We start from the raw sequence: 121,896 nt of genomic DNA, 5'->3' as shown, positions 1-121,896 counted from the left end.
ATTAGGTTGGGGAAAAAGTCTAACGGCACATTGCCGTTATCATTATTTTTGGTTCCCATATGTGGCCGCCGAGCGATCGTGGGTTGTCGGGCGAAGAGAATTAAAATAACGTGTATGAGGTTGTTTTACAATATCCAATAATTATTACAACGAAATATTATCAGTAATACAATCAACTCAGGTAAAGACGCTCCACCAGGCACGTTTTGTGTCTGCGAGATGCAAAAGGATTGTTTTCCGTTTTACTTCGCTTACAAAAGAGACTGAAGTTGCGTCAGAGCGAAGAGACGTCAAAACCACCATAATTTAAAAAAAGGTTGCTATCTGATATCATAACCGCATTTGACGTTTCTTGATGCTCTCAAAATACAGTGGCGGCGTCACGGCCAGACTGACATTCGCACGTCCTCGTGCGACAGCTCACACCTCGGGTTATCTGAAAAGACAAAGTACATCTGCAGTGCACAACTAGGCATGCTCGCCCATCCCTGACAAGCTACCAATTTGTATCACATGATTAAATAGATCTGGGCTTTCTTCCCCCACATTAGCTACCAACTCACTGGGCGGACAAATGACCTCAGGCGTCCCTTCGACTAGCTCACCAAGTCACATGGTGAGATAGACCGGACAACCGTCAAAGTCCCTTCCACCAGTCGCAAAAACAACACACAGCTGCTGCAATCAACTGATTCGAAACGTCGACCCACATAGGCCAGTTCCAGACCAATTTCTTGACACTCAGCTCACGCACAACAAGTCATAGTTTGACCCTAGGCATCGACCCGGCTTAGGCCAGCCCAGTAGATCAACCACATCACATACCACATAGGAAAATATAGTCTGGTCATGAGCATGGACCCGATTTAGGCCAGCCCAGTTAACCAACTACATCCTACCTATTGTCCAACTAATATCATGCCTATGCTCTAGATAAAAGTGGGCACAGGAACAGGGTTTACACGTAATAACTCACCAATAACTATTCTTCATATTCAGAGGCTGAGAGGGTGTTAGATCTGGCGGTCAAAGTATGTGAACTAGATATTGACACTATAACACTATCATCATCAAGTGTTGCCATTCCATTCTCATGACTATGGACTACCGCCGTCTCGGCCTCCTCTTCATTATTAATTAAGAAAGTAGCTACTTCAACCAACTCACCATAGCCCTGGGGTACTGCACGTAAGTTTTCATGGGCATATTTATAGGTTAGGTTAGATCCATCAATGTCTCGCAGCTCATAACTATTATGGTCTAATATCCGGACTATAGTAAAAGGATCTTTGAACTTACGCTGTAATGGTTTGATTACGCTCACTACTTTTTATAAAGGCAAAATCACCTACGATAAATGGTCTTACTTTTGCTTTGCCCCGGTTAACGCGTATTTCGTCCAATGAAACCAATTTTTTTTTAATATTTTCAGAAGCATTATGCCGAATAGTTTCTAAATCTAAGCGAGACTCAGGTTCCGCGTGCACGGATAAAGTTGATATCCCTAATGACTGTGCTCGTATGCCAAACACAAGTTCCGTCGGTGAGTATCCCGTTACTCTGGATCGGGTGCTATTCAACGCCAGCTGGACTTCGGGAAGTTCGTCTCGCCAGGTTTTATTTAGGTAGTTTTCTACAATTGTGAGCAGGCACTATAAGGTGCGTCGTGGAGAAGGTCAATTTGTTCGTCAATACGAGGCAGCGGATAATGCTCGGGACGTGTGTTGGTATTGGGTTCCCTATAGTCTCCGCACATCCTATCAGTGTTGTCGTGCTTTTTAACCAATAAAATGGGGCTAACAAATGGAGAACTACTTTCCCGAATAGCGTTCGCTTTTAATAGGAACTCTATTATCTCGTTGACTATTTTTTTTTCGCGGGAGCTAACCTATAAGGATGCCTTTGAACCGCCTTGTTTGGATCAATAGGATATATCCGGAGAACACCCGTCGTGACTCGTCGCGTTAGTATATTGTCGAAGTGAATTATTCACTGTATTTCTCTAAAATTATAATTAAAGCCAATTTGTCATCGTCTTGTAAATCTATATCAATATTCGCGAAATCAAAACCGCTACACTTGTCAACTAAGTTGACTTCTTTATGTTGAGAAAAGGTGATGTGATCGCTGTCGATATGCACGTGCACGTTCTCCTCCAGTATATCTCTACCTATTATTACCGGTTCAGCAATAGTGCCATCGGGTACTATGTGAAACATTACTGAAAGCGACAAGCCTTGGATTAATGGAACTAATAACCTGGGAAACGCATTCCACATCACCGTTACCAATGCCCGTCAGATACACTAATTCACCCTGCGCAGTACCAGGGAACTTATCGGCATAGCTATTAGTTATTAATGAACAAGCAGATCCACTATCCAAAAGAAAGGGAACTGACTCACCGGATGTTGTAGTTACCGTGCTCCTCGATGCCTTGCATTCACACACATGGACCTCTTTGTCCGGCGCTGCTCCACTGCCGCCCACTCGATCTGGACACGCCGATGCCAGGTGTCCTGGTCTTCCAGACACAAAGCAGGCGATTAGTCTGTCAGTGCCTTTGGATGCTTGATTGCGCGTCTTCTTAGAAACAGCAGGCTCTTCCTTTAGCTTACGACAGTCGATTGCTTTGTGACCCGAAGTACCGCAGCGGTGACATATCCCCGTGAAGCGCGATGCATAAAATCGGGTCCTTTTCACATCCCGTTCTGTCCGCGGAATGCGTCCGATGATGTTCCAAAGTCGTATGGCTGCCTCAGTCGCGGTTTCTTAACACCGACTTGGAAACGTAGAATTTCGTCGAAATAATCCTATGGTATCATAGGCTTCGCAAACTTCGCGAGCAATATTTCTTTTAATTGAGGCCATGTCAGCTGCGATGTCTGCAGTCGTGTTAAGCAGGTAGAAGCTCGGCCTTTAAATGCACGGGTCAGTAACAACAATAGATCTGCACCTCCTACCTTGCGGTCGTTGATAACAATTTCGGTTACGTTGCACCAACCTTCTATGTTGCTTCGTTGTCGTCTGGGTCGAACTCAATTAATTGGATAGACGCGCTGCTTACAGGTTGCGGTTGTGTTAAAGCCATCATTCGAGACAAAAACAACTCCATATGTTGCGGTGCTGGTGCTGACGATCTGGTACGAGTATTCTCTCCAGAAGTAAGCCCTTCATATCCCACTTCTGATAACGGCACATTGCCGTTATCATTATTTTTGGTTCCCATATGTGGCCGCCGAGCGATCGTGGGTTGTCGGGCGAAGAGAATTAAAATAACGTGTATGAGGTTGTTTTACAATATCCAATAATTATTACAACGAAATATTATCAGTAATACAATCAACTCAGGTAAAGACGCTCCACCAGGCACGTTTTGTGTCTGCGAGATGCAAAAGGATTGTTTTCCGTTTTACTTCGCTTACAAAAGAGACTGAAGTTGCGTCAGAGCGAAGAGACGTCAAAACCACCATAATTTAAAAAAAGGTTGCTATCTGATATCATAACCGCATTTGACGTTTCTTGATGCTCTCAAAATACAGTGGCGCCGTCAAGTCTTTTCGCATATAGTATGTATGAACTTGTAATAAAATCTCTTTGTCTATACCATTTGTATCTGGCTGGTTTTGGTATCATTAAAAAGTTTTAATATTAAAGGAGGCACTTCCAAATTCAAATTAGGAATTTGTGTGATTTTCATTTGTTTTTGTTGTTGTTAAAATGAGTGAATCTTAAGAAGAAATTCGATACATTTTAAAATTTTACTATAAAAAACGTAAAAATGCAACTCAAGCCGCGAAAAAAATTTGTGATGTTTATGGACCTAATGCAGTATCTGTGAGAGTAGCGCAAGTTTGGTTTAAGCGTTTTCAAGCCGGAAATTTTGATATCAAAGATGCATCTCACTCTGGTCGCCTTGTTACGGACAAAATTGATGCCATTTTTGAAAAAGTGGAGTGAGATCGGCATATTAGTAGTTACGATGTAGCTGAAGAACTGGCAATTGACCACAAAACGGTTTTGACTCATTTGAATAAAGCTGGGTACACAAAAAAGCTCGATATATGGGTGCCTCATGAACTCACTGAAAGAAACCTAATGAACCGTGTACTCATTTGTGATTCTTTATTACGACGTAATGAAACCGAACCATTTTTGAAGAAGCTGATAACTGGTGATGAAAAGTGGATCACATACGACAAGAACGTGCGAAAAAAATCGTGGTCAAAGGCCGGTCAAGCTTCACAGACTGTGGCAATACCCGGATTAACTCGCAACAAGGTAATGCTGTGTGTATGGTGGGATTGGAAGGGCATCATTCATTATGAGCTGTTACCGCCCGGCAGGACCATCGATTCAGAACTGTATTGCGAACAATTGATGTGATTGAAGCAAGAAATTGAGAGAAAGCGGCCAGAATTGATCAACAGAAGGGGTGTGGTTTTTCACCATGACAACGCTAGACCTCACACATCTTTAGCCACTCAACAAAAATTACGAGAGTTTGGCTGGGAGGTATTAATGCATCCGCCGTATAGTCCTGACCTTGCACCTTCAGATTTTCATCTGTTTCGGTCTCTGCAGAATTCCTTAGGCAGTTTCAGGTTAACATCACGAGAGGACTGCCAAAACCACTTGTCGCAGTTTTTCGATCAGAAGCCCCAAAATTTTTACAGCAATGGGATCATGTCACTGCCAACAAGATGGCAAAAAGTTATGGAACAAAATGGCACCTACATACTTTAGTCAAATGTAAATAAACTATAAAAAAAACTTTTTGAATTTTCATATAAAATACGAAGAAACTTTTTCCCCAACCTATTATTACATATAAAAAAGCGTAACTGCTAAGTTTCTTGTTGGTTCCTCTCGGTAGAATCTACTTTCCGAACCGGTAGTTTCCTTCACTTGATATATTTGTTATATGATGAACCAAAAATGCTTGTAAAAGCCTATTTGAATAAAGTATATTTTGATATTGATTACGGTTTCGGTTTCGAATTCGATTTTGATTGTCTATTTAACAGACAAATGCTCATAATTTCGTTCATATACCTGTATTTTTTATGTATAATATTATCATGGAAGAGATCGCCTAAAAATCGCATATGATTATATAAAATCTCAGTGTCATCTATAAAATAATATACTGGCTGTGTTTGACTTATCACTATAATCTGTATAATTTGAAATCATTCTTTTTTTTGTATTGTAGGTGGTTACATTTCATAGTATTTTAAGGATATAAGAATTAATAGCATGAAATGCTTAAATATATCCAAATATGAACCAAGACTAGTTACTGTATAAATCTTGATCGCGTGGAATGTTGGCAAGAATGCTAGCAGCATATCTCCGTTGAATCGCAATTCCGACTCTCTGGGCCAAAAACGAACCAACGCTCCTGTCACCAGTAGAGACAATGAGGCGAGGTGTTGTACTTTTGATGAAGCTTTATGCACCACTACTCCAAGAACCAAGCATTTCGACCGCAAATGGAACACAAAGTAATTTGACATAAGAAACGAATATTTAGATCTTTTTTTGCTTCAGCTTTTTCCGCAGCGGCACTGGCTCTTAAAATTGTTTCTCGGATATGAGACGGGGTCCTGACAGAGGTTATGACTGGTTTTTCTTTTGGTAATATTTCAGTGTCAAGTGATGAAATATTTTTTAATTAAAATTTTAATGTCAAATATATTAGTTCTCTGTAACCACCCAGTTGGTGGTAGAGCTTTGTGCAAGCCCGCCTGGGTAGGTACCACCCACTCATCAGATATTCTACCGCTAAACAACAGTACGCAGTATTGTTGTGTTCCGGTTTGAAGGGTGAGTGAGCCAGTGTAACTACAGGCACAAGGGAGATAGCGTCTTAGTTCCCAAGGTTAGTGGCGCATTGGCGATGTAAGGAATAGTTAATATTTCTTACAGCGTCATTATCTATGGATGATGGTGATCACTTACCATCAGGTGGCCCATATGCTCGTCCGCAAACCTATTCCACAAAAAAAAGTTACTTTTATCCGCTCGCCCAAATTACTTTTTTATTGATTTGGAAAATTTTAATAAATTACAATAAAGAACCATCTTTAACCTTTTGCACATACACATACGGCTGAATTTCTTCATAATGAGACCATAACCGATTTATTACATGCAGCTGTCGTGCCACTGGGATAAAAGTCAGCTTACGATATTTATTCAGCTTCAATATTAGATAGTAGATACATACACAATATCGGGCCAATTATTTATTTATAGAAATTATCAAATCAAAACAAGCCCTATATTATATTTATTATCATTATAAATTTTATGTAACTCCATTAAACCATAATCTTAAAACTGAACAGAAGCTTATATGATTAGATTAGTGTGCCATATTTTGAAATAATTTGAATCAAAAAGATCTTGCTAGACTTTTAATTTAACACATTTTTAGTAAAGAATTAATCAAATTCTATTAAATTTGTAGTATTATGAATGAATGTGTAGCTCAATTTTTGTATGTATAACCAATCAGTGGTTATTTTATATAAAACGGCTTTTCGGAAACTGACCAGGTATTGGGAAAAAAAAAATCAACAAAATGGAAGAATTCTGAAGGTGTGTTTCTAGCAAATATCGGTTTTTAGATTCAAATTATAAAGGTAATAAGTATTTACATGTGGTATTGTTTTATATTTAATACAAAGTAGATAAGATAACAGAAAATGTATCAGGAATATTATTTTTATGTTTTATCTATAATTTACAACCCGATGAAAAATCCTATCAGAAAACAGTTTGTCATGTTTTATTACCTTTAAACAGGATAAATAGAAATCTATGTATTTAGATGAAAAGATTAAAATATTTCATTACCAATTTCCGCCTCTTAGATAATTTTCAGAAACTCTTTGTAAAACATAAAAATTTTAACAAAAAGAAAAACCGACTTCAAACAAAACACTATTTTAAAACAAATGAATACGCACGAAAAAGTAATATAAATAATTCCGTATTCAACATATTTTTTAGAGTCCTCCTAAGTAAAGTAAAATGAAAAATATTAGACAACTTAAAAGTCGATTTACGATTATATAATGTAGTTATAATTATTGGTATATTTGGAGCCGGTGTCAGCCACGGTGCCCTTGCCCAACAATCAAAAGAAAGAAGCGATACGAGCCCCTTGATTGATCCAGTATATTATTGTGTAAAAGGTAATTTGTAAAAAACATATTTGTTAAAGTATTCTCGTATTGTTTTTTGATAGATATACTGTAGGGTTTTATTGGCTGACACCGGCTCCAAATATAACAATAATTATAACTACATTATATAATCGTAAATCGACTTTTAAGTAGTCTAATATTTTTCATTTTACTTTACTTAGGAGGACTCTAAAAAATATGTTGAATACGGAATTATTTATATTACTTTTTCGTGCGTATTCATTTGTTTTAAAATAGTGTTTTGTTTGAAGTCGGTTTTTCTTTTTGTTAAAATTTTTATTTATTTTTTGATTTTAAGTGAAGCTGATGTTGACTAACTATTTTTTATTAATATGGATAGATTAAGCGTTCCGTTTATATGAGTCAGAAACTACTTCGAGGACAATTTCAAAGGAAACTTGCGAAAAGAGGAAAAGTAGACTTTCAAAAATGCGGATTTAATACGTCATGCGGCGTAAACTACAAGGTACCACCCTCGAAAGAGGTGTAATCGACCTTAGTAAAAAACTTTGCAAAAGAGCTATTATATGTCGTACATCATATGACATCACATCATATGCACAAAATTTGATTAAAGACAGTAAGAAATTCTGCCCCAAATCGCACCCTAACTGTAAGCTGTTTAGGAGTTCCGTCAATACATAGTATAAAACAAAGTCACTTTTTCTGTCCCTATATCTTTAAAACTACGCAACTGATTTTAATGCGTTTTTTTTAATAGATAGTGTGATTCAAGGGGAAGGTTTTTGTATATAATACATGAACAATATAGGAAAGAAACACTGACAATTTTAGAAGTTTGCAATGTGATGTCGTAAATAAACAAATTCTTTAGTATATTTAGTATCAGTATTGCACCCGTGAGAAGTCGGGGCGGGTCGCTAGTTGATTATAATATTTGATTATGACAATTACATGAACATAACCACGTTCCGGAAGGTGATTCAAATATCCAAGTAACCCATAAATAAAAGATTCGACCGAGTATTGCTAACGTGCTCCTCAGAATTGTTCCGTTCCCTCCCGTTCCCTTAATTTGTCATGGATCCTGTGCTCAGAACCTTACCAAATTTTTACCAAACTACGCTTAAAGTATATCCTTTTTAATAAAAAAAGAATAATCAAAATTGTGCCAACCAATTTGGAGTTATTCACCTATTTGTCGCGCATATACATAAGGCAAATTTAAGACTTATGTCGTTTTCATACGGATACCATCATCGGAAAAAAATAAAAAAAAAATGGGACCCCACGGGAAGCACTACCTTTCAAACAAAAAAAAAATTATCAAAATCGGTCCACCCAGTAAAAAGTTATGAGGTAACAAACATAAAAAAAAAAAAAAAAAAAAAAAAAAAATACAGACGAATTGATAACCTCCTCCTTTTGGAAGTCGGTTGAAAATCGCTTTCACTGTCCCTATGTCTCTTAGTATGCTCAAATCTTTAAAACTACGCAACGGAATTTGATGCGGTTTTTTAGATAGAGTGATTCGAGAGTAAGGTTTATGTATATAACGGCACATTGCCGTTATCATTATTTTTGGTTCCCATATGTGGCCGCCGAGCGATCGTGGGTTGTCGGGCGAAGAGAATTAAAATCACGTGTATGAGGTTGTTTTACAATGTCCAATAATTATTACAACGAAATATTATCAGTAATACAATCAACTCAGGTAATGACGCTCCATCAGGCACGTTTTGTTTCTGCGAGATGCAAAAGGATTGTTTTCCGTTTTACTTCGCTTACAAAAGAGACTGAAGTTGCGTCAGAGCGAAGAGACGTCAAAACCACCAAAATTTAAAAAAAGGTTGCTATCCGATATTATTATCGCTTTTGACGTTTCTTGACACTCTCAAAATACAGTGGCGCCGTCATATATAAGACATGGAAAATATAGTAATGAAACACTTATAATTTTAGAAGTTTGTGATGTCGTAAATGAACAAATTCTGAAGCCGGGGCGGGTCGCTAGTTTACTATAAGAAAACAATAGGTGCACAAATGCATAAATCAATATTTTTCCATGAGATCAATGAGATCAATGAAAATTTAGGAGACGAATTTTGAAACTTATTATTATAAGGAATTTCGGTGAAATTTTATCTTTTTGCATCCACCGGTTTGGGCTGTGCTTTGGTTCGATTTTTTTTACTAAAAGCCTATGTAGATTTTTATTTTTGCTTACCGAATTGTAATACTGGCAAAGCCCAAACAATTAAGGCCTATTAAAGGAGTATTATTATTATTTAAGGACGGGCCTTTGTGTGGAACTCTACATGCGTTAACACGTTGGCCTCATCTCACGAGAAATAATGTTAAGAGCCGGTACCGTTGCGAAAAAAGCTGAAGCAAAAAAATAACTAAATACTCGTGTATTATATAACATTTCTTCTATTATTATAAAAAGCTTCATCAAAAGTATAACACCTCGCCTCATTGCCCCCACTGGTGACACGAGGGCTGGTTCGGTTTTTACCCAGAGGATCGGAATTACGATTCAACGGGGAAAAACTGCTAGCATTCTTGTCACCATTCCACGCGGTCAAGATTTATACAGTATCTAGTTTTGGTTCATATTTGGATATATTTAAGCATTTAATTTTATTTGGGGTGACGCTGCAGATATTGAATCTGTCTTTATTTTACAAAAGAGAGTAATCCGGTCTATTCATAATCTTGGAGCTAGAGACTCTCTTCGGGATGTTTTTAACAAAGTAGGAATACTCACTGTTGCGTCGCAATATATTTACAATAATATTATGTAATAATATATGCACAGTAACATTGATCACTTTGACAAAATCAGTGATAATCATTGTATATGCACTTGGAGTAAAGATAAGCTTAAAACGCCAAATTTCACCGACAAGACACCGACTCCAAATATAGCAATAATTATAACTACATTATATAATCGTAAATCGACTTTTAAGTAGTCTAATATTTTTCATTTCATTTTACCTAGGAGGACTCTCAAAAATGTGTTAAATATGCAATTATTTTTATTACTTTTGAGTGCATTTTAATTTGTTTTAAAATACTGTTTTGTCTGAAGTCGGTTTTTCTTTTTGTTAAAATTTTATTTATTTTTTGATTTTAAGTGAAGCTGATGTAGACTAACATTTTTTTCTTAATATGGATAGATTAAGCGTGCCGATTATATGAATCAGAAACTACTTCAGGGACAATTTCAAAAGAAACTTTCGAATTAAGCAAAAATAGACTTTCGAAAATGCGGCTTTAATACGTCATGCGTTATAAACTACAAGGTACCACTCTCGAAAGAGCTGTAATCGACCTCAGTAAAAAAACTTTGCAAAAGAGCTATTCGTATGCTATGTCGTACATCATATACACAAAATTTGATTAAAGACAGAAAGAAATTCTGCCCCAAATCGCACCCTAACTGTAAGCCGTTTAGGAGTTCCGTCAATACATAGTATATAAAACAAAGTCGCATTCTCTGTCCCTATATCTTTAAAACTACGCAACGGATTTTAATGCGGTTTTTTTTAATAGATAGTGTAATTGAAGGGGAAGGTTTGTGTATATAATAAATGAACAATATAGTAAAGAAACACTGACAATTTTAGAAGTTTGCAATGTGATGTCGTAAATAAACAAATTCTTTAGTATATTTAGTATCAGTATTGCAACCGTGAGAAGTCGGGGCGAGTCGCTAGTTGATTATAATATTTGATTATGACAATTACATGAACATAACCACGTTCCGGAAGGTGATTCAAATATCCAAGTAACCCAAAAATAAAAGATTCGACCGAGTATTGCTAACGTGCTCCTCAGAATTGTTCCGTTCCCTCCCGTTCCCTTAATTTGTCATGGATCCTGTGCTCAGAACCTTACCAAACTTTCACCAAACTACCCTTAAAGTATATCCTTTATAATAAAAAAAGAATCATCAAAATTGGTTAACGTGATTTTGAGTTATTCACCTATTTGTCGCGCATATACATAATGCAAATTTAAGACTTACGTCGTTTTCATACGGATACCATCATCAGAAAAAAATAAAAAAAAATGGGACCCCACGGGAAGCACTACCTTTCAAACAAAAAAAAAATTATCAAAATCGGTCCACCCAGTAAAAAGTTATGAGGTAACAAACATAAAAAAAAAAAAAAAAAAAAAAAAAAAAAAAAAAAATACAGACGAATTGATAACCTCCTCCGTTTGGAAGTCGGTTGAAAAGAGAGTAATCCGGTCTATTCATAATCTTGGAGCTAGAGACTCTCTTCGGGATGTTTTTAACAAAGTAGGAATACTCACTGTTGCGTCGCAATATATTTACAATAATATTATGTAATAATATATGCACAGTAACATTGATCACTTTGACAAAATCAGTGATAATCATTGTATATGCACTTGGAGTAAAGATAAGCTTAAAACGCCAAATTTCCGACACCGCAAAGTCAATAAATCTTTCTTGGGGCAAGGTATCCGTTTCTATAATAAAATTCCGCAGATTTCTAACTTTATTTCTTCGTAAATTCAAATCATTTATAAAAAATACATAGGTAAAAAAGGCGTATTACTCGATACAAGATTTTGTAGATACTGTCATGATTTTTAAATAATTTTAATTGAAGTAATAATATTTAGTACTGCTTTAATTTTTAAATACGTTGTTTTTAAATTAAATAACATTTTTAAGTATTATTATTGATTCGGTTATCGACAACATATTGGTGCAAGCCCGTGCCTTCCTCGGGTGGCGTGGCGTGGTGTGGCGACTGGTACCGCCTGGCACGAGAAAAAGAACACAAGAGGGATTGATTGGGAACGAAAAAGAAAAAAAGGACATTCTTGTGAGAATAGTGGTGAAGACTAGTTAATTTTAATATATTAAGCGGATACTTAATATTGTATCAAGTGATAAATTAATATACTGAAATAATTAAATGTTACGTGAGTAGTTTTATTACACTTCAGAAGTGACACGGACCGGATAAAAAGGTATGTTTAAGCAAATATTATCGAGACATTTTGTCTGTGAGGATGTTGTTTTAACGCCCACAGCGGTAAATTATACACTATTAATTAATTAATGAATTTTTAATACTGTCAGCAGACAAATAATCGTGATATAGCTTATTTCTTTTTGAATTAAGCTGTTGACCGGCTTATTAAAATATTTAACATAGAATATATATAATAAAAATATGATGATATTTTTTTTATTTTTTTATTCTTATAAATAATCTACCATTCTGACTACATATTTACTTGGTTAATAAATCGCAATGCTGATTTTCTTTTTCTGTGTCCATCTACTAATAAATTATCTTATTGATCTCTATTCTCTTATTCTCTAGTCTTAAAGTATTATAGAATCGGATAATGTTAGGGGGTGAACTATGTTTGTTCATCGGATAATGTTAGGGGGTGAACTATGTTTGTTCATCGGATAATGTTAGGGGGTGAACTATGTTTGTTCATCGGATAATGTTAGGGGGTGAACTATGTTTGTTCATCGGATAATGTTAGGGGGTGAACTATGTTTGTTCATCGGATAAAGTTAGGGGGTGAACTATGTTTGTTCATCGGATAATGTTAGGGGGTGAACTATGTTTGTTCATCGGATAAAATTAGGGGGTGAACTATGTTTGTTCATCGGATAATGTTAGGGGGTGAACTATGTTTGTTCATCGGATCATGTTAGGGGGTGAACTATGTGTGTTCATCGGATAATGTTAGGAGATGGACTATGTACATGTAGCTGAGCTGAAATTGTTGTTGTTTTTGCACATAGTATGGTAAACAGATTACGTCTCAGTTAATATTTATACGTTTTAGAATTTACTGGCAATGTCATCTGATCATGAAGCGGACACGCCGCCGGTTACGCCTCCAAAGCGACGGCGGCCGAAGAAGGCGAGTAAACGAAGAAGGCGAAGGAACTCGTCTTCTTCGTCATCATCCGCTGATGAGTCTTCACCGCGAAGGACGCGTAAGCTATCAAGCAGGCTAACCTCTAGGGACGTGCTGAAACTTCTGTCCAAATGGAAGGGAGAGTCAACAAAGAATAATTTTGGTAGTAACAATAATTTTAATAATGTTATTCCTGAATTTGACCCGTCCTGCAGGACCCAAACTATTGATTGCTGGCTGCGAAAAGTAAACGAATGTGCCTCTATATACGGTTGGGAGGATAAGCAGACAATACACTACTCTTTACAAAAGCTAATTGGTCTGGCTAAGAAATGGTTTGAGTCTTTGCAGACGGTCAAATTTACTTGGGACGAGTGGCAACTGAAATTACGCAAGGCATTCCCCAGCGACGAAAATTACGGACGTCTCTTGGAAGAAATGTTAAATCGCACATCACGTAATGATGAGAGCTTGCGGGAATATTTTTATGACAAATTGGGTTTGTTAAGTATGTGTGAAATTACTGGTAAGAAGGCTGTTGATTGTATTGTGTACGGCATAAGCGACCGATCTGTTAGGAATGGGGCACAGGCTCTCGATAGTACGGAACCAGAAGATTTGCTTACTTACCTTTCTTCCCAAAAACCACAACAGGCTATGAGTTACAATAATAGACCGCGTGAACGCACATTTCAAAAGCCCAACAACTCTGCAAACACCAATATGGGTGCCAGCAACTCAAATTTAAATTCTGTAATTTGCTACAATTGTCGCGTTAAAGGTCATCCTTATTTTAAATGCACTAAGCCGCTAACAATATGCAAACGTTGTAATCGGGTAGGACATGACAGCGACCGATGCAGGCTTGACTCCTTAACATCCACAAATCCAAAAAGTAGAGAATTTTGAAAAAACACTTTAAAAATTGACACAACTAATGACCCTAATAGTAAGTTCTTCAAAACTATCACAATCAATGACCATTCTCTCAAAGCCTACATAGACTTCGGGAGTGATTGTACTCTTTTGCGTAAAAGCGATGCAAAGTTTTTGAAACTTGTACAAAATTATGACAATATTCCAATTGTAAGAGGGTTTGGTCAGTCTTCTGTAATAATACCTTTGTACAAAACCTTCGTTTCTGTGAGGGTTGATGACATTGAATCGATTATCGAAGTATTAGTGGTTGATGACGCGCACATGCAGGTATCTGTGATTATTGGACAAAACTTTACAGAACAGCCATTCGTTACAGTCTTAAAGAATAGTGACAATCTGACGTTCTATCTAAGTCCTAATAAAATTCCATTTGATAACGATGAGGATACATTAAAACTTTACGTTACCGATACCACTAACATTTCGAAAACCGGCGTTGTCCCTGTGCAAATAGATCATGATTTTACCGGAGATATTTTTATTGGGGGCTATAACTCAGTCGAACCACGGAAGGAATAGCGGTTGTTGCCGGGCGCTTACCGTATTTGTTGCGGCAAAGGTGGGGTCATTATTTCCAATCTGTCCGATAGTACTTTAACTTTTGAAAAGGACGCCTTGATATCTAGAGCAAATCCCTTTGTTGAACGCCCTGCTTACCAGATTAACAGGATTGTAGAGAATTTCTCTACGATAGAACCCCTCAATAAAGCCGACATTAAGATTGGACCAGGTCTTGACAATAGTCAAGCAAATGCGCTTTATTCGTTACTTCAGAAAAACCGGGACTGTTTCGCTACCAACTTGGGTGAGATAGGCTGTGCTGTTGACGTGGAAATGAAAATTGATCTCGTGGATAACAAACCGATTGTTTACCGACCCTACCGCCTATCTCATTCCGAACGTGAAAAGGTCAGAGAAACAGTTAATGAACTTGTACAAAACAATATCGTTCAAGAGTCAAAGTCTGATTATGCTAGTCCAATTTTAATGGTAAAGAAAAAAACCGGTGAGCAGAGACTATGTGTAGATTTTAGGGCATTGAACAATAAAACAGTCAAAGATAGGTTTCCTCTTCCTCTCATTGATGATCAGTTATCTAATCTTAGTGGGAATACCTTCTTTACCACCCTCGATCTCGCATCAGGATATTATCAGATCCCAATGGCTCCAAGTAGCCGACATCTCACCGCCTTTGTCACGCCTGATGGGCATTATGAGTTTTTAAGAATGCCCTTCGGACTCGCTAACGCGCCAGCCGTCTTCCAGAGGATGATCAACAAAATTCTCGGTAATAAGCGATTTGAATATGCGTTAGCCTATTTGGATGACGTGCTGATACCATCAAAGGGAGTGGACGAGATGTTTTGGCGACTAGAGGAGGTGCTTAAAATTTTTAGAGAGTTCGGATTAACTTTGAAGCTCTCTAAGTGCCGTTTTTTCGATGCCACAGTTAGCTACTTGGGATATGACATTTCCTCACAAGGCATGCAACCCGGTGAGGCTAAGATAACAGCGGTCAAGGGATCTCCCACACCTAGCAATACACACGAAGTTCGTCAATTTCTTGGCTTAACTGGTTATTTTCGCAAGTTTATAAAAGGTTATGGGGAAATCGCTCGACCGTTGACTTCTCTATTAAAGAAAAAGGCAAAATGGCAGTGGTCTGAGATCGAGAACCAGGCATTCTCCCTTTTGAAGGAAAGTCTTGCTAGTCGTCCTGTTTTGGCCCTTTATGACCCAAGATTGGAGACCGAATTGCATACCGACGCCAGTTCTGTTGGCGTAGGGGGCATATTGATGCAATGGCAGAAAGAATCGCGGGTTTTAAAACCAGTAGCATATTTTAGTCGCCAAACAACACCAGAGGAGAGATATTTGCACTCCTATGAGTTAGAGACCCTAGCCGTCGTATGTTCCCTAAAAAAATTTAGGGTTTACCTTTTGGGCATACCTTTTAAGATTTTCACCGATTGTGCTGCACTTAGAACGACACTAACAAAAAGAGATTTAATTCCGCGTATAGCGAGGTGGTGGCTGCAAATAAGCGAATTTGATTTTAGTATAGAGTATCGACCGGGGGTACAAATGCAGCATGTTGATGCTCTCAGTCGAAATACCACTCTGCCCGCGAACTCAGAGGAACATTTATCCGTTAACATTTATTCTATAGAGAAGGACAACTGGCTTCTAAGTTTACAAAGAGCAGACCCCGACATCTCGCGTATTTCGTAAATTCTAAAACCGGAAGACGACCTAGAGTGCCGGGATATTCGCAAAAATTACGTTGTTAAAAACCACGTTATTTATAGAAAAATAATAATAAATAATAAATAATAAATAAATATGAGACAACATCACATACATTACTCTGATCCCAATGTAAGTAGCTAAAGCACTTGTGTTATGGAAATCAGAAGTAACGACGGTACCACAAACACCCAGACCCAAGACAACATAGAAAACTAATTGTAATCTACATCGACTCGGCCGGGAATCGAACCCGGGACCTCAGAGTGGCGTACCCATGAAAACCGCAGTACACACCGCTCGACCATGGAGGTCGTCATAAAATAGATGACCAATTACGCCTTGTTGTGCCACGAAGTGCAAGGTGGCAAGTATGTCGGGCTAATCATGACGAAGTAGGACATCACGGCTATTCTAAAACGCTAGAGAGGATACAAAGCAATTTCTGGTTCCCAAAATTGAGAAAATTTGTAAAAAAATATGTAGCGGCTTGCTTAGAGTGTGCATACAATAAAGATACTGCAGCAAAACGAAAGTCTGGACATTTATACCCAATTGAAAAGGTTAATATACCTTTTCACACTGTCCATATGTATCATTTAGGGCCATTTGTTCGCAGTAAGGATGGTAATACTCACATTTTGACCGTAGTCGACGCTTTCACAAAATACGTGTTCGTTAGACCAGTAAAATATCTTAAAACCAAAATCACTATCAAAGTCCTTGAGAAAATATTTTATGATTTCGGTATTCCGGCAAGGATAATATCTGACCGCGGTACTTCTTTCACGTCGACAGCCTTTAAGACCTTTTGTGAGGGACAAGGAATTAAGCATGTATTGAATGCGGTCGCTTGTCCCAGAGCCAATGGTCAAGCCGAAAGATTCAACCAGACTATTCTTAATTCACTAGCGGCACAAAATTCTTTTGGCCACGAGCGCGACTGGGACAAGTGCCTGGGGAAAATCCAGTGGGGCATTAACAACACTGTGATTGCCTCAACACAAAAAACGGCGACCGAAGCTTTGTTTGGACTCAAAATGCGGGATCATTTGGCAAATAAACTTAATGTTATAGATGAATCTATGACTTCTAATTTACAAAAACTTAGACAAGATATTAGCTCTAACATACAGAATGAGCAAGAAAAATTGAAACTAAGACATGATAAAAACACAATTTCAGAAAACAGATTTGTTGTATGTAGGATTATTAGCGCGCTAACCTTTGAGTTGTACTCTTAAATTTATGTATCATTATTATATTGTGTAGAGTTAAGTTTGTTTTAAGAATTGAGCTAAGTGTTATGTGGTTATATAATATAACAACCAATTATTTTCATATATTAGCAAAGGGTGTATTTATATATAAACTATAATGATTAGCATGTCGTGCGCCGGGAGTCGGCACGATGTCGGATGGCCGAATGTCATGATTTTTAAATAATTTTAATTGAAGTAATAATATTTAGTACTGCTTTAATTTTTAAATACGTTGTTTTTAAATTAAATAACATTTTTAAGTATTATTATTGATTCGGTTATCGACAACATATTGGTGCAAGCCCGTGCCTTCCTCGGGTGGCGTGGCGTGGTGTGGCGACTGGTACCGCCTGGCACGAGAAAAAGAACACAAGAGGGATTGATTGGGAACGAAAAAGAAAAAAAGGACATTCTTGTGAGAATAGTGGTGAAGACTAGTTAATTTTAATATATTAAGCGGATACTTAATATTGTATCAAGTGATAAATTAATATACTGAAACAATTAAATGTTACGTGAGTAGTTTTATTACAATACTGATGACTTCCACGCAAGATATGTTAATTTAAATAATTCTATTAACTAACATGACTTTGTATTTTTTAAATGTTGAAAAAGAATAACTACTGAGTTTCTTGCCGGTTCTTCTCGGTAGAATCTACTTTCCGAACCGGTAGTAGCTTCACTTAATTGTTAATTGACGATTCAAAAGTGCTTGTAAAAGTCCACTTTAATAAAGATTATTTTGTTTTTGAATGTTATTAATTCTTATGTTAATAAATTAGCTAATATAATATTAAAGGAGTAACTTTACAATATATACATCCTTATATATCTAAATCTTTAGTACATGTGCCTCTAACTGACCTACATATTGTTTCACCCGTACAAACTCGAAACGAGCAGCCAGTATATTAATATATATAGAGAGATAGCAATCCGTCAAATCGTCATCCTGTGTGATATCACGCATTTTATCCGATAATCCATGTTAATCCTTGCCTTATAATTAATCATCCAATATACGAATATATTTCTATTATCAGGTGTATTTATACTAAACGGATCAATAATTTATTTCGACGATTTTTCGAGAAGAAAATTTCAATCAGTTTACAAACGAATACACTTCGTATACATATTTTGATAATTTTCAAAAATACCTATTAGAAGGCAGCGAAATCCTCTGATTCATCCGTCGAACATAGCGACAATGCTTCTTTGTTCTCTTCTTCATTGGAGTTGATAGGTATATAATACCTAAACTGCATCCCTCGTTTTACAAAGATGTTTTCCAATTATATCAACTCAACTAACTACGAATTGTAATCCTGTTTATTTTTTGCTCATTAGTAGTATCTTAGTAACAACTTACTATAAAACGGTATTAATCGTGTTTGGTTTAATCCTATTTTTTTTAACTAATATTTACCCCCAAACTAGTACAGACCCAGCGAGAGTCTAATAATAGGGTCATAGTTAATCCTATTTAATCGGTAAAATTATATAATAACTAAATAACCAATTTCAGATAAAAAAACAGTCTTTTTTTCCATCTTTTTGGGTGACAGCGAAATTAAAATTTAGCTATAGATTTTCTACTTAAAAAAAAGGCCAGAACTAGTCTATTAAAATAACCAAGTCTATCCTTTCACCTCTCTTACTTCCTAATAAGTACCGTAATCTACTTCAGGTCAGTTGCCTATTTGAATGGAAACGTTATATTTTTTGTATAATATGATAGAAATCCATTCATTTCTATATGGTGCTAGTAACTGAAAATAGCATTTATCAATATCGGTGGTGAGAGATGGAGATCTAGAATGACTATCACTGCAAGAGTTTATCTCTGCAACTTCATCTAGTACACTGCGTCAAATTGTGGTTCACTCTGTCGAGTGGTTTACCACGCATAAGCGTTTCTATCATATGATTCTGTCATAAGACAGAAAGGTGATACACCGCACCATCCTATGTAGGTACTTTCAGAAACAGTCGCGTCTGATTAGTACCTGCGTTAGTTTGTATTTGAGACTGCCGTCTCATCTACCCAAAGACTCAAGGTGGGGTGGATAGCCTCCACTGTTGCTAGGCTTGCTGCACTCCACCTATACGTACCGGGACAGACGACGCTCTTACACCTCTTCGACTTCTGGTAGAATTCTGGTACTAACTGGTACAATTCTACGAGCACTTCAGCCTGAAGTCACCAGGACAGATCGCTCGTGAGAAGCGTTATTGCTTAAAGAAAAGAACTTGCTACTTCAGTCGACTAATTTTTTGATCGCTGCTGAATAAATATGCCAATGAACTCACCGACAAATGAAGTTACGAAAAAAATAACTGATATAAATGTATCAACATTAGTTACTAAGTCAATATTTCTTCCTTAATCCTATCATTCGGGTTATAAATTAAGTTACAGATAAAAGTCAATGTCTTAACGTCTATCAGATTATGATGTATATTATTGATATTGATTGAGTATATATATACGTGTATGAACTACCCAATATTGCTTGTATTACACGGTTTCGATAACTCGTAACAGCTATGCGCTCTTTAATTTTTCTGTTCGCCTTTGGCTTAACGGCTCTTGTGGGTAAGCATTTTTAAACAATATTATAATGAAATATGAAGATATTTAATCTAATGAGTTCATTTGTTCTTGTTTTGTTTGAGTTTAATGATCTCAGAATCTAACTATCCTATTTGAAAAAAAAACTTCCTGCGTTCGATGACCCATTTACCGCAAAAGATTAAAGAATATATTTATATCATCACCAGTATAGCAATACTTAGTATTTTTGTGCTCCGGTTCAAAGTGTGAATCAGCATGAACACATCATAGATTCCAAGGTTCGCGGAATCTTATCGAATAGAGGAATAGTTAATTCATGCAGGGGCAATTCTCATAGGCAGTGTTGATCACTTACCAATAGGTGGCCCGTTTACTAGTCCTACCTATATGACATATTATAAAGATAAAGCTAACAGGCAATATAAGAATAAATTAAATATTGAATTAATATAATCATTTCATCTCGTAAAATAACCAAAATTGACAATATTCTTATCTTCATTTACAGGCGCATCAGCTCAGCAAAGAATTGTCGGTGGCTCGGCCACTACCATACAAAATTACCCCTTCGCTGCTGTGGTGTTGAGGAACACTAACCAGGGCTATGTACAAACCTGCGGTGGTGTCATCCTGAACAACAGATCAATTCTTTCAGTTGCTCACTGCTTCTTGTAAGTTAATCGAATTCATTGATATTCTAGTTTTTTTTGGACTACTATCTAAATATTATCTAGCAAAATAATATAACTTTTTATAATCCTGTGGGATAACTCTCATCATTATACACGAATATATAGCTGTGTTAGGTTTTGTAGACATTTAACTAGGATTTATGATAAAATATCAAGTTTTTGAGAGTTTAATAGATACATTTTGGTATTGAAGCCAGGATGTCTGAGTTAGATCAGATTGTGCTTATGTTAAAATATCTTTTTATTAAACTTGCTTCTTCTTCTTCGGAAACCCGAAGTAGAAGAAACAAGTTTCGGTTGCGTTTAGTATTTATGACCATGTTGTTGATATTATTTATCAAAGAAAGGAATCAGTAATATGTATCAATAGAGACGCCAAGTTATGGCTAAAACTAATTAGTCCCAATATCAACACCGTTTCCAACGGTATCCTTTGCGGTCATTTTATTTCGGTCGCTTTAAAATAATGTCCTAATTGTAATATATTTTTGTAGAGCTAAGAAAACCTATTACCTCCTAACGGGAATACGTCGAATAAACATTTATATATTTAGCGTACAGAAATTTATAAAGAAAAAAGAAAGAGAAATTTATATAGATTATAAATTACTTTAAACAATTTACTAACAAACCAAATCTTAAAACGCAAACTCAATCTTCGAATTTATCTGAATATTAATAAATCACCAAATCATACACATTGAAATAAATTACTTACTCAGTTGAGCTTACCAATCCAAAAAAACACATAACACTTTTAAAACATTACAGCCCGTGCCCAAAAAAAGTTTCAATTTCGCGCGCTTTTTATTTTTTAATTATTTTTTTTATTCTAGCCAGAATAAAGGATTCTCTTAAATATATTTATTTACAGCCTTTAGTTTGCTTTGTAATAGTTTTTTAATACCAATTAATACTCCTTTTAGCAGCAAATATAAAAAATATTATTTTATTTTACAGCGGTACTTCAGCTAATGTTTGGCGCATACGCGTTGGATCTTCATACGCAAGCAGCGGAGGCACTACTCGCAATGTCGGCAGCCTGATCATCCATCCCAACTACAGCCATTGGTTCACAAATGATGTTGGTATACTTAGATTATCATCAACCATCAGCATTGGAGGAAACGTACAGCCCGGAAGATTCGCAGGTTCCAACTACAATGTAGCTGATAATCAGGCTGTTTGGACTATTGGATGGGGCGCAACTTCTGTAAGCATTGTAATCTATTCAAAACAGTCATTCAGATAATTGTTTACTGGTTAATATTTCATATCGATTTTCTTGTTTTCAGTACAATGGCCCCAAGTCAAGTCAGCTGAGACATGTCCAAGTCTTTACAGTGAACCAAAACGTATGCAGAAGTAACTACAACATTATCGCCATGACTGTCACTAATAACATGATGTGCGCTGGCATTCTGAATCAGGGTGGTCGTGACCCTTGCGATGGTGATTACGGTGGTCCTCTACTTCACAACGGCGTTGTCGTTGGTATTTCATCCTTTGGCAGCGGATGCGGTTACCGTGGATACCCAGCCGTTTACACCCGTATTCCTGTATTCATCAACTGGATCCAAAGCAACGCTTAGATTAATTAATTAAAATTGACATTAACTCAATAAATGTTTTTTTTTTATATTTTTTATATGAGTTTTTTAAATGAGATTATTATAATTTACTATGACTTAACACTATTTTAACGCAAACCTTCATAACATCAGTATATTTAATAATGTGTATAGTTTTATTTGTAATATTTCTTGTTGACGTTATCATGACACCAATTTAGAAATGGACATCTTACAACATTTTTACAAAAAACAATCTATTACTGAAAAAATTTCACACGTACTTAACTAAACGATGTAATAATATTGTACCAATGAGTTGATTCGATAATACACTTCGAAGTAGGGTGAAGTAAATCTGTAATGATTCTTAGTAAATCCGTTCCCAAGTCCCATTTAGTTTACCTGATGACGAGAAACTGGCGCGTAATTGCCCAATGAATCACCCAGTGATCTGTTTAGGATCCCGTACCTTAGCACCTGGGTGTATGTCGACCTAAGTACGGTAAATTATCTCAGAAGTATGCAGATCAAAAACTCGATCTTACTGAAATTACCATAAAAGATTCCTTGAAATAAAAGCTTTACTTGATATGCCATTTACCGACATGCTCAAATTGATAGAAAATAAAACCCTTTTCAAGCCAATATATTATTTACCTCAATAAATATAGAAATAAATAGCAGCGTATGCTTTATTATTCAAAGCATAAAGATGAGTCTTAATTGGGACACTACCATTTAATTACGATAAGTAATTAAATCACCTTAGACAAAATCATAATTTTTAAATTGCAATTCGATTAATCGCATTTGCAATGAAATACATACATATCACTTATTGAGAATAAACCGATTATTGGAACTCCTTTTAATTGGAATAGACTATTGGTACTTTTTTAAATATTTCTTCGCCCAGAATATTTTAAATATTGTAAGATCTTAATACGAAATTCAAAATTCTTTGACATTGTTATTGTCTATCACAAAAAAGTCAAAAATTACATGTTCGTTGCCGTTTGATAAAATTTTTGTAAAATATTAACATAAAAAAAAATTAAAAATAAAATAAAAACACCATGAGCGCTCCGTTTTACAGTTATGACCCTTGTGTCTGTACTGGTATGCCATGTGGAGCATGCTACCCTTACTCGACTAAGCCCTGCGCTGCGTCATGTAACGACATAAGACCGTGCTCTGTTTGTCCTGGTGGGGGATGTTCTCCTTGCCCAGCGCCAGTCCGCCCTTGTCCTGCACCATGCTTACCCCCACCTGTCCTACCTAGCTTGCCTCCATGCCCCCCATGTGATAAGGTTTGTTTACAAAATATATTTTCATTTTATTATACTACCTACACATCCCAACTTTTGGACGAGCAAATGCGTAGGATATTGTTTAATTCAGTATAAAATGTGTATCGGGGTGAAATCAATTATTTGAAATAATCATTATATTGATGTAGTATGAATAAAATTGTTCGTATATATTTGGGGTATTTTAGTTCGTATTAGTTAATTGGGGTCGTTATAAGCTATAACATTTTAATTAAGTGTTCCCTGTAATGCGAGTAGTATTATACTGGACAACTCAGTACGTCTGTAAAATAAAATAAACATTTTTGAACCAATTTTTATAATTCATCATATCTTTGAGATGTTCAAATGTTATTGGTGTTTATCAAAGTTTTTTTTATTCAGATTTTTTACACGGCTATAATTTTTAATAATCAACATTTAAATATAAAATTATGAATATTTCAGCCTGGCAATCCGATACCAGCCCCTACAAGGCTCTGTGATTCGGTTGCTATTCCCTGCTGTAGGCCGAACCGTTGCAAGCCTTGCCCCTGCTATTGCTGCACGGAACCAGCAATTTGTTCGCCTAAGCGGTGTAGCTATCCGGGAGTTCCCGTTTGTGGAGGCTGTTGCGGCCCGTGCATGCCTGTTTGGTGATGAAAAATTGACTTAGGAAAAATATTTATTGTGTCCGTCAAATTGTAAAGTTTGTTTATGAAAAGAAATGATTGTGAACGACATTAAAGTTTTAAGTCCTTAAAAATATGTTTCAATGCAAGTAAAATATAATATTTTGAATGAGATACATGGTTAGTATTATTGGTTAGGCTTTTAGGATAGACCTTTTACAATGGAATGTCTTATTTCACTTTTACGACGATAGTTGTTTCTCAACAGACGTGCTGTCCATGTATCACACTTTTTTTATTGTAAACTTAAATATGCCTGCACTTTATTGCCAGGCATCATCAATATAGATTTTTGGATTATATTTTGTTGTCAAAAAGTTTGTATTGTAGTCTAGAACATCTTTTTCATTAAGTCAGAGATTTTCGTTTGGTATTTGTGTTAATCGGTTTCTGGACTGACTTGGACTGTACTTGGCCAATTTTCCCTTTATTTTGTCATCTTTATTATGGAACACCATTTTGAGTTTGTATTCCAGAATCTCTAGTGTTTACCATTTGTGCCTGCGCTGCGTCACGAGTTTTCTCAATTATTATTTTAATTTATCAATAAGTCAATACTTAAAAGCATCATCTCAATTTTGTTGTTATATTACTGTTTCACTATGAAAAACTTTAAAAAGAAAATGAAAATAATTTGTCATAGTCAACATTTTTAATTATTATACCTTAACACGTATGCTATCAACCATTCAGTAGAAACCATAGATGATGGGGATGATGATGTACGATGAACCAAAGCCCCATCTCTAAGGACTTCTAATCGGGATTCCTTTTATCATTTTACGGGTAAAATAGAGTTACGCGATAACATAACTTTATATGCGACTCCTTATATTTAGTTTGAATCTTTGATACACAAAATCTCTAAAGCTCGAGAAGTCTTACATTCTCTGTTATTTCATGGTTGCGGTATATTCTTCTCTCTGTAAATAGTTCAACGGTATATTATATTATTTTCAAAGCCAGAAATAAGGAAATTCCGTTACTAATTCTAAAATGAAACAACTGTTCAAACAAAGTCTCGTCGGGCAAATCTCATTGTTCTTCAAAGTTAAGAACAATTTATTGCAAATAATGTAACATTTTTGTCACGCTAATTTTTTTAGACATATTCCAATGTTCCGTGTTCCATAAGACAATGACTTAATTTAAATATTTTATATCGATTGAAGGAACACTTTTCACTGTATGCGTCGTCCATTTCCAAAAAGTCTAACGTCCACCATTGTTGACTGGTCCTGTGTAACTAAAATTCCTATAGGGCCCGTTATCTCCTATAAATTTCCTAACACCATTGACTGTGTGAATTTGCTTGAGTATCATGCTTGAAAAAACCTAAAGATAAAAAACGTTACACAGCCGTCAATAATGATAAAATATTCAACCATTATATTGTTACCTGAACTCCATCAATTATTTCTGGAATCGATGTCAACCAAATTAGAGCAAGAAATATCTTAAGGCATATCTAAAATAGATGATTATTATTTAAGATATTCTTATTTTTCGTTTAAGTACGGAAATTGCTCTTGTACATTTTAAACTCTTTTTTCTTCGAATTATACTAATAGTATAAAGACGTTTTTTGTTTAGTTTTTCCGGTTTCACGAAAAATTTCCTGATTCGGAATAACTTTCATACCTTGTTCCATAACATGCGAGTATTACACTTATTTCAAATAAGCTTTCTAAACTGTAAAATTCATAAAACTATTGGTATTTCAATATATTGTAATATTTTGTTAAAAATAGATATAGGTACCTACTTTTCTTTTTTCTTTTCATTACGACCTCTTTTAATTGATTAATGAATGGCAGAAACTAAATTAGAAAATTAAAAATTAAATCAAGACATTGATAGTTTTTGACATAATATAAAAGATACAAAAAAAGTCGGCAAACATAAAAAGTAAAAATTTATAGTATTTAAGTATTTTAATAAAAAATATAATAAAAAATATTGACATCGTAAGCGTCACCTATATAAATCTTGATGTGTTCTTGCGATTTTTGGCCAACGTGCCCAGCGATCCTACCATGTGGAACTGGACCGTGTACATTTTCTTGTTCACCACCACCGCCTTGCTGTCAACCGTGCTGTCCTCCACCCATTCCTTGCACTTCATGTCCCAGCTGCAACTGTAAACCAGTGTTTAGACCATGCCCACCACCAGTCATACCAGATCTTGTACCACCTATAGTCCCTTTGTTACCACCTTGTAGACCTCGTAGGAGGCCACCATACGAGCCTTGTCCTCCACCGCCACCGCTACCAGTTTGCTGCCCACCAGTATTACCTTGTTGTCCTCCTCCAGAGCCTTGTGATCCACCGCCGGTAAGTCATTCTTATATTTATTTTATGACCACAAAAAAAAATTAGTTTTGTATATTATAATGTAATCTAATCTAATCTGTTTCAGGTGTGTCCGTGTCCAGAACCAACTCCTTGTTACCAACCAGTCCTTCCGTGTTGTAACCCTCAATGTCCCCCACCCATTATTCCAAAACAACGTCCGATTTGTCCAAGAGCGCCACCTTGTTCTGACACTTGTCTACCAGTAGCCCGTAGTTGTTGTCCGTTTTGTGAACTGGATCCTGTAACCCGAAGAAGACCTTTAATAGTACACGATAGTGTTTTCGCAAATAGGCCTTCAGGTTATCCCGCGGAATCATTCACAAGACGAAATCCCAACGTGCGGTATTACACTTCAAATTACGTTAAACAGGTCAGTATACAAACTGTTGTTAAATATAAAAATCATCATTTACTTGCTCTGAACCAATTTTCGGGATCAAACCAGTATGTCACATAACTTGTATGTAGGTCGAATCTTGACACCAATTCGTCTAAAACATGGTTGTGCTGTGGTTCTTTGCAACTATACAAGGTGGCGATAACTGGAATAATGAAAAAATCTAGTTCGGTATGAGCGCGCTTATTAGATTAATGTTTTATAATAACTTAGACTCCGGAATACTCTGCTCTCCTAGTAAATATTATTAATAATAAAGTACAAACTATCTATTTAATGCCTGTTTGTGTTACAAAAAATATGGTTTTATTTCCAGGGTCCTCAATCCGGTTGCTGCTACCATGTGGATGTGCCTCTTTTTTAAAAGTTTAGTGACGTCAACAGTTTGTAGTGTGGCATGTTAAGAGTTGTGACGTATTCAATTTAAACGGAATTAAATCGTTTATATTAAGTATATTGTGTTTTATCTACAGCAGCTTCCTAATTAATATAATAAAAGATCCAGTAGTTCGAACGCATGCGCTTGAGCAAGATACTGTTATCTTGATGCAAACACACAATTTAACCAAACAATTAAATTTTTATGTTATAATTAACTAGCGACCCGCCCCGGGTTCGCACGGGGGCAATTCTGGTACTAAAAATATTGAATTTCTTACAACGTTCAGATTTTTTATAATTAGATAATACAAACTGATATATTTCATCCTTTTAAATCTGTAATATTTTCGAAAATATTAATTTAAATTATATGATAGACCGGGAGATGATAATGACAAAATATTTGGTCATTTGTACCAGTATGGCGGTTCTTCAGGGGTCTAATCACGTAAAGGCAAAAAGGAAAATGATGGTCGTAGCGCTTGCACCGGCGGCCCACTCGTGTGGGCGTTAACCGAACGCGTCGGAAAAATAACGAGTGTCGAACGATTTGTTCCACAAAAATGCTAGTATTTTCAGATAGTCGAAAAAAAAGAAGTAGGCGGTAACGTAATGCCATACTTCTCGGGTGTGGCTTACAGCCCACCATTCCGACGCGAATGCGTTAATTTTAATAGAACAATTCAACCATTTGTACCAGGCTAATTTTTTCATAGCTAATCATCGTCGAGTAGCCATTCACGAAAATCACCTTGCCATACTTTTCCGACTATTCCCAATGGCCGCCATACCACTGCAAAGGAGTAATTTTTTTTTATCCGAAGAACCGCCACACTGGTACAAATGACCAAATATTTTGTCATTATCATCTCCCGGTCTATGATGCAAAATGCACAACGTAATTAACTTAATTAGATAATGTTTGCAATATAAGCGTAGAAAATGTGTTCATTTAGGACGTCACTTTAAAAAATTACTCTAAAATAGTATGCAAACAGACAGACAGCGGTAAGCGACTTTGTTTCATACTATGTTCGGTAAGTTAAACAAATGTAAAGAAACCTACATTTGTCTATCCTCAACTAAATTCTTCTACATGTATTCAACCTACAATGGATAAGCGTGTTATTCCAATTTTTTTTCTTAAAGTCAGCCTCATCCTTGAAATGGACACTCAGGCACTTACATTAAATAAACGAAATTATTAATCAAAAGCACACACTATACTAGTTAGTAAATTATAAAAAATAATTTAACGAAGTTGTTTTTGCTTTGTATTTATGAATGTAATTAATTGCAATATTTTCACGTAACCACATAACAGTAACGGTTTTAGTAGGTCGTAAGGAAAAAGGAACTAGTGAACTTAAAAATATCCTTCCTTTAAAAATATATTTTGAAACCTATTTCTAATTTAAATTATTACTTAAATATATAATTAAAACTAGAGTATAGAGCATTAATAAAAAATGTCATAGTCCTCTGCAAAACTGACACCGAACAACTGTATTACTCCGAGTCCGAAAACAACAGGGATCTCAAATCTTAAAAATATGTACATCTGAGATTTGTAGGCCAGGTAATATGCAAATCAGGTAGAAATATGACTATACAAATTATATGTATATATTTATACTAGTTTATTGTTATTAATGCAAAGCTGAGAAAGTGTTTTCGAGTATGTTTTATATATGATATTAATATACGTATATGTAAGTGTAAGAGTCTCATGAACAATTCATTCGTACATAATATCGAAATATCGAGCTGCAATGAATGAAAATAAAAAACATGGTAAATATCCCATAATTAGTAACTGCCATATATGTAAGTAGCTTGCTTGGCACTTCGAACCTTTTTATTTTGACTGTAAATATTACGTGTAAACTGTAATTAGAAATAACAAAAAAACAATATATATTACATCGTTCAATATAAAACTTTATTTAATGAACTGAAAAAGATGATGAATACGAAAGTTGATTGAATGAAATATCTTCTTGAATAGTTATACAAAGTCAGATGGTATGTGTATCTAACCGCCTCCCATTAAATGCCATGCTTCCTTTATTTTGACGAATGATCGCAAGACCTCACGCCATTTCACCACAGTTTTGCCGCTCTAATTGTCTATCCATCATTTAGGTACCATATTGTATAAAATTCCACTTTTACAAATTTTCGTACACTTGCCATTTCTGGTTCCCTTATTTCTCTTGCATTACATTATCTGTGTGTAACAGCTGTAAATATTGATGCATGGATTCACAGGATAGCATCGCAATGCCGGCGGTATATTGTTTTGACAATTACTGGAGCCGGAACTGCAAGAGCTGGGAAAAGATGCACAAACTGGTGGAGGGCAGATGGAATTAGGTACACATCCAGACATATTGCAGACTTTTGTTTTCACTTTTAAATTTAATTTATATTTTTAAGTTTTGATATGTAATGGTAATTAACAAATGGTAGACCAAACTTAGGTCGAGCCTATTTATAAGCATGGATAGACCTACTCGATTTTATCTTTCTCATAACCCACTTATTTTTATCAATCGTTATATTTAAAAAGTTGATTCTCTTAGGCTATGACTATTTTTATTATAATTTGAAGCCTGATTTTGAAATAATATAATAATAGTATTCTAAATTTTTATAATTTATAATTATATTAAAATACTTATGATGCGATTAATACAATACCATGTTTCAAGCTCATTTCGGCAAATATTTCTATTATTATTTTCTAATTGAGGGAGCTCACGAAACTACAGCAATAAACGCCATAAAAATGGTTTGCTAATCGCCCCAGCTTTGTTTGTCCATCGAAACAGGTGAGAGATAGGACTACACGATAATGCAGTGCAGCAAGCTTCCCTGATTGGCCTCACAAGGGGCAGCAGCATGATAAACGTCTCCACCATTCTATGTATCTAGTATGATGGATCTCCTCAAAAGTGAGTAATTTTTGTGTAAGGGAAACCACCGCTATATTTTCCAAATATCGGAAAACGTGGTAGCTCAAGAGATTGAAGGTGACCCCGCGCCACTGCATTCGATATTTAAATTTAATTTAGCTATATCAGAAAACGTGGTTGCTTCAGAGCTTGAAGGTCACCCCGCGCAGCTGCATTCGGCATTTAAATACAGTTTTGTCAGCAATTACCCGCTTTATTTTCGATTTATGCTGATTGAATACACGTACTCTGGTCAACCTGAGCAAACTGGCAAAGCAAAAACCCTGGCTGTAAATAAGCGAAAAGTTTTTATATAAATTATTACGAAGTAATTTTAGATGTCAATATAATTTAAATATTTCGTTCGTATTTAGGCGTGTCTCAAATTACTTTCATACAAAATTGTCAAGTTAATTTATTTAAATAAATTTTGAAAAATAATTTAGATATCTTGTTAAATATTTAAAAATGTGCAGTCCCGTACTTAATCTGCCAAGTTACAAAGAACCTCCAGAATATATCCCACGCTTACCTGTAGAGGTAAATTTTCTTTTACCAAAATTCGAAAGTCAAAACTGCCAGTTCTTTTGTAAGACAATAATACTTCACAGGTCCTCGGAACTGCTGTTTATTTTAACTACCCACAAGCTTGACGAAGCCGCTGACAAACTAATATTAATTTTGTAAACTTTTTTACACTTGAAGGGTCCTCCGTGTCTGCCTTGTGGAATGGACTCTGTGACTCTGAGGAGGCCGTTGATAGTTGGTGACAGCACTTTCGACTATCGACCTACAAGTTGGCCCGGGATGGTGCTCAACAATCAAGACAAAAAAGTCAGATATCAACTAATTAATTACGAGCGCCCGGTTAGTACAAAATAAATCGATACGAGTAAATCGACAAAAATATCGACTATCGGAGAATATATATATCGATAATTATGACATTAATTATAGTCTGTTGAAGTTTTTAATTTGACTAAAAAAGGGGTAAAGCAATCGCTACTGTATATGATGATGAATCTTTTAAAACACATAAATTTGTATTAAGCTAAATTTTTACACTCCTTTTTTATAGTATGCGTAGTTTTAGTCTATTTTGAGGTTTTCCTAGGAATTAACTAACTTGCTTATATATTAACTGTTTGTGTTTTATCAACAGGTTAAACCTCACTATCCATCATGTGCGCCGTCTGCTAACTAATACATAATGTAAATGAAAATTATATATATTATTTATATTGTGGTTTGTAATAGTTCAAAAAGTCAATAAATTGTTCGTTCATGATATTTTTGATAGCGTTGTATTGATTGTGCAATGATAAAATTTGAGTTTATTACGTAAATATCGTATATTTTATATTGATACATTATTTTTACTTAAGTCTTAAAACTTACTCCTACATATTTTGCTAGATAATATCGCATTACAAAAAAACTGAAACCGACGGACCAACATTCTTTTTGTGGCTTTTATTTATGCCAAAAAGGCACAGATTATTTCGCCAATGTCACGTGCGAACGGCCCAACTTTAATATCTTGGTCTGCATGACGACTAGGTTTGACACTTGCCAAACGTCATATTACTTTATAGCGCGTCAAGTGTAAGTTAGCGTGTGGCAAAAACATGTACTATTTTTTTTTGTTCATTTATATCTTGTTTTATTTACCCTAATTAAGAAAACTTACCCAAAATCTATTAAAAACGAGCTGAGATGGCCCAGTTTTTAGAACGCGTGCATCTTAACCGATGATTGCGGGTTCAAACCCAGGCGAGCACCGCTGATTCATGTGCTTAATTTGTCTTTATAATTCATCTCGTGCTCAGCGGTGAAGGAAAACATCGTGAGGAAACCTGCATGTGACAAATTTCATAGAAATTCTGCCACATGTGTATTCCACCAACCCGCATTGGAACAGCGTGGTGGAATATGTTCCAAACCTTCTCCTCAAAGGGAGAGGAGGCCTTTAGCCCAGCAGTGGGAATTTACAGGCTGTTACTTTTTTTTTTTTTTATTAAAAATGAGACGTAGATAATTATTTTCTAGGGTGATATTGGTAAAATAAACAAAAAAGTGGCAAGACAAAGGGTGTAGCAGGTGCTGCCACAGGAACGCCAATTTTTACTTGACAGTCTGTACTAGCGTTGTTGAACTTGGGGGCCATTATTTTTTTTTCGATACGTTCTGAGCTTTGCCAGTCCATCTAGACGTAGCTGTACGCATTTTTCATAAAAATCTATTAATAAAATAATTTTCACTTTACTACTTTAACTGTATAAGGAATTGTGTAAAAATAATACTGTTGGAATAAACAAGCAACTATGCATCAAGTCGCACAACTTCTCTTTAAAAAAAAAAAAAGGGCGGGAGATTCGTAGTTGACACATTGAGATCGCGAATACAATTATTACGGTGTTCCTAATGTGATTATTGATGGTTATTTGTGTTGTAGACTAAATGTTTTTCTATTGTGGTAGCTTGATTGTTATTTTCAATTAAAGATAATTGTTTTAATAGGTTAACCTACTTCCTACTTCTGGTTCTAAAATCAGAAGTGGGATACGCCTGTGCCCACTTGCAATAGTAAGAAATAACCATCAATCTATTTTGCTATGTCTAATACGACATCGTTTTCGTTCTTGTTACCATCGCTACCGCGGTAGTGATCGTGATAGTTTGGTGAAAAAGGCGATAATTAAAAACATAGCTAGGCTAAATGCGATTGAGGAAAACACAACGATTATCATGCTAGCGCCTCCGCGTATCGTGCCCAACACATCTCAGAATTATAGCGAATTTACGTTCATCAGCTTATACATTTGCTGACGCCTTGTTCTCGATTACCCGTATTAAGCAACGGGATAAGAAGTTTGATTCGAGACGTTACAATTGACAACACTTCCACTTCTTGGGAAGCTTGGCGTAAGATATGCAGGAGCCGAGCAGGCGACGAAAGTTTCTCCAGGTGGTCGCTTTGAATTAAAATAGCGCACGTGGCATGACCACTCAAGCGGTAGTTCAATACATGGAAGGGTGAATGGTGCCCTGAAAGTTGCGTATCATTCGAGGGTGAGTTTAATCATTTTTATTTACAGCTATGAGTCTATGTGAAACGCAAACGATGGCGAACCATGAAAGTCTGACAGGTGAAGCAGTAATATAAAGCGAAGGTCTCAAGTAAGCCCCCTGATTGAAAGTATGCCAAACGTAATCTCATCATGTCATAATATGAGTACTGCGTAAACTGCCTCTGCTCGATGGATCTGTATCGTGGGTATCGCGTAATACTGCCTCTGCCCAAAGGTAAAGTTAATTGGGCATCGCGTAATACTGCCTCTGCCCTCAGGTAAAGTTAAATGGGCATCGCGTAATACTGCCTCTGCCCAAAGGTAAAGTTAATTGGGCATCGCGTAATACTGCCTCTGCCCTCAGGTAAAGTTAAATGGGCATCGCGTAATACTGCCTCTGCCCAAAGGTAAAGTTAAATGGGCATCACGTAATACTGCCTCTGCCCAGGACATGCGTCTCTATCCAATAAGTTTTATGTTTGTACCACATTTTTAATGAGCGTGATTGACGAAATAGATAATGGCTGAATGAGGTAAGGTGAATGAGGGCCGCATAAGTGTGATGAATAGAAAGATTATAAAGATTAGGCAAATATTTTTCTATTTCGTTTATTTTTAATAAATTATTTTAGACAAATGCGTGTCATGACGATGAGATTGTAGATGACGCTTATAGTCGGACCTTCTGCGAATCTCATCACTCATCAGCAATCAAGAGCCAGCCCGAGTGTGTGTGCCCGAGGACGGCGCACCGTCAGGAGAGGCCGTATTGGAATAAACAAGCAACATCTGCGTCAAGTCGCACAACTTCCCTTTAAAAAAAAAGGCGGGAGATTCGTAGTTGACACATTGAGATCGCGAATACAATTATTACGGTGTTCCTAATGTGATTATTGATGGTTATTTGTGTTGTAGACTAAATGTTTTTCTATTGTGGTAGCTTGATTGTTATTTTAAATTAAAGATAATTGTTTTAATAGGTTAACCTACTTCCTACTTCTGGTTCTAATAATACTTTTAATAAGTGGGTGAAAATTTTATAACGTTTTTATAAATATAATGGATATATCATGATATCACAGAAAAGAGGTTATAAACGGAGCGAACTAGGGTGTCGCTGAGAGGTGAGGTGAGGTGAGGTGAGATGAAGAGAAACGAGGGGCGTGACTGTGAAGGGTTGTAAAAATATATTTTAATTGTTGTAATCTTGTTAGTGGAGATGGTAATTACTTAAGAAAAAACTGAGAGACATAAAAATAAGAATAATTTGAGTTGTATTGCACAATGCATTATTATTAGTATTATGTACTAAAGTTTTATTATATTACACAATATTGTTTTCCTATTTTATTAATTATAATTGAAGTAGGGAGACTTTTATAAATACCTTATTTCCACTAAGATCTCCATAAATTCAGAATATTTTTATGATTATTAAAAAGATTAAATTTGCAAACATTAAACGGCTAAAGACTTTTACTAAATTTTTCTCTTGTTTCGTTTGATCTCATTCCGTCTCCTTTGGTCCACACAGTATTTGAAATAATACACAAACTATGCCTGATATATTACATGAGGTGTAACTCACAATTACTCTTGTAAAAATTACAAAAAAAAAGTGTAAAGATAATTTTATAACATTTACATTATTTTGTTTTAAATCACCAATACATAAATAAAATAATTTTTTACATTTTTTATTAGTCAGGTTAATCAAACCTTTTTCTTTGGTATTTTTGGTCTGTATAACATTATATAGAGCATAATTTTGTTTAATACATTATAATGGTATATACACTTACATATTAAATAAAATTATTAATTAATTTACTGTTTCGGAAATTCGGAAGAAATAGCTACAAAAACGCAAAAAAATTGTAAGAAACATTCGCTTTATATTTTCATGGCGTTGACGAGGGCAAAATCTCCATCAAATCTAGTTAAACAATTCGATTCTAAGCAGCTTCAGTAGAGACTGAGATCTTTCCCTAACACATTTCTGTAGGCACTCAAACTCGCTTACAAAGTAGTTATTACTGATTATATAACAGAATGTCATAAATTTAACAAAGAGTTTTTAATATATAACATGTATATCTACGTCAAATAATTTTCAAATAAAGAACAGTTAAAATATGAAACGTGATGTCACGAAGACATTCAAATCATTACCAGGCATCGTAATCAAAATTGTGGCAAGTAATTTTCACCCACCGACCGACTTCAAACAAATTTCATAATGTGCAACCGAATGGGAATAATCAATCAATTACAATCTATTATGTCATCGATTCAGTAAGTTACGTTTTTCTTGTAAAATGTAAATAAGCTTTTCCTTATAACAGTACAACTAATAGTAAAACAGAAATAACTTTATATAGACTAAGATTTGCTATAGGGTTTCGCCAATGATCGTTTCATGGCAATTTCATTAAATTTGTCTTATTAATGAATTTCATTATTATTTGACCATTAGGCTTTGTGTAAACCTATGGATGTTTTACTTACTCATCGTATGATCTACGACCAATCAATACTTATCGTTGTTGAGTTTTGGAAGTGCATATCAGTCAGTGAAGACATTAGGAATATAACTTCCTAGGAAGGGTTTTTTAATACAATGACGATTTACGGAATGGTAAATTTTGTCACAATATGTTTGGGTGAGAGTGAATGCTAAATATAAAGAGTTCCAATGGTTAGACCGCGTGCGCGGATTTAAACGCAGACAAGCACCGCTGATATTCATGTGCTTAATTTGTGTTTATAATCTTCTTCATCTCGTGCTCGCCGTTGAAAGAAAACAACGTGAGGAAACCTGCATGTGTCTAATTTCATAGAAATTCTGCCACGTATTCCTCCAACTCGCATTAGAACGCTGTTCTATGGAATATGTACCGAACCTTTTCCTCCAGCAGTGGGCAATTTACAGGCTGTTCTTGTTGGGAGTGACTGCTAATATGCTAAAAATTGTAAGAATTGTCCCGAATCTATTGTAATAGTTATGTTATTTTCAGATGTAATTGCAGCGGATATTCTGCCCCTTGTTGCGCCCCCAAATGTGCTCCCTCATGCTGCAACGGAAACGGATCACTAGTCACAGTTTACAGTCAAGTAGCACATATCCAGTGACAATAGATTCATACACGTTTGTATGGGCCTATAATAGTTGTAGAATAAAATTTTTTATAGACCATTATAGAGGTTCAGTACCTAAGCCAGCTTTATTCCTGAACCAAAATGGATTAACTTTGGCAAACTTTGTCATTTTCCTTTTTTTGTATTAAAATTATATTTATAACTCATCTTACAGTTCACGGTTAGGGAATTGAAATAAAGTAAAATTACATCCGAAACCGGTATGATTCGGATGCAATTTTACCGCCTAAACTAACTACGTTTAGGAATCAGTATTAGGAATATAGAATATATATAATAATAGGCTTTGTCCAGCCGTAAAACAAGATATTTACCTTAACTATATTTTAATGATTTTTTTTAATGTCATTTTCTTATCTATACAGATGCAATCCTCGCTGTGGGCCAGCCTCCGCAACCGATAGCGGCGTTCGACAAAGCAACAATAGCATTGGGCCATCACGATGTTACTTGTGTGCAAAATTTCTGATATTCTGAATACCTTAACAAATTACTAGTACTTATTTCAATCTTACGTAAATACCAGATTAACTTTTCAAGATAGAAACTTGATTATGTAAATTATTGTGTTTGTATAATTTTGTCTTTTGTCATGCAAAAAGTAGCTATCGTAATATTGATGGTCAGCTGTTTGTTCAAAATGTTTCACATATAATGTTATTGTATTAACTTCGCTATCAATGTTGTAAGTGTAATTGAAATAAATTTTGTAAATAATGCTTGTGTGCTGTTTTCGTTTCTAAACCCTTTTTTTTACAACTTCAAATGTGGTCATCGGCAAATTTCGTGCAGCGATGAATAAATAAATAAAAAAAAAATATATGAGACAACATCACATACATTACTCTGATCCCAATGTAAGTAGCTGAAGCACTTGTGTTATGGAAATCAGAAGTAACGACGGTACAACAAACATCCAGACTCAAGACAACATAGAAAACTAATAGTAATCTACATCGACTCGGCCAGGAATTGAACCCGGGACTTCAGAGTGGCGTACCCATGAAAATCGGTGTACACACCACTCGACCAAGGAGGTCGTCAAATAAGCGTAAAGAATAAAGTAAAGAATAGCGTCGAATGACGCGATAGGGAGCTATTTCTATTGGTTGTATAAATCGGCAGTAATCGGTTTTATTGAATTTGCCGGTGCTACATATATTGTGCTAGTTCACAACATCTACCACCATTAGTACCACCTTCCCCCACTTTCCATCACGTGGGGGAAGAGCGTAAGCGTTTTTACAGCGAGAAAAAAAGGGGTTGGTTCGACTCGGTTCAGCTTTTCATTTAGCGTGACATAACAATATTGATACGGGTTGGTTCACGTTCTGATTATGTCCAAAGCTGAATGTGTCGATCACAGTCCGGAGACTGCAAGTTGGAACACACTCCCGTGACTCGGAAACGTAAAGGTGATAGTCCTGCGATGAACTCTTTCCTGTCGTCAAATTTACCAGAATATTTAATGGAAGTGAGGAAACAGAGATTGCACCTGGGTTTGTGGATTATAATGTGACCTACGTAGTCTGGTCTTGCTTCAAATTGGTCGCCATAGCCAAAATCAGTTGGACCATTATATTGGATAATGATATAGGAATATACGAAAAGAAAAAAATACCGAAACTGTAATCTCTCAGATCATATTTGTTTTGTGTGCTGTCTAACCTACGATTAAAGAACTTATCAGGTATTAAGATTACTATAATAGGCTTACAAATAGATAAAGTTTTGGTTGACATTTTAATTGTACCGCTCGCTTCGTAAGTGATTTGTACCCTAAGACTGTAGATTTAAACTCTAAAATTTGTTGCGAACCATAATAAACAATTTTTCTGATGGATATCATTGGAAGACATTTTTTCATTTGAAACATTTGTTTGCGTGCATGTATCTTCGTTATATATTAGAGCAAGTAGATTTTTGTCCCACTGATTATGGCACGATTAAAGTCTCATTTTGAAGAGCTCAGACTATAAACGTGCAATTGCAATTACTAAATTGTTACGATTTAAAAAAAAAAAACAAATTTAGACGGCGGAAAAAGTTACTGACCGTTTAGAGAGAACTACGGCTGTATAAGAAAAAATGGAAAAACGTAAACAATATTAAAGTAAATTTTTTTTGACGAACTTCAATTCCAACTGAACTAATGTATACTATTTGAAATTAAAGATCATTTAAATGAGTTTTCATAGTTTTGGTGCCAAATATAGTTGAAAGACTTACGATTTTTTTACAATGATATAATCAAGACTTACAATTAAATGAAATCAAAATAATCATAGGTTCAATCATAGGTTTCGAGTATTCAACACGTAGTTTCGAAGTTGTGACTTGTATATTTTAACGGCAGAGGGCATGACACTATCTTAAACCATTCTTTTATCCGCCATTTCCTTGTGTGCGTGGCACAGCACGATAAAAGGTGACGGTCTATTTTTCACATGTGGCAAATATCTGCTCTATTTATGCGCAAATTATTCTACCATTATGACACAAATGGGTAATACTTGAATGTTTATTTGTTTTCATTCTACATTATTTGTTCTATAAGTAGATTATTTTTATTCGTTGTTTTCAACTATATATTTTCATCATAAATATACTTATGTGCAACGTATATCATAATCATATTCTTGATTAAATCAAACATTATTTCCATAGCCCCAAAAAACTTTTGTGGATATATAGCCTTACAATAACATTGGCCAGTTTTAAATCCGTATAAACCTTAAAAAATTAAAGAAAAAAATCATTAATCAAAATTTTGTGTTAAAAAAACGTACGATAAGTTTCAAAAATATTAAAAAACAAATATAAATTATAAAAATCGCAAAATACATTATAAAAGGATTAAGGGTAATTAAATTGTGTTAATATTATAGATATGTTATCTTAGCGTAACGTATTGTAAAGAAATCATAATATGCTGTCATCCATTTTGATTAACAAAAGACAGCATCTGATCCACAAAATGAAATTCAAATGAAAATAGCTTAAGATGTACATTTCAATCCATGACTTAATTTTTATACGTTCTTCACACTCCATTATTGAAGGTATGATTTGCCCATCTATCGAAGCTGCAGACTACAAAAAAATTATTCAAAATCGTAAGGAAATTACAAATATGAAACATTATTTTTGTGATATTGATCAATCTTATAACCTCCAATTTATTTTGAAAGATGATTGATTCCTTAAAACTAGTTTATACTAAAGAATTAGACGTCAAAATCCTTCAGCTAACTTCATAGGCGCCTTAAGAACAACAGATTTCTTCATTGGATTCGCATAATCTAGCTGGAGGCTTGAAGAGAAAACTAGTCCAAAAGCTGACAATATTATTAAAAAAATAAGCAATTATTATCGGGAAAGGCTTAATAATCGCTTTGCCACACCATGTAGCTGAAAATCCAGGTAGAGCCCTCATATACCCTACAAATAATAAATAAAAAATATATGTGTGTCTATATGAAACATAACACTATGTGATAATCAAAGTCCTTTTCTGTTTTTTAAAGGCTGACCATGTCTGTGATACCTCGTGGCTACGAATGTAATCAACCAGCACCCAGGTACGGATATGTGAAAGGAGAATATAGCATCTACTACAAGAGACCACGTTACGGGCAACCTCGACCACAGCCGTTTCAAAGAGAAACCACGCCATTTTGTGGAGGACCTAGCAATGCACCTAGAGAAAGGTTAATCAAAATACATAAGATTTTAAACATTTTCTTTCTGCAATAGGTTGTTTCTTTAGACGATTAATAACTTTTATCACCAACTTCTACCCACATGATTATCAATCTTAACAGTGACTAGTCAACCATCTAAGATAGTCCATTCCACAATCCATTTCTATTCTCTCTTTGATTTCGATGTGATGGCAATCCAACACGACCGGAAAGTGATCAGACAAAGACCTGTATGATTGCGAGTGATACTGTGAACTACCTAATTTCGAACTGGTACTAAAATTTCTCGATAGAAATAGTCCAATAACTACTAGAGTATAATCAAAGCTATACCAAGTAATACCAAGTATCTTTAATAGATTAATCGATGATTTAATTTAATATATTCAATCAAACTTTCTCAGTACATTAAATTAAAAAAAAATGTTGTTTTGTTTTGTTTATTGAGATCAGTTACGAAACTGGTATATTTTTTGTCTCTTTTGCACACAGACCCTGTTGCTACGATTACCCTTGCAAAGCGCATTGTTTCAATCACGGAGCAGTCACAAGACCGAGCGGCAGATACGCAAGGACTGTCTGGTACCCAGGCGAGTGCTGTCCGGTGGTGCCACCTTGCCAAGCCTTCACCTGCCCTAATCCACCATATCACCCTTGCTGTGTGTCCACTGTCAATAAGCTTGTTTGAAAATGGAACGTTATTTAAGATGTTAAGTTTGTTTAACGAATACAATCATCGTCCTTATAATATTTAAGTCGCATGTGATTTGTTCGTCGTAATAAATGTCGCCAATTGATTTAAGATATTTATTTTTTTGTTTGATTAATGCCTCAATATGACAAGGTCCTATTCATAATAAAATATTTATTAAGTGGGTCATACAAATTGACTCGTCTTAAACACAATTACAATAAAAAATACTGTTTCACATTATATAACAAACAATATTTATTATGTTTTACGTTAGTAAGAAGTTATATCTATCATTACATTTTGAGGTTGGAATTTAGATACGTGGGGCCATGCTGCAAAACTTTCCAAATAAAAAATGTTGATATTATTCCCTGAAACTATTGGAGTGAAGAATTGTTGACCTTCAACTTTGTCTTATATTGTGTAATTTGTACTATAAACCAAAGCAGTACTGTACATATGACACCAAACAATCAATTTAGTTCTAGGAGATCTGGATCTCCTAGAACAACACCAATGTGGCTCCTCCGCAAAAGTAACAGCCTGTAAATTACCCACTGCTGGGCTAAGGCCTCCTCTTCCATTAAGGAGAGGGTTTGGAACATATTCCACCACGATGTTCCAATGCGGGTAGGTGGAATGCACATGTGGCAGAATTTCAATGAAATTAGACACATGCAGGTTTCCTCACGATGTTTTCCTTCACCGCCGAGTACGAGACGAATTATAAACACAAATTAAGCAAATATATATAGTGGTGCTTGCCTGGGTTTGAAACCGAAATCATCGATTAAGATGCACGCGTTCTAACCACTGGGCCATCTCAGCTCCCTCCACAATAGGTATACGTAATTATATATACTCCTAATTATTATTCAAATAAATTAACCAATTTAATTCGTGGAACAAATTAAATTCGAAAAATGGGAGAATTGTAAGTTGTAAGAAATTAAATTGTGTAGCGTTACCGGAAACTTTGACCACTTCCTCATCAAATCGGATACCATCACTTTTTTCAAATATTAATACAACATAAATGTTCCATAATATACAATTATACATGCTACTGCGAGACTATACAATTAACCATTAGCACTGGGGTAGAGTGCTGACACTCGGAATCTTGTAAATATAAAATATCACCACTCATTCCTTTTTTAATTTCTAAAATAGAAAAATTTAATTATTATATATTTACGTAATCATAATCATACTTACTCAATTAATCTCAAACCCATCTTATTAAAATTGATTTATTAAAATTAGACCTATAAATAATTTGCCATATTTATGTTTATAATTCATCTCGTGCTCGGCGGTGAAGGAAAACATCCTGAGGAATGCAGGTTTCCGCGTCGTGTGTATTATTTAAATTAAATTCTGGCACATGTTTGTCCACTAACCCGCATGGTAGCGGCGTGGTGGAATTTGTTCCAAACCTTCTTCTCAAAGGCAGAGGAATATTAAATAACTGGTACTTCACTACGAACTAAACATGTTATATCTTTACTATGGAAATTAAAAAAGGTAAATTTGTTTTTATTTTTTTATTTTAGGGAATCACCTATAATTCCTCATGCGAAGCCGGTTCGGGTATTGAGTACTAAGTAATGTTATTGCTATTCTGCTAGCACTTCCCGCCTACATACTGTTCCCTCGAGCGGTGAGCAGTTGTTTGAGAGCGCTTTTTGAGATCAGTTGGCTTTATCCGTTTTGGCTGCGTTCGTATTTGTGCAATCAGTTACGCGTATTGTGTATTAAAATAAACATTACAGATCAAACTGTTATCGTTTTCGAATTGCATCGCGAATGTCTGGTGCAGCATAATGCTTTGTTATTTCTTATTCCTATTTTGTTTTTCTGGTAAGACTTTAAGATTTTATATTTAATAAAATTTAATAAAGATATACAACTACGACCAATTTCATTGTTATAATAAACAGTAATTATTATTTTAGTGAATTTTCATCGAGCTTTGTAAAATAGTTTTCCTTCAATTATTAACATTCGTCAGATATGTTTGTATAACTATTAGTTGTTGTCATTGTATGTAATGTGACTTATCATTAGTTCCGTGGTATTAAAATCTAATTAAAATATTATTTAGGTCTGAGACACGAGACATTCCACCCACTTCTTTAGTTTTTGCGAATTATGCGTCGGTACTTTATGAAATCAAATTTATTGTATGATTATTAATCCAAGACCTTAGCAATGTATTCACTTGTATACCCTTCCATGTTATAGAAGCATTTATGTATTATTTAACTGTAGTAGATATAGGTAAGTATTTATTTATTTATATTACGTTACTTTCTATTCAAAAATAAAATATATTCAATGAACAATAGACAGTATATACACAAAATACAGAGAGAGTAGAAAGTAGGTTTTTTCAAAATAACCAAGATAGATATTCTACCGTCAAACGACGGTACTCAGTGTTGTTATGTTCCGGTTTTAAGGGTGAACCAGTGTAACTATAGCATATAAACACAACAGACAAAATATCTTAGTTACCAAGGTTGGTGGCGCATTGGCATGTAAGTAAGGCAATGTGAGCAATGGTTAATATTTCTGAAATAAATACAAAATGTTTGTATGTATACACGTATATGCAAAAGTATACAAGTACAATCAACTTGAATCTAAATTGTAATTAATGTGCAAATTATCTTTATATAAATAAGTTCCTTTTTTTTAATTGACTATGGTTTTTTAATCTTCACAGCGTATTAGTTAAATTAAAAATAAAAGCCCTGGAGCACCCTGCACATTATTTCCAGAGTAATAAATACTAGACAATACACTGTATCTCAATATTAAATTCACATATGTAAATAGCCTATTTTTCCTATATTACCTTGGAATTCAAACTTGCCTTAAAATTCATCAAATTAGACCGTGAAGGCGAAACAGTAATACGGACACTTTCGCATTTATAATATTTTTATAAAAATATAAAATTATACATAATGATACAGTTACCAGGTACGCTTTAAAAATAAAATAAAATATGTACAATATTAAAAATGAGTAAAATAAGAAAAAATATTTTAAAAGGACAAACAATATCCATAAAACAACTATTTAACATTACCTACTTACCTAAATAAGTGTCGAGATATTCAAATTTGTTAAAACAAGCTTTAATATTACCTTCTTACGTTTTACCTGCATATCTAGATGGAGAGGGCCACTTAAGTACATAGCTTAGAGCCCCTGTACACGTTACACTATTTTGGCTGTGGTCGCAACAGTATTCGAATAAAAAACTATTTTACACAAAGAAATGACTCATACGCACTTCACTAAGTCCTTAGGCAAGTTTTTTCAATTAAATTATATATCAATGTTATTTAAAACACGATGATATCATAATTACGCATCACTAAAACAAGTTGTGCATTAAGATTATTCATATTTTATGGGCATTATTTGCAAATGTAAGTTGAAGAGTATTTTTTAATAATCTGTGCGCTACAAACTATAGAATCAATACTACTTTGTAGATAATTATATCATCCATTATAAATGTTTGTGATCTAATGATATTTAATACACATATAAACTCATACAGCAATGCAGGAACTGCGTGTCACAAATCGTGCTTCAATCGCATACTGCAAACTTTTGTATGTGTCACAAATTAAGACAATTCTGCGTGTAGGTATATCGTTGTTAATCAAAGAAGAAATACTATACAGAAAATAAAATAGCAATATTAGGGCACCCCAGAAATGTAAGGAGCTGAAAAGTGGGTGTACCCACTACGCGTCTGAAGAACAATAAGTACACAAGTGCAAGCAGTATTCTGGTTAGCCTTCCCTGAAATATGAGTTTTAATTGACCTTCTGATGTTCCTCATCGATGCTCCAAGACTTGTTAGGGGCTTTTGTACTTCCTGCACTCTAAATCAAAATGGGCTTTCTACTATTAGATACCTTCTTAGATCACCTATTGTTTTTTTTTAATTGATTTATTTTTTAGAGATTCAGAATAGTTATTGTATAAACTTTTACGACACTAATTCAGCTTGTCGGTTGTACATAAGTAGTAAGATTCTAAACTGATACAATACTTTGTTTATTGCCATTTGTTAACGGCAGGCGACTGAGTGGTCAAACGTCACAAGGTGTTTAGTTTTCAATGTGTTTACACGTTTACAAAATGATTATTATTATTAGTTCTCAGCCCACTAACCTACTGAAATAAGTAACATGCATCTGTTCTTCATAATATATTTCAATAGCAGATATATTTGATATGGAAGCTATAAGAGCACAGAGTAAGATTATCAGTAGGTATGCGGTAAGCGTCATTGCTCGAAAGTGTGCCATTATATTTGCATCAGGCGTTTAGTGAATGTATATATTTCTCAACAGTCAATATGCTTACTGGTATGAAATGTTGATGAAAATTGTATCTGATGCGTTTTATGTTATAACAACAACAACAACAACAACAGCCTGTAAATTTCCACTGCTGGGCTAAAAACCTCCTCTCCCTTTGAGGAGAAGGTTTTTAGAACATATTCCACCACGCTGTTCCAATGCGGGTTGGTGGAATGCACATGTGGCAGAATTTCTATGAAATTTGTCACACGCAGGTTTCCTCACGATGTTTTCCTTCACCGCTGAGCACAAGATGAATTGTAAAGACAAATTAAGCACATGAAGCAGCGGTGCTTGCCTGGGTTTGAACCCGCAATCATCGGTTAAGATGCATGCGTTCTAACCACTGGGCCATCTCGACTCAATGTTATAATTTATGTTATAATTGCAATTGTTTGTGTTAATATTTGGCACTCAATCGTGATATTATGATTTAAAAGATTTGTATGTAACTTTATAACATACGTCATGGAGTAGGGACCTATACGTTTTAAGTATATAACAAACCAAATTTATTTTTGCTGTATCCCTCTGACTCTATATGAGTGAAAGGAGACAGCAAAAACAGAAAAATCGCGTTACCAAAGCTTCTATTTAAAAAATCTGTACGCAAATATTCGATTTGCCAAAATTGAGATTAAATTTCTACTTCCTGCTAAATTTTGCGTAAAAAAAAAAAATCAACCGTTGTAATAGTTACTCTTATTTATTTTTTACATTCTTAAAAATATTTTAAAGAAAGTAATATATAATCTGAAGCCGGTTGCTTCCTCGTCATATATCAGCTACCGAGGTTATTTGTTTAAAATTAAATTGCAAAGAAGATGTAATCCAATAGTTATATGTACAGGATACAATGTTTGTTTTTTTTTTCGATCGTTGGTTTTTTTTTTATTTAAATAGACGTACGTGCAATTGGACAACTAATGGTAAGTAGTCACCACCGCCCTGAGGCACTTAAGACTTTTAGCACTGCAAGATTTTCTTCCATTCCTTACATCAAACAGTGTACAGTTACACCGACTCATTCATCCTTCGTACTGGCACACAGCAACACTACAGTATTGCTGTAAGTGGTAGTGCGTAGATAGTAGGTTCATTTACTGAGATAAAAAGTATCTACTTATATGTCAAAACCTTTTCCAGGCTGTAATCTATCTGATCTATCGTCGTGCCAACATTTTTCAAACCTATTCTGCCGTAATTGGATAAAAAACATGCCTACTGGATACATCCAAAATATAATGTTGCTAAGTGTAACTGTGATGTCACTATACCCTGTATGGTTACATACAAGGTATATTGGTACTTCTTCATATTGCACTCAGCATAAGTAAATCAATTCACTTCTAATTCGAAATATTGAAAGCAGACTTACGGTGCTACGCTATTTTGATACGTGAATCCTTTTAATGCTATAATTATAAAAATCAATATCGCAAATAAGAAGCTCGAATTAGTTGTTTAGAATAGTCCTATGAATGAGTATAAATAAATGCTATAATAAATGGATATAGAGAGTATAAATGGATTTCTTTATTCTAAATCGTGAGAAAAATTTTACATGAATTAGTGTTTAATGTAAATGTTGATAGTTTTATGATATTATACTTCTGACATCTATTTTGTTAGTAGTGTTACGGTTATTGATTTATTTTATAAGATCCGCTCTAGTATAATATAAAGTTGGAATATAATTATTTCTTAAATCTTATCGTATCATATCCCAAAAATACAATTTCATGTTTCTAATTTAAAAAGTGACTGACTTCCTTACTAATATTCAATCCTTATATCACTCTCTAACGGGCAGAAATTCCAAAACTCCTTCTTTAGTGAGTCTCTGTTCAATAAAACAATCCAAATTTCATGGCCCTGACATTAATGTCACGGTAGAATGCGCAAGCGATCCCGTAGAGATGGAGACCGCTGGTTTTTTAGTGGGTATTCCAGTGCCTTCAGCGTCGGAGAGCCCCACATACCCCCGAGCTATACAACATCATGTGGGGGAAAAGCGTAATGCGTTATTCCAGCGAAAAAAAAAATGGCCCTGACATTAATAGTTATCACTTGGCGATGATGAATCAGTCAGTCGGGGCATGTTATTTTATATACATATGAACATATACGTCTCCTATATTAATTAACCCTCTAATCTATCTCTAGTCACTTTGCTGATATGAAATATAATAATATGAATTTAAAAATTGTTTTAGGAAGCATCGCTGCGCCAAGCAAAGCGGACATAGACACCGGCAGGTTAGCGATGACGCACGTCATGTTATGTTTATACATTTTATAAGAATTATTAACACCATTTTAAACTGGAATAGCGACGTTAACATTATTTTAATCCAATAAAACTCATTATTTTATTGTTTTATCAAACGTGTTGAACGTAGTAAAAATTTTTATTCTAGATATTCATTTATGCTCTATCGTTATTTCCGCATATTTTTGTACTTGCGTTACAGTCGTTAGGTATATTGGCATGCACTGGAATAGGCATTTATAAATACAATCACAAATACCCTCGAAAATAGCAGTGTCTGCGTCATTGTATATCATAAAACACTCCACACAAAGCGTACGAAATCGCACATTATTATTGCGACGCACAAACTTTGGTGTTTCCGAAAGTATGCAATTAACAAAGCTTAATAAACTTTTCTCTATTCAAGTGCTATGAAATCTTCATCTACACGTGCTTTTGAATCATTTATCTATTATATATTATTGTCTTTTTATCTATTAGAAGATATATAAGAATATATACGCACTTTTTCAGGGCGACACGTTTCATTCGTTCATAACGTTTGTCAATCGATCATTAATAAATACACTAGTCTTATTCCAGATATCCTCATTTCCTGAAAATAATAACACTTAAAAATAGTATGCGTAACTCGTTAATAAAAGTAATAATTGTCTATCTTACCAATTTGTGTTTAGAATACTGCCGAATAAAGTCACACTAAATAATATGTTTATTAGACGTGTGCATTGAAATTACTTTCTTAATGTACCCATTAAAATTATCTATGTACCTCTACAGTTTTTAATTGATTTATAATTTGAAATATAGTTGTTGTGATAGAAAATAATTAATCTGTGAAAAAAAAGTAATGCAATCGTTAATTGTTTCTATAATTTAGTAATTCACCTCGGACTGTATGAATTTCGTTGATTAATATTTTTATATATATGTATAACTAATTATTATTTTATTAGCGACCCACACCGGCTTCGCAAGGGTGCAATGAAATGAAGCTTCTAAAATTATCAGTGTTTCCTTACTAAATTGTATGTGTATGTATTATATTAAGAAACCTTTATTTTTAAAGCCTTAATTTAAAATCTTAACTCATGATTGCGGATGTAAACCCAAGCCCGAATGAATTTTCATGAACTTATTTTCTATTGATGGTCGTAACTCATCTCATGCGTTTCGGATAAGGTTACTATTCTAACGTTAACAAGTGTGGTAGAATTAGCTCCAAAACTTCCACCGAATCAAATATTCGCTTATGATGCTTTTTGATATTACCTCCATCAAAATATAAATAAATCACATGTCTAAATTTATCATCACCAAGTTAACCATTTTAAGTCGTTGCTTAATACCATTAAATAAGTTTAAATTAATTTATTAAATATTTGGCATGAAACTTATTACTAAACCTGTATTATTTTGTTGTGTAATAAGCCTTATTTATTATTGTTTTATTTTGATAAGTTGTTGCTGTAAAGTGATTTAATATTAATAATTAAAAGAAATAAAACTCTTTGCCTGGCTTCTCTTTTTATACAAAGCTTTGTTTTCATTGTAATGTATTTTAACATATTTAAAATATAATCTTTTCACTTATTCTTTAATAGCTGTAAACATTTAATTAAAAACTACAATTGTTACATTTTTTTTACAGAATACCAACAACATACACGTTCCATGAGCATAATCCATATCTTTCGCACAAGAGCCGCTCTCTGGAAACCAATCAGATTTACCAAACAAATGATTACAATGATAACAGCGTCAGGTTTGACAAACGACAATCACCGTTGCATTATTCATATGTACCGAGGACCATTACCCAATATGACGAAAAAATTCCCATCAAAGTACACGAACCAAGAGAAGATCCAAAGCTTTTCTATCAGTCAGACATATATCTGAAAGATATTAATGGCCGCAATGTTAATCAAGAAGTAGCATCCATATACCCTGGGAGACAGTACATTCGAGCTGATGAGAAATATCGCGTGCCGAAACATCTGTTAAGAAGTTATGATGACAATCGTTCGTATGCTCCAAGTACGTACGGTTTTATTGAATTTGCCGATGCTACATCTAAGTTGTGTCGTACACTAACAAACTATTACTTTTTAGTTATTATGTTTACATATGCACTATCCATATAGAGCTTCTTTTATTTATACTGATAGTTCTCGGTAATCTTCGTGTTTCGGGCACCGTCGTGTCCCATGACATGCAGGATGACTTCGAAACATATAAACATATAGAGTTGTTACTTTTTTTTGTTTTTTGTATGATGGTACTCAGTAGTTATTACAAATTATTTAAAAATGAAATGTATACGCATCTGAGAATCTTTTAAAAATTACAATTGACTTCACAGACACTAGTCGCAGCCATTAATCGCAGCCAGTAATTTTTTACCTAAAAAGTACAATAAAGTAAAGTAACAGCCTGTAAATTTCCCACTGCTGGGATAAGGCCTACTCTTCCATTAAGGAGAGGGTTTGGAACATATTCTAACACTCTGTTCCAATGCGGGTTGGTGGAATGCACATGTGGCAGAATTTCGATGAAATTGAACACATGCAGGTTTCCTTACGATGTTTTCCTTCACCGCCTAAGCACATACATATATTTAGTGGTGCTTGCCTGGGTTTGAACCCGCAATCATCGGTTGAGATGCACGCGTTCTAACCACTGGGCCAGCTCAGCTCATTTTTTTTCCTAATTTTATTTAATTTCACAATGGTGGAAATCTGGTAAAGACGCAATCATAACAGCTAATTTGCTTCTTGTTAAACCTTGTATCGATGAAGTAATAAAAACATATCATAATACCTAATTTTATATTAAAGTATAAATTACAACTACTACCTCATTTTTCATACCAATGTAACTTTTATGATTAATGTACGATTATGGCATGTACCACCCACATGGTTATATTATGATACCTCAAGTCACAAAAATATATACATATTACACGACAAATAAAAAATTAGTTATGTATTATATTTTATCAAAACAATGAACAATTACTTAAGTGGAGTACCTTCATAACCCATTGTGTCATATTACAGCTCAAAAGATTTGCATACAGTGTCCCCGCGACAGAACACTGGTAGCCAAAGTAGGAGCCGACCGAGTTTTCTTTCAGAGTCCTACACTTAAGACATGTTCAGGGCGTAAAGCACCAACAAATGTTCGCTTTGTTCACATGTACGGAGCTAAATTTGGAACATTACTTGAACAGGGCTCCCACGTCGTACTTGGTAGACTCATGTACAAAAATCAAGTGAGTTACAAGTGTTTATTAAATAAAAGATTATTGTAGCTTAAGTTATCCCTTATTATATCAGTTATCTGCCAGTGAATCCCGTCAAAATCGGTACGACTGTTCCAGAGATTATCCGTGACAAACAGACAGTCAAAAATTGTAATATATGTTATTTTGATATACTGTGTATACAAAAATATGCATTGAGTAAAAAAGGGCTATTTTAATATTACAAACAGACACTCCGATTTTATTATATGTATATATTTCACCTTCATCTACAACAACGTTTGTGGGAGTTTAATCTTTCTACTGAATTTTATATCAGGTCAACCATATGTATTGGCTGAATCTTTGAATATTACATACATTTGGTGCAAAGATTCAGATGAATTGTGGAACTGTTTGTTATCAGATTAGGATTAAATACATATTTGGTTTGATTTGAAACTTTTAATGGCACGATTTTTTTCGTATGGGTATATAATATGTGTTATTTTGAATTATTATAATTATAAAAAAAAAAATATTAAAAAACTGTAATGTTTTTTTCATAAAGCATGTTTTCTTTAATATAGCTTTATATTTAGATATTAAGGTTTTTACTTTATACTTTGGAAACAAAGTAAAGTCATTTTATATATAGAGTTATTTATTTTCAGAGTCTCCAGCATTGCAAGATCCAGGTGCATGTTATCGTTCAGACTTGTCCAACACCGAAGTATTTGATATCGCACTGCGAAGGCGAATATAAGCCATGCAATTTTACATGTCGTGACAAAACATTAGAATTACAAGGCGAGTCTGCTTTATTTTGCGGTGAAGATATGAAATGGGAAGGCTATCTGCCGCAATGTAGAGGTAAAATAAATAATAACTTTTAGGTACATAATCTAATATTCCTTAAGTTCTCTTTTCTTCATTCACCTCTTTATTACAAAAAATTATAATAATTTAAAAATGATCATTCTAAATATTATTTTGTAGACATATTAAATAAATAAAAGCGATGTCTTCAAAATCGACTGCGAACTGCGTAGAACATTTTACTGTGCATAAGTGTATTTATAAACAAAAATGCACTCTCATAAATCATCAAGTCATTGCAATGAATTGTTCGCAAAACCGTGAGGTGAGGAGTGAGGTGTTTCCAAGATTGCAGTACTGAAATTATATTCGTACACTATAAAATGCTATGGAAGAATGTATACCATGACCGATAAATAGCTCACACATTAAATTAAAGTCCTATCAACATAGACGATATATTTTTAGTGTAATATACATTTATTTTAAAAGTGCTATAATTCTTATTGTATCATATTTTAGCTCGTAACTGGTGTAAGCCTCTACCGCCACCAGATAATGGACAAATTAGTTGTAGAGGTGATACAGCAGAACCATATTCAGGCCTCGTCGAGGGAGCCCGGTGTCGAATACGTTGTCCATTAGGCTGGCGATGGAACGATAAAGCTGTTTCTGTCTGTCGGCGAGGAAGTTGGACAAATGTATTAAAGTGTACACCTAAAAAAGAAAAGCAAAAATAGATCTGTATTAAAATAATATTTCTTATTTTTAATTCTTATATTTTTCTATTATATAAAACATTTTTTTATTGCAGTTTTTAATAAATAAATAATACCAAAAACAGATTTTGACTTGTTTTCTTTTTTATCATTTCCCTAGAGCTTCTTTTCTTAGAAATTCATAAGGTTTTAAAATTAATAACTTTCAAAAATTGTCGTTTATAAAATAAGCTATACATAATATATTTATGTATAACAGTATATAGAACCTTTTATTTAATGATGTACATATTCTATATTTCAGTAACCCATAAAAGTGGCACTAAAATAATCATTCAAGCTTGCAACACCGTTGCGTTTAAATTTAGAAACTAAATCTGACAGTTGTAGCCGTTAAATGTTTTGAGTTTGGTGCATCAATATATTATAACATTTTTAAACTCACTAAAGTGTTTTGCATTTATTATTGAATTGGAATATGGAACTTTAATTCTTTTTAATTGTTAAAAACTACTGGAATCATTGTACGATACAATATGGGTGGGAACATAAGTAAATCAAGCACTGAGACGGCTGCGCTCACGCAAAAAAACGACTTGGACAAGGACACTAGTAATAACTCCGATCCTCGATCTCCAACGCCTGAAATAACTCGGACTCCTCTACAGGTTTGAAATTATACGTATGCAGGAAGCACTCAAAATAACTGCCAAGAAACCGTTTTACATTGAATGTATCTTTTAATGAATAATTATTACGTCTTTTTTAATTTAAGATAACTTAAAAATGTTACTAATTTAAATAAAAATCAGATAACTATGTTCTAAAAACCAATTACCTAGACCATGCATCCTTTCTTTGGATATTAGTTATTTTACACCATTCCTATCGGTTTTGCCGCTCATTTTAATGGCCTCGTTTTTTTTATAAATAGTAACATATTAATTAAACGTCTTTAGTCTATTATTGTAAAATCATTTTATGTTTCAGAATAAGAATGGAGCTAAGCATAACATAACAAAGAATGTCGATTTGCGGAAGACATTTGAAAACGGTAAAACAGAAGAAAAACTTATACACAATAATCCCATTTTATCTGCTGTCATAAAAAATCACTTGCAATCCTACGATCCACGTTCTCCAACTCAAGATTTTGAAAGAACACCAATAGTTATTGCATCTAAAATTGAAGACAATCAAAAAATCCTTAAAGAGAATAACAACTTTGGGAGTCCTTGCCTCAATAATGATACTATGGAAAATAATAATTATGATTCTTCATTTGAAATTAATGATGCTAAACCAAGCTTAGCAGTGGCCAAAAACTTGTGTGATGGTTTTTATGACATGACATTAAATGAAACACTCAATGAGACTGAAGAGCCGTTAGGGTCTTCTACAGCTTCCAATGAAGTTATTCAAAATAATATATCCAAGGAATGTGCGGAGCCAACACAACTATTGGAAACAGACTTTGAATACATAGAAACTGGAACGGAAACATTTGAAGATAGTGAAGAGCATATTGAAATTAACAACAAAGATGAAACACCAGACTTTGATGTTAAAAATGTTCCGCTCTTTAAGATTCTCCAAGAAGATCCCAGGTCCCCAAGTATTGGTATAGAGCGAACTCCAATAGTAGTCTCTAAAATTGAAGAAGATGTAAGCGAAGAAAATGTTGAAGAAATGTCAGATGACTCTCTCCTTAAAGTATTGCAGACCACGAAATCAGAGCCGCAACAGAAAGAGGATCAAGATGGAATTTTAATTTATGAAGATGAATCCAACACTATTGACAAGACGCCAAAGAAATCAAAGTCAGCCAGCAACAGTGGATGCAGAACTCCTTTATCTTGCATGAAAAATAAAGCCGACTCAACACATGCTAGATCCAAATCTACTAACACACTATATGACTCTATAAACCAAAAAGTAACTAAGTCACAGAAAAGAATTTCACACATTCCACGACTCAAATCATTAACAAAGCAGTCTTCTTACATTGGTTCAGAGAGCAGCCTTTCACTGAAAACTATTTCAAAGACAACGGCTATTAGTGGTGATTGTGAGAACACACCACCCCACTCTCATCGTGATAGATGGGACAAAGACAATAGTATTGTTCTGTAAGTTTTTAATATGCATTATCATATTATAATATTGATAGTTCATCTAGCAATTGCTCATTTGTTAGATACCTGTAACAACATTTTATTTTTCTTTATTGAATTGTTTTAATGTTAATTATTATTCATATAATTCATGATAATTTGTGATTGTATGATATGTTAGATAAATTCTAAGTAAGTGATGTGTAATATCAAAATCGTGACATTGAACATTGTTTTAGTTATAATTGTATTGACAATAAATATTCCCAACAACTGTTTATTTTTCTCATACCGTTTGATTATTTTGTCTTGCTTCTATATTTCTGTTGATTACATGAATCATGAACAAAGTCTTGCTAAAGCAAAACTTAGTCATACAAAAAAAATTAGACCATTCAAAAGTCTAACAATTACTTTGATAACTACATAATGTAAGCTATTTTCAGTTTGTTCTACAAGTCAACATCATTTGCCTTAAAAGATACCAAAACTAAAAAAATCTTTAATGTATTTGGAAATATTGTGTGGATAAAATGTCAACAGTTGGTTTAACATTGTGCTTCATATAAACAAAAAATGTATGTGGTTACATCAATGTACAATTCTCACAAAAACGAGATAAAGTCAATTATTTTCGTCTGTGTGTATTAAAATACATAAATTGAATTTCTCTTAAGTCATTACGAAATCGATTTATTATACTACTAAAAAATAAAAGTCAATTTTTCTACAACATTTATTTCACACAGATTAAGTAAATAAATACATTAATCAATGATTACATTTTCAATTCTTTTACCAGTTAATAACAAATAAAGCAAATAATCACAATTTTGCAATAATTGATGGAATGGTTTAGAATTAACAAAGAATTATTATAAAAAGAAATTTAATATTGTAAAATCACAAGTATTATAAGCGAAGACAATGATGTGTTAAATTAAAAGTTCTATTTTGAAACAAATTATTTCTTTGTTAGTGAAATATTACAACCATAAAGTTCATTGTAATATGTAGGAACCAATAATCTTCCTTTTTAATTTTCATAGGCGTAGTAGTACCAAGCTCCTTCGATCTAAACAATGGATCAAATTATTTTTCTAATACAATATTAGTAGTTATATTATCATATGGTATGAATTATACATTATATAAAAGTAATAACCACATGTTTTATGAGCAAATTTTACGTAGCCTAGCGTATTCGCGCACTACGAATGCATTTACCGCGAATACGATCTTTCGTGCAGATGTGTTTATATTTAATAAGGGAGTCAAATGACAAATATTTGGATTAACCGTCCTGGCAACAGGCCTTGTTTCTGTTTAAGGGAATAATACTACACTCAACCTTCGAAATTGAAACGACTAGTATTGTACGTTCACTGTATTGTAAATATGCAAATATATATTTATGTAATGTGTAAGTGAGGCTGAGATAAGAAGCTTGCAAAAATGGCCACTTTTGCCACAAACATCGCGAAAACGACAAGCCAAGCAATCATCGCCATCACATTGAAAAACACTAAACACTTCGAATTTATAAATGCATAATTTTAATATATTTTTTAAAAATGTTACTAGAAGTATTTTTTGTATTATAAATTATTATTATGAAATAGAAGCTGGTTTAATTTTCTACCTTAATATCTAACATTATATAATTTGGCACTGATTTAACAAATGAAAATAGTTTTGTAAGGAATGTTATATAGTTTGTTTATTTCAATTATTGAATAAGTATAATATAACTTTACCTTAATATAACAATTACATGACGTGTAATAAAATAACATATGAACAAAAATACAGAATAATATCATCGAATACAAATCTTATACTCCATTATATTGAAATTACTTAAAAAAAGTAAGTAAATTTAGTAATTATGAGAAATGCATTGCTTTAGAAATAAAAAAAATGCATTAGAAAGTTACATAATATTATTATTAAAATCAATCTATAATTTTAATAGTTTTAAACCATTTTAAATTAAAATTTAATAAGTATGGTGCCTCTAAATACGATGTACATACACATACGACAAGCATTTCACAACATTTACTAGTGATTCATTTTATGAATTAATTAAATATATTGGACACAAATCTACGCTAAATCTACTTGAACATTATATGAATACTAGATAATTCAATCAAAATGCAATATCAATTAATATTTAATTGATGTTTTATATGTTATTTCAAAGTATGACTATGTGAAGTTCATTTATAGAATTACTACAATGTGACATCAGGAGGCATTATTCAGTGTGACACGAATTCACACAACCATATATTAAAAAATATATAATGAATTATTAAACGCAAAAACAAAATGAAATGGTAACTTATAATTCATATTATACATATAAAGTATATTATGCTGAAAATATTGCAGTTATCATATTTCGAAATAAATTATAAAAAAAGGTGATTTCCCTACATAAATTACATTGGAGACCAAAAATATATAAATTATGCTTTATTTTTTATAAAGTAGATCTTAAAAAGTAGAGACATACTATCCTTTACTATAACCGATCTTGTTTATAAATTTTGATAAAATTTTATTTTTCCCTGTAGTTTTTAAGGTATTTTTAGATAGTGTAGTAAGTCTGTTATGTAACAATATATATTATCACTGACAAAATCACTGTATTGAATGACATAATAATATGTTACAGATTAAGGCATATGTCACTCTTTTGTACTATGTAATAATTTTTCTATGTCATAAAATTGGGGCTTTTAATAGGAATACGCAAATCCGAATATACTTTCGATACTCTTGAGCCAGTATTTATATTTATATACATGTCATTTATTAAATATCTGTTTTGGTAAACATTAAAAAATGGATACCTGTCAAAATTTAAAGTCAATACAAAAGAAATTAGGTATTTACTTCTTAGAAGTATTATAACTATTATGCTAAGATATATCTTGGAAAATAATTTCCATTATCATTCACTATTTTCAGTAATACTTACACATTTAATGTGCATAATTCAAAGCCATAATTGTGAACCGTTTAAACTTTGTTTTCATAGAAACATTTCGATGGGTCATGTGTAATAAGTACTAAAAACTTTCTATATTTTATACATACAAATAAAAAATAGATTTATAAATGGCAAATAATTTTGTGCCAATTTGAAAATCACTTGCAAATTGCACTTTGTACAATCAATTATGTATTGTTTTCAATTATTAGTTAAGTTAAATTACTAATAAGTAATAACAGTAAAACTAAATAATAAAAACTGGTGATGTAATTCATTCTACTCTCTTTATATAATTTGGAGAAATTATTTGGAAAAATATTTTTGCTAACCATACTTATGTTTTTCGCCTTCGTAAATATCTTATTCAAGGTCACGCATTATACATTACATAGTTCTGATAAATAATGGATGCACTATCATGCAAGATACAACTTTGCACCATTTACATATACTTGAGACCCATTATAGAATTGTGTTATATTAATGAGGCAGTGTGTTCATAAGTTAGATAAATAGAATTCATATAATTTTCTATGTTATGAAAAAATATTCAAACCACACATATGTCAACATAGAATAAACTCTTAGTAATGGCAAGGTAACAAATAAATCTTTGTTATTTTTTTTTGTTTTTTTCAAGCATGCTCGCTCACTCCTGTGATGGATTGGATTCTGAAATAGAAGGGTTAGATTATGACATTAATTACAAAAGAATCACACAATCCTTGCAAAAAAACACAAACAATTATTTCTATATTTATACAAGCTTTTATTTCAAGTCTCTCAGTAGGTAGTAGTGTTTCAAGTATTGTGTTTTGATTAAATTTTAAAGTGATTGCTGCTTTACTGTTAGCAGGGCTGCCTGTTTCAAATATACGACAAGAAACTACTATTTGCAATTTTTTTTATAAATACTTTCGAAATTCATTTACAAATACTTTATGCAAATGTCATTGCATAAAGCCAACCAACAACATGCCAACAATTCTGGAATTTCAATAATAGTGGGAAGCCTATTACACTAAACCAAGTTCGATAAGACTACCAGATGATATATGTATAAAGCATGTCTTTAATAGGGAACACAAAACGGAAAAAGTGCATGAAAAGTATTGTGTAGTAAAAAAGTGTAGAGTTGTAGGCTCTTGAACTATAATGTACATAGTGTCACCTAACAGTGTCTAGTATCAGAAAATATGTTTATAAAATAAACAGCATCCAGGTGATTTAGCTGATAATTTTTTTTTTCTGGTTATAATTATAATATTAGATTGTCTTGAGAACTTGATTGATTTATTTAAATAAAATATGGAACCTTTTTTTAACTACAGTTTAAAAAAATTACATTTGGTGTTAATTATGTATGTATGTAAACACAAAAAAGATTTACAACAAAGAATACTTGAGATTATTATTATAATGTATCTGCATGTTTTTATTATAATTCAGACTATACATTATTTTTTTTAGTATTCATTTTCCTATACTAATCAAGCAGGATCAAAATCAAAACATTCAGATTAAACTTATAAGAAGTATGGTACTCATGTGAGACTGCGTTCACATAACAGTATATTATTTGTTGTATCATTCATCAAATTGATTTTGTAAATGACTTTACAAACATTGGGATATCAAACCAAATCAAAATTAAACAAGCTTTTAAACATACCTGGTTTGTCATCCTTTACATTCTTCACAACAAATTCCCGCAGTTCAGCATAAGCTTTAATCAGATTGTCATTAACGATAATAATGTGGCAGTTTCTCGGATCTTGACCTGAAATTGAAAATTAATTAAAATAAGTAAACAATAAATACGAGTCTAATAAAATTAAAAATTCATCTTCATTAATTATAGAGGGACTCATTATACATTAGAAGTAACTTAATGATAAATTGTAGGAACTAAGAAATAAGGTCCCTTGTGCCTGTCATTAAATCTGCTCATTCACCCTAAAAACTGAAACATGACAAATCTAGCTAGTGTTGTTTTAAGTTAGAATGAAGGTTAGAAGGTTTGTACCAAGTCTTCCACATTAAAATATAAGGTTATTGGTTTTGTTCATTTCAAATATCCTAATCTACGATAAATCTTCCTAATATACCTCTGTAGTAAATATAGTATTTTTGTAATTTGATATCTAATAAAATTTTAAACAAAAGCCTTATGTCAAACATTTTGATATAATAAGAATTATATTACTATATATGTTCTAAAATCTTTACATCTAGAACAATAATTTATTGTAATAAAAGATTTTTTTTAAATGTCTATTACACTCCAGAAAAGAAATATATTATAATCATATGTGTTAATTACATTCAAATAAAGTTATCCATATATAATTTTATATACATATATGTATAAAGCTTTAATATAAGACTCAGATTAAATTTATTCATAAAGCAAAAACTATTTTCTATGGCTTATTTTTATTCATGTTAAAACATGTGTGACTAAAGAAGAATAGGAGCCTCAGACATTTTAATGGCATATAATTTTTTTTTATTGTTTACTTTGATGTTTGTCAGTAAAACTTCTGTTGACTAAAACAAAACCTGTTTATAAGTACAATCTATTATTCAACCAAAACAAGATTATTTTAGAAAAACATTTCATCATCAAATCACCTACAATTATATAATTAAACAATACATATTGCTACTACAGTTTTCTGATAAATCCAGATTATTTTTTTAATCTTTGACCTACTGAAATAAGATGATATCTCAAAGATACTTTGTTTTTATAGCAACAAAGTATCTGTATATGAATATTATAGGATTTATTCTTCTGTATAATTGATTTTTTTTTCCTAGCCCTCACTATCCAATGGTTGCTAATACCAATCCTTTAGGAGATGGACAAGACTGCCTGCTTGCTAATGCAGGCTTTTGTTGTGATAGCTAGTTGGTAGTATCACTAACACTAACAATGTAAATTCTTCAGTAAAATTACCAAAATATAGAAGAATTCCTAATCTACAGTCATAAAAGGTATATACATTTGGGATGATATTTAAAAACGTACCAAATTCAATTTCTTTTCGTGCAACTTCCAATCGCTTCTTTAAAGCATCCTCCTGTTCAGTGTTACGAGCTCGTAAACGACGTTCCAGCTCTTCAATAGAGGGTGGCATTATGAAAACCAGCAACGGCTCCAAGTCTGTCTTTTTTATTTGTTTCACACCTTCAATATCAATGTCAAGTATGCAAGTTTTCCCAGTGCGGTGGACGTCTTCTATAGCTCGTTTGCTAGAATTTAAAATTTTATGTATTTATAACACAATTTTCAACTTATAAATAATTTAATATGACCATCTAATATTATACTAAGATAATAGATTTAAATTGTATCACTATTTCAACTAACTCATGATTATGCTTTGGTAACTAATAACATGTTTTATGTGTAATGCAATATGTATGGAAGAAATGTAAAATTGTAAACATCGTTATTATTTAGTAATAAACAAAATAATAATACATGTGAATTATGCAATATAAATAAAAATTTACATTGAGACTATTTATATCTATCCCTATATATTTGTTTCAAGCTTATTATAATTAAATTAAACGCGAATGTTAACTTCTAATACGTAGTTGCTAGTTATTATAGATTGTAATATAGAATGGTAAATAGTTTTGTAATGTAAACAAAATTACCATAAACAATGACTGTCTTGATTTTGGGCAATTACATTGTTGGCCTTTTGCCTAAATCTTACATTTCACACAACAAGCACATGGCTTACACTTGTAAATTAAAAACAACCGATCCGCTCACCTTGTTCCATACATATTTCCACTGAATGTAGTCGTTTCTATAAATTCACCCCTCTCCACAGCAGCAATCATCTCATCTTTAACTGTGAAATGATAATGAACACCGTCTTTTTCACCAGGTCGAGGTTTTCTTGTTGTATGCGACACGCTGAATCCAAATTTATCGGGAAATTCTTTGAGAAGGCGTTTCAGCAATGTGCTTTTCCCTGATCCCGATGGTCCGCAAAAAACTAAAGGACGAATGCCTTTATGCACCATTATGTTAAATACTGTAATTACAATTAATTTATTTAATGCATGCCGATTACAGGTTAACTATATTATTTATTTAAAAATATTGTTACATTTAATGAAGTACGTGGTTATATGCGTGGCAAATACTTTGTTTCAGTTGATTTTCTTCAGTAATTCTAGTGCAAGAGTCTAGAGTATATCGGTTATTTGTTGAATAAAATATAATAATAATTACACTTATAAGTTACACGCAAAATTTCGCGCACTCGGTACTGCAGATTTTTTGTATTTTTCAATATTTGACCATAGACAAACGATTCTAGTATATCTATTCCAATTTCCATAAGTGTTTACACATCATCTATAATCTCTCTGAACTATCATTCAAATATTTTACTTATATTTGATAAGAAAGTATGTTAAATTTGGTTTAAATGTGTGATTATAAGTAGTCGTTAATGAGTTAAGTAAATATAATAACATGTATTTTTCTGATTTAAAATAAATGCTATCAATGAATTCCATTATAAATAGTCAAGATCAGTATATCAGTCGAACATAATAAAACTTTAACTTTTTACTTTTTGAAAGTAGACAATAATCCTAAATGCAATATACCTTATTAGTTACACGATTTTTTTAGAAAAGTACTAAATAATTTAAACATCTAAATAGAATAACCCAACTTATAAATCAAATCAAACATAAATAATTTTTGAAAATTTATAATAAATTAATTTTAATACACGCTGCTGGCGTTTCATTTATATTTTTTGTTTCTTTTTATAAAATATACGTAAATATACTTTAATTTTTTTCTAATATAAATTGAATGTATTTATAATACGACAAAAATATCTATGGTATATTTTCAGCTGTTTAACAGGAAAAACAGTAAGACAACTCTTTATTAATATTTTTTATTGCTTCTTTTTATTTAATAAAAAATATATAAAATTAGTCTATTTTTAATATAAAAATATTTATGTTATGAATATATTTCAATATTTTGTTTTCTATTTTTATCTTATCTTAATAACTTTTGTATTGATTCCGGTTCCATTGTGGGAACCAATCACAGGCACTATAGGGTAAACTTCCTTTGACATAGTAGGAATTCGTCCGTTATTTTCAATCTGATCAAGCCAGAAGCAACCGAGGAACCAGCAACCATCAATCGTGTAATTCTTCTCAAGTTTTGAAGATAATTAAAAGAGTCAGATATTTAAAGAGTTGCAATTGCGTTTTTATTATTGTTTGATACGTGCTAATCGCAAATCATAAATTGACTGTGGCTTTTCAGCCGCATAGAAAAAATTGTGAAATGGAGATCCAGGTCAGAAGGCAACGTATGGTAAGTTTAAATTTTATGATTCTTAGATTCGTTTTTAGTTTATGTAAATGTTTGGCTTAATTATGTTTATACAATAGGTGCAGATTCAGGACCAGGAAAATGTATATTCCAAAAAAATTAATGTTGTTATACCAACGAAACGGCAAGGTTTGGCTGTTCGGGGTGCTTTGGGAGAACTGAATACTAATGTGCAAGTCCAACGCGATGTAAATGTTGGCAAAGTAGCCGTAGCTGCTGCTGAGTTTGAAAAGAAAGCTACCCGTGGTATTGTAAGAAGGTAAGTGATCGTTTCTAGATTATTAATAATCTACCCCCAAATTGCTTATCGATACTTTTAAATTCAATTAATACCACGACTTAAAGGCAAATAGTATCAAGGAATTATGATAGAATAGACATTTAGTATTCCGTATGTTTTTATATAAATTTCTAGGTAGAATTTTATTGTTATAGTTGCGTGTTATTTTAATTTTACCTTACAGTAACTACAGTCATGTGCAATCGAAAGTGAACACTGGGTTGGCTGCTAAAACAGTTATTCAGCCTTCTTCAAGACCCCCATTGAGACGCGAAGAAAGCACTGCGGGATTGGCTGCCCGTGCTGTTGTGAGGACCAGGGTGAGGATTATTACGTTATAAATAATATCTTCATTCTTAGAATCTCTATTTGATAAACATTTTGCCAAATTTAAATACTGCAATGTTAGGGATATAATACTAACAGTTACATTTTTGTTGTTCTAAATATATTAAATATTTTGAACTAACTTGTTGCTACGTCTTTGTGCAAGCCCTATCTCTAAGGTAACATCTTCTCATAAAATATTCAGCCATACAATAGTTCTCAGTCGTCCCAGATTAAAGGGTGAGTGGGCTAGCATAGCGCACGAGGGAGATAACATCTTAGTTCCTCTGATTGATGATTTATTTAATTGTAAATTGTTCTTATGGTGCCAATGTCTATGGGCAATAGTTACCACTCATAATTGCTGTTCATTGACTATCCTGACAATGGGTTGGTGTTTGTCATCAGCTGTTTGGTATAAAAAAGTATTGTATGTTCTTCCATGGAGTTCTAATTTCCTTTATACCAAATTCTTAAATTGTAGTTACATTGTCTTGATGAAGTTTTAGATCTTTTTAGGATATATTTTAAGTTAATCAAAAATCTAATATTTTAATGATTTTTAAAAGTGTGATGGATATTGTGTAACTGGTTTTGTATATTACAGTTATTAATAATTCGTAATTTTTGGTAACTTAACCATAAGTTTTATTTGCTATTAACAGGCTGCACTGAAAGATGTTCAAAATAAGCCTCATTATGTTAAGGAAACAAACCCATTACAAGCTAAGAAAGTCACTCAGGATATCAAGAAGCCTTCTAAGTTGATTTCTCTAAAAGATAATGCTAAGGAAAGTAAAGGCTTGCTAAGATCAATTCCCAAGGAGCCTACAGAGTCCCTGGGTAAACTTAAATTGGGTGAAAATGATGACAATGTATCATCGGGAAAGCAAGAGAATGTTGATGTCAAAATTCTTTCTCCACCAAAACTGCCAGAGGACATTGAAGACATTGATGCCAGCGACAAAAATAGCCCCTTACTCATGTCAATTTATATCAAAGATATTTACAAGTACTTAACACATCTGGAGGAGAAATATCCAATTGAAGAAGATCACTTAAGAAAGCAGGTTTGTATAATTCAGATTAAAAATAATATTATGGCGTAATTTTTTTTTTTTAATAATGTGTAAATAGATTCTTCTCATATTTTACTACTGAATAGCAATTAAATATGATTGTTTCAAGTGTAAGTGGGCTATATAACTTCAAGGCACAAGCACATAACATCTTAATCATGTTATCCATGTCATACTGGTGATGGAAAGATTGCTTAATAATTGTCTATTGTGTGGTAGTGACTCAAGTGGCTTATAAGTCATAATGATTTTTAGCAGCTATCAAACTTATGAGCTTGCTATATTACTTGTAAAAATTAAAATAGATTGTAAATAGTGCACATGAGTTAGTCAATAATTTTCTATTTTAGACTGTGATCACCGGAAAAATGAGGGCTACTTTGATAGACTGGCTGGCAGAGGTTCAGAGACAATTCTCGTTTGTGTTAGAAACATTCCATTTGACTGTTGGAATAATTGATCGTTATTTACAGGTAAACATTTATTTTTGTAATTTTTTCTCATTATTTTCTGTAGCAGATTTATTATATAGCGTATAATATAGCGGATAATTTTGTCCATCTTATTATAATATTTATAATAATTATTTTTAGTATAAGTAATATTTTTCTAACTATATTTTTTAATAACTTGGAATTTTTAGTCCTTGCAAATGCCAATTAATAAATTTTTTCAATATAATAAAATTAGTAGATTATATATCTCATTTCTTAAACCAGAATGAACTAATACAGCTACTCTTTTCTAATGAAGGTGGTGCCAAATGTGCAGAGGAACCAGTTGCAACTTGTAGGTGTGACGGCGATGTTTATTGCTAGTAAATATGAGGAGATCCATGTTCCTGATGTCAGTGATTTTGTGTATGTGACGGACAATGCATACTCAAAGTCTGATGTCTTCCAGTGTGAGAGGGAAATAATGTCAAAGCTTGGCTTCTGCCTTGCTAGACCTATCCCTTTGAGCTTTTTGAGAAGGTAAGTAACATAATATTTATTTTAGGCTTGTAAATTATGTATATATTTACAGTTCAAAGGCTACATGATAGGAGTATCTATCAAGGAAAAGTATACACTATATTTAAATAATTAAATAAAGTATATTTTACCTTGTTAATTTTTTATGGTTGGCCCAGTCGTTTGCCAGTCATGGCCAGTGCAAACAGTTGCAAATAAGTTTATATTCTTTGAAAAATAAGATTGTCATTAAACACAAATGGCTGGGACATAGTTGCATTTGATATATATTTTGTATTAAATAACCAACAAATTTTAATAAATTGATGTTTGGGAATTAATATATGACAAGAAATAAGAGTGCTTGAATTTGTATTAAAAGAATAGAAAAAAATAATCTGAAAGTCAAGTCACTCTTCCTGGAGAGGAATTACATTATTTCATTATAACGCGTTAAATGATTATGTTCCAAAAACAATTTCCTTCTTGTATTTATAGGATGTTGATTTCATATAGTTCAACTGAATTATAGAAGATGTTCAGTGTTATATTTTGATGTAATTTCAGATTCGTGAAAGCCGCGCACGGTACATCAAAAAATCACCATTTAGCCAAATATTTCGTTGATCTGAGTCTCGTCGAGTACTCCATGGCTCATTACCGGCCGTCGGAACTAGCCGCTTCCGCGATTTGCCTCTCGTTGTATCTGCTTTCTAGTAAAAAACTAACCGAAGTCTGGACACCCACATTATCGTATTACTCTGGATATAGTTTAGAGCACATTGTTCCCATTATGGTGAAAATCGCTAAAATTGTAATAAGTGTTGATAATTCGAAACATAAAGCAGTGTACAACATGTATTCGGATACGACGGTTGCGAAGGTATCCAGCCTGCCTCAGTTGAAAGGAGACGCTATATATGAGTTAACTAAAATAACTTCATGTTAACATCGGAAGTTTTTTGTACACGTTTTAAAGTTGTGTGTCTTGAATGCGGTATTAATAATTATTTATAATCAATAACTATGGACTGAGTTTTTGATGTAAGGTTTCTTATAGGTACCTGTTTGTTTGATTAGGATTAATTTTAACTTTTAGACGTAGTTGTATGACTGTGAGATTTCTTTGAAAGTTATTGACATTTTTTTATTTATATATGTATTATAAACATAAACGTTTGAGACATATTTTTTTATAGTTTGAAAATTATCTGGCATTTCAATGGGCTTACATGAAGTTGCAGGAAAATGCACTAATATGTATATATTTTTAAATTAATATACCTGTTTTATCGACATCAATTATCCGTATTTATTATATATTTGTGTAGTTTGAGTCTGTGGGCCCAATATATTATTTTAGATTAATTTATTTGTAATATAAAACTGTTGTATTGCTTATTTCGGACGAGGTTTTATAAATCTCAGTTTCAAACTAAACGTGAATAACTTATATTCAAAGTTGTATAATGATTGTTTCAATGTTAATATAATTATTGTATTAAAAGCTTCGATAAAGTTCATTGTTTGAATATTTGGAACAGCTTAGAATAAAAATATTCTATTAATATTATTTAGTGACAATGGACCAATACATTTGACTATATTTGACTCGGAATAATGTAAGCCAAGTTTTAATTGTTTAGATAGATATTTTTAATAATGTAATTTGATAAACCTGTGATTAGATTTATTATCCTGTAACTTGTTGAAAATAAAATGTTTGTAATAATAAATGTGTTTTATTCAAGTATTTAATGATTATTAATTAATCTAAATAAATATTTTATAGATTACTTATTTAGCTTCGTACGAGCTTAAGCTAAGACCAAATAGTCTTGTATTATATAAATACAGCGTGCCTCTTCGATTTGTGTCCAAATAGATCCGAAGTACGTTATCAAACGAATTCGACACGGCCGATGTTCGGGCGGGTTCAGTTAGTACACTTAACGATCTCTATAATAAATTTAGGAGATTCCTTAAACTATGCAACTGGCTGGAAAGAATAAAATTAAAAAATAAAAAGCGCGCGAAACCGTATCAAGCCGTCATTATTCTATCTTTTTGGGCGCGAACAGTAAGGTCAATATTGGCGCGATTTATAAGTGTTATTTGTGTTTTATTTGGATTTGTCAACTCAACTGAGTAAGTAATTTACTTCAATATGTATGATTGGGTGATTTATTCATGTTAAGATATTTTCGAAGTTAGAACTATTTTGGTTTGTTTGTAAATGATTGAAGTTGTTTATATCCTGATTAAAGTTATATGTTCTTGCCTTTTTTTAATTTATGTCACTTCTGTATGCTTATATATATAAACAATAATTATTACATTTTTTAGCTATGTAAGTGTATGCTCAAAGCAGCCGTCATTCTGATATTAGGTTAGCGTCAATTGCTATCAATTTTTTTCCTCATTTTATTGAAGCTCTGATGGGACTCTACAGGATCTTCTTTACAGTTAGGTAATTGTGTATTCTGACAAAATCCCTTTAGATGCAGCACTAAATGCAAATACACTGACGGACCTATAAAGTGCATTAACGTTCGGGACACGTTTAAAATAATAATTACAACCAAGCTTACAAACTTTTTATACAAATTAAATTGAAACCTATGGTTTGGTTCGTCAACTTCATAATTACGTAGTATCATATCATTAAGTGTGTTTGTATACTGAAAAGGAGCATAAGCGATAAACGTAACAAAAATTGGTTTTGGTTGGTTTACTGAAAATTAAACACAAAAAAAATGTAAAAACACAGATTTTTACTTTTAATAAAGTGCATTGCTTCCTCTTCGCCTTATTACAGATTTTAATCGGTTCCGAATAGTTATATTAATAATATAGCCTTGCAGAATAGTTTTCCATTCTTTTTGGAGGTGCAGGATTTCGCGTACTGACGCCAAATCGCCTATTACTTTACATTAAATTTTTTGACTTTTAATCCTATGTAAGGTACCACGTGTATAATACTAATGTGCTGAATAATAATAATGAGCTTTACCGCCCTTAAAAACGCACGCATTTGACGATTACTAAGTATATCATGGCACTGAGTGTTTTTATTTTAACTTTAAATTATTTGAAGTTTAAAATTCACAACAGTAGTTTTCTGTCATGAATTTCTTAGACATTTCTTGAGAAAAATCTTTACAGTTAGGTAATTGTGTATTCTGACAAAATCCCTTTAGATGCAGCACTAAATGCAAATACACTGACGGACCTATAAAGTGCATTAACGTTCGGGACACGTTTAAAATAATAATTACAACCAAGCTTACAAACTTTTTATACAAATTAAATTGAAACCTATGGTTTGGTTCGTCAACTTCATAATTACGTAGTATCATATCATTAAGTGTGTTTGTATACTGAAAAGGAGCATAAGCGATAAACGTAACAAAAATTGGTTTTGGTTGGTTTACTGAAAATTAAACACAAAAAAAATGTAAAAACACAGATTTTTACTTTTAATAAAGTGCATTGCTTCCTCTTCGCCTTATTACAGATTTTAATCGGTTCCGAATAGTTATATTAATAATATAGCCTTGCAGAATAGTTTTCCATTCTTTTTGGAGGTGCAGGATTTCGCGTACTGACGCCAAATCGCCTATTACTTTACATTAAATTTTTTGACTTTTAATCCTATGTAAGGTACCACGTGTATAATACTAATGTGCTGAATAATAATAATGAGCTTTACCGCCCTTAAAAACGCACGCATTTGACGATTACTAAGTATATCATGGCACTGAGTGTTTTTATTTTAACTTTAAATTATTTGAAGTTTAAAATTCACAACAGTAGTTTTCTGTCATGAATTTCTTAGACATTTCTTGAGAAAAATCTTATTCTAATTCTTCCGCTGGTTCTTCTCGGATTGGAGATGTTTCTTTCCGAAATAAGGAGTTGTACCTAACGCTTCCAAATAAACATAAATATGCATTTGCGTTTTTAAATTAATTCTCTGGAGATGAAAGTGGGTTAACAGTTAATTGATATAAATGTATAAAATCTGATAAAAGCTTTCCGTAACCACTCAAACCGATATTACAAATAAAATTGTTTATTTATTTGATTCATTTTGACGCTTCAACTACTGTAACTATTTTCGTTAAAGCCATAGCGTCATCAGCCATTAATAACGTATGGAGCATGAATATTTTTTTACGTCGATAAATGAATACACTCCCACAGGATGCATAACCAATTAATTGGATTTGTTCGTATCCATCCAACAAATCAGAGATTTGGCGACTAGTGTATATTTTTTGTGATATGTCACATGTACAAACAGTGAAATGTTTACGTTGTTATTAACTAGCTTTCCAATCTCGTGTATAGAAAATAAGTAGGGTATCGCCTATATTATTTATGAAATCTATACAAATATATGTATATATTAAAATAAGCATACGTATACGCAGTTAGTAACAAAATAGCATTGTTTTACACTTATTTTATCCGCCTGTCTGTTTGTTGCTACTAATGAACGGCTGTACCGATTTTGATGGGACTATCACTGGCAGAAAGTTGATGTAATCATTATTACAACTGATGTTATCATTGTTACTCCATACTAATTTATATTATTATAAAAGCCATGTCATTATACTGATTATTAAGAAAGTTCTTTTTTGTTGGTATCCTGGTATATATTAAATTAATTAAGTGGGCACTAATAACCTTGAAAACTACTTAATTTTTAGGGACACTTTTACTCCGCTGTCCAACGGTTCGTCTGTTTGTTTGTTTATCACCAGATTGTATCTCATGAAAAAAAATTTCACAGATTATATATTTCTGTAGCCACTTTAACATCAAAGACAGAATAAAATAAATATACAAGGGGACTCTCATACAACATACATGTTTTTTTTTTGCTGGTATAGATAAAGGTACGGAATATTCGTGCGCAAATCGCGCTCGCACTTGGCCGTTTTTTTATTTGTTTACTGTATGTAACATAATACATTAGCCGATAAATAATTATTTTCTTATCGAACATAATATAATAGTTTGATGTTAATAAAATGAAGTTAATATATATCTATCAATCAGTCTATTAAAGCGGCGTTTGAATAGTTTGTAAAACTATAACACTTATTAATTACTCTAAATTAGGCAATAAAATATTGCATATTATAATAATTAATTATTTATTGCCTTAATGACACTAAATTATTTATTATTTTTTTAGTTATTTCCCCCATAAATCCTAATGCAATGGTGGATATGTTCAAGACGCTGAACTGGAAAGGACGTGGCATCAACATCAATGGCGAATACATCTCTCACTCGAGAATCGCAGACGACATCGTCATCGTGGCAGAATCGCTGCAGGACCTACAAAATGCTGAACGAGCTGGCTGATTCTTCTATGCGTATCGGCCTACGGATGAATTTGGATAAAACCAAGGTCATGTTCAATGAACATGTTTTACCGGAACCGATTGCGATACACGATACCGTCCTCGAAGTTGTTCAAAAATATGTTTACCTTGGGCAGACTTTGCGATTTGGTAGAAACAACCTTGAGGACGAGGTGAATAGAAGAATTCAGCTAGGTTGGGCAGCGTTTGGAAAATTACGTCGAATCGTTATATCGTCGATCATACAGTGCCTTAAAACGAAAGTCTTCAACCAGTGTGTCCTATCCATCATGACATACGGAGCCGAAACGTGGACACTCACGGCAAGGCTGGTCCACCAGTTTAAAGTCGCTCAGCGTGCTATGGAAAGGACTATGCTCGGCGTTTCTCTGCGGGATCGCATCAGAAATGAGGCGATCCGCCAGAGAACCAAAGTCATCGACATAGCCCACCGGATTAGTAAGCTGAAGTGACAGTGGGCTGGCCATATTTGTCGCAGAACCGATAACCGTTGGGGGAAACGTGTTCTAGAGTGGAGCGGTCTCCATTCTAGAACACGTTTCTGGATGCGAGTAGCCCAAGAACGATCTCAGTGGAGTGCAATTAAAGAGGCCTATGTCCATCAGTGGACGGAAATGGGCTGATGGATAGACACTAAATTTATTTAATCATTATTATATATTCTCAAAGGTTGTATGTTTAGTTTTATGCCTTGTATGCAGTGGCGGATTTACATATCTGCCCCTAGTAGTAGTAGTAGTAGTAGGCTTTTCTTCTGGCGCTTGGCCCCAAGACTGGTGGCTGCAGCCGGAGCGTTGGGGCGGATTTTTCCCAACGTCGGTGGACCGGGTAGTTCCTGCAGGCGGTTGTACTTCGGCGTGGTGCAACTCGAGCGTCTACTGGCGGGTCAAGGCTGCAAGGGCAGGCGGGAACGTACCTCCACTACGCGAAGTACAGCAGTGGAGGGAAGAGGCAAGACGCCTCTTGGAGAGGTGGAAGGATGGGCTACGAGTGCCGGATGCTAGTGCGGAGCTTGTAGCGGCGATTCGGCCCGTTTTGAGAGAGTAGGTCGAGCGCAAGCACGGCCAACTGACGTACCACCTGATGACTTCATTGTGACGACGGAGCCGTGGACATGGCCGAGAACACGCGCGCAGAGTGACCAGCCTGGACGGAGCCTCGCTTCCGGCCCTGATTAGGAAGGTGGTTGCGAGTGAAGAGCCGTGGGTGGCACTACGGGTCCTTAGCGAAGCCGTAATGTCCGCGAAGGAGGAGGCGGAGCGGGAGGACGACCCTAACTCTCTCCCGCTGCGCCGACGGAGACCAAGTCGGCCGTGACCATCAAGGCCAGATGCCTTGACCTTGGCAGCAGCGGACTTTTACATCCGCTGCCGCCTATACTCCAGTGGCGGACACGGGGGGAGTCCGTCCCACGGTTCAGACGGAGTCGGAGTCGGATGGTGCGCCGTAACATGCTGGCGTGCCTTTCGTGGCGGGTCGCCCCTTTACAGCGGCGGCCGCTGGCAGGGCCGCGGTGGTGAGCCAAGTGCGTTCCCGTAGTCCTGCCGCCTTGCGGCGAAGGCGGATAGCCTAGGAGGTTTTAGTTGGTAGGACGGGGCCTTCTGCCCCGGGAGTCCCACTTATCCGTCCCGGTCCCTCCCCTTTCGACCAGGCGGAATGTGTAAATGCATTTTCTCCAAGTAATACAAAAAAAAACAAAAAAAAGGCTAGTAGTCTATTCAATTTTTGCCGCCCCTACATTTTTTATGCAGTGATATATCTGTCAGTTACTAGATTTTTTTTTCCAACTATGCTATGTATTGACGAGTATACGGATTACGGACGTAATGTGTATACATATAATTATGAGTTTTTTTTTTTATTTCTGTAACATAATAACAAATTTGGGCTAAATTTGCCGCCCCTCTAAATCTGCCGCCCTAGGCTCCAGCCGGAAAACAATCACATGAAGTATTGCTACTTAGCGGTATAGTAAGTGGTTATAACTTTACTATATAAACCTGCCATGCCATGCTGACTCCCGATAAAATCGAACTTAGTTTATAGCAATCAAAGTGAAAAAAGGATAGAAATGAGGAAGGAAGCCTTGGAGGTTTGGAGACTTTTTTATTTGCAGATTCCTTAATGAAATAAAAGAATGAAATCGACTTCTAGTGCATTTTAACTTCAAGAGTACATTTTTTACCTTACCATAAAAAGGAAATAAATTGATACGGATAATATATTAACACAATTATATACGGCTAGTTAAGTATATGTATATTTCAGTCTGTTAATATTACTAATTCCACTTGAGAAGAATGCTTAGAACTTTTTCGAATACTTGGTCCTGATTGTTATTAAATAATCATAATTACGGAGGTCTTTGATCAAATATTTTTAGAAACAAACATAACACGTGATTATCATATATTCAACCGTCATGCAGTAATACTTAGTATTGTTGTGTACCGTTTTGAAAGTATACCTAAGTGACTTGCTGCAACTGCAGTCCAAGGGACATAACGTTATAGTCTTATTGATTGCAGTGCATTGATTATGCAGAAATCGTTAAAATGACGCAAATGCGATAATATGTATTCCAGTGGCCCATTCATCTATCTAACTATCGATGCCACAAAAATACATATCAATTGATATTCAAAATGAAAGGTATACACATTATAACAACAAAAAACAACAACAACAGCATGTAAATTTCCCACGACTGGGTTAAGGCCTCCTCTCACTTTCAGGTATGTAATATATGTAAAGAAAAGCTTTTATAAAGTGTGTAAAATAAGGATTAAATATTTTTCGTACCTTAAACAGAAATCGTAAGTCAAGCATATCTATCGTTCCATCACTGCCAAGACGAGCTAAGTAGTTAGGTAAATTCTGTCGTAAATCACATCTTAAAACACTAAATTGACAGGTCTCATTAAAGTTTCACTGCGCTAAACTTAAAGCTCGGAATAGACAGACGTCTGGTTTTTATCCGTTTATGGAAATCAGATAGGTAGTTCAAACGATTTCTCGATATTAGTCATTATTCATTTCTTTGTCTGCTTTCTGAATTGCACGGGGCAAAAATAAAACAAATTCTGTTTGATCGGATCGCATTATTTATCGTGTTAAGTTAAAAATAATGATGTTCCAAATTTTTATTATAATTATTCCATAGACCTTTGAAACTTAGGTAAGGTTTGGGTATTATTTTTACCGTTAAGTGGTTTTCAAGAAATAGTTGGTGGACCAAAAACAACCCTAAATTTTTTTTATCAATTGATTAATTATTCAGGTTTATGTATAGCCCTCAACATATGTAGAAGTGGAAATTGATGGATAATATGACTTTTATTATTAAAGCAGGCATAACCAAAAGAAGCGAATCTTTAAGAAGGAAGTGTTAATTGTTAAGGTATAGATGGAAGAAGGTGGAACTAGTAGAGACAGATTTGTGTCAAGACTGCAAACTAATTTTATATGTAGAAGATAATAATATATTGAACGATTAACAAATGAACGAGGATTATAAATGGTTCGATAAACGAATAGGTACTGTTCAACTAACAATCGTAACTTTTTCAAATGTTAGTACTATGCTAGAGTTAGACACTCTAACTGGGATTTCCATGGTTTTCCTAAGCCACCAAATCGAACAATTGATTCCCGTTTGGTGATGTTTGACCAGTTTTTCGTTTATATTGCTTATAAATTTTTTTGTATATTAATTGAAACTTGTAATCAGAACTTTATCAACTGATGTCCACGAATCAGATCAGTCAATCAAATAATATAATTTATTCAAGTAAGCAAAACCTTTGTACGAACAAGCTCTTTCGAATCGTCATATTACAAGATTAGAATAAATTTGGAGTTACCGTCGGTTCGGAATGTAGATTCGATTTATATGAAATCTATTACCTTTTTTGTTTTTTGTTGTAAGTGTGTAAGGATACCAATAAAATAATTATGCTAGAATATTTTCGATGAAATCTTTATAATGTGTTTAATCTTTATTGTTGGCCTTATTCAATAAAATTTTGACTAAGGATGTTTTTTGCGTAATTTTATGGAACCGAACACCTTTCTCGAAGAAGAATGACCGAAGTTTGTGGAGACGTAAACTTGGCTTTACAACTTCTCGTGTTTATGCAATTGTTTCGATTTTTATTTTAATAAACATAATATCGTAAAGTGTACTGTGATCGAAGTTCAGGCTTTTATAAGCATACCGGTCACTCGCCTCAGCTTCGCACGGATTTACAACATATATATGACATTGATATATATGATACATATGACAAAATATACCAAGTTTTTTTTCATTAGACAATACAAACCACTGTGTCACTATATTCTAAATCTGTAATATTTCTGTCAAACTTTCTGTCTGTCTGTCATGACCCTTTTTCTCAGGAAAGCGTGCGTGAAGATATAAAATTAAAAATCTCTTTTTCTTAACTGAATTTCTCACTGACACAACAATAACAGACTGTGAATTTCCCGCTGCTGGGCCAAGGCCTCCTCTTCCTTTGAGGAGAAGGTTAAACTAACGCAATACACCATTATAGCTAGAAGGTTGAAAGCGAGGCGGATGCTTAATAAAATTAGCTACAACTTCCAGAAAAACTTTGTGATCTAAAATTTTCTATAAAAATTAAATAAATAATGAACTGTAAATTTAGACAGAATACCGAAAATACTTACAATATTTATCATAGTAATCATTTGTACTGTTGTAAGTGTATGCAAGAGTTCATCGTCGGTTTGAATTTTTTCAACAATCGCGCGGAACAATATATGCACACAGTCGCTGTAATGCTGCGAATGCTTGTCTCGTAAATATTTCGTGCACGCAATTTACAGCTTCGGGAATCCTCTTAACGGAATACTGGGGCAGTTAGCGAGCCCCCGGATATTTATAATTTTTTCGCCTTCTCCACTAAACCGCTATTGTTCTTCTGAATACTATTTCTTTTTGCATTATTTAATTAAAGTAAGCTTTGTTATAATGTACGTAAAGTTCTTTAAATGAAATTAAATTAAATGAAACAAATAAGTATATGAATTTATTTTACTTGGACGGTCTAGGTTACCAATCATTGAATAATTATTCAATTCTTTTGGACAGTGAGCGAGCTAGTGTAATTACAGGCACAATGATATAGCTGGTGTATTGACGTTAACTTTTTTACTGTACTAACGTTTAGGGGTAGTATTGACAATCTTCACCCATCAAAGTTTAAGGGTGATGGGTGCAAAGTATTGGCCAATTTTGCCAAATTTAGTATGAAAAAAGATTAAGAAATTCATTAAGAAATCTGTACGATATTAACCATTCGTTTCATTGCCAATACGCCACTAAGCTTGGGAGCTGAAATGTTACATGAGTAAATGTTGTTAAACTGGCTCATTCATCCTTTAAACCGAAACACAACAATACTAAAGTTATAGATTAAATACGTTAAAAACGTTAAGAACAATATAAGCCAACTTGAGAGAAGTATACTTGTCAAGGCTCGTCTATGTTTCTCATTATAATATACTCAATCCATATTTCCAACGTCGAATATTGAAAACTTGAAGTTTCCGAGTCGTATGTACGAGCCCAGCTTAAATATCAAGAAGTTAGTTTTTGTCTGGCAACAAAATGTTCCATATTATTGTCATGTTATACTTTTCTACTTAACGTCTGGAGTCGCAAGTGTCTCGAAGTAACGGTGCTCCCGTTGTTTCGCCAACTTTTAACGAGTTTGTTGGACACGGGTTGAAGTGAGGCCCGAAGTGCCGACGTCCGATGTCGTCGTCTTTCGCTGCACATGTGTTACACACATTCGTATGATCTTGTGGAAATATGAGACCTCTACGTTAACTTTATTAGTACTCAATGTTGCTTTTGTTTTCCGTCTTGTATTTTCGTTTTAATTCTATTTGTTTAGTCTTTAAATATACCCATTTTATTATTTACTTATAAATAAGTGTTCGATAAGTTTTTAGCATTATTTTTATTCATATATTTTATTTTTCTATGGACAGTGTAAGAAATATTAATTATTCTGTATTAAACGCCACTAATCTTGAGAGCTAAGATGTTATGTTCTTTGTGCCTGCAGTTATACTGGATCACTAATCCTTCAAACCAGAACACAACAATGTTAAGTACTGCTTGGTCGTACACTGTATGATGGGAGGTTCCAACCTACTGGCTTAGAGTAATTATAATTAATGATGGTTTTCAAGCTGTGTGGGAGTGTGAGCTTAGATGATTTGGGAGCAACCAATCATCGAAGCTAATACGTGAATCTTAACCAAAATAAGTTCAACCCAGGACAGACCATTGGTTTTATATTCTTAATTTGTTTTTGTAATTCTTTTCATTCTCTGAGAGAGGAGGCAATACATACGTATTGGATGAAATTCTGCCACAGGTGTCCACTATCATTTAACAATACACATTAGAACAGCGTGGTGAATAAGCTGTTGTCCAACTGAATAACAGTTTTCGTTAAGCGATTCGTTAAGAATTAAGGTTCAGCGCTTAGAGCGCTACTGATATTTAAAGATTATTATTATAAGATTATTTTTTTAACATGATCCGCTACATTAATTTTTTAATTTAATTCTAGATGTATTCAATCTTAACTACGCTTACATACTTATTTAATTATTTAGTGATAAAATTGACTCTTTGATTAGTTATTAGTAATAGTATTCCTGTTTTTATTTTATACTTATGGTATAGGTTGTGGGACATGCAAATGAAGTCACACCGTACATAGACATTAAGAAATCATCATCATATCATCATCACATCAAACGCCTATAACCTTGCGAACTAAGATGATATGTCCCTTGTGCCTTTATATACCTAAAGCCTGTATAATAGAAATAAAAACTCATCACCATCAGATGGACACATGATAAACATTGAATTTGATAGCAATACAAATAATTTATAATTAAAGTATAAAAATGGAATGAAATATATGAGAACATCGAGTTTCGTTGATGAAAGAAATAAATTTCTCTTATTATTATAATTATATTGAATATCATATACGCGCCACGTATAAGGGAGAAGAGTGAAGCGGTGGAGGGGGTATGATGGAATAAGGGAGCGTCAAACTGTTTGCTGTCACAGCTTACGAGGCCGTCTTACCCCCAAAGAGCGCCAACAAACGCTTCTCATAAAAAAAATTACAATTTGTATGTACATTTGTTTTTTTTAGTGAAAAATAAAAAGCATTAAAAATAATCGACTAAATAAGGAAGTTATTTTTGTGTTCTTTTTTGAGCAAGATTACGTTGTAATATATTTACAACTTGGTACGATTATTGATTAAAATAAATAAACATTCCAAATTAAAAAAAAAATTAAATTCTCATGAACGGTAATATTAAATCCAATATTTTAAAATTAAATATTTACCGTGTATGTTTTAACTCACTTTAAGCTACATAATGTTATTGACTAGACTGACGTGAGACTTAGTCTATAAAGTTTCCCAAATAATAATATAGTCTATAGCCTAAATATAAATTAATTTACTAATTCAATAAGGCTATAAGCTAGATAATGCAGATACTTTATTTTTAATCGCGCTGGTAATCTTGAGATTAGCAAGTTCGAAGAAATAAATAAATCGGCTTTGTAATGGTTTATATTGATAGACTAACTCATGTCCATATTGTACATATTGCGTTGGTTTAGGCTTAAGATTTTTGTAAAAATAATCTAATTGGAGCCTAGTGCTACTTATTTGTTCATTAAATGTAAAATGCCAACTCAACTAAAGACTAGGTATAGACTAAGAACACAACTATGATTATCTTTTAAAATACGAGATGCTGATTGTGATACGCTGCTTCGCTTTTTATTTAGGGGTTGGCTATGTCCCTTCTTATAGTCCAGCCTTGCTTCAAATTTAAACAAATGCAGTGAAAGCTGTGGCAACCAGATAGAGATACATTTGCAATATTAAAACATTCCATTTCTTTTCTTTTCAAAGGAGAAAGAAAAAACTAATTCCTCCGCACTGATGCAATGTAGATTGTTGATATCCAAGGACAAAAAGATCCCTTCATACATATATGTTTCCTCATAATGTTTTACTTAACGGTCCAGCAAGAAATTCAGAAGAACAAAGAGGAACTATAAAACGCCACAAACGATTAAGATTCATCTGTTCTACCCACTGGACCCTCTCGGCTTCAGTATGATATGATTTTTCATTAATTTTGTCCCACTTAACTCATACTATGTCTAGACAAAGTAAACTAATTCGAGCCTTGCCTTAATCCAGTCGAATTCACAGACGGAAAAATAGTTAATAGATAAAAATCGCTATCAGCTCATAAATGAGAACGTGTGTTACGATCAACAATCCTGGCCGGCCACGGGTAGCACTTAAAAGTGCCGTTAAAAGCGGCGCCGTTTCAAAAGCGCCGTATAAATAACGTAGCAACGACGGCATTTACCGGAGCGACGATATTTTACGATATTCTTTCGTTTCCATTTGCTGATTCAGATACAAATTACAATATAATTTAAAGAACATTTTCGTGTTTACAAATTGTACTTACTGTTTATCTTGAATTTATAATAATTATGTAAGATTTATGAAAATTCGTGTCGGTATACATATTTGAGATTGATCGATTGTGAAGCGGTTTGACCGATCATGTTGAATATTGGTACTATTTATTTTCAACCGACTTCAAAAAGGAGGAGGTTATCAATTCGTCTGTATTTTATTTTTTTTTTTTTTTTTTTTTATGTTTGTTACCTCATAACTTTTTACTGGGTGGACCGATTTTGATATTTTTTTTTTGTTTGAAAGGTAGTACTTCCCGTGGGGTCCCACTTTTTTTAAATTTTTTTCCGATGATGGTATCCGTATGAAAACGACATAAGTCTTAAATTTGCATTATGTATATGCGCGACAAATAGGTGAATAACTAAAAATCACGTTAACCAATTTTGATAATTCTTTTTTTATTATAAAATATATACTTCAAGGGTAATTTGGTGAAAGTTTGATAAGGTTCTGAGTACAGGATCCATGACAAAGTAGCGGAACGGAAGGGAGCGGAACAATTCTGAGGAGCACGTTAGCGATGTTCTGTCGAATCTTTTATTTATAGGTTATTTGGATATTTGAGTCACCTTCCGTAATGTGGTTATGTTTATGTAATTATCATTGTCGAATATTATAATCAACTAGCTACCCACCCCGGCTTCGCACGGGTGCAATACTGATACTAAATATACTACAGAATTTGTTTATTTACGACATCACATCACTTCTAAAATTATCAGTGTTTCTTTACTATATTGTTCATGTATTATATACACAAACATTCCTCTTGAATCACACTATCTTTCAAAAAAATCGCATCAAAATCCGTTGTATAGATTTAAAGATATAGGGACAGAGAAAGCGACTTTGTTTTATACTATGTAGTGATGGAACTCCTATACGGCTCACAGTTAGGGTGCGATATGGGGCAGAATTTCGTACTATCTTTAATCAATTTTTGTGTATGTGATGTGATGTCATATGATGTACGAAATATAGTTGGTCTTTTTCAAAGTTTTTTTGCTGAGGTCGATTACAGCTCTTTCGAGGGATCCTTGTGGTTTACGCCGCATGACGTATTAAATCCGCATTTTCGAAAGTCTATTTTTGCTTTATTCGCAAGTTTCCTTTGAAATTGTACTCGAAGTAATTTCTGACTCATATAAACGAAACGCTTAATCTATCCATATTAAAAAAAAATAGTTAGTCAACATCAGTTTCACTTAAAATAAAAAAAAAAAAAAATTTTAACAAAAAGAAAAACCGACTTCAAACAAAACACTATTTTAAAACAAATAAAAATGCACTAAAAAATAATAAAAATAATTGCATATTTTACATATTTTTTAGAGTCCTAGGTAAAATGAAATGAAAAATATTAGACTACTTAAAAGTCGATTTACGATTATATAATGTAGTTATAATTATTGTTATATTTGGAGTCGGTGTCAGCCAATAAAACCCTACAGTATATCTATCAAAAACAATGCGAGATTACTTTAACAAATATGTTTTTTACAAATTACCTTTTACACAATAATATACTGGATCAATCAAGGGGCTCGTATCGCTTCTTTCTTTTGATTGTTGGGGCCAGGACACCGTAGCTGACACCGGCTCCAAATATACCAATAATTATAACTACGTTATATAATCGTAAATCGACTTTTAAGTAGTCTAATATTTTTCATTTCATTTTACCTAGGAGGACTCTAAAAAATATGTAAAATATGCAATTATTTTTATTATTTTTTAGTGCATTTTTATTTGTTTTAAAATAGTGTTTTGTTTGAAGTCGGTTTTTCTTTTTGTTAAAATTTTATTTATTTTATAGTCTCCATATTGTCAAAACTCGCCACTAGATGGCGTTACAACACAAACCTTTGTAGCCTATTCAAATAAAACCGAAAATTTGGATGTAAAATTAAAGTAGACATGTGGAATAGTGGTATATTATAAATAAAAAAAATGTTAATCAAGAACTATAGTGCACAATTGAATCTTTGTTTATCTTAATTCCTTCTTAGAAGGCACAAGACTTTACAGGGAAATATTAATATAAGTATTCACATTTACATAATATTTATAAATGGGATAACTTTTAATATTGGTATATCTTTGAGTCCAAACAAATTTAATTTTTTTACACGTCAATTCATAGTACATTGCCTTTACATGACATAATTCAATGCATAGAACATGTTTAATGAATGTTAAAACAAAATATTACATATCAAAAACATGTATAATTTTCGAAATCACTATCAGTAGATCGGTATGACGGATGTTTAGACAAGAGAAATCGCTGTGAAACCCAACACGCCAGCGAGCATGTTTTAGCCAAGCTAATGTTTGTTGTCGTTGAAGGGTCGAGCGAATGAGTGGATCCCGTAAAAACGCACCCCAAACGGGGTGAAAACTGTCGACGCGCTTGATCTCGGGTCCGCTAGTGAAGTGAATTAGCGGATTATGTCGATGTTTTATTGGTATAGGTTAAACTGTATTCATTTATTTTATCTATATCTATTGTTATACTTTTGTAATTATATACGTAACAAATCGTATTTTAAAAAAATGTATTCTGATTATTGTTTTGCCAATAAAAATTCTAAAATGAATATTTTGTTCTTTGGCCTTTATAGAAACTTGAATAAAATGTATATAATAATAAAATGATTGTATAATATGTATCAGAATCTCAGCATGGTTCAATTAAATAAAATTGTATTATTCAATTATTACTGTTATTATTATCGTTCGCCAAACATCTCTACAGATAGGTACTCTGCGTCTCTTATTAGGGAGCTTATTTTATTATCAGCATGGCTTTAAATTAGCTTCCCGGAGACAGGTGAGGCAATCGTCATCCCCTTCACGTTCAACATTAATCCTCCTTTCATTTGCCTCCTTCGTATATTAACCTTGCCTTATTGAGCCTGTCAATGTTTTTGTTTTACATTACAAAGATTACTTATCTTCACATATTTTACTGCCTTATCAATACTTTAAATTGTTGACGTTGTATTCCGATTTGAATGGTGAGTGAGCTAGTGTAACTAGAGACACACGAGTATGAATAAACTATTTAAGAAGATTGTTGGCGCATTAGCGTTGTAACAGATAGTTAATCTGTGCATAGGATTTTTTTGTAATACGTGGTAATGATTTTCATCTTATGGAAAGTGACTAAAACCTCATTGGAGGTTTTAGCAACAACAACACCGGCCGGTTAGCAGATGCGACTTGCCGAGCTTTAAGGAATGCGTAGGCTCATTTTTGGGATAATCTGCGGAACAAATGACCCAATTAAAAAAAAAACCGGTAGAAAGCTATTTAATTTCAAATTATATTTATATGATAACATTTTCTTATTAATTATCTGTACCCGTTCGAATATGGAACTGATGACTTAATAGTGAATAAAATAAATACTAATGTATTATATAGTATATTTTAGTAGCAAATAGGCAGGCAGGCAGTTACGACTTATCATCATTTGCCAGACTACCTACATATTTCAAATAAAAAAAAAGTAATGAAATAAATCAGTTGAGCTAATATCACGCGTTATCAAGACGTATTTCGTAAACAGAGCGAGTAGATTTACAGCGTGTGATCTATAAATTGTCTTCGAAGGGACTCTGCAAAATCTACGTCAGCATGGGTCCCGACAGGGTCCAACTGATTGCTCCATCTATCTGCAGGGTCGAGGGATCGCGTATAAAATAACACGCTATAATCGCTATGGATTATCTTGTAAAGGTAAACGTATCTTTATTAAAATAACCCTCACTTTCAAACAAAAAAAAATATTAAATTCTAAACTATTATAATTATATATACGAGCTGAGATGGCCCAGTGGTTACGCGTGCATCTGATTAACCTATGATTGCGGGTTCAAACCCAGACAAGCATCACTATATATATGTGCTTAATTTGTATTTATAAACATCGCGAGGAAACCTGCATGTGTCTAATTTCATCGAAATTCTGTCGCATGTGCATTCCACCTGGAGGCCTTATCCCAGCAGTGGGAAATTTACAGGCTGTTACTTTACTTTTTTATAATTATATTATGTTAATATAAGTATAAACTTGAAGATTAGTTGGGACTTTTAGTATTTTTGTATGTATTATTTAAATGTATTTGTAATGTACGATGTCATTATTTTTTATAGTATTTATGTTAACTGATATTTATAAACAAATGTCGATGTATGAGTTATTACTAACATAATATATTGAGGTATCGCCAAATGAAATTTAAAATTAATAAAAAGTTTTTTAGAAATCAAGAAAGCAATCCCTACATTATGTATATTTTTTTAAATATTTACTGTAACCGTTACTGTTATTATAATATAATATAATTTCAGTATTGCCATATAAAATAAAACATGTACAATATACTAGCTGTTGATTAAGAGATGTTTGTATAAATAATAATTTAAATAAGTTTCTCTCCAGCAAAATTAATTAATTATAATAGCTAAATCATTTTACGTATTATTCTATACTAATAGATTCTAGGAATAAAAAACAAACAAACTAGACTTTGCTTTGAAAAAAAATGTAATTATAAATTCATTTATCTTTTAAGAATTCATTTTAAAAACTAACATATTAATTAAAATGTCTAGAAAGTAGCATTTAAATTAGAAACGAATATTTAATGTTTTCTATCATTACAGTAAGTATTTTCTTTATTAAAACAGTTCTACGTAGTTTTTAATTTTTAACAAATAACCTTACTCCTGAGATTTAAGACTAAAAAATTGCGACCATCGTCTATGACAACAAAAAAAAAAAAAAAAAAATTAGAGCTTAACATTACGGTGTTGCTAGTTACACAAAAAAAATGTTTAGCGTTGACATTTACACTATTTCCTCAAGAAGTATGATTTAATCATTAGGATAACAGTATAATAGTTAGTAGTATTTTGTAAAAAGCTACAGATCTTCTCGTTTCAATGCCAGACGGTGGTTTTAAACACAAGTATTTATAGGCGGGCATGAATGCGAGCATAAATCTGAACGAGGGGTAGGTTTCTATTGCGATACCACTTACGTCGCTTGGGCTTTTGAAAATCGCTTTCAGTTTAATGTCTGCTTTACGTGTGAGTGCAACGACAATGGGTAATTTTATAGCTCCCGCGTGCATAGAGAAGTATTGTTGGAGCGAAGATTGATTGTTTTTTTAACGCCTTGTACTTTCGTATGTTAGTTATTTTAAATTTCAGAAATATTATAAAGTGAACTATTCAATTATTTACTATTATTTTTTATATGTAAATTTTACTCGGCATAATTTTGCCGGATTCAGTCGACATACACGGGTCTAGGCCAAGTGCACATCTATCTTAAAGTGGGATATTTGGTTGGATTGGTGGGGTATTTTGGGATAGAAATTTTCCCACTATTCTGCAAGTATTTTATTATTATTGTTGTTACTATTTCTCTTTAATCGATTCACTTTTATGTTCTATTTTTATTTATTTTTTATGTTGGAATGAAAACGATAACGATTTGCAAACATTTTCCGAGTTTAAGTAGCGAGTGCATAGAATACGGATTTAACTGAACATCTACTTGACAGTTCAATCAATCATCGCGAGGAAACGTGAACGTTTATTAAATTTGTTAGTTGAATGGGTGATTTAATTGCCTTTATACGTAAATAGAAAAAAAAGCAATTTTTGAAGACCAATGTAATTTAAATTTGGAAGGGCGAGTTTCAGCTTTAAAAGAAAAGACTATGTCCTTCCTTGGGCCATAAAGTTGCTTCATATCTAAACTAGGTAACTAGGTTCACGTGTTAGATCAAAAATGTAACCTATGTTCTTCCTGAGTTCAAACTTGCTTCATAATAGTTTGGTTGTGAAAGAGCGAAAGACAGTAACTTTGTAACTCTTTCGCACTTGTAATATAAGTATAGATAGAGCAGTTTGTATATGGGAACAACTTTTAATGATTAATTAAGTATATAAGTATGTATGTGTGCCGTCACGGTAGCATGCGTAAGTGATCCCGTGGCGTCCGCCCAAAGACGGAGAGGGTACAGCTGGTTTTTTAGTGGGTGTGCTTGGGCGCACTCGGCGTTCAGGGTTCCGGGGAGTCCCACACACCCCACCACTTTCCATCACGTGGGGGAAGCGCGTAAAGCGTTTTTCCAGCGAAAAAAATGTATGTGTGTGTGATGGTAAGATAAGCAAGCAATTGGGTATTTTTCTATCAAATGGAAATTTCAGCAGCTTATGTCTTGATTATCGATTTTTTTAGTTTTTACGCACCGTTCGTTCTGTAACTCTTTCGCGTCGTGTCGGATTGTCATAATATTAATATTTTCACGATTTGTGCACTAAACCTCCTTCATTTCCTCCACAATTTTTTGGATCAGTTTTTCTACGTTAACAACGACATAAGTGTGGGAATCGATCAATAATACGTCATTACAATGTTACCTTTCACAATCAATCGTGAAATGAACATAAAAACGAGTTTAAAACGTCTTGTATCTTTCCGAATAATCGCGTTAACAATTTAAGTTTTATATGTATAATATTAGCTTAGCGTTTCAAAGTATTATCAGTGGTAATAATAATGTAAACTTGAATGGAGTCTGCATTATATATTGAATATTAAACTAGGTGGAATGTAGAGCTCTAACTCGAATGGATTTTGCAAACTTCGGCGAAACTTAGTGAAATAGTAAAGATAAGAAGCTAAGCATTGTAATGGCTTTGGTAAGTTATAGTTTAATACATAAAAGTCATGTTTAATAATGCAGTAACTGTCTGTTAATAAGACACTGCCGGGATTAAACTTCTTATATTTTTACCCGACTGCTTAAATAAAGAGTATGAGCATGTGTGTGTAAGTAGTGTTTTCAAGTTTTATGTGTGAGTTACATAGAATACATATATATGTGTGTATCGTTAGAATCTTTTCATCTCGAGTATTTTTATTAAATTAATTAATTTGTTCAATTAGTCGTGCTTTTTCATTTTCAAAGTGAAAAATTGTTGAGATGTTTCGAAATATACAACGCTCTTTCTGGAGTGGTTACACACCTGACTTTCATTTCACAAATGCATGTTTCCACGCAATTTTTTCCTTTATGTTATTTAATAAACTTGTAATTAATTTAACTGCAATCATATCTGATAGTAATCAATGATGTAATTTATCAGGGAACGCAAATATATATAACAATTAATACTGGTTAGTCAAGTGTAGTTCTAAACCTTTACTACCAATATATTTGAATTTTTAACTCATTTCTTGCGTATATAATGTCAGTATAGGACACTAAAAATATATTTTTTAAATGTAATGTTTAATATATATTTGATTTGATTACGAATGTATAAGCCAGCTTAATCAAAATGGTATTCAAATGTACCTTCCAACCCTCTTATTGCATAGTAAGGGAAAATCTATTCATATCTTTCTATGCTCGATGGGTAGCATTTTTAATGTTTTCCGTTCTTAAAACAGCAGGCGTTAGACGATCCACGTCAGTACATCCGCATCTATTGCAAAGTTCTTTCCGTTTCCGTTATCAATATACTGTCTGTTCTCTCGACTTGTCAAGAAAATTTATATTAGGAATATAATTTAATACACAATATCTTATAACTTTTGCAATTGGCTACAATTATAAGCATGTAAAGTTATATTTTAGTAGTGCTTTCCTATTGGTCGAAATTTCATAAAACCATAATTAATATTAAAAATTTTATAACACATCTTTTGTTCTTATTAGAAACTAGCTGCGCACGCGACCCTGTACGCGTTTATATTTAACAAAAACATATTATTGTAGCCTAAGTTACACCTTATTATATCAGTTATCTGCCAGTAAATGTCCCTTAAAAATAGGCACAGGCGTTCCAGAGATTAGCCGGAACAGACAGACAGACAAAAATTTTAAAACATATTATTTTGGTATATGTACCGTGTATACAAATACAAATATATGCATTGATCAAAAAGGGTTACATTAATATTACAAACAGTACTCCAAATTTATTATATGTGTAGATTTATTTTATTGATAATACTCAACCTCGTCAACGGCTATCAAATAAATATGTAGTGGAAAATCGAAAAAAAAAGGATAAAGGTAGCGTAGAAGTATGCTATAAGCATGAATCTCACCGCAGAACACGATCGTGAAATGTCAGAATTTGATACACGATAATGACTATAATAATTATAAAATTAATAGGATACACATATCAAAATAGCGTATCACCATAATTCGATTGTCAACATTTCACGAGTGAGATACGAAATTAATTCTTACAGAATGGCATACTCGTATTGAGCCGTTTTGTATCTTTCAATCTTTTGTTTAGGCATAAATTCATTAATTGTAATATGTAATTATAACATGAGAACAGAATTTGTTATTAAATGTAAGTATCAATTGCTTTGGTGAGGTTAGAGAATAATTAAAATTAAAATTAAATTAGCTTATTTAAATAGTCATGTCATAATATTGAATCAAATGTAAAGCTACTGTCGATTCGGAAAGTAAAGGGTCTATATGATGTACTAGTAGTAGAGACTACGGTCGCGTTTTAGGGGCTTGTCCTTCCTTGAAGTCAAAGTTTGCTTCACAACGAACTTCATCAAATTCGGTTCATTGGTTTGACAGTGAAAGAGCGACAGACCAACTGAGTTACTTTCACATTTATAATATTAAATATAGATTACTGTAATTATGTGCAACGAGTAACCTAAGGCAGTTTGTTGTGTATTATTTTATCGAATTTAATTCATTGTTTGCTTAATTAAATTTATAGTAACGCTAATTAACGTTCCCTTACATAATTAATTTAAATATTATGACTATGAATGATTATTATTAATTTTAAATATGGCAACAAATAAAAATAGCAATTTAAAAACTACTACTTTTGGATGTATTTACGCGACGTTTGCCTACATGTTTATGAAAAAAAAGACGAGAGATCGGATACGATGTTGGAATGTCGGTTATTTCAAATTTTACTAATTCGAATCATGTTTGCGTTTAATGTTTACACACAAGCAAGAGCTGCGTGCGTGCCAAAAAAATTAAACTACTAACTTCAGACATGTCCGTGGTAAGTACAAACGAATGAAGTTGTTTAATAAGTACCGTTTAGTTCCTACTACCGTGTAGTCTCGCGTTAAAAGTCGATACATTTTTTTAAGAATTAGCTGACTTTCATATCGATGTAATTATTACTTTGTGTTAGAAAATTATAATACAAAATTAAACTACATTTCTTTGGATTTTGTGAATACATGTGGGTGTATTTTTTTATATTTTTTGGTAGTTTTAAGTTGTACGGTAAGTATATTACGAGTTGATATAAAAAGTAGCCTTTGACGTTCCATATAGTTCAACCTCGTATTATAAATTTCATGAAGTTTGGTTCAGCGGTTTGGTAGTGAACGAACAATAAAAAGACAGATACAGTTACTTTCGCATGCACATCAATACAATAGGTAAACTTCATCAAAAAAATACTTATAAATTTTATTAAAGTTATATTTAAACCTGTAACAGAAATGATAAATTATTATACAAAAACTAAAGAAATAAATGATACCTAATAAGAAATAGAGTTTCAAAAACAATCCGACAGTATTTTTGAAACTTTGAACAGGGTCTGCTTACTAAGTATTCGTTTTGAGGAAATTCCAACTTGGAGCGTTGCTTGAACAAGTTAAAAGTTCTGTTGCAAATGAAGCGTTACAAAAATGAACGCTCCCTGACTTCTATTTAGAGCTGCCCTGCTGTATAATAGCTGCGTTCGTTAAATTATCGACTGACAACTTTTTATAACACATTACGATTTGATAAAAAACTCTTTTGTAATTCTTTTTTTTTTAATTAAAAAAAAATATTTAATGATTACAAATTTCTGCTTTTAATAGTTGTATACAGTTCTATAATTCCTTAAAAACTGTTTATCGCAAAATTTTAGTTCGAAGTTCCCGAGATCAGTGCATTTAACCATAAGCTCTCTACTTCATTATACATGCGAGGTCGTGGCTTCACCCGCGTTAAATTTAGATCATATATTCTATTTAATATCATTATTAACTTCATAAAATTAATTTATTTAGACTATGAAATAATACACATCACTAACGTTTCGTCTCATTTAAATAAAATTTGTTTTGGTTTTATTGTTATATAATATCACAATATTTCCAGAAGCAATTATTTTTTAAGCTCATATCTGTCAAGAAGTATATTCGAGTGAATAAAGTGAAATGAGAAAACTTTATTCTTAATCGAATGCGTCCTTAGTAGTTCGCTTCGCGACAACTTCTCGGGATCTCGGCTGATCCCTGAAATCACTTTTAAGCCATTACTTTCTCGCTTGTTTTCGATTTGTTTTTTTTTTTTTTGCGGAACGGAAAAAGACAGCACGAGAAACAAGTGCGACTAACTTTCTGGCAATCAGCATGCTTAACTTTTGGGAGAGTTAAATCAAAGGGTTCCGGTTTTATGAAGACTTATTTCAGACTTACCTTCAAGTTGAAATTAGATTTAATCTGGCTCGTAGCTTTAGGATTGAATTTTGTAAACAATTTCGAATACCTCTACAACTTCAGGCTTTGTTGAAATGCCAATGGGAACTCGGGATACCGTTGTTTAGAATTTCCGCTAAAATTAATTCATAAGTACTTGTATGAGGTCGAGTTTTGCGGATTCGTTGGCTCGTTCGGCTCGATACCTATTTAATTTTAATTATATATATTTTGTTGTTCGTTAGTTAATATTGGGTTTGATTCCCTATACGTACTTTATCTTTCGTGGAATTATATAGTATTTGTATTTGTATGAACAAGAAGGTTTTATGATGTTGTTTGTATTTTGATTTAATAATATACTGGAATTAGATAGTTAAAAACGTTAATAGAAAATCAAGGCTTCAAATACTCAATTTGCATTGTTTTCTAAAAAAAGAAAAAAATTGAGATTAAAATAAAACAAATTTAATTCGTATATATTTCGGATGTCGTCTAAGGCTAAAACGTTCTTTTACGCCGTAATGCCTTTCCGCCGTGCTGCCTACACTATATGCTCAATTCTTGTATTATTATTATAATATTAAGAAAATATGTTTATTATTAGTAACGAAACTCAAAATGCTACAATTAATTTTAAAATTAATATTGTTTTCATTAACAAGACAAAGGTAAATTATTTGTAAACAGTTCAGAAATTTCATATTCCATACGTCTCGGTCATCAGATTGACCATTGAGCCTATCGATGTAACCTCTCATTTTTTAATAACCTAATAATGCATATTAGGTTATTAAAAAATAACAATTCTTTAGTTGACAACATAACAAATCGAAGTATTGGGATATTTGATAAATAAATATAAATATATTGGACAACATTACATAGTCTGATCCCAATGTAAGTAGCTAAAGCACTTGTGTTATGGATAATCAGAAGTAACGACGGTACCACACACAAGACAACATAGAATATTAATGAACTTTTACTACATCGACTCGGCCGGGAATCGAACCCAGTACCTCGGAGTTGCGTACCCATGAAAACACACTACTCGACCACGGAGGTCGTCAATCTTCGATCGGAGGAGGTCGATCTATAAAATTTAATGACATGACAGTTCCACGGGCGGCCATATTTGACGTCTACGGGTGCGTTCAAAAAGTTTATTCCAAAAATAATTTCGTGCAGGGTACGGTAGTTAGCATATTTAAATCTATATTTGTTTAAATTTATTTATTTCACCCGAATGAGACCGAATTTTCATCGAGTAATTATATTATTTTGTGGAAATATTCAATATACTTATGAATAAAATAATCGAAATATTTTTCTAAGCGTGTATTTTTACGAACAAAAGTTGTAGTCACTGTATCAAGCTAGCCATTTCATTTGTTACTTTATTTTCCTTTTAAAAAAAGTTTTCGATAACATAAGAGTTATTTTCATCGAAATAAATACTTCCATATCAAAATATATGATCACGTTGTGCTTCACGTCTTTTTAAGGTAGCTTTGTGTTGCTTCCATCCAATTTTTTTTCTTTCATTGTTAAGATTGCTTCGGTAGGAAATCGATGACGTGTGTTGAATTTACAATTGCTGACAAAATTTAAGATTTATATCTGCGATATTTATTTGTTCTCCAAAAATAAAAATGTATGTAATGCGCTGTTCACACTCGACGAGAGAAGAAAGAAATCTCACTAAGAAAAAAACAATAGACAATTTTAACATCTTATATAATAATAGCGTAAGTCGATTTTTGTCTCAATATATATATATAGCTGAGAGCAGAGATGGCCCAGTGGTTAGAACGCGTGCATCTTAACCGATGATTGCGGGTTCAAATCCAGGCAAGCACCGCTGATTCATGTGCTTAATTTGTCTTTATAATTCATCTCGTGCTCAGCGGTGAAGGAAAACATCGTGAGGAAACCTGCATGTGACAAATTTCATAGAAATTCTGCCACATGTGTATTCCACCAACCCGCATTGGATCAGCGTAGTGGAATATGTTCCAAACCTTCTCCTTAAAGGGAGAGGAGGCCTTTAGCCCAGCAGTGGGAATTTACGGGCTGTTGTTGGTTGTTGGATTATATAGCTGCACATACAGAATCAGTTATGGTCTCATTTTGAAGAGCTCTATGCATGTGCAGAAAAATTAAAATTATTCTTGATTGTAAATTCCTAAATTGTTGCGATTTAAGAAATATTTAATGTTAGAGAACAGAAAAGAGTTACTGGCCGGTTACAGATCGGTATTACGACTGTAAAAGAAAAAAAATGAAAGACGTAAACAAAATTAAAGAAAATTGTTATCGAATCCAGTTCTTTTCAATAAACGCAAATTTTCACGGGAGAACCACTACTTAGTATAATTGCTATATCTATCAGTAATTTGAATTTGTTGTCTTATTTGAAATTAGCTGTGTCCCATAACTCACTAATGGGGATAATTTAATTCGTACAACACTTAGGGAATCGCGGTGCTAATTCAGAAAGTTTCGTTAGCTAATTCAAAAGCAACCGGAGATTTTTTATTTGATATTGATCAGCAGACAGGCATTTGGGTCTCCTAGTGGTAATTGGTTCCCATTATGCATGCCAATGACTGTAAGATATTTCCTTTACCGTTCATAGCCAATGCGACACTAACATTGGGAACTAAGATTTGATGTCCTTTATGCCTATAGTTACAATGTATCACTCACCAGTCAAACCGTGAATACCAATACTAAGTGTTGCTGATTAACGATAAAATAAATGTGAGTGGGTAGTATCCGGGCTTCTTCAAAGCCGTACCCACCAAGTCATTTCCGTTTGATCACAACCGTATACATGGTATACAACTCAAATCCACTAATTCAATATAAATAGAGAACCCAGAAAAATTCAAGCATTAAAATTTGTTTAAAATAAATAAACACTAAGATAAAATGGCTAATTACAACATAAGCACCGTAATCTTTATTTTGCTGAGTATCCTGCGAGAAAAACCGCATGAATCGCTCGCTTATATTTATGAGGATAGGAGGGTAACGACGTGCTGAATTAAGCCAACATTTTTTCTAAGTGGGCATAAACGGGCTGCTTTCACCCATATATATTGGAGTGTCGTATATTTTACGATCCATCCCGCTCGAGGGCACTTCCAGAGGGCGAGCATCAACATCGAGTGGACAAAATTACCTTGCTCGTGTTTTACAAACTGGATTATATTTGTTTTAAACCGCTCCATAATTCTCTCTTTATGAAGTTAAGGTTATGCCATATTTTTAGGGTTTTTATCTTAAGCAAAAGATGTATTCAATTGACATAGTATGCCAGTACATTATACGATTTCCATTACATAAAATGAGGTAATTTCGCATTATGGCCAAAACATCGAAAACAGGCATTTCAGGCAGAACGTTAAATAAATTTAATGTAGCTTAAAGAAATAAGTGCTAACGCGTATTTTTGCACGGAAATATATCCAAAACTTTCTCTAGTTTTACCGCATTTAAATGTGTAAGAACAAAAGAATTCCTCAAAACCAAATTGAAGCTATTAAAGCATTCCTGGTCAAATGCATGGAATGTTGTTGGTTCGTTAATTTATTTTAAAGTGGGATATTTCCGACGGCAGATCTTTCGCGGACATGCAAACAATTAATTACGAGGGATATTAATGTGAGGCATTAGTCAGAGCGGGCTGTGTCAGCGGCTCGGACCGCTTAGGGTGTTTAAATTTTATACTCAAAATATCGATAATGCAACCGCGATGATAATATTTTTTAACGAAAAAAGAATGTTTTATATAATATTACCAAACACAACTCAAGCGCTTCAACTAATGTTTGACGTTAATTTAACTTGTTTATAGGAAATACAGCATCTATAAAGCGTTGCTGCAGGCTCTTTTATAACATCCGAAGACGTGCAACGGGAGAAAAATGCATTTATATTAAAAAAGGGAATGAGTTCGTGTCTATAAAAAGAATATAACGGGATGATGTTGTTAAACAAAGTCACACACGATTACCTAAAATTATGGTTACGTGTACGCTGTCTATGTACGCATAAAGCGTTTTAATGTATGTCTAGTTCTTTTATTTAACGAATCATAGGGAACTGTCAAATTGCTTCATATACTTTACAAACAAACACCTGTACTTTTTTTTGTACCAGTGTAGATACCATCAATAATCAGGTATTTATATCAGGTATTAGCCAAACGGCAATACTTAGTATTCTTGAGCTCCGGTTTCAGTGTTACTCCAGGCACAAGGTACGTACGTACGTCTTAATTCCAAAGATTGGTGGTGTATCTAAGGTTGGTGATGATATTGGCGATGTTAAGTATGGTGAATGTTTCTTACAGAGCTAATGTCTAAAGGCAGCGCTGACCCCTTAATATCATGTGGCCCATTTGCCAGTCCGCTTAACTGTTAAGAAAAACATATGTTAGGATAACGCCTCATATTATATATTTATATTTAAATTGTTACTTGTACTAACTCTCAACTACCAGTTTCATACTACTGAAAATCTCTTTGACAAAAAACCCACTAACTTTTTATCCTGGTCCCGAGCTCAGAACTTCGGCACCTGCGCTGATGCGTTGTTGGATGTTTTTTTGGTATTGTTAGACATAAAGTAATTGCCAACTTAGCGCACCTATCATTATCATCATCAGCATTCACCTTAGTGTATTGTTTCCTTCACCATGTGGAATGTGAAAGGTATTCTCCGAAAATGGTCCTATGCGGTAGTTTGGCAGTAATATTATTTAGCTCTTTTTTATATATTAAAGAAACATTCGGATAATTTCCCATTTTTGGGTCAAAGCTTCCTCTAATATTGAGTAATATACTTGCAGTTTATTTCACTACGTTCTTCTAATGAGAGTTGGAAAATAGTAAGTTCATATTTTTGAGGTTTATCCTTCATTTAAGCCATTCAGGAGATTAATTTTCACAAACTCCTTTGTAGTTAGCAATGTAGGAACTTCTTTGCAAAGACGTATACTAGACCGACAGGCTTAGGCCTGAAGTTATAAAAGAAAGTCATGGAGTACGTGGAACATTATAGTTAAGCAACAAAAGGGAATACAAAATCGTAAATAATTAATGTCCCAGCACTTTTGACGTATTAACAAAATAACACTAACGTTAAATTTGTATTTGGTTTTGTTACTTCACTATAAAATTCCGCGTGCTTGCCTTCTGTTTTACAACGTAAGATTTAGGATGCGTGGTGTATCACATGTGTGTTTACAAGATGATAATCAATAGTTATAAGGGGGATATGAAAAAAATACGCCCTATAAATAACAAGGGTAAACATTCTCGAAGGCTTTTTTTATGTGGTACATAAATAGACCTTCGCTGATTATGATAAAATTATTTCGCTAGCTTTATGTTACTAGTTAATTAACCATCGACAAGCTCGGGTCCGAACGTGTACGGCTAGCGTTGATAACGTTCATGTAATCCGATAAAATATACGCACCTATTGCCTCCCGCGCTGCTCGTTATTTGTAATTACTTCTCGTTTTTAGAGATCCGCTTCGGATGGCACAATAAAAGTGAAAATATACAGCAACAATGTGTCGATGTTTTCAAATTATGTTTTTTTATGGAAACAAAATATGCATTTAATAACGATTTCATTATGTGTTCACTTTATGATAAAAAATAATACATATGGCGATGAAAGTGAATATTCAGAAGAACATGTATGTATTTTAACACTTCAGTAACAGTCCATCCATTTTCTACCGCAAAAGGAAAAGAGGTCCTAACATATCGAGGTTTTAACGCGAGTTATATTACATGCTGTAGAATTTTGGTCGAATCAGTCGTTTCCTTTTGTTTTTCTGAACTGACGAGCCTTAGAAGAGTTATTAAAACAGAAATTTGAACGTGAAATTTTACTCGATTCAAAACTACAATTATTCCATTTGATTTACTATTCTCTAAGCCTCGACTTTCCCTGGCTCTCTTTCCCTCTTTCAGAGAACATGGGACTTAGCCTGGACTAATGTATTTTTAGTCGACTTCAAATCGAAGGATGTTAATTATATGGAATTTTTGAGTGACGGTACTCGATACTTTTGCCAATTGACTTGATTTGACGACCTCCATGGTCGAGTAGTGTATACACCGGTTTTCATGGGTACGCCACTCTGAGGTCCCGGGTTCGATTCCCGGCCGAGCCGATGTAGATTACCATTAGTTTTCTATGTTGTCATGGGTCTGGGTGTTTGTGCTACCGTCGTTACTTCTGATTTCCATAACACAAGTGCTTCAGCTACTTACATTGGGATCAGAGTAATGTATGTGATGTTGTCTCATATTTAATTGTGAATCGATTTTGACAAAATTTTTATCATTCGATTTAACTGGAGATCTCACTTGTTACACTAATAATCCTCCAAATCTTCGCCTGAATTATTTTTAATTCATTAGATACATTATATAAACAGGTTAAGATTGGTCCTTTGTTTGATTGATTTGCTCAATTAATGATGGTTATATGATCATAATACACTCTTGACTTACTTGGCACTACAAACTCGAATGGAACACTAGTGGAAATTTGGTATTCGTCGCTCGTTGAGTTTATAGAATCTGATATCCTTATATTTTAATTCTCTCTATTGTACCTAGGTTTTTTTGATTGATTATACTAAAGGCTAACTCTGTAATTTTAGACGCTTTAAAAGAGCGTACCCATATTCAATTTGAAAAACATTATTTTTTGGACTCTGTGTCATGCAAAGTAAGGCAAAAATAAACGAACAGTGAATTCTGACTCTAATTGTCGCTGGTTAAGTATTTTGGATATATACGTATTATTTGTTCGGGTGACTTTTTAAAGGTAATTTAACTTATAATGTTGATAAAAATGTAATAGTCTGGAAATTTCCCTCTGCTGAACTAAAGCCTCCTCTCCCATTAAGGAGAAGGCTTGGAACATATTCCACCACGCTGTTCCAATGCGGGTTGGTGAAATGCACATGTGGCAGAATTTCGATGAAATTAGACGCATGCAGGTTTCCTCACGATGTTTTCCTTCACCGCCGAGCACGAGATGAATTATAAACACAAATTAAGCACATATATATATAGTGGTGCTTGCTTGGGCTTGAACGCAAAATCATCGGTTAAGATGCACTCGTTCTAACCACTATGCCATCTCGGCTCATAATGTTGATACAAATTAAAAATAAAATCTTTTGTATACATAGCTTATATAGAACAAACTAAAAAAATGCAGTATTAATAAAAGTCTTCAAAACATTAATTCCTGAACTTTGTTATTAGATGAACTTCGAATAACTTGGTACGATCAACATCGCTTAGCGTGTCGGAACTCAGCTTTTCAAACATCCGTACTGAACAGTGTAGATATTAAAAAGAAACAAAAGTATTCATTCAACAGAGAGGAAAAAACGTATAATAAGACCGGCATAATTCTTTTATATTCTTGTGACCGAAAAGACAATGCATTGAATAAAACATTAAAATATATTCATGGACAATAACGAAACAACCTACGAGTATATTTGACTTATCGATCAATGATGTTATGATGTATGTAGTCATCATAGGAAGATTTGCATGTCAAACATGGAAATGTACAGTTATTGAAATAATTTAAAAAGAATTAATTCAATATTACTAGCTAAAATAAAATAAGTTATTAAATGCGGTTAAAACGCGTGCATCTTAACCGATGATTGCGGGTTCTAACCCAGGCAAGCACCACTATATATATGTGTTTATAATTCATCTCGTGCTCGGCGGTGAAGGAAAACATCGTGAGGAATACATGTGTCTAATTTCATCAAAATTCTGCTACATGTCCATTCCATCAACCTGCATTGGAACAGCGTTGTGGAATATGTTCCAAACCCTCTCCTTAATGGAAGAGGAGGCCTTATCCCAGCAGTGGGAAATTTACAGCGTGTTACTTTACTTTTTTTCTATATACATATGTTTTTATTAAATGTATTAAAATATCTCTATTATTGAAATGAAAACTCCCTGGCGGCTTGATTTTTTTCGACACATTTCACAATTGCTGTTCTATTTCAAGTTATTTACCCAAAATCCTTAATAAATTATATACCTTAACCTTCCCAATAAATCACTGTATCTATTAGCGCATAAAAATCTGTTCAGTAGTTTTGGAGCTTATCGCGAACATACAGACAGATGACGCGGCCGGGGGACTTTGTTTTATATTATGTATTTGATAATGATGAAGCAGACATAGTACACTGGATGGTGGAGATGATGGTGGGACGTCAAAATGGAACGTGTTGTTCACACTCCTAAGGCGCGCCAGTAGCCGTTTTACATAACCATAATAATATGTGAATGCAATTAAATGACTTAAAATCGAATAAAAAAACGTGATATAAATTTGTTTCTTTTAGGTTATTCCGTCACTCATACGAACCTTTCTTGAAATGGTTGTCCTTATCTTCGATATGACGGTACGAGATCGTTGGAGATATTTTATAGCGGAAGCAAATAAAATGAAATTGAGTGTTTGCGACCCCTAACTCACTTCACAGCAAAGGTTTGATATTTTATCACGATTGCCTTCATGAATTTTTTAGTAGGTTCAACCGAATTTTGCTTCGACGGCATAAATATACTTACTGGCCAATTTTTAGTTTTTTTTTTTACTTAATACAAAAGAGTATTTATATGTGCCAAAAATAATTTATGAGCAATTATTATCTGCAAAGCGTTTCGAGTCGTGTCGTACAGACTTCAAACGTTTGAGACTTTGAATCGCTGCTTCAATTTCGCCCGTTTGATGTGTTTAATTACTTTGTTTGTTCTTGTTCACCGTGATGCTTGCTGTGGTCACTCCAAGTCGAAAACGCTTCCAAAACTGTTAGTATTCCATTAAATGTAACCCACGTCAAACTCAGCGCATAGTTTTATACTGAAAACGAAATAATTAAACCAGTATTGAAGAGGTTAAATGAAATGCTCGCTATGTTGTTAGTTCCGAATTGATATGTTTCTGACTTCGAATGTTTTAGTGTGTTCTGAAATAACACGATCTAGGTTATGGGTCCTTTTTTATAAGTTTGATAAGAAGCCTCTAGCCTCTAGATATTGGTGCTACATATAAGACGTATTAACCAATCCTTTCATCGCCAATTCGCCAACTTTTGGGTCACTTGTCATCAATTTGGCCCATTCCCTAGTCTCACTTAAATTATATAAAATAAGGAAAAGTTCATGTTTTTTGTCCATAAATTCCCATATGCAGGAATTTTCAATGTAACATCCCGTGATTCCGAATGTCTGTACTCTCATCTCTCCGGTCGTATCGGATTACCTTTCGGATTATCGGATTATGATTCTGAGGAAATAGAGAGTAGGACGCACTTGTGCTTTGTGATATAGAAGGTATTATTAACTAGTTCTTGAGATTGATCACTGAGTTAAAAGCTATTCCACTTGCTTTTAATTGTTTGATAGCTTGGTGCTTGACTTCATATCAACATAGAAATAGTTTCGTATTTTGAAACTTATTAAAATGTCCTTGTGTTGGTGGCCATACCTGAAATAAATTATCTATTTATAATTATGTTTTATGGAACAATTATGTTCGTAGGAATGAAGAAAACACATGAGCTTGTAATTAACAATGTAATTCCGAATATAGATTCATTCTGTCACACTATTTTAACACCACTTAATTCACTTTCTTTTTTAACAAAGTAAAAAAGTACCTACCCTACATTTTATAATCATAATATTATACATAACAGGAACAAAATGAAATCAACATATTATATACTTCATTACAAGCAGTTCTGAATCGTAATTTGACATGATTAAATTAAATTTTAAGTAAACACTTTATTTTTTTTTTATTTTCTTTTTAATATAAACAATAAAACATCCGAACCCCGGTTTCGTTCGGCTGTAATTCATCAATGAAAAATGATATAAATATTTTAATTTATACGCTATAGCATAGGGAAAAATTGTATGAAAAAAAAATTAAATAATTATTATTTCCAGAAATTGTTATCTAAGATATACAAACAAATACATTTATCCTCTTTAAAATATAAAAAAAGATTATTCTCAATTAGTAAGAATTACTTTAGGTTCAAAATTCTACAATTATAATTGGAAAATATCAGTAATTATCTTTCGGCTACGTTGTATATTTGTAGGTTTTTCATGAGTGTCTCTCTATTTGTAGTGTCTAAGCTCACGGGCGAGTAAAGATGCAACAGGCTGTCCTGTTGCGCCTTTAATCATACTTGCAATACTGTCTTACGTTTGAATATTATTTAAAACTAGCGACCCGCCTCGGCTTCGCACAAGTAAAATACTGATAATAAATGAACAAAATATGTGTTTATTTACGACATTACATTAGAAAATTCTAAAATTGTCCATGTCCTTTTACTATATTATCAATGTATTGTGCAAAAAAAAATCCTTTCGAATCAATCTATCTATAACAAAAACGGCATCACAATCCGTTGCGTAGTTTTAAAGATCTAAGCATACATAGCGACTGGCAGCGGTAAGCGACTATGTTGATGATAACGAAAACAATAAAAACAAAACATCTGTTATATTACATATTGTTGTATATGTTTCATGATTACAATATAAATTCAACTTAAATAACAAAAACTTAGAGTAGATTTTTGTATAAAGCAATATTAACGAATTAAATAAAATTATAATAAAAATAAATTATTTAATACGAAGTTAATGTTTAACAAATGAAACGTAGCCACGATGGGCATTAAGCGGTTAATTTTAAAGTAATTCGGGCGAGGGGTTTCGCAAGGACGAGTCTGGGGTCCACTATATATCTTGTGGGCAGGCAACCGCGATTTGACTGACGGCGCACTCTGAAAGGACATTTATCAGACTCACTAGCGGGTTACACTAAACCAAACAACAATGAATCCTCATTGACAAATTATCTCTACATTTCTCATTCGCCATCTTTTGACTAATTATAACATTAAATGATCGTATTTTAAAATGTTATATGTTTATTACATTTAATAAGTGCTTAGTACGTTTATATCTTATGGAATTGTTCTCGTGTGCTTATTTCAATCATGACATCGAACTATACAATTTATGAACGAATCAATTGTATTTAACTTTATATATGTTTTTCTGGGATATAAGTACTGAGTTTCCTTGAACATTATTCTCGGTAGAATCTACATTATGAATCGGTGATGGCTTTACGTTTAAATAAAATGACGATTTAATGTAATGAAGTTGAATATAGTATATTTTAATTTTATTTGTTTTGCCAACTACAGCATTCACAGCAGCAGCAGCTGCAGCAATAACAGCATTAGATGATTGTATGAATACTTTCAAAATCATCATTTTTATGTATGGCAATTTTGTGTCATGTAAACGGGAAATAAAATGTAGTATTTTGCAAAAAGTCTGTTAGTAATAAATCGAGTCAACAACAATAGCCTGTACAACAACAACAACACAATGCAATACATACAACACTTTCCACAGTTGGGCTAAGGCCTCCTCTCCCTTTGAGGACAACAAATTCCAATACATATATAAATCGAGTCACTAAAGGCAAATCGAGTATCATTATGATGACCATCAAGAAGATGATTATGCCACCGTTGACATTGTATTTTTTGGTTTTTATAATAAACTAGCGACCGTCACCGGCTTCGCACGGGTGCAATACCGATACTGAAATAATACAGAATTTGTTTATTTACGACATCACATTAGAAACTTCTGAAATTATCAGTGTTTCTTTACTATATTGTCCATGTACTATATATAAAAACCTTCTTCTGGAATCACTCTAAGTATTAAAAAAACCGCATCCAAATCTGTTGCGTAGTTTTAAAGATTTAAGCATACATAGACAAATAAAGCGACTTTGTTTTATACTATGTAGTGAAGTTAGATGCATTACTTTCGTCCCTTAAAAAATCGAATCTGTCGATTTTGAAAACATATATCTATGAATAGTCTCAAAAATTTTCAAGATAATTATAAGAGGAAAAACAAGGGATTGATCAGTCAATTCCTTACTAATCTGTAGTATGTACTATTGACATATCTATGACTATTATTTTTTATCACGATTTGTTATAACCGATTCATATATAATTTTATATAAACTAGTAATCTATAATTCTAGCCGATATTTTATATGACTGCAGATTTTGATGTAGAAAAAAGTCAGGTGTCTGGAAATTAGAAAATTGCAATGATACTTTCATGCTTCAAAAAATACATAAAGCTATTGATCCTAGCTGATCCCTCTTCGGTCGTGTTGGATTGCCGTTCAACAGACCAAGAGCACGAGGGAATTGAGAGTGCGCCTTTGTTTACTACTCCCTATTGAGACAGGCCGCATCTGAAATCAGTGAAGAGGGCATCAATATCAATATTTATGATTAATTTGAATTTACTAAATGTAAATCCGAAATAAATATTTAACAAAAGTTAAATGTATGTCGAAATGTTAGCAGTAACTTTTATCGATGAACTCTTTACTAGTATTATAAATGTGACAGTACTTCACATGTTTGTATTACAAAGGACCCTTAATTTACAAAATTTTAGCATGAAAGAAAGCAACTCCAGAAAGGACATATGTTATGTTTTATATACATATAACATCTTTCAATCAATAAATAAAATGCGAGCGCAGCTGTGGGCGACAATTAGTCATGAATAAGATAAGGAAATATCGAGAATATAACCATATATTATTATAAATATCAGGTACATTGCACTAAATTATAATATCTTCATATGTAACATGTATTCTTGCAAGGTATCAGATCAGAACAATAATCAGAACTAATTTAAAGGTTTCGAAGATTAATTATTTACATTCTGACTTTATTAGTTATATGGAAACGTTAATAAATAAGAGGCGTTTAAAATCGTCTTTTAAAGTTCACAATGAGTTCCAGATTGCATGTTACCAAGCTACTGTTACTTTGTGTAGTTGTTTAGTAGATATACATGTGAGCAAAGAATGATTTTTTTCTCAAATAAATTCCAAAATGTTGTAAAGAATTACTGAGTCACACGAGGAGATATCGAAGTCGAAGTGAAAGTATTTGCATATATATCCTTTTCCAGTAGAAGTTATAGAATCCTAACGGTCTGTTAAAAAGCTTGTATTTTCGATTTCTTTGCTGGCCTTTCGGTGATATTCTAAGATAATGGTTTTGTTAATTATTCAGTGTATATCAATTCTTTGAGTGGAGAATATTTTGGCATTGGACAGTATTAAGTCTTCTCTTTCACATGGTCGCTTACCATTGCCCACCTCTGTGTATGTTGTGTGTATTCGATTTTTAAAAATACACAATGAATTTTGATGTCTTATTTAATCAATAGAATGATTCTTGTATATACATGGACAATATAGTAAGGAAACAAGACAAAATCTATAGCATATTTATCAGCAGCATTGCACTTGTCCGAAGCCAGGTCGCTTGTTACCTATTTATAATTCATCACGTGATTTCGAAAGAAACTTTGACAAACGTATACTCTATGCTAAAGCTTTGTTACGGATTCTTTAAAGGTTCTCCTCAGGAGGAAGGTAAGGTATTCACAATATGTAGCTTGTCGATATTTTGTCACAGGACGGTGCAATCGAGTTGAATGATATCCCGAAAGTTTGCTCGATCAAGTCCCAGCCAGTGACAATGTTGTATGTAAGCCACTTATGAAAATGAGTGTAAAGCGTGGATAAACCAAAGCCTATTTTCCGCGTGAAGTAGAACGGGCGGTTACAAATTGCTTTGGGCATAGCGTAAATTTTAATTTTATCTCTAATACCCAAATGAGTACCGTGACTCGACATAATAAATGTGCTCTTCCCACGTTAGCGTTGCGGTCGATTCAATAAGTTTGGAATTTGCAAAACAAGCAATGGGCCTTTTGATATAACTATTTAAGATATCACAACCTATAATAGTATTATGATGTAAATGTGTACTTTTTTAATCTGTTCCTTTAAGTAGGTAAAACTTAAAACATACATTGAAAAAAAAGTAGTTAGGTAGGGTATATGGGCTAGGCATATTGGGCCCGATGGTAACTGGTAACCACATTGGCGCTGTATATTAACCATTCCTTACATACCACCACACAACCTTGGAAGCCATGATGTTATCTGCTTTGTGCTGTAGTTGAATTGCTTCTCGCCCTTCAAACCGGAACACAACAATACTAAGTATTGCTGTCTGGTTGTAGAGTGGGTGGTACCTAGGTGGGCTTATACAAAGTCCTATTACCTTTAAAATTTCAAGCTGATTTCGACTAACGTATATTATTAATTTTTACAAAGGACTTTTTGATGGTAGCAGTTATATTTATACATGTGTAATAGCGTTCGCATAAAAATTGTTATTCAAAAAATGTTATCGAATAAAGTTCGTGAAATGTACATTTACGCATGTAAACCACATCCAGCCTGCGTTCGCTGATCAGTGTGCCAGTCACGGCACGCCAGTTTATTTCAACTCCTCAACTTCGACAGCACGGGGTATAATTTTCATAAGAGCGCTGCTGCTTTCCGACGCAAAAATTAGATTCATCAGCTTCGCTGGCACATTTGTTCGAAACATTCGCGTATCTAATTCGATTCGAATCTATAACGAGTACGTGAACAATATGCTACCAACTCCTACGTAGCTATTACGTTCAATATTTTCCATCGACGTTTAAATTATATAATATGTTCTGAGTTTAAAAATCTTTTTTAAAAGATACTTCATTAAATACTTATTATTATATATACGGCGAATTAAATTAATAACATTAATTTTTATAGTGTTTTTGTGTTGCCAGGAACGAAAGGTTATGAAAAAAAAATATTTATTTAACTAGTATCTTTAATCTTATGCATTTTTAATCATATGGTACGATATAAACTAAATTTAAACTATTCATAGTTCAGAGTAAATTCTATCGAGAAGAAAAGCCCAGAAGTTTAGTAGGATTTTTTTTTATTTAAAAAAGGTTGTTCGACTGGTTTTTTTTTTTCAAACATATACATAGCATTTTCATTGTAGTCTCGTGCATAAAATTGAATTTATTATGTCCTATATGGAAAGCTTTTGCTGTGAAAAGCAAGCAGATCGTATTCGTTTTAAAGGTGTCTTAAATCTTGCATTATATTATAAATCTTATATGTTATAATAATGTTGAATGTTTATTAATATAACATTTCAATTTTATAAACTATTCCTTATTCATGTGGTATTATTTTACAACCAAAACATTTTCAGAATTGAAAACAATCAATTGCTAACACGGTAGTTTGAGGTCTCCAATAAGAAGCATTAGTGAAAAGTATAAAAGTCGGTTCCGGAAATAATTTCGGATCTTTATGGGATTTATGGTAATGATCTGTAAATTTTATACCATCATTGCGTAATACACTCTGTAATATTATAATAAATGTGCAATCATAAAATTTCTCGTTCTTACGTTGGATATACTTTCAACGATCTCTTTATATTTCGTGAACGTTTTTCTTATCTTTTTTGTTAGCCACAGATTCTTAGGTTAGGGATTGAACTGATAATCATTTTTTCGATTGATAATTTCTGGGTGACAGCATGGAGTTTGTAATACGGCTATGTTTACACTCCCGAACGTTAAAAAGTATGTCATTGGCATTTTAACTATTTACAGTTAGATTGGATGTCCGCACTGGCCAAAATCAATTAGATTATTTTTTTCCACGTGACTGTTTTCTTGAAGAAAAATATTAGGTATTACAAAAAATGTTTTATAAAAATATAGTAGGCTATCACGGCGCATTCAAATAAATGTAAGTACTTATAATTAATAAAATATAGTATACGACGTGAATAGCGAATTCATGAAGTGTTTGTATATGCGACACACATGTTTATACGAGGGATTTTTGAGCAGAGCAGAGTCAGAGCGTCATGACGTGCCGTGATGGCAAACTTTGATGCCAAGGGGTACCATTGATGTTTCAAATGAAAAATATATCGACCAAATTGAAAAGATCACGTATCACTTTCTAGTAAAAGTAGGCAACATTGAATTGAAGAAGGCGTTCGGGTCACAAAACATAATTTACTTATCTCACGCGAGACCAGAAAGTTTCGTTCAAACAAATAATGTAGGTATCCATCGTGCGGGGAGCACCTGGGCGGCACTACGATCGGTGTATCCCTTGGGAAATAAAAACTTTGTCGCACGTCGCTTGTCCTAAAGCCTTCTTGGAGTCTCCCGCTTCGCTACACGTTCGTCGATTTGCTACCGATCTACACTTTATAGCTTTGATTCTCAAGTACACGAAGCGTTTACGACGTCGATTCCTATTACACGAAGGATACCGAAGCGTATATTAAGCGTTCTTACCGTACGAGACGTTCGAAGTTTAAATTGAATAAAAATAATATTTAAATGAAAATATTTTTTCTATTAAATTAACATCTACGTAGTGTCAGAATTCCTTGAAATGTCTTCGGTAATATTACTACGGCACTAAAAGTTTTCGACGTTCCGAGTTCGATAACTGCCCGGATCTCAGCAGGAATTTTTAAATTAATTCAAAGGAAAAATAAAATTACTGGAGTTGGTGAGGATTAAATTACTACGACGTAATTAGTTTTATGAAACTTGGGATATGGATCACGATATAAAATTGAGTTCTATCTGTCGTTAAAGATATGTAAATGGAATAAATATTCTCGTATTTTAAATGGTTCGAAAATTTTCAATGATATTATACATTGTAGCCCGTGGATTTCTGTATTATTATTCAGTTAAGAACCGTAATGAATGCAAAGTAGGCGATAAATTTTATTAACATATACGTACCGTTCTAAAAGCTCAATGGTACGCGGAAGTTAAGCGATGTGAAGTCATAGATTCATTTTTGATTTGTAGTCTATTGTTGCCAAATAAATAAAACAGATAAAATTTATTTGAAAAAAGAACGAATTTTTATTAGAAAACAATTAATATTTTGCTGATTACAGTACTTTTTTTAATGATAGTGTAATCGATTAAAACTAACCGATCGTGATATTACCTCTTGGATCATCGTAGTCACACCTTTTCACCCAAGGGTCTACGTAGGTACTAAATTAGTGAGGAGGTCGTTCAAGCTATATAGTAATGTAAAACTTACATGTATACTATATTTCAATTCTATTCCCAAACAGATAATAATAAATCAAAAATTTATTATATGTTAACACAGTCAAAAGAGGCTCTGCATCACGTACACAATGAAACTGGATAACCCATTTTTTTTGTATAACACATAATAATGTTGATACTTTTCTTCCAAATAAAAAAAGTGATTTATTTAATTATAAAAACTCTTTTGTCAAGGTGTTGCATTTATTTGAAATAGAATATATTCCTTTTTTTAAATAATAAAGTCAACTTAAGTTTTCCCGATACAAAAGTCAGTATAAAATCTATGAACCTTTTGAATAAACATTTGTTTCTTAGCCCTTTAGCAATCGTAAAGGGGATCGAAAACTTTGCCCTAACCCTGTTTAAACTTTTATCCTAAAAGTCCTTTTTGAAAGGAGTTCCGAAGCATAAGACACAGTATAGTAAATCTGATTTCATTATAAAGATCGTTTAAGTTTTAAGTTTGAGTATAATATGATTAAGTTTCTTAAATCAAGACAAAATTGCTTCATTTTATTGTATAATTTATTTCTAATTATATATCCATATAATATAACAACAACTGGTTCGGCAGTATTTTTTTTAAATCGATCGACAATTTTATTGTTTACGTATGTCATTCTCTTATTTTAGACAATGGTAGCGCTTCATACAACTGGATAGGTACTAACAACTCAGCATATATATTCTATCATCAAACGGCAATACTTAGTATGTATTCTTAGTGTTCTCGTTTGAAGGTGAGTAAGCCAGTGTATTGACAGAGGATATAGCACCTTAATTGCCAGCATTGCAAGGGTAGTAACATTGTCGATGGTGGACCACTCACCATCAGGTGACTCAATTTTAAAGTCTGCTTGCCTATGATATAAATGAAAATAAAATTTAATAATTCAGTGAAATACTATTATATGGTAAATTAGTATGAAATTTTTCCAGGCTGTACAATGAATTTTTTTTCCAATTTAATTAATATTAAATTCTTCTTGTTGTTATTTTCATAATACTAAATTAATATAAATAATTTTGTTGTGCCTAAAGGCATACATAATTATTTTAAAGCGAAGATATGTCGGTAGAAATTAAAATAAAATTACAAATACCTATAATTCAATTAAAACATTCTAAAAAAACTTTTTAACCTGTAAGTGACAGGTTGAGATAAATACTTTTTAAATTATAAAATGACTATCGTACAACACTGCCTAAACGTATTTACAATTTTGCAAAGGAATTCATTATCTAGGTGGACTAAGGAAGCATTTTTCATAATTCCTCAGGGAGTTGAAAGGGGGATGAAAGTTTTGTATGGAAATTAGTCGTTTCTCATGTTAGAAATATGGAAATCGGTAGTTAGGTTAATGAGTTAAAGACGATGTTTAAGTTTATTTTAGAAAGTTCAGCACTCAAAAGGGGATGAATGTTTGTACCGAAGTTTGTCATTTTTTATAAATTTAGAAGTGGTGTTTTGTATTTCCGGATGAACGGCTAGTTTTTATTATTTCTAAGATTACTTTAATTTTGTTTTATGTTATAGTTTCATCTGGTGGAAAGTGACTACCACCTATGGATATCTGCAACAACAGGGGTTTGAAATTGCTTTGAAGGAAGGAATGAGTAGGTCCTTTTCTTAAAGGTTCCCAAGTGATTTCGGTTCTGGAGAATCGCCATCGAAAGATTCCTCAGAGTGATTGTGATAGGCCGAAAATAGCTTGAAAGTACGTTGAGGTGTGAATGAAAAAAGATAGTAACGTTGGTTGAACTCACACAATTAAACTAATATTTTGCTGCATGTAAATTGGCTTCCTAATGGCAAGAAGTCACCATCGCTGCAAGAAATATATCGCCAATGTCCCCACCAAACTTGACGTTCAGTAAGTATTTATTTTCATTTTATTTTATTTATTTATTTAACACACAATTTTTGTTTACATTATTTATTGTCAGCCCTGAATTCCAAACTAGCTTTCGCTGTGTTTTGGAAGTCAGTTACTTCCCAGATGTTAGGTTACGAATTTGTTTTTTATTATCAAAGTAAATGAAAAAAATTGTAAAAATAATAATAGTCAAAAACATTATTACAATTATAAAACTTAAAACGTGATAAAAGAGAAAAACAATTTTTTTTTCTACGTTTCTGGGCTTAAAATAGTTTTTTTTAAAGCGATTATAATCTTAATCTACACGAAGTTATAAGATCGTCTACGTTAGTTAAGCTTAGTTACTGATATCAAGGGTAAACATAAACAGAGGCGGCAACCTACGAGATCAGCTTTTCAGTTTTCAAAGGCAACTTGAAGTAAGCCTCGAGGTATGTCTTAGAACGTCAATCTATAGTCCAATTTTAACTTTTCTAGGTGACGCTGGCAATTTTAGAGCAGTTTTTGCTTTGATGAATTCGCAAAATTTCGTTGATCTTTCAAAGGCCTTTTGAATTTCGCTGAAGTCGAGCAGATGTTATATTTAAAGATTTTAAGAAAGGGATTAAATTGTTCATTAAATTTTTGGCTTATTGGGTTATTTTCTAAGTTATAAGATTAATTTAACGATATAATATAAAACTAAATGATATTTTCGCGTTGACAAGTGTGAAGTTAAGCGGTTATATAAGGGTCAATTGAAATCTTACTTCAGGACATGATTGTGAAATACCAGAAAGTAAAAGGAACCATTATAACATAAGGTTACACGCATTAAAATAAGGTAAGTCTATTTTAAATATTTCGATTGAAGCCCTAACGGTTATTTTTTTTTTGTTTTAATATTTTTGATTTTTCTGGTTGGCGGACGCGCATATGGGCCACCTGATGGTAAGTGGTCACCATCACCCATAGACAATGACGCTGTAAGAAATATTAACTATTCCTTACATCGTCAATGTGCCACCAACCTTGGGAACTAAGATGTTACGTCCCTTGTGCCTGTAGTTGCACTGGCTCACTCACCGTTCAAACCGGAACACAACAATACAGAGTACTGTTATTTGGCGGTAGAATAACTGATGAGTGGGTGACCTACCCAGACGGGCTTGCACAAAGCCCTACCACCAAGTAAGGCAACTTTTTGCAGAACACATAACAACCAAGGTTTGAAACGCGAGCGATACTGCGGGCGACAGCTAGTCAGCTTTAAATATTGCTCGTAATTATAATTAAATACTATCATGTTAGTTAAAAAATCTATTTGGAGCTGTAATTTGCAATGCCAACAAGCTATGCAGGGAAATCTAAATTTGGTGCAGGGAACTCGTGTCTGTGTGTCATTGTTTAGAGATCTGGGGAACGTCGCTGGAGTCAATATGCGGAACATTTCCTATTACACGCCCACTTCTTCTCCTGAACCGATGGATATACAAAGAGTGGCTGTAACACTATTTTATCATGTCGTATTTTGATGTATATAATTCGTTATTATGTATTGTATGTTCGTTGTTGACCTTTAGTGTTTATTATCCATTAAATATTTATTTATATATATCTATGATAATATTATCTTGTAAATTATATTCTAGGTTTGTGTTATTGCGATAATAAATGGAGTCAATGTTTCAATAGTCTATCTTTTGAAAAATACAATGATATACAGTGCAGGTATATGATAATTGTCTTTTTAATTTATTATTGTTTTTTCAGCTTTTCGTTAATTTCCCGGTTGGAGTTCCAGTCTGTATTATAATTTAATATTTTTTTCTGCCAATGAATACTCAGTAGTAGCTCGGAGTTATGAAATCATGGCACAGCTATAATATTTCCATGCACAGGACAGCTTGACATTTGTGAATTTGTATCAAATTTTTGTTGCATCAAGTGCTTGTACTTTTATGCATTATTAACTTCTGCACTATTGGGTAGTCTTTGAGAAGTCGGTGAGTATACTTAAGCTTACAATATTTTCTACCCAAGGATTATAAACTTTCGATAACATTAAAAAATAGCTTCATCCAACTTTTTCTTTGTTGCAAGTCTATTTAAAATTTAAAAGTTCCGTGAGGAAGCGCGGCTATAATAAATCTGCATTAGCAACTCCATGCAGTTCGGAGCATATTTTTATTCCAACACAATTTGTAATGGAAGCGACACGCGGAGACAAGAGAGCAAGGCGAGGGAGGGAAGGTCGGAGGCGGCAAAATTACTTGCAAATTCCATTTACGAACTCGGCTAGGCGACGTCAAAAGAAACTGGTGACTTCGCTGCTCGTTACTCTATGATTTGAGCTAATTCCCCCAATTTCTTCTTGTACAATATGTTTTTATAATTAATTTTAATTAGAAAATCTAAGTAAATAAAACGCAATTACCTTACCGACTAATAAAGGAGAGCTTAAATTATAAGTTATATTTGAAATTTAATAATCGAGAGGTTTATTCATTATTAATATAATCCAAAATTGTTTGTTCAAGTTGCTATTTTTTAGTACACCAAGCTTAGTAACAAAAGTGGTCATATAAGTTTTTGAGGTTAGACAAACTGCAGAATATTTCAAGGGAAAAACTACAAAGCAATACAAATAATCATACCAACTGAACGCAATATCTGGAACATCGATATCTAAATGAATTATACAGTTATTAGAGCTTCAGTACATTCATTGGCTTATACGATATTCACTTGTTTCAGAAAAAAGTCACAGGTTAAAATCAAAATCTTTATGCAAGTATGCTTTTACAAGCACTTTTGAATCGTCAATTACCAATTAAGTGAAGCTACCTGATTAAGAGTTTTCTTACTTGGTTCAGTTCAATCCTGTCTGGATATGCACCACTCACACATCCGTTATGCTATCCTCAACAAAGTGTTTGTGTTCTGGTTTAAAAATAGAATTAGTCAATGTTGTTCAGTACAAGGAATATTTACCTAGTACAAATGTTTCTGCAAAGGGGACATTAAGACAATCAAATGTTTGGCAAATGGCAATGGCGAACAGCAGTTTTAATTTTGGTTGCCAATAGATTGACAAATATTGAGGGAATATTAAGATAATCTAAAGATTTATATTAATTGTTCTTTCTTAATTTATAGGCCAAATTAAAACGGTTATATATTTCTGTTTTAATTTAAAAAAAAATTAATGTATGTTACTAAATTTTATTTGATTGGAATGTTAGGAACGATTTAATGATCACAAAATATTTCATGTAACATAATTTTATGTTTTATTTCGAAAACTTTAAAATCATAGTTTTAAGGCAAATATTGATTGAATTCAATAGCTAATTTAATTATATTATACCGCCAAAAAATAGTTACTGTTTCGGATAAAATTACCTAAGACCTAAAATAAACAGGTAATAGAAACTCAGTAAGATTTTTTACAGCATATATATATTTGCCACAAGAAATATATGTGTATCAAAGAATCATCTACTATAAAAAAAAGAAAACAACCAACCAGCTACCATCCCGTTACTGGACAAATGCCTCAACTCCCTTTAGATGTAAAGGCATGGAGCTAATTCTACCACGTTAGTCCAATGTGGCTTAGTGGATACACATGTAGCAGAATTTCTTTGAAATTAAATACATGCAAGGTTGCCTTAAACACCAAGTAAGAAATAAATTATAAACACATGGAAAATTAGTCGTTAAAATACAATCATTTTAACTACTGGATCACCCCAGTTCAACGTACATATAAATACATCTATGTAAATAAATGGTGCATGTTTTAATAAGTATGTTGACAATTTATAACCAGGAACGACTTATTGTATACTGTCTCGAGAAATAAAAGGCTCCCACGAGATCGTCAAAAATGTTTATCCACACGAACCCACTGCGCTGCCTATCCCTTATACGTTCTATTTTGAAACTGCGAGTGGATTTTCTTGAAACATTTAGGAATACATCATTTCAAATAGCTTACACTTATATTAAGAAATTGTTGTTTAGGCTTCGAGCAAGTTTGTTTTAGTACGTTCATTTATCTTGTCCGTTACTTATAACCCTGTAATATGCTGTGATCCCATGTAATGGTTAAAATGTGCTAGATAAAAAATAAATTGATCAATTTGTTTTAAATGTAATAAAGAATGAATTTTGTGTAAAGTAAGTTACCGTAAAGTTTTTACTTTTGAATTATATTAAAAGTTATATTTGTTAAATTTAAATTGTCGTTTAAAAATTATGTTTTCCACAAATGGCCCAAAGCATACTTGCCTCTCGAGGAAATGGAACTTGCACCACATTGCTAAAAAGCAAGATGATGGATACTCAGGTGGCAAGATGTCATTGGACAGGGTCTCTTTTTGCTTTTTTGAAATGTTTTCAATGATGTAGTACCCTAATCTGATGGAAATCACTTACCATCGTCCATGGATACTTGCAATAGTTCTTTGATGAATTAGTATGCTCAATTTAAATTTATTTAGCAATCGAGTTTGGACTTTACAAGCAAACGAAAACTTAGCGTCGCTTGAAGTTTGAGCTTGAAGCCGCAATCTTTGGTCTAGAATCCATGTCATCTCGTTGGACCATCCTTACGTTTAGTGTTTAAAATATATGCAGAGATAACATCTATTAAATCAAAAATACCTCTTTCGCGTTGATTTATCGAAATTTTAATAAAATAAATTTAATAAATATAATCTAATATGTTGCTGTCTCTTTCTTAGTTGTTTTACGCAAACTAAGATATTTTCATTTATACGTTGTTACTCACGCAGTAAGTAAATAAAAGTGGAGGGGCTCGTAGTAATGACTAACCCTAGCCTTCAATACGGTGTTATGACATTTGATTCTATATCATAATTTATATCACATTATTATTGCATATTATACAATTATTGTTGTAATTAATTGATCAATAATTTGTTAAATTGTAATGAATATTCATTTACATGACATAGCATTTAATACTGGCATGTAACACTATTTCTTATTTTAAATATGATTGAGCTGTTGAAAACAATTGGACGATAGCGTGGCGAATTGTAACAAAAGATAGAGAGATTGGAACATCATTGTAAAACATAATTTTATTTTGGCCATCCCTAACTACTGAAATTACACTATATAACATTTAATTTGTTTTGTTCGATTCTATAAAATAGAACAAATAAAAATTTCCTTTAATAAAAATGAAATAATTTTATATTTTATAATAGGATTGTACTCTATTATTATCGAAAGCTAAAAATCGTTAAAGAACAAAGAGACTAGACATTTCGTGAAGTCGGAAAATTCAATACGAAAATAACAAACCGCTTTCAAGTCTTGCTTCTACACGTCCGACACCAGCTAATAAGTGTAGACGCGAATGAAGTAAAAATTTCTTCCATTGTCATTCGGGGAGCGTAGCGGTGGTAATGAGCTAAGTTCGCCGTTACGTCCCGTAACTTACATACCAATCGGAGTTCAGTTCTTTCTCATCGCTATTGGTAATCATGCCGCAAACATTGAAAACAAAAAAGTTCTAATTATGTTAGTCTTATGCGCAACATATTACTTATCAAAATTGAGCCTGGCTGGAATAGCAATGACTGATAATTTTTTTTTTAATTTTTTGCGCAATATTGATAGTTTATCAAGACAATTGTGACGTCAGTGCTAAGAGTAGAAATTGGTTAAACTGTAAACTTAGGTTACAGTAATGAAGATTTAAAAAAAAACAATCAATCTGTAATAAACAACGGCTAGATTGTTTTATCCAATATTATTAGATGACGCTTTTTAGTGAAAATAGACTAAATAAAAAATAGAGACTGTAAGATAATATAGAAACGCATAGCAAGGCTACTATCGTATAAAAAACTATAAAATAATAAATTAATCTTTATTAGTAACGAGATGAACCAGTTTCTTGTTTCGTAAATTTTATTTAGTGATGCAAAATCCTTCTTGCATACAAGCCCTTAAAAATTTTACCGCCTTTTGAGATTAAAAAAAATCATCAACATTTGATTGAACAATTAAAAGAGAAATGCGAGAGCTCTGTCTGTTACGCTTTCACGGTTAACCACTGAGCTAAATATGATAAAATATAAGTTTAATATATGTATAAAGAAATAAGCTATACCCATATAAACATAATCAAATCAAATCAATTTTATTCAAGTATACTTCACAATGAAGCGTTTTTGAATCGTCAATAATCAAATACTACCACCGTTTCGGAAAGCAGCTTCTAGCGAGAAGAAACGGCAAGAAACTCGCATTGTTGCTCTTTTCAAATAAACACATTTACAATGCTGTTATTGACAGTAATTAGCGTCCTATGATGGAACCCGAGCCTAACTCCTGGCGTTTCTCTCTAAAAAGTACTCTTTTAATGAATAGTATGATTTATTTATTTATTTAGTCTTAATAATATTTTTAAATTTTGAAAATGGTAAATTGATTATATTTTCCGGTATCTTATTATATATGCGTATACCATTGCCCAAAAACGTTCTATTTACCGTATGCAAACGGAAACTGGGGGTTACAAGTTTATTCTCATAGGTTTCTTTGTTATACGTAAAAGCTAAAACCTACGATTTCTTCAATACGCAGGTGAAGTCGCGATCGAAACGAGTATACACGTTGAGAAAGGTTCATCTTTAAAATTTTAGGTAACTTTCTAGATGTCTGTATAAAAATACGATTATTTTTTGAAAAATGAATGTATGTTAAAAAAAAGGGTTCTTTATCGTCGAAATTATTTTCGTAATGTGTTAACGAGTCTTCGAATTGTTTTAATAAATCTTAAAATTCAATCCTCTTTTATGACACAGAATTAAAAGGGTTAATTGTTAAACGACAGCCGTGAGTAAAATTTTTATGTCAAACGCTTACAATGTTAGCCTAGAATTTTTATCACATGGAATATGATAATGTCAGTTCAGTCCTCCGCACAGGTGATTCTAAATTCAAATTTCATTTTTAAATATCGAAGCATTACGTTATTCTACCGGGAAAATAAAATCAGCGATTTTTTCTTTAGATCTTGTTTATTAGGTGATAACTGTAACATTTTATGAAATAGCTGGTATTTATTTCAGATGCAATATGAAAAGCTGCTCTAGTTGTATATTGGGTGGAAAGCAGTCACGATCTCTAAAGTCACTTTAATTCACAATTGTTTTAATATCCAACATCACGACATATTACAAAACAAAGTACTCAAACAAAAAAAAAACAAACTCCAAAACTACTGAACAGATTTACATGCAGTTTTAACTAATGGACAGAGGGATCTATAAGGAAGACTTAGGTATATAATTTATTAAGCTTTTTGTGTAAATAAGTTGAAATAGAACGAAGATTATACATGTCGGAAAAAAGCAACAAATATACATAAATTAAAGATAAAAGTATAAAAAAACCTATGTCATGTAACCCGTGAAAAGCCGGGACGTGCCGGTAGTTAATCCGTAAAATCAACTTTTGAATATATTAATAATATATACACAACCAGAAAAGGTACAAAAACTTTCATTAAAAGTATAACAATGCTTCTATAATTTTTGCTTCTACTGGTGACAGGACTATTTTGAAATGCAGTCTTGCCAACATTCCACGCCGTAATAATTTATACAGTAACTATTTTTAATTCTTGTTCAACACTGCCTCAATAGTTGTTATGTAAATATAAACTCAAATATAATGTAATCAGTATGGAACCAAGCGATCTTCCCGCACGTACTGCGTTAATACAATCTATCTTCGCACACGTTCAACGTCTTTTTATCTCATGCGTTTATTCCAATATAATATCTCAGTGAAAAGGAAATTTCAAGTACCCCGAAAATGTTAGTATGTGATGGGAAATTCATTCTTGCACTAGAACTCTCGGTCGTATCGGATTTCTGTACAGTCCAGTCTTATAACTAATCAAGTCCTGACTGTTTCGGTGATGAAATGGCTAGATTAGCTTTAGGACCCGAGGTCCTGAGTTCCAACCCCAGGTCGGTTCTATGGTAACGGTAATATTATAATTATTACTATATAGTCTGGAAGTTGGATGTTTTCGGATTAACCGTCTCATCGGATTATGAGAGTGTACCTGTTTGTATAATTTAAACATTTATTTAGTTCTTATTATGTATCAATAGATGTCGTGCTTCATATTATTCGTTTTTCTGAATCACGCTATCCTTTGCCAAAGGAAGTTATATATGAGTAGTAATACAAATTAATAAACCATCTTTGTCTTGGAAACGTTATTTATTTGTGGTCGTTCGGGCCGGATTATTTCGTAGTTATTTTGTCTCAATTGAGATTGGTCATCGTCGTCCAGGATCCTAGATTTTGTTTCTGTTATTTCCTCAAAAGCCTCAATGTAATGAATTTAGATAACATCTATTGAGAATAATTGCTATTTTTTTAAAAGAGCAATTGGACGTAGTATTGACTCTGTTGTGTAATCATATTTAATGCGACACAAAAGATTTACTCGGACTAAATATCTACCGATCTAATAGTATAATAACAATACATGATGTTAGGTTATTATCTATCTATACTTTTATTAGTATGTAAATTATCCGTTTGATCTAGCGTTGAAAAAAGTAGGAGAACGATTTTGATAAATATTTTTATTTTTTAAGGGTAAGATTAGAATAAAGAATCCGCTTTTATCTCGCCAAGGCGACTCAATATTATGACGACTATCAAATTGACTAGATATAATGATTCTGTTATAACCTGTCATAATCTAAACAAAAAACTACACGAGTATCCAGTATAAGATAAACAATATATTGAGGTTTGAAAAAAGAGTTGTTTTAACGTTCCCAGTAGCCTATTTAAATTCTTGAGTATTTATTCACTGTTTCATAAATGTAAGATGGTGTCATAAGCGTTTATTGTCAAAGCAGGCTTCATTTAACATCACAACCGCTTTCTCATATGAAATAAAACACCTAGATTTTTCTTCTCAATCTCTCGAGTTACGTTCAGTCAATTATGTCCGTTAAAACGTCATAATTGTTTACTTCCACCGTACAAAATTGAATCATATACTCATCTTCATACATTTCATGTCTTGTGGTTTCTCAAAGCTACTTCAGTTGTGCGCTTTGAACGTGACTTTTAGGATGTAAGAAGCTACAACAGTTGAATAGTTTATGCTATTTTGAACCTTAAGTGAGATTGATAAGGTTTATAATTAGTTGTAGGGAGCGCTTTGTTGGCTAGTAAGAGTCGGAATTGAGGGAAGGTGGCAGTAAATAACAAGAAAGATCGGATTATTTCGATAAGATCGTAAAATGAAACAAGGCGTGCCTCCACGGGACGTTTTCTTGAATACGTTACAGAGTAAGTTAAGCAAGTAGGTAAACTCGAATAATAAATATAATTTTTGCTTAAATATTTAGTTGCGGTCTTTATTTTGGGTTTTGCAATACATTCGTTTGGATTAATATTTATTGGTGTTATTTTTATGCCTATTATAATTTATAACCTGTGTTCAACGTTTGCATTTAAATTACGATAAATAGACTATAGGATATATATTCGAATGAAATCTTTTTTCTTCTTTGATTTTATCAACTAATCTGGTTGCCTTTTCCGTTTATATGATCAAACTGTTTAATATCAAATAATTTACGACCTCGTTAACTTATATAATAATGAAATCACCAGAAAGCTAAACAATTACTAAGGACCATATCATTAAATAAGCCTCTTAATAAATAAAATAACATGAAATTCAAGCTTGCCGCATCAATAGACAAAGTGTGAAATGAGTCCTTTCTTCAAACGTATTGTAAATGGTATAAATTTTTGGAGTATCAATTTAAAGAAAATATTACGTGACGTATCCTAATAAATAGTAATAAAAATTTAAACAAAATTCAAGTAGCTTTAAAGATAATACACGATTACTAATGTTATTATGGTATATAAGCTCTGAGCAGTCCAGTGAGTATGAGAGCACGCGCGGGTCCAAGTGCAATCTTATTTTTCAGGGCGGCTCGCTGGCTCGCTGCCGGCGGCTTATTGCCTACGTGCCGGCCCGGTCGCGCTCCTGTCATATTATTCTATCGAACGGCTATCGGCTGCGCCCACACGACTGATATTAGTATACCCGAAGCTGCTTTCTTCAGATATTGGACCGGATCGTAAATAAAACTGCCGCCGCGCGGTTGAGCAAAACGCCAGCACTCATTCCGGTTATCACCTTAAGTATTCGAAACGAAATATCGCATTGCCAAGTTGCATTTTCTTTCTGACTGAACGATTTTTTTAAATATATTTATCACATTTAGCGAATTTATAAAGTATAGTACATAGTTTAGGATTTAATGCTATTTTGTTTTGTAATAAATGAACGTCTTATATGTGCCAAATATTAAAATGATTACATAGAATATTCTTGATATTCTGATCATGATTTTTTTGTGCAGTATCTCTAGTAAAACGAAAATTTAAGAGTATTTAACTTCATGAATAAAGTATATTTTAGTATGACTTGGTGGCGTTATTATCGATCTTTATTTAGCTGGTTAAGAGTTACAACACTATCTATCTCTTTCTTGCATTACAAATTAAACATTAAAGTGAAGAGACAAAGCTTTGCGTAACTTTACAGCGTTTATTAAAAAGGGGAGTTATTCGAGTGAAAGAAAACATTAATTTAAAGTTTCAGGTGTATAATTTCGGTAAATAATAACATAATAAGAAAAATCGTAGCTTATTGCTGAGGCGAACGACGCCGCTGAGAGTTGGCAGGAAAAGCGAAAGTTTTATCTGAACAGTACTCGAGTCGTTCTCATTTCCACGGAGTCGTTTTGATCATAATCGCAGTAGGGTTGAACCGCTGGATAATTGCTGATCTTGCGATACACCTGCCGGCTATCGCTTCACCGAGATGGGTATATCGATGCGATGATAGTAAATTTCTATTACTTGCTTTCAATTTTGGTTTCAATCTTAATTTAATAAATTTTAAATGGAAGAAGATATGATCGCTTATAACAATTTTATATAACAATGATGTTTAATAAAGTCGCTGTTTTATTCAATTCTGTCCTTTTCTCTCATAATTGATTTTACATTCGAAAGAAGAAGACGACATTAATTGTTAAACGCTCATTAAATATGAAAAACACTATTGTTTATTCAACCATAAAATTAAGGTAATAGAAAAATGTATTAACTCGAGGGAAATATACGTCAAAATTACAAAGCATGCCGAGATAAATTTTAAACAGACACACAGGGGAATTATAAACGTTGACAGTTTTGACAAAACGACTTTTCAATTTGTTGGTATTATTTCGAAAAATTCCATTATTCAACTCACCTCCTCAGTAAGTTTGCTAGATAACTAAATATTTGTTACTTGTAATATGTTTGAAAAAAAAATAGTTGTACCGCAATCTTTTGGTACTGTTGTGTTCCGATTTGAAGGATGAGTGAGCTAAATATTGGTACAAGGGACCTAACTACTACTACCAAGTTCAATGACACATTAATATTTCTTACAGCAATAGACAATATTTTGGTATGATTTGGTGGCCTTATTATCAAACTTTATTCAGCTGGTTAAGAGTTACAGCTCTGTCTATCTCTTTCTTACTTTAGTAATTTAACATGGGCTGTGGTGACTCATTTATCCATTTAACCAAACCACGAGCTCAAGCGCATATAAGCGATTCTTCAGTGCTTATTTAATATAAGTCCTGTTAAAAGAATGTTATTTTATATTTGATTTGGTTTGATTTGTCAGTCATGAAATCTATTCATAATTTTGTGTTGTCTTTTTTCAAAATTTTATTTTTCCCAATTTGATTACGATAATCAATTATTAATTAAATTTAGGGTTGAAGAGGTATTAGGTATTACCTAATACCTCTTCATCTGTTTTTGTGTGATGATGATTCGGTGAAAAAAATCTGACGAAAAATTTACTTAAAAGTCTAAATTATACAGGCTGTAAACAATCATCGCGGAATTGTCCATAGATACGGTTATAATCCTTTTTTTATTTTTGTAAATATTTCTCCCTTTTTTACATTATTGTTGTAACAGCTAATATGTATATATAAATCATTAAGTAACGCAGAAGGCTCAAAAATAAACAAAATTTACAAAGTAATTACGATAGGTTAGAATTTAATTTAACTTATAATAAATTCTATAGAACACGTATTTTAATGTTACCAAACTATATGTAGTTCACAAAACTTATTAATACACGTTAAGCCCTTAGAGAGAATCCTGATTCCATTTTATTAGCATATCGTGTTAGTGGTTACAGTGGACCCCTAATAAAACGCGTCGCGGTAGCGCCGTGTTTGCCGTGACGCCCCGGAGATGACAGATAGAGCACGCCGGCCCCTTTCGTTCTTATAAACTAGCGCCAGCGAAACTAGACAACCAGAAATGTTTTTAATGCGAAATTTAACTGAATATTTGTACACTGCTCTTAGAAATTATATATGCATTGTTTTTTATGTTTTTTTAAATACATTTATTGATAAAATAAACATGAATCAAAACCTGTATACCGACATAAAAACAGTTTCCTTATTACTTCTA

At 33.2% G+C, this 121,896-nt stretch overlaps 9 protein-coding genes and 1 long non-coding RNA gene across 12 annotated transcripts; 9 read left to right on the top strand and 1 right to left on the bottom strand.

The window, feature by feature from the left end:
* The first annotated feature begins 12,044 nt into the window (after positions 1-12,044).
* LOC124543722 lies at positions 12,045-14,021 on the top strand. Its single transcript, XM_047121998.1, has 2 exons — positions 12,045-12,197; positions 13,038-14,021. The coding sequence occupies exon 2, from the start codon at positions 13,050-13,052 to the stop codon at positions 14,019-14,021; it is 972 nt and encodes a 323-aa protein (XP_046977954.1). The 5' UTR covers positions 12,045-12,197; positions 13,038-13,049.
* A 6,046-nt stretch (positions 14,022-20,067) lies between these two features.
* On the top strand, positions 20,068-22,467 carry LOC124530727 (trypsin, alkaline B-like). The gene is made up of 4 exons (XM_047104990.1): positions 20,068-20,162; positions 20,650-20,812; positions 21,794-22,046; positions 22,129-22,467. Exons 1-4 carry the CDS (start codon positions 20,114-20,116, stop codon positions 22,423-22,425), a joined length of 762 nt encoding a protein of 253 aa, XP_046960946.1. The 5' UTR covers positions 20,068-20,113; the 3' UTR covers positions 22,426-22,467.
* A 925-nt stretch (positions 22,468-23,392) lies between these two features.
* On the top strand, positions 23,393-24,455 carry LOC124533581 (small proline-rich protein 2H-like). Its single transcript, XM_047108958.1, has 2 exons — positions 23,393-23,717; positions 24,165-24,455. Exons 1-2 carry the CDS (start codon positions 23,484-23,486, stop codon positions 24,354-24,356), a joined length of 426 nt encoding a protein of 141 aa, XP_046964914.1. The 5' UTR covers positions 23,393-23,483; the 3' UTR covers positions 24,357-24,455.
* A 1,790-nt stretch (positions 24,456-26,245) lies between these two features.
* LOC124533408 (proline-rich receptor-like protein kinase PERK9) lies at positions 26,246-27,592 on the top strand. The gene is made up of 3 exons (XM_047108644.1): positions 26,246-26,722; positions 26,808-27,113; positions 27,457-27,592. Exons 1-3 carry the CDS (start codon positions 26,381-26,383, stop codon positions 27,502-27,504), a joined length of 696 nt encoding a protein of 231 aa, XP_046964600.1. The 5' UTR covers positions 26,246-26,380; the 3' UTR covers positions 27,505-27,592.
* An 8,116-nt stretch (positions 27,593-35,708) lies between these two features.
* On the top strand, positions 35,709-37,212 carry LOC124530933. Its single transcript, XR_006966502.1, has 3 exons — positions 35,709-35,844; positions 36,567-36,697; positions 37,074-37,212. It is a non-coding gene; the product is annotated as an uncharacterized LOC124530933 (long non-coding RNA).
* A 2,294-nt stretch (positions 37,213-39,506) lies between these two features.
* On the top strand, positions 39,507-41,207 carry LOC124534274. The gene is made up of 3 exons (XM_047110025.1): positions 39,507-39,570; positions 40,236-40,418; positions 40,905-41,207. The coding sequence occupies exons 2-3, from the start codon at positions 40,243-40,245 to the stop codon at positions 41,098-41,100; spliced, it is 372 nt and encodes a 123-aa protein (XP_046965981.1). The 5' UTR covers positions 39,507-39,570; positions 40,236-40,242; the 3' UTR covers positions 41,101-41,207.
* A 1,556-nt stretch (positions 41,208-42,763) lies between these two features.
* On the top strand, positions 42,764-52,670 carry LOC124530345. The gene is made up of 6 exons (XM_047104490.1): positions 42,764-42,969; positions 47,717-47,759; positions 49,427-49,815; positions 50,841-51,055; positions 51,700-51,898; positions 52,367-52,670. Exons 1-6 carry the CDS (start codon positions 42,933-42,935, stop codon positions 52,582-52,584), a joined length of 1,101 nt encoding a protein of 366 aa, XP_046960446.1. The 5' UTR covers positions 42,764-42,932; the 3' UTR covers positions 52,585-52,670.
* A 255-nt stretch (positions 52,671-52,925) lies between these two features.
* Positions 52,926-54,943, top strand: LOC124544368. Its single transcript, XM_047122891.1, has 2 exons — positions 52,926-53,231; positions 53,554-54,943. Exons 1-2 carry the CDS (start codon positions 53,100-53,102, stop codon positions 54,694-54,696), a joined length of 1,275 nt encoding a protein of 424 aa, XP_046978847.1. The 5' UTR covers positions 52,926-53,099; the 3' UTR covers positions 54,697-54,943.
* A 513-nt stretch (positions 54,944-55,456) lies between these two features.
* LOC124544379 (guanylate kinase) lies at positions 55,457-62,041 on the bottom strand. 3 transcript variants are annotated; one of them, XM_047122903.1, is made up of 5 exons: positions 61,821-62,041; positions 61,478-61,745; positions 60,719-60,942; positions 59,357-59,464; positions 55,459-55,752 (listed from the first exon to the last, which is right to left on the bottom strand). In XM_047122903.1, the coding sequence occupies exons 2-5, from the start codon at positions 61,732-61,734 to the stop codon at positions 55,721-55,723; spliced, it is 621 nt and encodes a 206-aa protein (XP_046978859.1). In that variant the 5' UTR covers positions 61,735-61,745; positions 61,821-62,041; the 3' UTR covers positions 55,459-55,720. The 3 variants fall into 3 exon arrangements, with proteins under 3 accessions (XP_046978875.1, XP_046978859.1, XP_046978867.1); XM_047122911.1 differs by lacking the exon at positions 55,459-55,752 and adding an exon at positions 56,390-58,356; XM_047122919.1 differs by lacking the exon at positions 61,821-62,041 and having other exon boundaries at positions 55,457-55,752.
* Positions 62,042-62,823: 782 nt separating this feature from the next.
* On the top strand, positions 62,824-67,444 carry LOC124533823 (G2/mitotic-specific cyclin-B). Its single transcript, XM_047109351.1, has 7 exons — positions 62,824-63,064; positions 63,142-63,341; positions 63,547-63,682; positions 64,355-64,759; positions 65,119-65,241; positions 65,522-65,742; positions 66,289-67,444. The coding sequence occupies exons 1-7, from the start codon at positions 63,035-63,037 to the stop codon at positions 66,668-66,670; spliced, it is 1,497 nt and encodes a 498-aa protein (XP_046965307.1). The 5' UTR covers positions 62,824-63,034; the 3' UTR covers positions 66,671-67,444.
* Positions 67,445-121,896: the final 54,452 nt, after the last annotated feature.

This window comes from Vanessa cardui, chromosome 1 (genome assembly GCF_905220365.1).
Source record: "Vanessa cardui chromosome 1, ilVanCard2.1, whole genome shotgun sequence".
Classification (NCBI taxonomy): Eukaryota; Metazoa; Arthropoda; class Insecta; order Lepidoptera; family Nymphalidae; genus Vanessa; species Vanessa cardui.
Note: the sequence above shows the minus strand (reverse complement) of the source record. Positions and strands in the feature narration are given on the sequence as shown.

What these genes read in the sequence shown, in the direction of transcription:
- LOC124534274 (XM_047110025.1), top strand. Translation starts at nt 40,243, where the DNA reads ATGTCTGTGATACCTCGTGGCTACGAATGTAATCAACCAGCACCCAGG. An exon ending in AGCAATGCACCTAGAGAAAG is followed by an intron (nt 40,419 to 40,904) that starts GTTAATCAAAAT and finishes TTTTGCACACAG; the next exon opens with ACCCTGTTGCTACGATTACC.
- LOC124530727 (XM_047104990.1), top strand. Translation starts at nt 20,114, where the DNA reads ATGCGCTCTTTAATTTTTCTGTTCGCCTTTGGCTTAACGGCTCTTGTG. An exon ending in TGGCTTAACGGCTCTTGTGG is followed by an intron (nt 20,163 to 20,649) that starts GTAAGCATTTTT and finishes CTTCATTTACAG; the next exon opens with GCGCATCAGCTCAGCAAAGA. An exon ending in TCAGTTGCTCACTGCTTCTT is followed by an intron (nt 20,813 to 21,793) that starts GTAAGTTAATCG and finishes TTTATTTTACAG; the next exon opens with CGGTACTTCAGCTAATGTTT.
- LOC124543722 (XM_047121998.1), top strand. Translation starts at nt 13,050, where the DNA reads ATGTCATCTGATCATGAAGCGGACACGCCGCCGGTTACGCCTCCAAAG.
- LOC124530345 (XM_047104490.1), top strand. Translation starts at nt 42,933, where the DNA reads ATGCTTTGTTATTTCTTATTCCTATTTTGTTTTTCTG. An exon ending in GCGGACATAGACACCGGCAG is followed by an intron (nt 47,760 to 49,426) that starts GTTAGCGATGAC and finishes TTTTTTTTACAG; the next exon opens with AATACCAACAACATACACGT. An exon ending in CTATCTGCCGCAATGTAGAG is followed by an intron (nt 51,899 to 52,366) that starts GTAAAATAAATA and finishes ATCATATTTTAG; the next exon opens with CTCGTAACTGGTGTAAGCCT.
- LOC124544379 (XM_047122903.1), bottom strand. Translation starts at nt 61,734, where the DNA reads ATGGTGCATAAAGGCATTCGTCCTTTAGTTTTTTGCGGACCATCGGGA. An exon ending in GGAAATATGTATGGAACAAG is followed by an intron (nt 60,943 to 61,477) that starts GTGAGCGGATCG and finishes TTTAAATTCTAG; the next exon opens with CAAACGAGCTATAGAAGACG. An exon ending in ACGAAAAGAAATTGAATTTG is followed by an intron (nt 59,465 to 60,718) that starts GTACGTTTTTAA and finishes TTTCAATTTCAG; the next exon opens with GTCAAGATCCGAGAAACTGC.
- LOC124544368 (XM_047122891.1), top strand. Translation starts at nt 53,100, where the DNA reads ATGGGTGGGAACATAAGTAAATCAAGCACTGAGACGGCTGCGCTCACG. An exon ending in TAACTCGGACTCCTCTACAG is followed by an intron (nt 53,232 to 53,553) that starts GTTTGAAATTAT and finishes TTTATGTTTCAG; the next exon opens with AATAAGAATGGAGCTAAGCA.
- LOC124533581 (XM_047108958.1), top strand. Translation starts at nt 23,484, where the DNA reads ATGAGCGCTCCGTTTTACAGTTATGACCCTTGTGTCTGTACTGGTATG. An exon ending in CATGCCCCCCATGTGATAAG is followed by an intron (nt 23,718 to 24,164) that starts GTTTGTTTACAA and finishes TGAATATTTCAG; the next exon opens with CCTGGCAATCCGATACCAGC.
- LOC124533408 (XM_047108644.1), top strand. Translation starts at nt 26,381, where the DNA reads ATGTGTTCTTGCGATTTTTGGCCAACGTGCCCAGCGATCCTACCATGT. An exon ending in AGCCTTGTGATCCACCGCCG is followed by an intron (nt 26,723 to 26,807) that starts GTAAGTCATTCT and finishes AATCTGTTTCAG; the next exon opens with GTGTGTCCGTGTCCAGAACC. An exon ending in CTTCAAATTACGTTAAACAG is followed by an intron (nt 27,114 to 27,456) that starts GTCAGTATACAA and finishes TTTTATTTCCAG; the next exon opens with GGTCCTCAATCCGGTTGCTG.
- LOC124533823 (XM_047109351.1), top strand. Translation starts at nt 63,035, where the DNA reads ATGGAGATCCAGGTCAGAAGGCAACGTATG. An exon ending in AGGTCAGAAGGCAACGTATG is followed by an intron (nt 63,065 to 63,141) that starts GTAAGTTTAAAT and finishes TTTATACAATAG; the next exon opens with GTGCAGATTCAGGACCAGGA. An exon ending in ACCCGTGGTATTGTAAGAAG is followed by an intron (nt 63,342 to 63,546) that starts GTAAGTGATCGT and finishes TTTACCTTACAG; the next exon opens with TAACTACAGTCATGTGCAAT.